This window comes from Rhineura floridana, chromosome 3 (genome assembly GCF_030035675.1).
Source record: "Rhineura floridana isolate rRhiFlo1 chromosome 3, rRhiFlo1.hap2, whole genome shotgun sequence".
Taxonomy (NCBI): Eukaryota; Metazoa; Chordata; class Lepidosauria; order Squamata; family Rhineuridae; genus Rhineura; species Rhineura floridana.
Genome location: NC_084482.1, coordinates 220,803,154 through 220,919,678, shown reverse-complemented (window position 1 = coordinate 220,919,678; position 116,525 = coordinate 220,803,154). Strand labels below are relative to the sequence as shown.

General features: G+C 45.1%; 4 protein-coding genes and 3 pseudogenes across 4 annotated transcripts in view; all 7 read left to right on the top strand.

Annotated features, from left to right (window-relative positions):
* Nucleotides 1–441: 441 nt before the first annotated feature.
* LOC133379017 (zinc finger protein 91-like) lies at nucleotides 442–5,403 on the top strand. The gene is made up of 2 exons (XM_061613629.1): nucleotides 442–2,022; nucleotides 2,652–5,403. The coding sequence occupies exon 2, from the start codon at nucleotides 2,693–2,695 to the stop codon at nucleotides 4,952–4,954; it is 2,262 nt and encodes a 753-aa protein (XP_061469613.1). The 5' UTR covers nucleotides 442–2,022; nucleotides 2,652–2,692; the 3' UTR covers nucleotides 4,955–5,403.
* Nucleotides 5,404–16,105: 10,702 nt separating this feature from the next.
* LOC133381694 (oocyte zinc finger protein XlCOF6-like) lies at nucleotides 16,106–27,481 on the top strand (annotated as a pseudogene).
* A 6,075-nt stretch (nucleotides 27,482–33,556) lies between these two features.
* On the top strand, nucleotides 33,557–65,880 carry LOC133381722 (zinc finger protein 208-like; annotated as a pseudogene).
* Nucleotides 48,790–60,376, top strand: LOC133381703 (zinc finger protein 773-like). Its single transcript, XM_061621108.1, has 5 exons — nucleotides 48,790–48,877; nucleotides 51,631–51,801; nucleotides 52,883–53,009; nucleotides 57,264–57,338; nucleotides 59,481–60,376. The coding sequence occupies exons 2-5, from the start codon at nucleotides 51,658–51,660 to the stop codon at nucleotides 59,711–59,713; spliced, it is 579 nt and encodes a 192-aa protein (XP_061477092.1). The 5' UTR covers nucleotides 48,790–48,877; nucleotides 51,631–51,657; the 3' UTR covers nucleotides 59,714–60,376.
* A 3,271-nt stretch (nucleotides 65,881–69,151) lies between the features above and the next one.
* LOC133381721 (zinc finger protein 208-like) lies at nucleotides 69,152–101,740 on the top strand (annotated as a pseudogene).
* On the top strand, nucleotides 84,789–96,379 carry LOC133381704 (zinc finger protein 773-like). Its single transcript, XM_061621109.1, has 5 exons — nucleotides 84,789–84,874; nucleotides 87,629–87,799; nucleotides 88,886–89,012; nucleotides 93,267–93,341; nucleotides 95,484–96,379. Exons 2-5 carry the CDS (start codon nucleotides 87,656–87,658, stop codon nucleotides 95,714–95,716), a joined length of 579 nt encoding a protein of 192 aa, XP_061477093.1. The 5' UTR covers nucleotides 84,789–84,874; nucleotides 87,629–87,655; the 3' UTR covers nucleotides 95,717–96,379.
* A 13,966-nt stretch (nucleotides 101,741–115,706) lies between the features above and the next one.
* LOC133379016 (zinc finger protein 208-like) overlaps nucleotides 115,707–116,525 on the top strand; it is a 21,901-nt gene continuing 21,082 nt past the window's right edge. Inside the window, exons 1-2 of the mRNA XM_061613628.1 lie at nucleotides 115,707–115,779; nucleotides 116,379–116,525. The exon at nucleotides 116,379–116,525 is cut by the window's right edge and continues 1,040 nt beyond it. Coding sequence (XP_061469612.1) covers nucleotides 116,420–116,525 — 106 coding nt within the window. The 5' untranslated portion in view covers nucleotides 115,707–115,779; nucleotides 116,379–116,419. The remainder of the gene's footprint in view (nucleotides 115,780–116,378) is intronic.

Below are 116,525 nucleotides of genomic sequence, written 5' to 3'. Positions count from 1 at the left end.
CTGTTCCTTATTTGATCTTTATATTTTTCTGGGATTTTATTTAAATTGTATTTTGACATTGTGATTACTTTGTTGTTCTTCTTTAGCTTTACTCTGATTTTCGATATGACCAGTTCATGATCTGTACCACAGTCTGCTCCTGGTGTTGTTTTCGCAGAAAGTATGGAACTTCTCCATCTTCTGTTGCCTGTTATATAATCAATTTGATTCCCATATTGACCATCTGGTGATGTCCACGTGTACAGTCGTCTTTTCGGTTGCTCAAACAATGTGTTTGCAAGAAACAAATTATTGGCTTCACAGAATTCAATAAGTCTGTCTCCTGCTTCATTTCTGTCTCCTAAGCCCCATTTCCCCACCATTCCTAGTTCTTCTCTGTTCCCTGCTTTTGCATTCCAGTCCCCCATGATTATCATCATATCTTGTTTTGGTGTGTGATCAATTTCCTCCTGTACTTCTGCGTAATATCTCTCCAATTCTTCTTCTACGTTTGACGTTGGAGCGTAGACTTGGATGATGGCTATGTCGATAGGTTTCCCATTTAATCTCATTGATATTACTCACTCAGACCTTGCGTTGTAGCTCCTAATTGCTTTTGCTACAGTACTTCTGACTATTAAAGCAACCTCATTTCTTCTTGATTTCTCATTTCCTGCATAAAGTATTTTGTAGTTGCCTGATTGAAAATTCCCGTCCATTTTAATTCACTCACGTCAAGTATTGTAACATTGATGCGTTCCATTTCTTGCTTGACAATTTCTAACTTTCCCTGGTTCATGCTTCTCACATTCCATGTTGCTATCGTGTGCGTCCTACAACTCTGGACTCTACTTTCACATCTGTGCGCATCAGCCTCTGGGCTTCCTTTCGGCTTTGAGCCAGCTGCGTCATTAGTCACAGCGCTGCTCATACTTGTCCTTTGTTCTTCCCCAGTAGCTCCTTGAGTGCCTTCTGACCTGGGGGTCTCATCTTCCAGCAGTATCTCGTATTGCATTTTGGATACTCTGTTCATAGTGTTTTCATGGTAAGAGATATTCAGAGGTGGTTTACCATTGCCTTCCTCTGAGTTTGGATGCATCTTAGTCTGGTGTCTCAGCTTTGATCATTCCGCCATGGGTGCCCCTGCTAGGAGTCTAGCCTCTTGGTCTAGACTCCTGACGGCATTGCTCTCAGCTTCTTCAACACTCTCAAACCCCCTCATCACGTTAAGGTGTGCATCCTAAAGGGGTATGGCTGGAAGAACAAGATCTAATTGTACAGGGGTTGATGAAGCTGGATTGGTTTCCACAGTGTCACTGAACTGAGGTTTTTGAACAGTTTCTTGTCCACAAGAGACATTTGGATCTACACGTCCCTGTGCTATTCATCTCCAGGAGATCTAAGATCTTTCTTTGTTATGGAGAGAGGAGAATAATTTCAGTTCAGAACTAATTAGCTTATCTGTATCTTTGAAAGAAATGTCAACACTGGGCTTTGTCTCTTGGCTGGAAGAACAAGATCTAATTGTACAGGGCTTAGACGAATGGAAGAGATCAGTTGGTATGAATCTGGAAAATATCTTGTGGAAGGTTATAACGGGAACAAAATGAGGATGCCGTACCTGCGGTTGCCAGTGAAATACACACTCCGCATTCTTGTTACAGTTCAGAACATCTTTGCAAAGTCGTGTAGTGTTGGTCTTTGGCCATCCCTGTCTTATCTCAGCTAAGTTTAATCCCTTGAATCTTCAGGTGGAACTTGTTTTAAGTATTTAAATTGTGTTTTAAATTGTTTTTAAAAGATGTGTTTTAAATTTGTATATTTGTTTTTAATGTTTTTAGGTACTGTAAACCGCCCAGAGAGCTTTGGCTATGGGGCAGTATATAAATACAATCAGTCAATCAATCAATAAATATGGACCTGTTTCTGGTCAAAAGTAACTAGTTTTGTCTATTTCCTTCAAAGAGTCGGACCTCCATTCGTGTTGGGAAGAAAGAGAAGATGCCTTTATCCCGGATCCCAAAGAAGAGGCGACATCAACAGGTAGATGTTCAGCTGCGTTGTGAAGCCCTTTTTGGTTTGGGAATTGTAGGATTGTTCGGTTCCTGTGTGATATCATTCCTGGCAGATTAATTAACCCATCAGGGTGTGAGTTCTCCTGGAGGACATCTTAGATGTCTTTAAGAACATAAGAAGAGCCTGTTGGATCAGGCCAATGGCCCCTCTAGTGCAGCATGCCTATGGGAAGCAAGCAGACAGGACCTGAATGCAACTGTTGCTCCCTCCTGCAGTTCCCAGCAACTGATATTTAGAAGTATCCTGTCCCTTACTGTCTGGGTCTTTTTGCTTTATGTACAGTTTCCTGTCCACAAGTGACATTTGGCTATACATACCCTTGTGCTATTCAACTATAGGAGATCTAAGATCTTTCTTTGTTTTGGAGCAGGGAGAATAATTTCAGTTCAGAATTGATTAGTTTATCTGTATCTTTGAAAGAAATTTCAAAACTGTGCTCAGGTAATCTTGGTTTCATCTGGGAATGCAAAGACACAAGAGGAGGAATAATGGAAATGTAAAAATAAAGAAGCAGATAATTGGGCTTGATCTGTGATGAAATGCTTTGTTTTTGCCTTGAAATTCCAATGCTTTTTTTCAACCCTCTTCCCCCTCAGCAGGCGACGGGCAGAAGAATGAGAATACTAGAGAACCGCAGATGGTGCCACTGGTAATAGCCAAGACTGAGAGTCAGAAAGAGATGTTTGGAAATCATGGGGGACCAAAAACATCTGAAATAAAGCAGGCAAAGAATGAGAGCAAGAAATCCTCTACTTCTCATACTTTTCATGCCAGAACACACACTGGAGAAAAACCATTTAAATTCATGGAGTGTAGAAAGAGCTTCAGTGTAAGCGGTAACCTTAAAATACATCACAGAACCTACACAGGGAACAAGCCATTTAAATGCAGGGAGTGTGGAAAGAGCTTTAGTCAGAGCAGTAACCTTACATTACATGAAAGAACCCACACAGGGGAGAAACCATTTAAATGCAGAGAGTGTAGAAAGAGCTCCAGTGTAAAAAATAGCCTTACTTTCCATCACAGAACGCACATAGGGGAGCAACCATTTAAAGGCAGGCAATGTGGAAAGAGCTTCAGTGGAAGTGGTAACCTTAAATTACACCACAGAACCCACACAGGGGAGAAACCATTTAAATGCAAGGAGTGTGGAAAGAGCTTCCGTCGGAATGATCAACTTACATTACATGAAAGAACCCACACAGGGGAGAAACCATTTAAATGCAAGGAGTGTGGAAAGAGCTTCCATCAGAATGATCACCTTACATTACATGAAAGAACCCACACAGGCGAAAAACCATTTAAATGCAAGGAATGTCGAACGAGCTTCAGTCAAAATCGTCAACTTACTTTACATGAAAGAACACACACAGGGGAGAAAATATTGAAATGCAAGAAGTGGGGAAAGAGCTTCAATCAGAGTGGTAACCTTAAAGTACATGAAAGAACCCACATAGGCAAGAAACCATTTAAATGCAGGGAGTGTGGAAAGAGCTTCAGTCGGAGCAGTTTCCTTACTTTGCCTCAAAGAACCCATACAGGGGAGAAACCATTTAAGTGCAGGGAGTGTGGAAAGAGCTTCACTGTAAGCAGTCAGCTTAAATTACATCACAGAACACACACAGGCGAGAAACCCTTTAAATGCATGGAGTGTGGACAGAGCTTTAGTCAGAGAAGTAAGCTTACTTTACATCAAAGAACCCACACAGGGGAGAAACCATTTAAATGCAAGGAGTGTGGAAAGAGCTTCCGTCGGAATGATCACCTTATATTACATGAAAGAACCCTCACAGGCGAGAAACCATTTAAATGCAAGGAATGTGGAAAGTGCTTCAGTCTAAATCGTGAACTTACATTACATGAAAGAAACCACACGGATGAGAAACCATTTAAATGCAAGGAGTGTGGAAAGAGCTTCAGTCAAAATCGTCAACTTACTTTACATGAAAGAACACACACAGGGGAGAAAATATTGAAATGCAGGGAGTGTGGAAAGAGCTTCAGTCAGAGCAGTAGGCTTACAATACTTGAAAGAACCCACACAGGGGAGAAACCATTTATATGCAGGAAGTGTGGAAAGAGCTTCAGTCAGAGTGGTAACCTTAAAATACATGAAAGAACACACATAGGCGAAAAACCATTTAAATGCAGGGAGTGTGGAAAAAGCTTCAGTCGGAGCAGTCACCTAACTTTGCATCAAAGAACCCATACCGGGGAGAAACCATTTAAGTGCAGGGAGTGTGGAAAGATCTTCAATGTAAGCAGTCACCTTAAATTACATCACAGAACACACACAGGCGAGAAACCATTTAAATGCAAGGAGTGTGGAAACAGCGTCAGTCAAAATTGTCAACTTACATTACAAGAAAGAAACCAAACAGGGGAGAAACCATTGAAATGCAAGGAGTGTGGAAAGAGCTTCAGTCAAAATCGTCAACTTACTTTACATGAAAGAACACACACAGGGGAGAAAATATTGAAGTGCAGGGAGTGTGGAAAGAGCTTCAGTCAGAGTGGTAACCTTAAAGTACATGAAAGAACCCACACAGGGGAGAAACCATTTAAATGCAGGGAGTGTGGAAAGAGCTTCAGTCGGAGCAGTCACCTTACTTTGCATCAAAGAACCCATACAGGGGAGAAACCATTTAAGTGCAGGGAGTGTGGAAAGAGCTTCAATGTAAGCAGTCGCCTTAAATTACATCACAGAACACACACAGGCGAGAAACCCTTTAAATGCATGGAGTGTGGACAGAGCTTTAGTCAGAGAAGTAAGCTTACTTCACATCAAAGAACCCACACAGGGGAGAAACCATTTAAATGCAAGGAGTGTGGAAAGAGCTTCAGTCAAAATCATCAACTTACTTTACATGAAAGAACACACACGGGAGAAACCATTTAAATGCAGGGTGTGGAAAGAGCTTCAGTCAGAGCAGTACGCTTACAGTACACGAAAGAACCCACACAGGGGAGAAACCATTTAAATGCAGGGTGTGGAAAGAGCTTCAGTCAAAATCATCAACTTACTTTACATGAAAGAACACACACGGGAGAAGCCATTTAAATGCAAGGGGTGTGGAAAGAGCTTCAGTCAGAGCAGTAGCCTTACGTCACATCAAAGAACACACTATGGAGTAACTTTTTTAATGCATGGAGTGTGGAAAGCTTCAATGTAAGCAATAGGTTTACATTACACCAGAGAAGATACACAGGAGAAACAATTTAAATGCAGGGAGTATGGAAAGAACTTCAATGGGAGCCTCTCTTCATCTTGCAGGCTACATAGATTAAAGCCCTATACAGGTTGGGGCCAGGATGCTTAAAAAATTATCTCACCTATTATATATGCAGCCCATCACTGAAATCTGCAGAGGATGGCCTCTTACACATACCATCTCATTAGGAAGTCCACTCTGCATGATAGAGAAACCTGGCTTTTTGTGTGGTGGCATCTACTTTTTTGAACTTCCTCCTGATACGTATCAGACAGGTGTTTTTTTTTTGTGGTGCCTATAGAAGACCTTCCTTTTTCAACAAACCTTTTAAGGGCAGAGCTTTATTACTGTTTCTGTGGGATTTTAAAAGGTAAAGGTGTCTCCACACTTATAGTGCGAGTTGTTTCCGACTAATAGGGTGACGACTTGCGACGTTTACTAGGCAGACCATATATATGAGGTGGGACTGCCAGTTCCTTCCCCGGTCTTTCTTTACCCCCCAGCATATGCCGGGCACTCATTTTACTGACCACGGATGGATGGGAAGCTGAGTGGACCTCGACCCCTTTTACCGGAGATTCGAGTTCCTCCTTCCGTTGGAATCGAACTCCGGCCGTGAGCAGAGCTTCGACTGTGTTACTGCCGCTTACCACTCTGCATCATGGAGGGTCTGTGTGGGATTTTAAGATGTTTTTAATTGGTTTGCATATGAAATGTTTTTTTTATTGTTGGTATTTTTGAGATACTTTCTGGAAAGTGATTTCTAAATGAAAATAAAATAATACTAGTCCTTGTTTCTAATGGTCTCCTTACTCAGTGTTTTCATATAGTTTAGCATACCTTTAACTGTTGATTTTATTCATTTTTAGTGTTTGTTAAATGTTGATTTTTATTGATCATTTTAATGTACATTTTATATTCTTTATAAATTTCTTCTGCAGTGTACACATTTAATTAATATAAATAAAAAGTATTTTTGTGTATAACATGGTTTTTATTTTGCTTGGATATTTTTTGTGTTGGCTATTCTAACATCTTTCATAAAGTAACATGAATTCACTAGTTTTCTGCTGATGTATTTTAAATATATTTTCCAAACTGATTTCACTCCGCAGTCGCATCTGGTCTCAGTGCTATTTCCTAGCAGGCAAATGAAGGACCATACTTTCATTTGGTGCTCACCAAGAAAAGGAGTGAGAATTGTGTTTTGTCAGTGGTCACATAGCCAGAATGGCTTCTCTAGGGCAGAAAAGGGCCTTTAGGAAAGGCAGCAAAGCTGCAGAGAATCTGTGCTTAAGTTATTGTAGGAGGCAGTTTGTTGGGATAGATAGTTCGGGCCAGATATATGAATGGTCTGGTAACTTCAAACTAATCCATGTTGTGTAACTAATCCATGTTATGCAATTGTTAATGATGCTTCCCTGTAGTTTCTCTCTGGGAAGCAGTATGCCTCTGAATGCCATTTTCTGGGAATCAGAAGTGTGAAGATTACTGACTGGGAGGTCAGTTGCACAACTGCTGATCTTGGGGACCAGGTTTCTTGAAGGACTCCCCATTCCTGTCCCCTCCTGCCTCTTCCTTGGGATCTAGCCAGTAAAAGTGATTAGACTGGTGAGCTGGTGTTATTGTTGTTCCCAATGTAAATAACAGGTGCATGTCAGGACCCCACTAGGGATGAGCTGCCCTGCACCTTCAATTTAGTGTTGCAAAGCTCATCGTGCAGTTGTTTGTTGCATGATTGGTATCTCCTCTAGTTTGGCCCTCAGACTGGCAGTGGCTGTCCAAGGTCCTGTTCTCCAGCCTTCTTGCCTGAGAGCCTTTTGACTGGAAAGTTCTTCTGCCTCCACCTCATGCGCTCTGCCCAATGAGTAGGAGTCCCTCCCACAGGTTCCAGACTTTAATAACCTTGATTTTGAAAGTAGTTGTGTCAGAAACTCATTTCACAGAAAGCAAACTGGTGAGGTTTGGCCCAGAACTTGAATACAAGGCAGAGGTGGAGTCTGAGCCCAAGCACACAAGAGCACTTCTTTGAACCCAGTTTTTTCCTGTGATAGCACATCTATTTTACTGAAGGCAAACCGTATTTCTCTCCCCCTTCTGCCAGCCGACTTGCCCCTCCAATCTCTCTTTCTCTCTCCCTCCCCAATTCACCAGCCATTCGCAACCTGGTAGCAGCACCAATAGTGCTGCTTAGTGGACCTACAAACAGCAAGAACGGGTATTGCTGATCACCCCAGAGGTTCCTGGGTCATCCTCCCATTTCCCAACACAACGAGGGGCAGCAACATGTGTGGTTGGTGAATTTTGGTAGGTCTGGCTGATTGGGAAGTTTCTGTTCTGGGCTGGATTATGTAAAAATGTATTATAGCCCGGAATGGGTATCGGAACGTGGTTTGCATGGACGTTTTGTGTCTTATTGCATGCATCCCATGTAGTCATGTGGGACTGGTGAATTTGGTGGGTCTGGCTCGCTGGGAAGTCGCCGTTCGGGGCTGTTCATTCCTTTCCGGAGGGCATTTTGGTTGTTAAAGAATTGATAAAAATGCTCTCGGAGTGGTTTTTGTTCCTAAATGTTGTTCTCATGTGTCTCTAACACATCCTAGTGTTTTTGGCATCAATTTCTTTTCTAAAGAGCCCATTCCGGCGTGTTCCGTTCCAGCTTTTACACCGTCCCTCCTGAACACTTTACTTTTTACACACAAATGTGTATATTGTATATATCACACAGCACACACGCCTATCTTGCTGCTGCTTCTGCGGGAGGCAAGAGAGGAAGAAGAGGTGCAATATTGGGACAGAAGGGAGGGAGGAAAATGTTGGCAGTGGGGGGGGCAGAAGCAGCTCTTGCCACTTAGTCCTCCGATGGGTTAAGGCAAGGAGTTCTGGTTCCTAGAGAGGCAGGAAGTCTTAATCACATGGAGGGGGGAGAGCATATTGAAGGGGAAGTGGGGGGGCTGTCTTCATTGGTATTCCGGGTAAAGAAAGTATTAGGCCCAGAGAGGAGGAAGCGGGAGCGTGCAGAGGGCAAAGAGGTGCAAGGGGGGGGATTTGGTATTTTTGTTGGGGGGTGAGGGAAAAGGAGGGAAGAGCCCCACTCCCCCCTTTTCCTCAGGGGGACCCATGCTGCATGCAATCCATTTGCAGAGGGGGGTCCGAAGTGCCGCGGGGTTGGCCTTTCGAGGCCCTCTTGGAAGCCATCGCCCAGGGAAAGGGATGCAGCTGTTGGGGGTTGATGTCCTGTGTTGGTTTTGAGGGCCACAGCTGGGGGAGGGGAGCTGCCTTTGCAATTCCTGGGCCTGAAGGGACTGATGAGGGAAGGAAGATTTGTTTTTTGGGAGGGGGAGGGGGTTGATGGAAGAGGCCCCTCTTCCCTCTGGGAATCCCTAGAAAGTGCCCCAGAGCTGGAGGAAGAGCCCCTTTTGGATTTCCTAAACTGGAAGAGGGGCTGGTCAGTTTCCTTCCTGCCAGGGAAGAAAAATGGAGGGATGGAGAGAGGAATCTGAAACTGACCAGGCTCTGAATGGGCTTCTAGAAGCTTTCAAGGCAGAGGATGGAGGAAATGGGTGAATAAATGCCCCCTCCTCAGCTGGGCTCCAGGGGAAGAGCTTCTCCAGACATCCCCTTGGTAGTGTATTGGAGGGGAAGACCCTAGAGGAGTGGACCTCAGCTTCTCTTGCAGGATTGGTCCATCTGTGGCGTTGCTGGGGGCAGAGTTTGGAAAAGTTACTGTTTTAAACTACAACTCCCATCAGCCCCAGCCAGCATGGCCACTGGATTGGGCTGATGGGAGTTGTAGTTTAAAAAAGTAACTTTTCCAAGCTCTGACTGGGGGTCTGTGTCTCCTGGCGTGGCCAGCGTCCCCCCTGTCCAAAGCACAATATCTTGGCAGTGGTCGCAACAGCCCTGTAATGTGGTCCAGGATGAGAGCCTGCGGCTCATGTAGTGGTTAGGAAATATTCTTCAACCCAACGGCCACATTTACACACAAGCAGCCTTCCAAGGGCCAATTTCCAGTCAAGGGCCAGAGTGGGTGGAGCTATGGATGTGTCACTGACATTTGTATAGTAGAGTCTCTTGTAGCCAGGAACAAGTCAGACATTTCTTCAGTGCAATTAATTAATTATTAGATTTATACTCTGCCCTTCCTCCCAGTAGGTGCCCTGGGCAGCAATACAGAGCTCTCTAAGGAGCGGGGTCAGAGCACGGAAGGGAGTGAATCCAAATTTTTCCACTGTTGTTATGGGCCTTCACATCTCTACAGTAGTGTAGTGGCAAATTCAGAAGTGCAGGGTCCATTCATGATAGCCATGCCCCCTCCCATCCTGTTCCTGCTGGGTTGATAATGAGATGCATGTTAATGCCTTCTCCCACAGCTAGGAGCCAAAAAGCATGGAAGGGCAAAGTGTTGCCTCCTGAGAAGAGTCTCAGTGGCTGACTTCACCTCCTTTCACTCTGATTCACTCTAATTATCAGGAAAGAACAAGGAAGCATGTTAGAAGACTCTTCTCAGTGGCTAATACACTCTCCTTTCTTGCTGATTGGCTCACAGGTTGCTGGAGACATGGGGACTCTGCTGAGAGCCTGCTCCTAAAAAAGTAAGGGGTCTAAGATCTCCCCCCCCAGATCTATGCAGGTCCCTGGGTGACACTGGGGCAGTGACCACTTTTGTTCAGCCCAGCCCACCTCACTGGATTGTTGTGAGGATAAACTGTGCAGAATTTTTATGTGCCACTCCAGATTTCGGACATCCACTCTGTGTGGGACCTTCAACGTCTGTGCAGGTGTGTGTGTCTGTTGTATTATTGCAATCATAGTTTAATGCTATGTCCACAGGGACCCAGATTCAAATCCCTGCTCAGGAGTGAAATTCAGGTGGTGTCCTGGGCCCAGTGACAATGTTGTTGTGAAGACAAAAGGAGGGGGACAAATCATGGTGAATTCATTAGAGGAAGACCTGCATAGAAATATAAAAATATAATAAAATGTATCGGTAATATTAATAATAATTAAATCAACTTATTGCCTCAGTTGTTCAACCCAATACAGTAGATGAGTTTGCTGTTAAGCTTTCCACCTCGTGCATCACCTGCTCAACTTGGAGCAGCGTTCTGTAACCTGGTGCCCTCCAGGTATTATTAGACTGCATCTCCCATCAGCCCCAGACAACATGGCCAAATGCCAGGGAAGATGGGGGTTGTAGTCCAGAAATGTGTAAAGGTTAACTTGGATTATACAAGTGGATGGTACTAACAAGGCATCCTGCTGATTTTGACATGGATGTATTGCAAGTAATTCTTCATACTCTTTTCATTGGTAAGTGAGCTGAACTAGACTGAATGCAGGTCAGGATTCCTCTCCCCGTATTTCTGATGGAAAGAGTGGAGGCGTTTTGCATCCCCAGGAAGCTCCAAGATGGAGTCATTTGACCAAATTCACGCCCAGTATTTCTTTACAATGTGTGCCAAACCTATTTTTATGCCAACTGTAAGGGGCATGACATGGAAATAATACCTGTGCAGATTAAGTTTTTCATAAGAACATAAGAAGAGCCTGCTGGATCAGGCCAGTGGCCCATCTAGTCCAGCATCCTGTTCTCACAGTGGCCAACCAGGTGCCTGGGGGAAGCCCGCAAGCAGGACCCGAGTGCAAGAACACTCTCCCCTCCTGAGGCTTCCGGCAACTGGGTTTCAGAAGCATGCTGCCTCTGACTAGGGTGGCAGAGCACAGCCATCATGGCTAGTAGCCATAGATAGCCCTGTCCTCCATGAATTTGCCTAATCTTCTTTTAAAGCCAACAAAGCTGGCGGCCATTACTGCATCTTGTGGGAGCAAATTCCATAGTTTAACTATGCGCGGGGTAAAGAAGTACTTCCTTTTGTCTGTCCTGAATCTTCCAACATTCAGCTTCTTTGAATGTCCACGAGTTCTAGTATTATGAGAGAGGGAGAAGAACTTTTCTCTATCCACTTTCTCAATGCCATGCATAATTTTATACACTTCTATCATGTCTCCTCTGACCCGCCTTTTCTCTAAACTAAAAAGCCCCAAATGCTGCAACCTTTCCTCGTAAGGGAGTCGCTCCATTCGCTTGATCATTCTGGTTGCCCTCTTCTGAACCTTTTCCAACTCTATAATATCCTTTTTGAGATGAGGCGACCAGAACTGTACACAGTATTCCAAATGCGGCCGCACCATAGATTTATACAACGGCATGATGATATCGGCTGTTTTATTTTCAATACCTTTCCTAATTATCGCTAGCATGGAATTTGCCTTTTTCACAGCTGCCGCACACTGGGTCGACATTTTCATCGTGCTGTCCACTACAAACCCGAGGTCTCTCTCCTGGTCGGTCACTGCCAGTTCAGACCCCACGAGCGTATATGTGAAAATCAGATTTTTTGCTCCAGTATGCATAATTTTACACTTGTTTATATTGAATTGCATTTGCCATTTTTCCGCCCATTCAGTCAGTTTGGAGAGGTCTATTTGGAGTCTTTCGCAATCCCTCTTTGTTTGAACAACCCTGAACAATTTAGTGTCGTCAGCAAACTTGGCCACTTGACTGCTCACTCCAAATTCTAGGTCATTAATGAACAAATTGAAAAGTACAGGTCCCAATACCGATCCTTGAGGGACTCCACTTTCTACAGCCCTCCTGTGCTGTAATATCTCTTTAAGGTCTTGGAATTGTCAGTAGAGTTCAGTTGGTGTTTCAGCTGAGATGGGTTAAGCACAGCATAAGCAGATGTAAAGACTGTGCCCTGTGGAATGGTGATTAAAGTATACTATTCTTATGTTAAAGAATCAAGATGTGTTTATTGTGAAAAAAAACACATTATATGGTGTCAGAAGTCCAAAATGGACTCATTCTGGCCTCCACCTCTTCTGTTATTGCAAGGTAATCTGGCTGAGACATGGAAGCGATGGGAGCAAGCTTTTATTTTATATCTTTCTGCAGCTGGAGTTGATAATGTTGCTAAGAATCGACAAATTGCTATTTTGTTACATTGTGTTGGAGAGGAAGCATTGGCAGTTTACTGGGGGTAGCATGGAGAAAAGTCTGGAAGAAACTGGAGAATGTTCTGAGAGAGATTTGGGGCCTTTAAGGCCTTTTGCAAATCAAGCATTGTGGGGGAAAACAACAGAGGAAAGGGATGTGCCATTTATTTATTTGGATTGAGGCTACTTATAATATTCAAACCTCTGAATCCCAAATTGGCATGAAGGATGAAATCCCTCCCATCCTCCGTCTCTCCCCTGCAGGCCCTTGAGAGCTGCTCCCTACGAAACATGCATCGTGGTGAAAGCTGTGGGAGTCCCAGAGCTGGCCTAGTTTACTCCTCCCTCTCAGGCAGCGCCATGGCCTCAGAGGCACCGTCCGGATTGTCTCTTCTGTGGGATAGAGTGGAAAGAGCAGCCGGGCAGCCCAATCAGGTAAGGGGAGGATCATTGGGGGAGAGACCGAGGGGACAGCTGGGGTGCATCTCCCTGAGCATAGCGGGGAGGGCTCTGGGAGAATACTACCTCTGAGGCTGCATAAGGAGAGTCTGCCGGATCAGGCCAGTAGCCCGTCTGTTCCAGCAGCCGGTTCTTGCAGTGGCCGACCAGATGCCTGTGGGAAGTCTGCAAACAGGACCTGAACACATGAGCACTCGCCCTACTTGTGATCCGGTGACATGTGTCTGGCAGAACTCTGGCAAAACTCCTAAAATACACTCTTGGAGAGGTGGGATCTTTTTCGAGAGTCAATCAAGCTCTGCCCTGCAATTGTGTCTGAGCAGTGTAAAATCCAGAAATACTCACCCCCACAAAAGCTAAATAAAAAGTAACTGTACTAAAGAAATGCAAAGAAAAAGAGAGTGGGACAGCTTCAAGAGAGTCACACGGCTTGGTACTAAAATACCTGATGGAACGCCTCTCCTGACACGAACCCACCCGTACACTACGCTTAACATCTAAGGCCCTCTTCTGGGTGCCCACTCCGAGGGAAACTCGGAGTCTGGCAACAAGGGAGAGGGCCTTCTCAGTGGTGGCCCCCAAATTATGGAATGATTTCTGTGATGAGGTGAGCCTGGCACCAACACTGTGATCTTTTCGGCACCAGGTCAAGACTTTCCTCTTCTTCCAGGCATTTTAGCATGTGCTTTTAAATTGCTTTTTAAAATGTATTTTTAGATTTCTATATTGTTTTTGTGGTAAACCACCCAGAGAGCTTCGGCTATGGGGTTGTATATAAATGCAATAAAATTAATTAATTAATTAATTAATCCCAGCGTGCCCCACTGGTCAGGCTATTAGTACGATATGAACCAAAGTGTAGCTGCCAAGTGTCCTGCTCTGTTGCCATTCCCAGCATACTGCCTCTGGCAGTGGAGGAAATGCATTGCCATTGTGGCTCGTAGCCACTGATGTCCTGATCCTCCATGGATTTGTCCAATCTTCTTTGAAAGCTATTCAAGTGTTTGGCTGAGCAAATGGTGCATGTTGGAGAAACTGCCTCTTCTTCCAGGATCTGTTGCCCTTCCAGGGTCTGGTGACCTTTGAGGAGGTGGCCGTGTATTTCACGGAGGAGGAATGGGCCCTGCTGGATCCCGGCCAAAGAGCTCTGCACAGGGAAGTCATGGAGGAGAATTATGAGACGGTGGCCTCTCTCGGTAAGGGCACTTTTCCCCCTTGACTGATGAATGTTGAAGGTATGGATTTAGCACCTGTGCTATTTAACCTTCCACTGCAGGGATGCTATCATGGAAATGGGTGCCTGGGCCCTGGATATTTGGGGAGGGACTGCAGCTCAGAAGGGGAACACCTGCTTTGCATGTAGAAGGTCCGAGGTTTAGTCCCTGGCAGCTCCAAGGGGGGTGAAAGGATCCGGTAGGAGGTGCTGGGAAAGATCTTTCTCTGCGTGACATCCACAGCTAGTTGCTGTAAGCAGGCGGGACTAGATGGACCAATTCTCTGATCTGGTAGAATGCAGCTTCCTCTGTTCTTGGGGCCTTTTGATCATTCAGTGCGAAAAGTGCCCCTCCCTGCTGCCTTCTGCTGCCCCATGATGAAAAATCTTACCTTGCAGCAGGAGGAGGAGAGGGCAGGAGCTCCCAAACTCCAGCAGAGCATCTTCTCCTGCATCCTCAACAGATCATTGACACTCTGTGCCTTGTACTCTAACCTCCCAGTGGGAAGAGATGCTCCCGGGAGCACCTCCTGCCTCCTCCCTCTTCCTTCCTCTGCCCAAAGGTCAGGTTTTGTCTTTGAAGCAGGAAGAAGCAGCAGTTTGGAGAAGAGGAAGCGGAGGTGGAGGCTACAATTTGTAGGGAATGACCTCCAGAAGACAGGACAGAGAGCAAGATTTAGCTTTGCCAGCCCTGGTGGGAAGTCTGGAAGCAGAACTGGAGCACAGAGACTCTTTGACTCAGGCAGGGACACAGCGAAAACAGGAGGCAAGAGGGACCCCGAGAAAGGCTCCTTGGCAGCTGGAACAAGGGCCGTTCCCTCAGCTAGCAGAGATTCCGGGAAAGCAGGAATTGCAGCAGCGCCCTTGAAAAGGGGACCTTTGCTGCAGCAGGAAAGGGTCCAGAGAAGGCAGGAAGCTGAGGTAGGGAAGGAAAAGCAGGGGAGGGTGATGGAGTCAGACCCCAGTTGACATGTGGGCTAAGATAGATTTCAAGCAGCAAAAGGAACCGCACAAACTGGAACCCAGAGTGGGACCAGGAGTTCAGTTTTATCCACTTTTGGGAAGGGTTTCAAAGCAGATTCCCACATTGGTTAGCTGAGGGAGTTCTCTCTGCTGACCAGGTCATGTCCGCTGCATACGACTGGCAATGTCATCTCAGATTAGAAGACCAATTTTACTCCTTAGGCTAATTTTACCCATCAGTTTTTGCCGGCAGTTAGGTCTGACTAGGTGAACCAAGTGGCCAGAGATCCCAGCCAAGAATCTTTTTACGTCTAGGAATATCTAATGGCCGATCAACAAAGGAAATCTTTATCAGTGTCTATGTATAATTAACACGTCTAATTTACTATACTTTGTGGACATAGCCACATATCAGAACATAGGTCTTACACAGCACATACAAAGGGGATGTACGCTAACGTGTTGCATTTCAAAGGACAGCATAGGTCACATTGATTTCCATCTGAAAAGGAGTGATCTCACCTTTGCTGCGTGTGGACCTTAACACTCAGAGCAGGTGGTTCTTTCTTCGACCAGTGTCACGGACAACTGGTAAAAATCCCCAAGGCTGTCTGTCTTTTATAGCTCTAGTTTGTATCTATCTAGACCAGGGTTTCCCGACCTTTGAGCCACAGATGTTGTGGGACTACAACTCCCATCAGCCCCATCCAGCATGGCCAATGGTCAGGAATTATGGGAACTATAGTCCAGCAACATCTGTGGACCAAAGGTTGGGAAACCCTGATCTAGACTCTGTCAGTTCATGCTCATATTACTACTATACTCTTGTTTCCATCATTTGAACTCTCATCCTAACCTGCATCTTGATGCTGATGTTGTATTCTGATAAGTTCTCCTGACTCACCCCTGTACAGCTTCAGCCATATATAGACATGATCATTGGCTGAATGCCCGGACTCCTTATAAAATGTTGATACTTTACGGGAAAGAATTTATTTTGGAACTACTATAAACAAAACTCAAAGGAAAAAAGACACTTTAACTGGCAGCTTGTCTTTTTACTCATGTTTTGGCTTGTATTGTTTGCGCTACTTTTCCACACATAATTTTATGTAAATCAATTATAAAAATCTCTGTTTGTAAGGGCTGAATATTTTCTGGTCAAAAGTAACTAGTCTTGTCTATTTCCTTCAAAGAGTCGGATCTCCATTCGTGTTGGGAAGAAAGAAAAGATCCCTTTATCCAGTATCCCAAAGATGCGACATCAACAGGTAGATGTTCAGCTGCGTTGAGGCCCCATTTTGGTTTGGAAATTGTAGGATTTTTCACTTCCTGTGTAATATGATTCGTTGCAGATTAATTGACCCATCAGGGTGTGAGTTCTCCTGGAGAACATCTTAGATGTCTTTAAGAAGAGCCTGCTGGATCAGGCCAATGGCAGCATGCCTATAGGAAGCAAGCAAGCAGGACCTGAGTGCAACCCTTGCCCCGTTGGGAGCACAGTGACTGTCTTAAAGCTGCAAAGTGCTCTCTGAAGCACCCTTCCCCCTCCTTTCATAGTGCAGGGAGGGAGGGAAAAAAGGTGCCTTTCGGATGGGCTGCCTGCCAGAGAAGTCCCATGCACAGCCGATCTTTCTAAAAAGCAGTGGCTTCCCAAAGGGAACAGGCACCCACAGCCAAGCTGAGCCCTTGGCTCGCCACCCCACACTGCTTCTTTCAACTTCAGGAGCTGAATGGGGCTGCTTCACAGAGCAGCGCTGGGAGGGAGAAGTAATTTCCATTCATTGGAAACAGCTTCCCCTTCCTTGAGCAAAGCCCCCTCCAACCGCTGATAAGCTGACTGGCAGAAGTGCGCCCCAGTCCAGCAAAGGAGGAATTGGCAGCCCGTTTCAAGGTCCTGGTGGTTCTTTTGAAGCCTCACCTTTATCTGCCGCACATCTTATGTCAGATCGGAGGGTGGTGCCTTTATGTCCTCCCTGTAGACTTCCCATTCGCATCTGATTAGGCACTGTGAGGATGCTGGACTAGATATTTATTTTATTTATTTATTTAATTTAATTGATATACCGCCCTAAGCCAAAAAGTCTCTGTGGGCGGTGTACATAAGAGATAAAACAAGCACAATATATAAATACAATAAGTATAACGAAATCAAAGATCAAAACAAACAATAACAAAGAACCAGCAACGTCAAAATACAACAATAATGAAAATACTGATAAAATATACTATAAAATACAATTTAAAATACACTTTCAAATGCCTGGGAGTATAAAAAGGTTTTCACCTGGTGCCGAAAGGATAGCAGCGTTGGCGCCAGGCGTACCTCATCGGGGAGACTATTCCACAGTTCGGGGGCCACTACCGAAAAGGCCCTAGTTCTAGTCACAACCCTCCGGGCTTCTTGATGGGATGGCACCCGGAGGAGGGCCTTAGATGTTGAGCGCAGTGTACAGGTAGGTTCATATTGGGAGAGGCGTTCCACCAGGTATTGCGGTCCCATGCCGTGTAGGGCTTTATAGGTCAAAACCAGCACTTTGAATCTAGCCCGGAAACAAATAGGAAGCCAGTGCAGATGAGCCAGAACAGGTGTTATATGAGCAGACCTTCTGGTCCACGTCAGTAATCTGGCCGCTGCATTCTGGACTAGCTGTGGTTTCCGAACTATCTTCAAGGGCAGCCCAACGTAGAGCGCATTGCAGTAGTCCAGCCTAGATGTTACCAGAGCGTGAACAACTGAGGCGAGGTCGTCACTGTCTAGATAGGGACATAGCTGGGCTACCAGTCAAAGATGATAGAAAGCATTCCGTGCCACCGAGGCCACCTGGGTCTCGAGAGACAAGGAAGGATCGAAAAGAACTCCCAAGCTACGAACCTGTTCCTTCAAGGGGAGTGTAACCCCATCAAGAACAGGATGAACATCCTCCATCTGGACATTGAAGGCACTCACCAACAGCGTCTCGGTCTTGTCAGGATTGAGCTTCAGTTTGTTAGCTCCTATCCTTTCCTTTATCACGGCCAGGCAGCGGTTTAGCACGTTAACAGCCTCACCTGAAGAGGATGAAAAGGAGAAATAGAGTTGTGTGTCATCAGCATACTGATGCACCCCAAAACTCCTGTTGACCGCACCCAGCGGCTGCATGTAGATGTTAAAAAGCATGGGGGACAGTACCGATCCCTGCGGGACTCCACAATGGAGAGTCCAGGGTGTCGAGCAATGTTCCCCAAGCACTACCTTCTGGTGACGACCCACCAAGTAGGAGCGGAGCCACTGCCAAGCCGCACCCCCAACTCCCAACTCCGTGAGTGTTCCCAGAAGGATACCATGGTCGATGGTATCAAAAGCAGCTGAGAGATCAAGGAGAATCAACAGAGTCACACTCCCCCTGTCCCTCTCCCGACAGAGGTCATCATACAGGGCGACCAAGGCTGTTTCAGTGCCAATACCGGGCCTAAAACCAGATTGAAATGGATCAAGATAATCAGTGTCATCCAAGAGTGTCTGTAGCTGGCCATCAACCACCCGCTCCAGGATCTTGCCCAGGAACGGAACATTCGCCACAGGTCTATAGTTGTTCAAGTTATCTGGGTCCAAGGAGGATTTCTTCAGGAGCGGTCTCACCACCGCCTCTTTTAGGCAGTCAGGGACCACTCCCTCTCTTAAAGAGGCATTTATTACCTCCTTGGCCCAGCCGGCGGTTCCGGTCCTGCCAGCTTTCACCAGCCAAGAGGGGCAAGGATCCAGTACAGATGTGGTCGCCCGCACCAGTCCAAGGATCCTGTCAACATCCTCAAGCTGCACAGACTGAAACTCATCCAATAAATGAAGACAAGACCGTGATCTGGATACTTCATTAGGTCCAACTGCTATAATATTGGAGTCTAAGTCCCAGCGAATGCATGCAATCTTATCTTGGAAGTGCTCGGCGAACTCATCACAGCGGGCTACAGATGAATCTATACTATCCCGAGGACCAGAATGTAAAAGCCCTCGCACAATTTTAAAGAGCTCCGCTGGGCGGGAGAGTGATGACTTAATAGTATCAGCAAAATATCTCTTTTTTGCTGCCCTCACCGCTACTATATACTGCTTAGAACAAGCACTTACCAAGGTGTAATTGCATTCATCGGGAGTTCGCCTCCATCTGCACTCAAGCCTCCTCCTCTCTTGCTTCATCGCTCTCAGCTCCAAGGTATACCATGGAGCTGTATGAGCTCTGCATAGGAGGGGGCGCATGGGAGCAATCGTGTCAACCGCCCGGGTCATTTCCGTATTCCACAGTTCAACCAGGGCTTCGACAGGAGCGCCAGTCTTCTCAGTCGGAAAAACCCCCAGAGCCCTTTGGAAACCCTCAGGATCCATTAGACTCCGGGGGCGGACCAAATTAATAGGTCCCCCGCCCTTGCAGAGGGAAAGGGCTGCTGTGAGCCTAAACTTCAGCAAGCGGTGATCTGTCCATGACAAAGGAATAGATGATAAATCCCCAACCTCCAGATCACCATCTCCATGTCCAGTGACGAAGATCAAATCAAGGGTATGTCCCGACACATGCGTCGGGCCAGAAACAAATTGAGACAGCCCCATGGTTGTCATGGAAACCATGAAGTCCTGAGCCGCCCCAGATAAAGCAGATAGGCCTGTGGTCTGATTCCACAGGGCTGTTCTGAGGAAGAGCCGCTAGGTTGAAGTTTCTTTTCTACCTGCTGAGGAATCCCCCAAATTAAGATGGCTGGATTGGTTTCCACAGAGCCCCTGAGTGGAGATTTATGTACACCTCCAGGCAACTGGTCAGGAGGATAACTTGGGTCCCTGTACTAATCGGTTCCAGATCTAAAATCTTTGTTTGCTTTGGGGAGGAGAGGATAATTTGGGAATGTCAAAACTAGGCTTCACCTCTTGGCTGGAAGAGCATGATCAGTTGTATGTGGCTCTGATGAAAGGGAGAGATCAGTAGGTATGGACTTGAAAGATGACTTAGGGAAGCTGTAGAAGGATTTCACAACACTGAATCTTGGTGGTCTCCAGGAACCTAGAGGGAGTACCCCAACACCTCTAATACCCCACGCTTCCCTCACATAGGTGTAGGGTTGGCAATAGCGTGTGCTATGTGCCTTTGAAGCACTCTCTATTTTCAGCGGTAATCAAAAGTGTGACATCAAATATAAATGCTTTCTTAAAAGAGGAAAAAGGAAAATTACAAGCATGCACATTCACTCTCAAATCAGCAAAGCTTCTCCAATGGATCCTTAGCAGCAATGCAGTAGCTTGTAGGCATGAAAGATCTTCCTTACTCTGTGAGTTGAGGAACTCAACAGAGGGGCACCCCCATGCTCCAAAAGCAATGCCCAGGCTGCTGGGACTAAGTGGTAGCTCAGAGAACATAGGATCTGCCTCTGGATGGTCAGGGAGTGATGACGTGTTCTTTATATACCCTCACCGATGTTCCCCCCTCTTACTTAAAGATGTTTTAATGTCAAATCTCTGAAATTAGTTGGTCACTAGCCTTCCACATCTCCTTCTTTCCTGGAAAGTGTCTGCCCTGACTACATAGGTTGTTTTCAAAGTGCACGCTTGTTTGACTTTTTGAAATTAAACTTTGTGGTTTCTGTCTCCTTTTGGTTCTGCTTTTTGTGATCTTCGAGACTTTCTAAACCTCAAATGTCAATCATTGGTGACCCAAAGTGACCTGCTCTTTTAAAGCTTTTCCCTAACAAATACTGATGCCATTTTATGATTAATTGAAACCTATAGAAACCCTAAAGTTATAATTTCTGTTTAATCAGTACCTCTATATTGGCATTATAATTGCATTTAAAACATCTTACTTTCTTGCACGTGCGTCCCAGGTTACCTTCCTCAGTTTATCCAGGATGTCTCCCTTTCATCTCTGAAATTAGTTGGTCACTGGCCTTCCACATCACCTTCTTTCCAGGTTACCTTCCTCAATTTAGCTTTCTTGGAGCAAACCAGGATGTCTCCCTTTGCATCCTCCAGCTTGCTACTGTGCTTTGCATAGAGACATTTAAAATTTCTTGTAACGAATTCACTCTTGCATGCATTCATTTGTAAAATATCCCCTATATATGATGAAGCTTCATCTCCTTTGAAACTAGATTTTATAGAGTTTAAATGATTTGAACATTGACATGAAATCGAGCCTTCCGTGTCATCGGCCCAGTTCTCTGGAAAGCTCTGCCAACAGAGGTTCAGCAGGCGTCTTCTGTTTTAACTTCGAAGCGCCTGCTGAAAACATTTCTGTGCCGCCAGGCAGGCAATTAAGAGCATGCTCTTTTCACAACACTTGACCTTTGTTTTTATTGTATATTTGATGTTTTTAATTTATGGTGGTTGCCTTTTTTTAACGTGTTGTAAACTGCTTTGACGTTTCTAATGAAATAGCGGTATACAAAGAGCCTATAAATGAATAAATAGATGTGATATCTCTGGAATCAGAAAAACAGCTGGAGCTAAGTGATGCCTTCATGTGCTCCCTGTAGACTTCCCATCTGCATCCACTTTGGCACTGTGAGGATGCTGGAATAGATAGGCCTGTGGTCTGATCCAGCCAGGCTGTTCATATAAAGAGGGGGAATGGCATCCATGTTGAAGTTTCCTTCCCATCTGCTGAGAAATCCCCCAAATTAAGATAGCTGGATTGGTTTCCACAGTGTCACTGAATTGAGGTTTTTGAACAGTTTCTTGTCCACAAGAGACATTTGGATCTACATGTCCCTGTGCTATTCATCTCCAGGAGATCTAAGATCGTTCTTTGTTCTGGAGAGAGGAGAATAATTTCAGTTCAGAACTAACTAGCTTATCTGTATCTTTGAAAGAAATGTCAAACCTGGGCTTAGTCTGTTGGCTGGAAGAACAAGATCTAATTGTACAGGGCTTTGATGAAGGGGAGAGATCAGTCGGGCATTCCCCTTACGGTTCAGAGCATCATTGCAAACTCATGTAGTGTTGGTCTTTGGCCATCTCTGTCTTAGCTCAGCTAACTTTAATCCCTTGAATCTTCAGGTGGAATTTGGAAGTGTCTTTATCTGAAAACCTGCAGCGCAGCTGCCAGCCAGTATTGACAGTACTGAGCTCGAGGGACCAGGCTCTGACTTAGTATATCACAACTTCATTTGTTCCTATATTTCTGTCTGACCGGCTCTTTTGACTGCAGTCAAATTATTAAGAATCAAGGAGAAGTGAGCTGTGCCCAGTTTGTCCTGTTCTGCAGACTTGCTGCCCTTCTCTTCCCCCACACCCCTCTTTTCATTGCATATTATTTTAGAAATATATATCACAGTTGTATGGCAGTAGGAGGAAACCCAGACAAATCTGGGCTTAGTGACATCAAGTGTTATATGGACCTGAAAGGAATTGATGTTGCTGTGTGACACTGTAGGATATTCAGGTAACCTTGCTTTCATCTGGCCATGCAAAGATAACGTAAAATCTTTGTTACGGTCCAAGACCAGCAATATAATTACGAATCCTCTGAATATCAGAGTGGAGATAGAATACAATACAGTATCATTGCAGTGAGAAAGCTAAAAAGCTAAAACCGGGTCCACATAGTAATCTAGCTAAAACCTTGATCTAATAGACATCGCATTAGGTCCCTCCTGCGAGCCATAGCAGCTGTGCAGAACGAGGCGACCTCAGAGTGATCCGTGATTCTGAATCTGCTGTTAAATATTGTAAAATCATAGCTTCTGGGCTCAGAAGAATATTAGATAAAAGTGGGGAGATGAACTTAAGGCGGAGATCTGAATAAAAAGGGCAGCAAAGTAGTACATGGCTCACTGTCTCCACCGCATCTGCTCCACAGGGGCAAGTTCGATCATAACAATCGACTCCCCTGTATCTACCCTCCATTAGTGCCGAGGGCAGAACATTGAATCGTGCCAGGGTAAAAGCTCTCCTGAGTTTTGGGGTAGATAAAGTTGAAATGTAAGTGGCCAAGATACAGGGATTTACATTAATACTGCATTGTGAATAAGCGGCAACTAGGCTCATGTTGTTCTGATACTCAACATCTTTGAGGCATTGGATAATTGTTGTTTTAGCGGTCGTATAGCCTAGGGCACCAATCGCTGGGAGCGAAAAACCGAGAGTTCCGAATTTGTGAATCATTACCCGATGCCATTGAGATTGGAAGGAATCTTCCAAAGTTAATGGGGGCAATCCCGTGGGTAAAAATAGCAGCTTCATCCAGTAGTTAAATTTTACTATCCAAGCGTGGGTCTCAATCAGAAGGGCACCTAATTCCAAGCGTAAGGTCACATTGGGGACACATCTTGGAGCGCCCAAAACGGACCTCATGAATTTAGATTGTACCCTCTCCAACCATGCGTAATTGCCTCCACTACAAATTTGGGTCCTGTAAAGAAGTTGAGGAAGCACGTTGGCGTTGAATACCTGGACTGCTGCCAGAATGTACTGACCACCCTTTGTATAAAAGAAGGTCAGTAAAGCTCCTGCTGATTTCTGTGCAGTCGTAGCAGACTGGACAAAATGCGCATTCCAAGAACCTAAGGGATGGAATGCAATGCCAAGGTAACTGAAGGCGTTGACTTGGTCAATAATATGGTTGTCAGTTTGCCAGCGGTGTTTATGTCTACTTTGGCGAAAAATAAAACCTTGCATTTTGCATAGTTAATTCTCAAAAGTTCATCCACACAAAAGGAGGCAAGTTCTCTTAAGAGATGACGTATGCCCACCTGCGTTTGGGATAACAGGGCAATGTCATCGGCATATAGAAGACAGGTTAAGTGTCTCCTTGCCAAGACAGGAGGGTGAGAGTTTACTGCCGACAGGCGTTTTGTCAGCGACTTTTATAGATATTGAATAGGGAGGGAGGGCTATACAAGATAAAAGGGGGAGAATTATGGAGATGCAAAAATAGAGAAGCAGATAATTGGGCTTCATCTGTGATGAAATGCATTGTTTTTGCCTTGAAATTCCAATGTGTTTTTTTCAACCCTCTTCCCCCTCAGCAGGTGACCGGCAGAATGTGAATTATAGAAAAAAACAGATGGTGCCACTGGTAATAGCCAAGACTGAGAGTCAAAAAGAGATATTTGGAAATCACAGGGGACCAAAAACGTCTGAAAGAAAGCAGCCAAAGAATGGGAGCAAGAAATCCTCTACTTGTCATAGTTTTCATCAAACAACACACACCGGAGAAAAACCATTTAAATGCATGGAATGTGGAAAGAGCTTCAGTGTAAAAAATAGCCTTACTTCACATCACAGAACCCACACAGGGGAGAAACCATTTAAATGCAAGGAGTGTGGAAAGAGCTTCAGTGAGAGCAGTAGACTTACTTTACATCACAGAACCCACACAGGGGAGAAACCATTTACATGCCGGGAGTGTGGAAAGTGCTTCAGTCAGAACAGTCACCTTACTTTGCATCGAAGAACCCATACAGGCGAGAAACCTTTTAAATGCATGAAGTGTGGAAAGAGCTTCAGTGTAAACAGTCACCTTACTTTACATGAAAGAACCCATACAGGGGAGAAACCATTTAAGTGCAGGGAGTGTGGAAAAAGCTTCAGTCGAAGCTGTAGCCTTAAATTACATCACAGAACCCACACAGGGGAGAAACCATTTAAATGCAGGGAGTGTGGAAAGAGCTTCAGTGTAAACAGTATACTTATTTTACATCACAGAACCCACACAGGGGAGAAGCCATTTAAATGCAGAGAGTGTGGAAAGAGCTTCAGTCAGAGCAGTCAGCTTACTTTACATCACAGAACCCACACAGGGGAGAAACCATTTAAATGCAGGGAGTGTGGAAAGAGCTTCAGTGTAAGCAGTAAACTTATTTTACATCACAGAACCCACACAGGGGAGAAACCATTTAAGTGCAGGGAGTGTGGAAAGAGCTTCCCTGAGAATGGTCAACTTACATCACATGAAAGAACCCACACAGGGGAGAAACCATTTAAATGCAGGGAGTGTGGAAAGAGCTTCAGTCAGAGCAGTCAGCTTACTTTACATCACAGAACCCATACAGGGGAGAAGCCATTTAAATGCAGTGAGTGTGGAAAGAGCTTCAGTCAGAGCAGTGAAGTTACTTCGCATCAAAGAACCCACACAGGGGAGAAGCCATTTAAATGCAAAGAGTGCGGAAAGCGCTTCAGTCAGAGCGGTAGCCTTACATCACATGAAAGAACACACACAGGGGAGAAACCTTTTAAATGCAGTGAGTGTGGAAAGAGCTTCAGTTTAAGCAGTAGCCTGAAATTACATCACCGAACACACACAGGGGAGAAACCATTTAAATGCATGCAGTGTGGAAAGAGCTTTAGTCAGAGAAGTAAGCTTACTTCACATCAAAGAACCCACACAGGGGAGAAACCGTTTAAATGCAGGGAGTGTGGAAAAAGCTTCAGTCGAAGCTGTAGCCTTAAATTACATCACAGAACCCACACAGGGGAGAAACCATTTAAATGCAAGGAGTGTGGAAAGAGCTTCAGTGAGAGCAGTAGCCTTAAATTACATCACAGAACCCACACAGGGGAGAAACCATTTAAATGCAGGGAGTGTGGAAAGTGCTTCAGTCGAAGCAGTAGCCTTAAATTACATCAAAGAACCCATACAGGGGAGAAACCGTTTAAATGCAGGGAGTGTGGAAAAAGCTTCAGTGTAAGCAGTAGGCTTGTTTTACATCACAGAACCCACACGGGAGAAACCATTTAAATGTAGTGAGTGGAAAGAGGTTCAATCAGAGCACAGTTACTTCGCATGAAAAAACACTATGGAGTAACTTTTTTAATGCACGGAGTATGGAAAGAGATTCAATGAAAGAAACAATTGAAATGTAGGGAGTATGGAAAGAACTTCAATGGGAGCTTTATTCTTCATCTTGCAGGCTACATAGATTAAAGCCCTATACAGGTTGGGGCCAGGATGCTTAAAAAATTATCTCACCTGTTATATATGCAGCCCATCACTGAAATCTGCAGAGGATGGCCTCTTACGCATACCATCTCATTGGGAAGTCCACTCTGCTTGATAGAGAAACGTGGCCTTTTGTGTGGTGGCATCTACTTTTTTGAACTTCCTCCTGTTACATATCAGACAGGTGTTTTTTTGTGTGGTGCCTATAGAAGACCTTCCTTTTTCAACAAACCTTTTAAGGGCAGAGCTTTATTACTGTTTCTGTGGGATTTTAAAATGTTTTTCATTGGTTTGCATATGATTTTTTTATTATTGTTGGTATTTTTGAGATACTTTCAGGGAAGTGATTTAAAAAAATACTAGTCCTTGTTTCTAATGGTCTCCTTACTGATTGTTTTCATATAGTTCAGTTTAGCATACCTTTAACTGTTGATTTTATTGATTTTTAGTGTTTTTTAAATGTTGATTTTTTATTGACCATTTTAATGTACATTTTATATTCTTTATAAAATTCTTCTGCAGTGTACACATTTTATTAATATAAATAACTAAAAAATGTATTTTTGTGTATAACATGGTTTTTATTGGGCTCTCAATTCCGGAGTTCCACAGGGATCTATCCTCTCCCCCATGCTATTCAACATCTATGTAAAACCGCTGGGAGCCATCATCAGGAGATTCGGGCTGCAGTTTCACCAAAGCGCAGATGACACTCAGCTCTATCTCTCGTTTAAGTCCTCACCAGAGTTGGCTGTGGATACCATGTACAAGTGCCTGGATTCCGTAAGTGAATGGATGGGAAGGAATAGGCTGAAACTAAACCCCGACAAGACCGAGGTGTTGCTCATGGGGGACAAGAGAAGGTTGGGGGATATAGACCTGATGTTTAATGGGGTAAGATTACCCCTGAAAGACCAGGTCCATAGCCTTGTCTATGGAGGCTCAGGTCTCAGCAGTGAGCCGGGTGGCTTGGTGTCAATTACATCTGCTACGGAGGCTACAACCCTGCCTTCCTGTACATCTGCTCCCACGGGTGATACATGCCCTGGTCTCCTCTCACTTAGACTACTGTAATGTGCTCTACGTGGGGTTACCCTTGAAAACGGTCCGGAAATTACAGCTGGTACAGAATGCGGCGGCGCGCTTGATTAAGAACAGCCGTCGCCATGATCATATCACCCCGGTGTTAGTGGATCTACACTGGTTACCAGTTGTTTACCGGGTCCAATTCAAGGTGTTGGTATTGACCTTTAAAACCCTATACAGTTCCGGCCCAGTTTATCTGAAGGAGCGCTTCCAGCATCACCAATTAAGCCGCCTGACAAGATCAGCCACACAAGACCTTCTCTCGGTCCCATCAGTTAAAACAGCTAGGCTGGTGCGGACCAGAAAGAGGGCATTTTCGATTGTGGCCCCACCCTCTGGAACTCCCTTCCTTTCGATCTTCGCCACACCCCCTCCCTGACAGGTTTCCGCCGGGCCTTAAAGACCTGGCTATTCAGGCAGGCCTATGGGGTCTCTGGGGATGGGTCAGTTTCTAATGTTGTTTAATGCTGTTTAATTTTATTATATTTCTGGTTGTATTGTATTTTATCATGACATTGTACGTCGCCTAGAGTGGCCGTTTATTCGGCCAGATAGGCGACTCAAAAATAAAATTTTATTTATTATTATTTATTATTTTGCTTAGATATTTTTTGTATTGGCTATTCTAACATCTTTCATAAAGTAAAATGAATTCACTAGTTTTCTGCTGATGTATTTTAAATACATTTTCCAAACTGATTTCACTCCGCAGTCTCATCTGGTCTCAGTGCTATTTCCTAGCAGGCAAATGAAGGACCTCACTGTCATCTGGTGCGCATAGAGAAAAGGAGTGAGAATTGGGTTTTGTCAGCGGTCACATAGCCAAATGGCTTCTCCAGGCAATAGAAGGGCCTTTAGCAAAGGCAGCAAAGCTGCAGAAAATCTCTGCTTAAATTATTGGGGGAGGCAGTTTGTTGGGATAGATAGTTCTGGGCCAGATATATGAATGGTCTGGTAACTTCAAACTAATCCATGTTGTGTAACTAATCCATGTTATGCAATTGTTAATGATGCTTCCCTGTAGTTTCTCTCTGGGAAGCAGTATGCCTCTGAATGCCATTTTCTGGGAATCACAAGTGTGAAGATTACTGACTGGGAGGTCAGTTGCACAACTGCTGATCTTGGGGACCAGGTTTCTTGAAGGACTCCCTGTTCCTGTCTCCTCCTGCCTCTTCCTTGGGATCTAGCCAGTAAAAGTGATTAGACTGGTGAGCTGGTGTTATTGTTGTTGTTCCCAATATAAATAACAGGTGCATGTCAGGACCCCACTAGGGATCAACTGCCCTGCACCTTCAATTTAGTGTTGCAAAGCTCATCGTGCAATTGTTTGTTGCATGATTGGTATCTCCTCTAGTTTGGCCCTCAGACTGGCAGTGGCTGTCCAAGGTCCTGTTCTCCAGCCTTCTTGCCTGAGAGCCTTTTGACTGGAAAGTTCTTCTGCCTCCACCTCATGCGCTCTGCCCAATGAGTAGGAGTCCCTCCCACAGGTTCCAGACTTTAATAACCTTGATTTTGAAAGTAGTTGTGTCAGAAACTCATTTCACAGAAAGCAAACTGGTGAGGTTTGGCCCAGAACTTGAATACAAGGCAGAGGTGGAGTCTGAGCCCAAGCACACAAGAGCACTTCTTTGAACCCAGTTTTTTTCCTGTGATAGCACATCTATTTCACAGAAGGCAAACTCTATTCTCTCCCCCTTCTGCCAGCTGACTTGACCCTCCAATCTCTCTTTCTCTCTCCCTCCCCAATTCACCAGCCATTCGCAACCTGGTAGCAGCACCAATAGTGCTGCTTAGTGGACCTACAAACAGCAAGAAAGGGTATTGCTGATCACCCCAGAGGTTCCTGGGTCATCCTGTGCTATCTCCCATTTCCCAACAAAAGGAGAGGCAGCAACATGTGTGGTTGGTGAATTTTGGTAGGTCTGGCTGATTGGGAAGTCGCCTTTCCGGGCTTTTTTACGTAAAAATTTATTATAGCCCGGAACGGGTATCGGAACGTGGATTGTATGGACGTTTTGTGTCTTATTGCATGCATCCCATGTAGTCATGTGGGACTGGTGAATTTGGTGGGTCTGGCTCGCTGGGAAGTCGCCGTTCGGGGCTGTTCATTCGTTCCGGAGGGCATTTTGGTTGTTAAAGGGTTGATAAAAATGCTATCGGAATGGTTTTTGTTCCTAAATGTTGTTCTCATGTGTCTCTAACACATCCTAGAGTTTTTGGCATCAATTTCTTTTCTAAAGAGCCCATTCCGGCGTGTTCCGTTCCAGCTTTTACACCGTCCCTCCTGAACACTTTACTTTTTACACACAAATGTGTATATTGTATATATCACACAGCAGACACGCCTATCTTGCCGCTGCTTCTGCGGGAGGCAAGAGAGGAGGATGAGGTGCAATAATGGGACAGAAGGGAGGGAGGAAACTGTTGGCAGTGGGGGGGCAGAAGCAGCTCTTGCCACTTAGTCCTCCGATGGGATAGGCAAGGAGTTCTGGTTCCTAGAGAGGCAGGAAGTCTTAATCACATGGAGGGGGGAGAGCATATTGAAGGGGAAGTAGGAGGGCTGTCTTCATTGGTATTCCGGGTAAAGAAAGTATTAGGCCCAGAGAGGAGGAAGCCGGAGCGTGCAGAGGGCAAAGAGGTGCAAGGGGGGGATTTGGTATTTTTGTTGGGGGGTGAGGGAAAAGGAGGGAAGAGCCCCACACCCCCCTTTCTTCAGAGGGACCCCTGCTGCATGCAATCCATTTGCAGAGGGGGGTCCGAAGTGCCGCGGGGTTGGCCTTTCGAGGCCCTCTTGGAAGCCATCGCCCAGGGAAAGGGATGCAGCTGTTGGGGGTTGATGTCCTGTGTTGGTTTTGAGGGCCACAGCTGGGGGAGGGGAGCTGCCTTTGCAATTCCTGGGCCTGACGGGACTGATGAGGGAAGGAAGGTTTGTTTTTTGGGAGGGGGAGGGGGTTGATGGAAGAGGCCCCTCTTCCCTCTGGGAATCCCTAGAAAGTGCCCCAGAGCTGGAGGAAGAGCCCCTTTTGGATTTCCTATACTGGAAGAGGGACTAGTCAGTTTCCTTCCTGCCAGGCAAGGAAGATGGAGGGATGGAGAGAGGAATCTGAAACTGACCAGGCTCTGAATGGGCTTCTAGAAGCTTTCAAGGCAGAGGATGGAGGAAATGGATGAATAAATGTCCCCTCGTCAGCTGGGCTCCAGGGGAAGAGGCTTCTCCAGACATCCCCTTGGGAGTTTGTTGGAGGGGAACATCGAAGCCCCCTTGGGGTGGATCTCAGCTTCTCTTGCAGGATTGGCTCCTCTGTGGGGGTGCTGGCAGCGTCCCCTCTGTCCAAAGCACAATAGCTGGGCAGTGGTCGCAAGAGCTCTGTAAGGCGGTCTTGGATGAGAGCCTGTGGCTAATGTAGTGGTTAGGGAATATTCTTCAACCCGAGGGCCACATTTACGCACAAGCAGCCAATTTACTGTCAAATGCCAGAGTGGGTAGAGCTATGGATGTGTCACTGACATTTGTATAGTAGAGTCTCTTGTAGCCAGGAACAAGTCAGACATTTCTTCAGCGCAATTAATTAATTATTAGATTTATATCCTGCCCTTCCTCCCAGTAGGAGCCCAGGACAGCAATACAGAGCTCTCTAAGGAGCGGGGTCAGAGCACGAGGGGAGAGAAAAAAAACTGTTTTCCCTCCCAAATTTTCCACTTTTGTTATGGGCCTTCACATCTCTACAGTAGTGTAGTGGCAAATTCAGAAGTGCAGGGTCCATTCATGATAGCCATGCCCCCTCCCATCCTGTTCCTGCGGGGTTGAGAATGAGATGCATGTTAATGCCTTCTCCCACAGCTAGGAGCCAAAAAGCATGGAAGGGCAAAGTGTTGCCTCCTGAGAAGAGTCTCAGTGGCTGACTTCACCTCCTTTCACTCTGATTCACTCTAATTATCAGGAAAGAACAAGGAAGCATGTTAGAAGACTCTTCTCAGTGGCTAATACACTCTCCTTTCTTGCTGATTGGCTCACAAGTTGCTGGAGACATGGGGACTCTGCTGAGAGCCTGCTCCTATAAAAGTAAGGGGTCTAAGATCTCCCCCCCCCAGATCTATGCAGGTCTCTGGGTCTACTTTTTTTCAGCCCAGCCCACCTCACTGGATTGTTGTGAGGATAAACTTTTATGTGCCACTCTAGATTTCAGACATCCACTCTGTGTGGGACCTTCCACATCTGTGGAAGTGTGTGTGTCTATTGTATTGGAATCATAGTTTAATGCTGAACTATGTCCACAGAGACCCAGGTTCAAATCCCTGCTCAGGAGTGAAATTCAGGTGGTATCCTGGTCCCAGTGACAGTGTTGTTGTGAAGACAAAAGGAGGGGGACAAATTATGTTTCCCACGGTGAGCTCATTAGAGGAAAGCCTGCACAGAAATATAAAAATATATTGAAATGTTTGGATAAACCTATAATAAGCAAATCAACTTATTACCCCAGTTGCTCAACCCTGTGTGGTGAGTTTGCTGTTAAGCTTTCCACCTTGTGCATCACCTCTCCAACTTGGAGTAGTGTTCTGTAACTTGGTGCCCTCCAGGTATGGTTGGACCAACTCCCATCACCCCTGGACAACATGGCAGAATGCCAGGGATGATGGGAGTTGTAGTCCAGAAATGTCTAAAGGTTAACTCAGATTATACAAGTGGATGGTACCAAATAACGTGTCCTGCTGATCTTGAAATGGATGTATTGCAAGTAGTTCTTCATACTCTTTTCATTGCCCAGTGAGCTGAACCAGACTGAATGCATCTCACTTTTCCTCTCCCCATATTTCTGATGGAAAGACTGGAGGTGTTTTGCATCCCCAGGAAGCTCCAAGATGGAGTCATTTGACCAAATTCACCCCCAGTATTTCTTGACAATGTGTGCAAAACCTATTTTTTTGCCAACTGTCAGGGAGATGACATGGAATTAATATCTGTGCAGAATAAATTTTTAATTATATCCATGATGAAAAGGGCCCAATAATAAAGCCTGAAATGGTTCACAATGTGACGAAGAAACTCTGTGGGGCTCAGGAATTAAAGACTTTGCGGAAGCAGAAGCAGAGATGAGAGGTGAGGGGTCCGAGATGGGTGAAATTCCTGGGGGTGGCAAAGGACACAACAGGTGCCCAAGCGTGGAGAAAAGTCTGGAAGAAACTGGAGAATGTTCTGAGAGAGATTTGGGGCCTTTAAGGCCTTTTGCAGATCAAGCATTGTGGGGGAAAACAACAGAGGAAAGGGACGTGCCATTTATTGATTTGGATTGAGGCTGCTTATAACATTCAAACCTCTGGAACCCAAATTTGCATGAAGGATGAAATCGCTCCCATCCTCCGTCTCTCCCCTGCAGGCCCTTGAGAGCTGCTCCCTACGAAACGTGCATCGTGGTGAAAGCTGTGGGAGTCCCAGAGCTGGCCTAGTTTACTCCTCCCTCTCAGGCAGCGCCATGGCCTCAGAGGCACCGTCCGGATTGTCTCTTCTGTGGGATAGAGTGGAAAGAGCAGCCGGGCAGCCCAATCAGGTAAGGGGAGGATCATTGGGGGAGAGACCGAGTGGACAGCTGGGGTGCGTCTCCCTGAGCATAGCGGGGAGGGCTCTGGGAGAATACTACCTCTGAGGCTGCATAAGGAGAGCCTGCCGGATCAGGCCAATAGCCCGTCTGTTCCAGCAGCCGGTTCTTGCAGTGGCCGACCAGATGCCTGTGGGAAGCCTGCAAGCAGGACCTGAACACATGAGCACTCGCCCCACTTGTGATTCGGTGACACGTGTCTGGCAGAACTCTGGCAAAACACCTAAAATACACTCTTGGAGAGGTGGGATCTTTTTTGAGAGTCAATCAAGCTCTGCCCTGCAATTGTGTCTGAGCAGTGTAAAATCCAGAAATACTCACCCCCACAAAAGCTAAATAAAAAGTAACTGTACTAAAGAAATGCAAAGAAAAAGAGAGTGGGACAGCTTCAAGATAGTTACATGGCTTGGTACCAAAATACCTGATGGAACGCCTCTCCTGACATGAACCCACCTGTACACTACGCTTAACATCTAAGGCCCTCTTCCGGGTGCCCACTCCGAAGGAAACTCGGAGTCTGGCAATAAGGGAGAGAGCCTTCTGAGTGGTGGCCCCCAAATTATGGAATAATTTCTGTGATGAGGTGAGCCTGGCGCCAACACTGTTATGTTTTCGGCGCCAGGTCAAGACTTTCCTCTTCTCCCAGGCATTTTAGCATGTGCTTTTAAATTGCTTTTTAAAATGTATTTTTAGATTTCTATATTGCTTTTGTAGTAAACCACCCAGAGAGCTTCGGCTATGGGGTTGTATATAAATGCAATAAAATTAATTAATTAATTAATTAATCCCAGCGTGCCCCACTGGTCAGGCTATTAGTACGATATGAACCAAAGTGTAGCTGCCAAGTGTCCTGCTCTGTTGCCACTCCCAGCATACTGCCTCTGGCAGTGGAGGCAATGCATTGCCATTGTGGCTCATAGCCACTGATGTCCTGATCCTCCATGGATTTGTCCAATCTTCTTTGAAAGCTATTCAAGTTTTTGGCTGAGCAAATGGTACACGTTTGGAGAAACTGCCTCTTCTTTTTCCAGGATCTGTTGCCCTTCCAGGGTCTGGTGACCTTTGAGGAGGTGGCCGTGTATTTCACGGAGGAGGAATGGGCCCTGCTGGATCCTGGCCAAAGAGCTCTGCACAGGGAAGTCATGGAGGAGAATTATGAGACGGTGGCCTCTCTCGGTAAGGGCACTTTTCCCCCTTAACTGATGAATGTTGAAGGTATGGATTTAGCACCTGTGCTATTTAACCTTCCACTGCAGGGATGCTGTCATGGAAATGGGTGCCTGGGTCCTGGATATTTGGGGAGGGACTGCAGCTCAGAAGGGGAACACCTGCTTTGCATGTAGAAGGTCCAAGGTTTAGTCTCTGGCAGCTCCAAGAGGGGTGAAAGGATCCGGTAGGAGGTGCTGGGAAAGGTCTTTCTCTGCCTGACATCCAGAGCTAGTTGCTGTAAGCAGGCGGGACTAGATGGACCAATTCTCTGATCTGGTAGAATGCAGCTTCCTCTGTTCTTGGGGCTTTTTGATCATTCAGTGCGAAAAGTGCCCCTCCCTTCTGCCTTCCGCTGCCCCATGATGAAAAATCTTACCTTGCAGCAGGAGAAGGAGAGGGCAGGAGCTCCCAAACTCCAGCAGAGCATCTTCTCCTGCATCCTCAGCAGATCATTGACACTCTGTGCCTTGAACACTAACCTCCCAGTGGGAAGAGATGCTCCCGGGAGCAGCCGCTGCCTCCTCCCTCTTCCTTCCTCTGCCCAAAGGTCAGCTTTTGTCTTTGAAGCAGGAAGAAGCGGCAGTTTAGAGAAGAGGAAGCGGAGGTGGAGGCTACAGTTTGTAGGGAATGACCTCCAGAAGACAGGACAGAGAGCAAGATTTAGCTTTGCCAGCCCTGGTGGGAAGTCTGGAAACAGAACTGGAGCACAGAGACTCTTTGACTCAGGCAGGGACACAGCAAAGGCAGCAGGCAAGAGGGACCCCGAGAAAGGCTCCTTGGCAGCTGGAACAAGGGCCGTTCCCTCAGCTAGCAGAGATCCCAGGAAAGCAGGAATTGCAGCAGCGCCCTTGAAAGGGGACCTTTGCTGCAGCAGGAAAGGGTCCAGAGAAGGCAGGAACCTGCGGTGATGAATGAAAAGCAGGGGAGGGTGATGGAGTCAGACCCCGGTTGACATCTGGGGCTAAGAGAGATTTCAAGCAGCAAAAGGAACCGCACAAACTGGAATGCAGAGTGGGACCAATTTTACTCCTTAGGCTACTTTTTCCCATCAGGCCTCTTTGTTTCTGTTGCAAAGTGACCCATATTGAAGCCATATTTAAAGCTCATATTGGCAATATTGAGCTGGAGGGTCTCCCAGGCTCATAAATTAGTAGCCAGCCAACAACACCCTCACTTGTATGAATCTGCCTTTGCTTGAAGATCAGCAGATGAGGCCTTCCTGGTGGTCCCTACACAGGATGAGGTACATGGTGATTTTTCAGTAATGGCTCCTCGACATGGAACATTCTCCCTACGTCAGGCCTCGTCTCTTTATACTTCCATGCTGTCGGTCAAGACACATCAGTTTTGGGAAGGCGTTCGGAGGAAGACAGACCCGAAATTGCTGCTGCTTTTAATAGTTGTCATTCAGTGTTTTCTTGTGTGTTTGGATGGACTGTGGGAGTTTTGGGGGATGTTTATATATTCTTATCTACTTCTTCTTTATTATAAACTGTCCTGTCCAAAAGGGTGACATATAATTCACCTACATGACAATGAATAAGTAAATATCTACTAATAGCAGAGCTGTAAAAAAATGGAAGAAAATTACGAACTGATAACAGAAATTAGCAATGCCCGATATTGCACCTCATCTTCCTCTCTTCCCTCCTGCAGTAGCAGCAGCAAGACAGGCGTGTGCGTGTGTGATATACATAATAGTTTTTGCCGGCAGTTAGGTCTGACCAGGTGAACCAAGTGGAACGAAAAAAAGGGGGTAAAAACCCAGAATGCTGCAGATGGAATTTAAGAAAATCTTAATACTCAAAACTCTGTATGTGCCAAAGAGGTAAACTTTGAATACTGCATCAGTCAAACAAATTTACAATCCCCTTGTGGGCTGAAACGCGTTGGACATTTGTTAAAGAATACACAATAAAGATTTTCTTAAATTCCATCTGTAGCATTCTGGGTTTTTACCCCCCTTTTTTGTTCCTTTTCATTGGATGCTCTCCACTTTTTTCCAGATGAACCAAGTGGCCAGAGATCCCAGCTAAGAATCTTTTTACGTCTAGGAATATCTAATGGCTGATCAAGAAAGGAAATCTTTATCAGTGTCTATGTATAATTAACACGTCTAATTTACTACACTTTGTGGACATAGCCACATATCAGAACATAGGTCTTACACAGCACATACAAAGGGGATGTACGCTAACGTGTTGCATTTCAAAGGACAGCATAGGTCACATTGATTTCCATCTGAAAAGGAGTGATCTCACCTTTGCTGCGTGTGGACCTTAACACTCAGAGCAGGTGGTTCTTTCTTCGACCAGTGTCACGGACAACTGGTAAAAATCCCCAAGGCTGTCTGTCTTTTATAGCTCTAGTTTGTATCTATCTAGACCAGGGTTTCCCGACCTTTGAGCCACAGATGTTGTGGGACTACAACTCCCATCAGCCCCATCCAGCATGGCCAATGGTCAGGAATTATGGGAACTGTAGTCCAGCAACATCTGTGGACCAAAGGTTGGGAAACCCTGATCTAGACTCTGTCAGTTCATGCTCATATTACTACTATACTCTTGTTTCCATCATTTGAACTCTCATCCTAACCTGCATCTTGATGCTGATGTTGTATTCTGATAAGTTCTCCTGACTCACCCCTGTACAGCGTCAGCCATATATAGACATGATCATTGGCTGAATGCCCGGACTCCTTATACAATGTTGATACTTTACGGGAAAGAATTTATTTTGGAACTACTGTAAACAAAACTCAAAGGAAAAAAGACACTTTAACTGGCAGCTTGTCTTTTTACTCATGTTTTGGCTTGTATTGTTTGCGCTACTTTTCCACACATAATTTTATGTAAATCAATTATAAAGAATTGGAGATGGCCAATTTCTATAAATACAGGTGGCCTGTGACACAGTGAATTGCATCCACTGTTGCTGACTTTACTAGGTTCTGCCCTAGTAGTTTGCAGCCTACTAAGAAGCTGGCTTTACTAGGTTCACCCCCAACAGGCATTTCAAGATGAGCTTCATGCCCAGTGGACGCATGTTCACAAGTGCCAGACTGACCCTACTTGGTCCACACAACTCTGTTCTATTCACCGAGAGCAGAACTTACCAGATCAAAATTATACCTTTTCTTATCTATAAAAATCTCTGTTTGTAACGGCTGAATATTTTCTGGTCAAAAGTAACTAGTCTTGTCTATTTCCTTCAAAGAGTCGGATCTCCATTCGTGTTGGGAAGAAAGAAAAGATCCCTTTATCCAGTATCCCAAAGATGCGACATCAACAGGTAGATGTTCAGCTACGTTGAGGCCCCATTTTGGTTTGGAAATTGTAGGATTTTTCAGTTCCTGTGTAATATGATTCGTTGCAGATTAATCAGGGTGTGAGTTCTCCTGGAGAACATCTTAGATGTCTTTAAGAAGAGCCTGCTGGATCAGGCCAATGGCAGCATGCCTATAGGAAGCAAGCAAGCAGGACCTGAGTGCAACCCTTGCCCCGTTGGGAGCCCAGTGACTGTCTTAAAGCTGCAAAGTGCTCTCTGAAGCACCCTTCCCCCTCCTTTCATTGAGCGGGGGGGAAGGAAAAAAGGTGCCTTTCGGATGGGCTGCCTGCCAGAGAAGTCCCATGCACAGCCGATCTTTCTAAAAAGCAGTGGCTTCCAAAAGGGAACAGGCACCCACAGCCAAGCTGAGCCCTTGGCTCGCCATCCCACGCTGCTTCTTTCAACTTCAGGAGCTGAATGGGGCTGCTTCACAGAGCAGCGCTGGGAGGGAGAAGTGATTTCCATCCAATGGAAACAGCTTCCCCTTCCTTGAGCAAAGACTCATTCAACCACTGATCAGCTGACTGGCAGGTGCAAGTGCTCCCCAGTCCAGCAAAGGCGCAATTGGCAGCCCGTTTCAAGGTCCTGGTGGTTCTTTTGAAGCCTCACCTTTATCTGCCGCACATCTGATGTCAGATCGGAGGGTGGTGCCTTTATGTCCTCCCTGTAGACTTCCCATTCGCATCTGATCAGGCACTGTGAGAATGCTGGACTAGATATTCATTTTATTTATTTATTTAATTTAATTGATATACCGCCCTAAGCCAAAAAGGTTCTCTGGGCGGTGTACATGAGAGATAAAACAAGCACAATATATAAATACAATAAGTATAATAAAATCAAAAATCAAAACAAACAATAACAAAGAACCAACAACGTCAAAATACAACAATAATGAACATACTGATAAAATACACTATAAAATACACTTTAAAATACACTTTAAAATGCCTGGGAGTATAAAAAGGTTTTCACCTGGTGCCGAAAGGATAGCAGCATCGGCGCCAGGTGTACCTCATCGGGGAGACTATTCCACAGTTTGGGGGCCACTACCGAAAAGGCCCTAGTTCTAGTCACAACCCTCTGGGCTTCTCGATGGGATGGCACCCGGAGGAGGGCCTTAGATGTTGAGCGCAGTGTACGGGTAGGTTCATATTGGGAGAGGCGTTCCACCAGGTATTGCGGTCCCATGCGGTGTAGGGCTTTATAGGTCAAAACCAGCACTTTGAATTTAGCCCGGAAACAAATAGGAAGCCAGTGCAGATGAGCCAGAACAGGTGTTATATGAGCAGACCTTCTGGTCCACGTCAGTAATCTGGCCGCTGCATTCTGGACTAGCTGTGGTTTCCGAACTATCTTCAAGGGCAGCCCAACGTAGAGAGCGCATTGCAGTAGTCCAGCCTAGATGTTACCAGAGCGTGAACAACTGAGGCAAGGTCATCACTGTCCAGATAGGGACGTAGCTGGGCTACCAGTCGAAGATGGTAGAAAGCATTCCGTGCCACCGAGGCCACCTGGGTCTCGAGAGACAAGGAAGGATCGAAAAGAACTCCCAAGCTACGAACCTGTTCCTTCAAGGGGAGTGTAACCCCATCAAGAACAGGATGAACATCCTCCATCTGGGCAGTGAAGGCACTCACCAACAGCGTCTCGGTCTTGTCAGGATTGAGCTTCAGTTTGTTAGCCCCCATCCAGTCCATTATCACGGCCAGGCAGCGGTTTAGCACATTAACAGCCTCACCTGAAGAGGATGAAAAGGAGAAATAGAGCTGCGTGTCATCAGCGTACTGGTGACAACGCACCCCAAAACTCCTGTTTACTACACCCAGTGGCTGCATGTAGATGTTAAAAATCATGGGGGACAGGACCGATCCCTGCGGGACTCCACAATGGAGAATCCAGGGTGTCGAGCAATGTTCCCCAAGCACTACCTTCTGGTGACGACCCACCAAGTAGGAGCGGAGCCACTGCCAAGCAGTACCCCCAACTCCCAACTCCGTGAGTCTTCCCAGAAGGATACCATGGTCAATGGTATCAAAAGCAGCTGAGAGATCAAGGAGAATCAACAGAGTCACACTCCCCCTGTCCCTCTCCCGACAGAGATCATCATACAGGGCCACCAAGCTGTTTCAGTGCCAAAACCGGGCCTAAAACCGGATTGAAATGGATCAAGATAATCAGTGTCATCCAAGAGTGTCTGGAGCTGGCCGGCAACCACCCGCTCCAGGATCTTGCCCAGGAACGGAACATTCGCCACAGGTCTATAGTTGTTCAAGTTATCTGGGTCCAAGGAGGATTTCTTCAGGAGCGGTCTCACCACCGCCTCTTTTAGGCAGTCAGGGACCACTCCCTCTCTTAAAGAGGCATTTATTACCTCCTTGGCCCAGCCGGCGGTTCCGGTCCTGACAGCTTTCACCAGCCAAGAGGGGCAAGGATCCAGTGCAGACGTGGTCGCACGCACCAGTCCAAGGATCCTGTCAACATCCTCAAGCTGCACAGACTGAAACTCATCCAATAAATGAGGACAAGACCGTGATCTGGATACTTCATTAGGTCCAACTGCTATAATATTGGAGTCTAAGTCCCGGCGAATGCATGCAATCTTATCTTGGAAGTGCTCGGCGAACTCATCACAGCGGGCTACAGATGAATCTATAATATCCCGAGGACCAGAATGTAAAAGCCCTCGCACAATTTTAAAGAGCTCCGCTGGGCGGGAGAGTGATGACTTAATAGTATCAGCAAAATATCTCTTTTTTGCTGCCCTCACCACTACTATATACTGCTAAGAACAAGCACTTACCAAGGTGTAATTGCATTCATCGGGAGTTCGCCTCCATCTGCACTCAAGCCTCCTCCTCTCTTGCTTCATCGCTCTCAGCTCCAACGTATACCATGGAGCTGTATGAGCTCTGCATAGGAGGGGGCGCATGGGAGCGATCGTGTCAACCGCCCGGGTCATTTCTGTATTCCACAGTTCAACGAGGGCTTCGACAGAAGCGCCAGTCTTCTCAGTCGGAAAAACCCCCAGAGCCCTTTGGAAACCCTCAGGATCCATTAGTCTCCGGGGGCGGACCAATTTAATAGGCTGTCCTGAGGAAGAGCCGCTAGGTTGAAGTTTTTTTTCTACCTGCTGAGGAATCCCCCAAATTAAGATGGCTGGATTGGTTTCCACAGAGCCCCTGAGTGGAGATTTATGTACACCTCCAGGCAACTGGTCAGGAGGATAACTTGGGTCCCTGTACTAATCAGTTCCAGATCTAAAATCTTTGTTTGCTTTGGAGAGGAGAGGATAATTTGGGAATGTCAAAACTAGGCTTCACCTCTTGGCTGGAAGAGCATGATCAGTTGTATGTGGCTCTGATGAAAGGGAGAGATCAGTAGGTATGGACTTGAAAGATTACTCAGGGAAGCTGTAGAAGGATTTCACAACACTGAATCTTGGTGGTCTCCAGGAACCCAGAGGGAGTACCCCAACACCTCAAATACCCCACGCTTCCCCCACATAGGTGTAGGGTTGGCAATAGCGTGTGCTATGTGCCTTTGAAGCACTCTCTATTTTCAGCAGTAATCAAAAGTGTGACATCAAATATAAATGCTTTCTTAAAAGAGGAAAGAGGAAAATTACAAGCATGCACATTCACTCTCAAATCAGCAAAGCTTCTCTAATGGATCCTTAGCAGCAATGAAGTAGCTTGTAGGCATGAAAGATCTTCCTTACTCTGTGAGTTGAGGAACTCAACAGAGGGGCACCCCCATGCTCCAAAAGCAATGCCCAGGCTGCTGGGACTAAGTGGTAGCTCAGAGAACATAGGATCCGCCTCTGGATGGTCAGGGAGTGATGACGTGTTCTTTATATACCCTCACCGATGTTCCCCCCTCTTACTTAAAGATGTTTTAATGTCAAATCTCTGAAATTAGTTGGTCACTAGCCTTCCACATCTCCTTCTTTCCTGGAAAGTGTCTGCCCCTGACTACATAAGTTGTTTTCAAAGTGCACACTTGTTCGACTTTTTGAAATTAAACTTTGTGGTTTCTGTCTCCTTTTGGTTCTGCTTTTTGTGACCTTCGGGACTTTCTAAACCTCAAATATCAATCATTGGTGACCCAAAGTGACCTGCTCTTTTAAAGCTTTTCCCTAACAAATACTGATGCCATTTTATGATTAATTGAAACCTATAGAAACCCTAAAGTTATAATCTCTGTTTAATCAGTACCTCTATATTGGCATTATATTAGCATTTAAAGCATCTTCCTTTCTTGCACGTGCGTCCCAGGTTACCTTCCTCAATTTATCCAGGATGTCTCCCTTTCATCTCTGAAATTAGTTGGTCACTAGCCTTCCACATCACCTTCTTTCCAGGTTACCTTCCTCAATTTAGCTTTCTTGGAGCAAACCAGGATGTCTCCCTTTGCATCCTCCAGCTTGCTACTGTGCTTTGCATAGAGACATTTAAAATTTCTTGTAACGAATTCACTCTTGCTTGCATTCATTTGTAAATTACTCCCTATCCATGATGAAGCTTCATCTCCTTTGAAACTAGATTTCATAGAGTTTAAATGATTTGAACATTGACATGAAATCGAGCCTTCCGTGTCATCGGCCCAGTTCTCTGGAAAGCTCTGCCAACAGAGGTTCAGCAGGTGTCTTCTGTTTAAACTTCGAAGCGCCTGCTGAAAACATTTCTGTGCCGCCAGGCAGGCAATTAAGAGCATGCTCTTTTCACAACACTTGACCTTTGTTTTTATTGTATATTTGATGTTTTTAATTTATGGTGGTTGCCTTTTCTTAACGTGTTGTAAACTGCTTTGACGTTTCTAATGAAATAGCGGTATACAAAGAGCCTATAAATGAATAAATTGATGTGATATCTCTGGAATCAGAACAGCTGGAGCTAAGTGATGCCTTCACGTGCTCACTGTAGACTTCCCATCTGCATCCACTTTGGCACTGTGAGGATGCTGGAATAGATAGGCCTGTGGTCTGATCCAGCCAGGCTGTTCATATAAGGAGGGGGAATGGCATCCAGGTTGAAGTTTCCTTCCCATCTGCTGAGAAATCCCCCAAATTAAGATAGCTGGATTGGTTTCCACAGTGTCACTGAATTGAGGTTTTTGAACAGTTTCTTGTCCACAAGAGACATTTGGATCTACATGTCCCTGTGCTATTCATCTCCAGGAGATCTAAGATCGTTCTTTGTTCTGGAGAGAGGAGAATAATTTCAGTTCAGAACTAACTAGCTTATCTGTATCTTTGAAAGAAATGTCAAACCTGGGCTTAGTCTCTTGGCTGGAAGAACAAGATCTAATTGTACAGGGCTTTGATGAAGGGGAGAGATCAGTCGGGCATTCCCCTTACGGTTCAGAGCATCATTGCAAACTCGTGTAGTGTTGGTCTTTGGCCATCCCTGTCTTAGCTCAGCTAAGTTTAATCCCATGAATCTTCAGGTGGAATTTAGAAGTGTCGTTATCTGAAAACCTGCAGAGCAGCTGCCAGCCAGTATTGACAGTACTGAGCTCGAGGGACCAGGGGTCTGATTTAGTATATCACAACTTCATTTGTTCCTATATTTCTGTCTGACCGGCTCTTTTGACTGCAGTCAAATTATTAAGAATCAAGGAGAAGTGAGCTGTGCCCAATTTGTCCTGTTCTGCAGACTTGCTGCCCTTCTCTTCCCCCACACCCCACTTTTCATTGCATATTATTTTAGAAATATATATCACAGTTGTATGGCAGTAGGAGGAAACCCAGACAAATCTGGGCTTAGTGACATCAAGTGTTATATGGACCTGAAAGGAATTTATGTTGCTGTGTGAGACTGTAGGATATTCAGGTAACCTTGCTTTCATCTGGCCATGCAAAGATAACGTAAAATCTTTATTATGGTCCAAGACCACCGGTATAATTACGGATCCTCTGAATATCAGAGTGGAGATAGAATACAATACAGTATCATTGCAGTGAGAAAGCTGAAAAGCTAAAACCGGGTCCACATAGTAATCTAGCTAAAACCTTGATCTAACAGACATCGCATTAGGTCCCTCCTGCGAGCCATAGCAGCTGTGCAGAACGGGGCGACCTCAGAGTGATCCGTGATTTTGAATCTGCCATTAAATATTGTAAAATCATAGCTTCTGGGCTCAGAGGAAGATTAGATAAAACTGGGGAGATGAACTTAAGGCGGAGATCTGAATAAAAAGGGCAGCAAAGTAGTACAAGGTTCACTGTCTCCACCGCATCTGCTCCACAGGGGCAAGTTCGATCATAATAATCGACTCCCCTGTATCTACCCTCCATTAGTGCCGAGGGCAGAACATTGAATCGTGCCAGGGGAAAAGCTCTCCTGAGTTTTGGGGTAGATAAACTTGAAATGTAAGTGGCCAAGTTACAGGAATTTACATTAATACTGCATTGTGAATAAGCAGCAACTAGGCTCATGTTGTTCTGATACTCAACATCTTTGAGGCGTTGGATGATTGTTGTTTTAGCGGTGGTATGGCCTAGGGCACCAATCGCTGGGAGCGAAAAACCGAGAGTTCCGAGTTTGTGAATCATTACCCGTTGCCATTGAGATTGGAAGGAACCTTCCAAAGTTAAGGGGGGCAATCCAGTGGGTAAAAATAGCAGCTTCATCCAGTAGTTAAATTTTTATATCCAAGCGTGGGTCTCAATCAGAAGGGCACCTAATTCCAAGCGTAAGGTCACATTGGGGACACATCTTGGAGCGCCCAAAATGGACCTCATGAATTTAGATTGTACCCTCTCCAACAATGCGTAATTGCCTCCACTACAAATTTGGGTCCCGTAAAGAAGTTGAGGAAGCACCTTGGCGTTGAATACCTGGACTGCTGCCGGAATGTACTGACCTCCCTTTGTATAAAAGAAGGTCAGTAAAGCTCTGGCTGATTTCTGTGTGGTCGTAGCAGACTGGACAAAATGCGCATTCCAAGAACCTAAGGGATGGAATGCAATGCCAAGGTAACTGAAGGCGTTGACTTGGTCAATAATATGGTTGTCAATTTGCCAGCGGTGTTTATGTCTACTTTTGGCGAAAACTAAAACCTTGCATTTCGCATAGTTAATTCTCAAAAGTTCATCCACACAAAAGGAGGCAAGTTCTCTTAAGAGACGACGTAAGCCCACCTGCATTTGGCATAACAGGGCAATGTCGTCGGCATATAGAAGACAGGTTAAGTGTCTCTTTGCCAAGACAGGGGGGTGAGAGTTTACTGCCGACAGGTGTTTTGTCAGCGAGTTTATATAGATATTGAATAGGGAGGGAGGGCCATGCAAAGATTAAAGGGGGAGAATAATGGAGATGTAAAAATAGAGAAGCAGATAATTGGGCTTCATCTCTGATGAAATGCTTTGTTTCTGCCTTGAAATTCCAATGTGTTTTTTTCAACCTTCTTCCCCCCCAGCAGGTGACCAGCAGAATGAGAATAATAGAAAACCACAGATGGTGCCACTGGTAACAGCCAAGACTGAGAGTCACACAGGGGAGAAACCATTTAAATGCATGGAGTGTGGAAAGAGCTTCAGTCAGAGCGGTCACCTTACTTTGCATCAAGGAACCCATACAGGGGAGAAGCCATTTAAATGCAGGGAGTGTGGAAAGAGCTTCAGTCAGAGCAATGAGCTTACTTTGCATCAAAGAACCCACACAGGGGAGAAGCCATTTACATGCAAAGAGTGTGGAAAGAGCTTCAGTCAGAGCAGTCACCTTACTTCGCATCAAAGAACCCATACAGGGGAGAAACCATTTAAATGCAGTGAGTGCGGAAAGAGCTTCAGTGTAAGCAGTAGCCTGAAATTACATCATCGGACACACACAGGGGAGAAACCATTTAAATGCAGAGAGTGTGGACAGGCCTTTAGTCAGAGAAGTAAGCTTACTTCACATCAAATAACACACACAGGGGAGAAACCATTTAAATGCATGGAGTGTGGTCAGGGGTTTAGTGAGAGAAGTAAGCTTACTTCACATCACCGAACACACACAGGGGAGAAACCATTTAAATGCAGAGAGTGTGGAAAGTGCTTCAATCAGAACGGTAGCCTTACTTCGCATCAAAGAACCCACACAGGCGAGAAACCATTTAAATGCAGGGAATGTGGAAAGAGCTTCAGTCAGAGCAATAACCTTACTTTGCATCACAGAACACACACAGGGGAGAAACCATTTAAATGCAGAGAGTGTGGAATGAGCTTCAGTCAGAGCAGTGACCTTACTTCGCATCAAAGAACTCACACAGGGGAGAAGCCATTTAAATGCAAGCAGTGTGGAAAGTGCTTCAGTCAGAACAGTAGCCTTACTTTACATGAAAGAACCCACACAGGCGAGAAACCATTTAAATGCAGGGAATGTGGAAAGAGCTTCAGTCAGAGCAGTAAACTTACTTTACATCAAAGAACCCACACAGGTGAGAAGCCATTTAAATGCATGGAGTGTGGAAAGAGCTTCAGTCGAAGCAGTGACCTTACTTCGCATCAAAGAACCCACACAGGGGAGAAGCCATTTAAATGCAAAGAGTGTGGAAAGAGCTTCAGTCAGAGTAGTAGCCTTACTTCACATCAAAGAACCCACACAGCGGAGAAGCCATTTAAATGCAGTGAGTGCGGAAAGAGCTTCAGTGTAAGCAGTAGCCTGAAATTACATCACCAAACACACACAGGGGAGAAACCATTTAAATGCATGGAGTGTGGACAGGCCTTTAGTCAGAGAAGTAAGCTTACTTCACATCAAATAACACACACAGGGGAGAAACCATTTAAATGCATGGAGTGTGGACAGGGGTTTAGTGAGAGAAGTAAGCTTACTTCACATCAAAGAACCCACACGGGGGAGAAGCCATTTAAATGCTGTGAGTGCGGAAAAAGCTTCAGTCAGAGAAGTAAGCTTACTTTGCATCAAAGAACCCATACAGGGGAGAAACAATTTAAATGCAGTGAGTGTGGAAAGAGCTTCAGTCAGAGCAGTGACCTTATCTTGCATCAAAGAACCCACACAGGGGAGAAGCCATTTAAATGCAAAGAGTGTGGAAAGAGCTTCAGTCGGAGTGGTAACCTCAGATTACATGAAAGAACACACACAGGGGAGAAGCCATTTAAATGTAACGAGTGTGGAAAGAGCTTCAGTCAGAGAAGCAAGCTTACTTTGCATCAAAGAACCCACACAGGGGAGAAACCATTTAAATGCAGGGAGTGTGGAAAGAGCTTCAGTCAGAGTGGTAACCTCAGATTACATGAAAGAACACACACGGGGGAGAAACCATTTAAATGCTGTGAGTGCGGAAAGAGCTTCAGTCAGAGAAGCAAGCTTACTTTGCATCAAAGAACCCATACAGGGGAGAAACAATTTAAATGCAGTGAGTGTGGAAAGAGCTTCAGTCATAGCAGTGACCTTATCTTGCATCAAAGAACCCACACAGGGGAGAAGCCATTTAAATGCAAAGAGTGTGGAAAGAGCTTCAGTCGGAGTGGTAACCTCAGATTACATGAAAGAACACACACAGGGGAGAAGCCATTTAAATGTAACGAGTGTGGAAAGAGCTTCAGTCAGAGAAGCAAGCTTACTTTGCATCAAAGAACCCACACAGGGGAGAAACCATTTAAATGCAGGGAGTGTGGAAAGAGCTTCCGTCGGAATGATCACCTTACATTACATGAAAGAACCCACACATGGGAGAAACCGTTTAAATGCAGGGAGTGTGGAAAAAGCTTCAGTGTAAGCAGTAACCTTGTTTTACATCACAGAACCCACACGGGAGAAACCATTTAAATGTTGTGAGTGGAAAGAGGTTCAGTCAGAGCACACTTACTTCACATGAAAAAACACTGTGGAGTAACTTTTTTAATGCACGGAGTATGGAAAGAGATTCAATGAAAGCAGTAGGCTTACATCACAGGGGATACACAGGAGAAACAATTGAAATTTAGGGAGTATGGAAAGAACTTCAATGGGAGCTTTATTCTTCATCTTGCAGGCTACATAGATTAAAGCTCTATACAGGTTGGTGCCAGGATTCTTAAAAGATTATCTCACATGTTATATATGCAGCCCATCACTGAAGTCTGCAGAAGATGGCCTCTTACGCATACCATCTCATTGGGAAGTCCACTCTGCATGATAGAGAAACCTGGCCTTTTGTGTGGTGGCATCTACTTTTTTGAACTTCCTCCTGATACATATCAGACAGGTTTTTTTTGTGTGGTGCCTATAGAAGACCTTCCTTTTTCAACAAACCTTTTAAGGGCAGAGCTTTATTACTGTTTCTGTGGGATTTTAGAAGGTAAAGGTGTCCCCGCACTTGTAGTGCGAGTCGTTTCCGACTCTTAGGGTGACGTCTTGCGACGTTTACTAGGCAGACCGTATATATGAGGTGGGACTGCCAGTTCCTTCCCCGGTCTTTCTTTACCCCCCAGCATATGCCGGGCACTCATTTTACTGACCACGGATGGATGGGAGGCTGAGTGGACCTCGACCCCTTTTACCGGAGATTCGACTTCCTCCTTCCGTTGGAATCGAACTGCAGACGTGAGCAGAGCTTCGGCTGCATTACTGCCGCTTACCACTCTGCGTCACGGAGGGTCTGTGTGGGATTTTAAAATGTTTTTAATTGGTTTGCATATGAAATGTTTTTTTTATTGTTGGTATTTTTGAGATACTTTCTGGGAAGTGATTTCTAAATGAAAATAAAATAATACTAGTCCTTGTTTCTAATGGTCTCCTTACTGATTGTTTTCATATAGTTTGGTTTAGCATACCTTTAACTGTTGATTTTATTGGTTTTTAGTGTTTTTTAAATGTTGATTTTTTTATTGACCATTTTAATGTACATTTTCTATTCTTTATAAAATTCTTCTGCAGAGTACACATTTTATTAATATAAATAACAAAAAAATGTATTTTTGTGTATAATATGGTTTTTATTTTGCTTAGATGTTTTTTGTATTGGCTATTCTAACATCTTTCATAAAGTAAAATGAATTCACTAGTTTTCTGCTGATGTATTTTAAATACATTTTCCAAACTGATTTCACTCCACAGTCTCATCTGGTCTCAGTGCTATTTCCTAGCAGGCAAATGAAGGACCTCACTGTCATCTGGTGCGCATAGAGAAAAGGAGTGAGAATTGGGTTTTGTCAGCGGTCACATAGCCAAATGGCTTCTCCAGGCAATAGAAGGGCCTTTAGGAAAGGCAGCAAAGCTGCAGAAAATCTCTGCTTAAATTATTGGGGGAGGCAGTTTGTTGGGATAGATAGTTCTGGGCCAGATATATGAATGGGAACAGTCCCCGTTCGGGGCTGTTCATTCCGTTCCGGAGGGCATTTTGGTTGTTAAAGGGTTGATAAAAATGCTATCGGAATGGTTTTTGTTCCTAAATGTTGTTCTCATGTGTCTCTAACACATCCTAGTATTTTGGGCATCAATTTCTTTTCTAAAGAGCCCATTCCGGCGTGTTCCGTTCCAGCTTTTACACCGTCCCTCCTGAACACTTTACTTTTTACACACAAATGTGTATATTGTATATATCACACAGCACACACGCACACACCTATCTCACCACTGCTTCTGCGGGAGGCAAGAGAGGAAGAAGAGGTGCAATATTGGGACAGATGGGAGGGAGGAAACTGTTGGCAGTGGGGGGACAGAAGCACCTCTTGCCACTTAGTCCTCCGATGGGTTAAGGCAAGGAATTCTGGTTCCTAGAGAGGCAGGAAGTCTTAATCACATGGAGGGGGGAGAGCATATTGAAGGGGAAGTAGGAGGGCTGTCTTCATTGGTATTCCGGGTAAAGAAAGTATTAGGCCCAGAGAGGAGGAAGCGGGAGCGTGCAGAGGGCAAAGAGGTGCAAGGGGGGGGATTTGGTATTTTTGTTGGGGGGTGAGGGAAAAGGAGGGAAGAGCCCCACTCCCCCCTTTCCTCAGAGGGACCCCTGCTGCATGCAATCCATCTGCAGAGGGGGGTCCGAAGTGCCGCGGGGTTGGCCTTTCGAGGCCCTCTTGGAAGCCATCGCCCAGGGAAAGGGATGCAGCTGTTGGGGGTTGATGTCCTGTGTTGGTTTTGAGGGCCACAGCTGGGGGAGGGGAGCTGCCTTTGCAATTCCTGAACCTGACAGGGGACTGGTGGGGGGAGGGGAGAGAGAAGGAAGTTTTGCTTTTTGGGAGGGGGAGGGGGTTGATGGAAGTGGCCCCTCTTCCCTCTGGGCATCCCTAGAAAGTGCCCCAGAGCTGGAGGAAGAGCCCCTTTTGGATTTCCTAAACTGGAAGAGGGGCTGGTCAGTTTCCTTCCTGCCAGGCAAGGAAGATGGAGGGATGGAGAGAGGAATCTGAAACTGACCAGGCTCTGAATGGGCTTCTAGAAGCTCTCAAGGCAGAGGATGGAGGAAATGGATGAATAAATGTCCCCTCCTCAGCTGGGCTCCAGGGGAAGAGGCTTCTCCAGACATCCCCTTGGGAGTGTGTTGGAGGGGAACATTGAAGCCCCCTTGGGGTGGATCTCAGCTTCTCTTGCAGGATTGGCTCCTCTGTGGGGGTGCTGGCAGCGTCCCCTCTGTCCAAAGCACAATAGCTGGGCAGTGGTCGCAAGAGCTCTGTAAGGCGGTCTTGGATGAGAGCCTGTGGCTAATGTAGTGGTTAGGGAATATTCTTCAACCCGAGGGCCACATTTACGCACAAGCAGCCAATTTACTGTCAAATGCCAGAGTGGGTAGAGCTATGGATGTGTCACTGACATTTGTATAGTAGAGTCTCTTGTAGCCAGGAACAAGTCAGACATTTCTTCAGTGCAATTAATTAATTATTAGATTTATATCCTGCCCTTCCTCCCAGTGGGAGCCCAGGACAGCAATACAGAGCTCTCTAAGGAGCGGGGTCAGAGCACTGGGGGGGGAGAGAAAAAAACTGCTTTCCCTCCCAAATTTTCCACTTTTGTTATGGGCCTTCACATCTCTACAGTAGTGTAGTGGCAAATTCAGAAGTGCAGGGTCCTTTCATGATAGCCATGCCCCCTCCCATCCTGTTCCTGCTGGGTTGAGAATGAGATGCATGTTAATGCCTTCTCCCACAGCTAGGAGCCAAAAAGCATGGAAGGGCAAAGTGTTGCCTCCTGAGAAGAGTCTCAGTGGCTGACTTCACCTCCTTTCACTCTGATTCACTCTAATTATCAGGAAAGAACAAGGAAGCATGTTAGAAGACTCTTCTCAGTGGCTAATACACTCTCCTTTCTTGCTGATTGGCTCACAAGTTGCTGGAGACATGGGGACTCTGCTGAGAGCCTGCTCCCAAAGAAGTAAGGGGTCTAAGATCTCCCCCCCCAGATCTATGCAGGTCTCTGGGTCTACTTTTTTTCAGCCCAGCCCACCTCACTGGATTGTTGTGAGGATAAACTTTTATGTGCCACTCTAGATTTCAGACATCCACTCTGTGTGGGACCTTCCACATCTGTGGAAGTGTGTGTGACTATTGTATTGGAATCACAGTTTAATGCTGAACTATGTCCACAGAGACCCAGGTTCAAATCCCTGCTCAGGAGTGAAATTCAGGTGGTGTCCTGGTACCAGTGACAGTGTTGATGTGAAGACAAAAGGAGGGGGACAAATTATGTTTCCCACTGTGAGCTCATTAGAGGAAAGCCTGCACAGAAATATAAAAATATATTGAAATGTTTGGATAAACCTATAATAAGCAAATCAACTTATTACCCCAGTTGCTCAACCCTGTGTGGTGAGTTTGCTGTTAAGCTTTCCACCTTGTGCATCACCTCTCCAACTTGGAGTAGTGTTCTGTAACTTGGTGCCCTCCAGGTATGGTTGGACCAACTCCCATCAGCCCTGGACAACATGGCAAAACGCCAGGGATGATGGGAGTTGTAGTCCAGGAATGTCTAAAGGTTAACTCAGATTATACAAGTGGATGGTACCAAATAACGTGTCCTGCTGATCTTGAAATGGATGTATTGCAAGTTGTTCTTCATACTCTTTTCATTGCCCAGTGAGCTGAACCAGACTGAATGCATCTCACTTTTCCTCTCCCCATATTTCTGATGGAAAGACTGGAGGTGTTTTGCATCCCCAGGAAGCTCCAAGATGGAGTCATTTGACCAAATTCACCCCCAGTATTTCTTGACAATGTGTGCAAAACCTATTTTTTTGCCAACTGTCAGGGAGATGACATGGAATTAATATCTGTGCAGAATAAATTTTTAATTATATCCATGATGAAAAGGGCCCAATAATAAAGCCTGAAATGGTTCACAATGTGACGAAGAAACTCTGTGGGGCTCAGGAATTAAAGACTTTGCGGAAGCAGAAGCAGAGATGAGAGGTGAGGGGTCCGAGATGGGTGAAATTCCTGGGGGTGGCAAAGGACACAACAGGTGCCCAAGCATGGAGAAAAGTCTGGAAGAAACTGGAGAATGTTCTGAGAGAGATTTGGGGCCTTTAAGGCCTTTTGCAGATCAAGCATTGTGGGGGAAAACAACAGAGGAAAGGGACGTGCCATTTATTGATTTGGATTGAGGCTGCTTATAACATTCAAACCTCTGAAACCCAAATTGGCATGAAGGATGAAATCCCTCCCATTCTCCGTCTCTCCCCTGCAGGCCCTTGAGAGCTGCTCCCTACAAAACATGCATCGTGGTGAAAGCTGTGGGAGTCCCAGAGCTGGCCTAGTTTACTCCTCCCTCTCAGGCAGCGCCATGGCCTCAGAGGCACCGTCCGGATTGTCTCTTCTGTGGGATAGAGTGGAAAGAGCAGCCGGGCAGCCCAATCAGGTAAGGGGAGGATCATTGGGGGAGAGACCGAGGGGACAGCTGGGGTGCATCTCTCTGAGCATAGCGGGGAGGGCTCTGGGAGAATACTACCTTTGAGGCTGCATAAGGAGAGCCTGCCGGATCAGGCCAATAGCCCGTCTGTTCCAGCAGCCGGTTCTTGCAGTGGCCGACCAGATGCCTGTGGGAAGCCTGCAAGCAGGACCTGAACACATGAGCACTCGCCCCACTTGTGATTCGGTGACACGTGTCTGGCAGAACTCTGGCAAAACTCCTAAAATACACTCTTGGAGAGGTGGGATCTTTTTCGAGACACAGTCAAGCTCTGCCCTGCAATTGTGTCTGAGCAGTGTAAAATCCAGAAATACTCTCCCCCACAAAAGCTAAATAAAAAGTAACTGTACTAAAGAAATGCAAACAAAAAGGGAGTGGGACAGCTTCAAGAGAGTCACATGGCTTGGTACCAAAGTACCTGATGGAACGCCTCTCCTGATACGAACCCACTCGTACACTCCGCTTAACATCTAAGGCCCTCTTCTGGGTGCCCACTCCGAGGGAAACTCGAAGTCCGGCAACAAGGGAGAGGGCCTTCTCAGTGGTGGCCCCCAAATTATGGAATGATTTCTGTGATGAGGTGAGCCTGGCGCCAACACTTATCGGCGCCAGGTCAAGACTTTCCTCTTCTCCCAGGCATTTTAGCATGTGCTTTTAAATTGCTTTTTAAAATGTATTTTTAGATTTCTATATCGTTTTTGTGGTAAACCACCCAGAGAGCTTCGGCTATGGGGTTGTATATAAATGCAATAAAATTAATTAATTAATCCCAGCGTGCCCCACTGGTCAGGCTATTAGTACGATATGAACCAAAGTGTAGCTGCCAAGTGTCCTGCTCTGTTGCAATTCCCAGCATACTGCCTCTGGCAGTGGAGGCAATGCATTGCCATTGTGGCTCGTAGCCACTGATGTCCTGATCCTCCATGGATTTGTCCAATCTTCTTTGAAAGCTATTCAAGTTTTTGGCTGAGCAAATGGTACATGTTGGAGAAACTGCCTCTTCTTCTTCCATGATCTGTTGCCCTTCCAGGGTCTGGTGACCTTTGAGGAGGTGGTCGTGTATTTCACGGAGGAGGAATGGGCCCTGCTGGATCCTGGCCAAAGAGCTCTGCACAGGGAAGTCATGGAGGAGAATTATGAGACGGTGGCCTCTCTCGGTAAGGGCACTTTTCCCCCTTGACTGATGAATGTTGAAGGTATGGATTTAGTACCTGTGCTATTTAACCTTCCACTGCAGGGATGCTGTCATGGAAATGGGTGCCTGGACCCTGGATATTTGGGGAGGGACTGCAGCTCAGAAGGGGAACACCTGCTTTGCATGTAGAAGGTCCGAGGTTTAGTCCCTGGCAGCTCCAAGAGGGGTGAAAGGATCCGGTGAATGCAGCTTCCTCTGTTCTTGGGGCTTTTTGATCATTAAGTGCGAAAAGTGCCCCTCCCTGCCGCCTTTAGCTGCCCCATGATGAAAAATCTTACCTTGCAGCAGGAGGAGGAGAGGGCAGGAGCTCCCAAACTCCAGCAGAGCATCTTCTCTTGCATCCTCAACAGATGATTGACACTCTGTGCCTTGTACTCTAACCTCCCAGTGGGAAGAGATGCTCCTGGGAGCACCTCCTGCCTCCTCCCTCTTCCTTCCTCTGCCCAAAGGTCAGCTTTTGTCTTTGAAGCAGGAAGAAGCGGCAGTTTGGAGAAGAGGAAGCGGAGGTGGAGGCTACAATTTGTAGGGAATGACCTCCAGAAGACAGGACAGAGAGCAAGATTTAGCTTTGCCAGCTCTGGTGGGAAGTCTGGAAACATAAATGGAGCACAGAGACTCTTTGACTCAGGCAGGGACACAGCGAAGGCAGCAGGCAAGAGGGACCCCGAGAAAGGCTCCTTGGCAGCTGGAACAAGGGCCGTTCCCTCAGCTAGCAGAGATCCCAGGAAAGCAGAAATTGCAGCAGCAACCTTGACGGGACCTTTGTTGCAGCAGAAAAGGGTCGAGAGAAGGCAGGAAGCGGACTTCCGGGAAGGGTGACTTAGCCTGTGCCTGCTTTTGGGACGGGCTCCCACCGCAAAAGAAGCTTATTCAGATATAAATCAGTCAAAACATTTTTTTTTTGACTGATGAAACGTCTCCCGGGCAGGGAGAAACGAAGAGATTAACCTCAAAGCCTATTTTTGTTGTGAGGACTAGATTTCATTAATTTATGAGACGAGGTCCAACCGACAAAGAGGGACGGATTTTTCATCAAGCTCTATCTGATAAAGCGACACGTTCATCTTTTCTTCAAAGAGAGAACGGACTAACAGGCAAGCACCCTTCTTTCTATATTTTTTTTTATTTGACTTAAATCGTTGCAGTAAAAGGAGATTTGCCAGATTGATCGGCTTTGGACATCTTCTCGGTGAGCTATAACTCTTCTCTGCTATTCACTAATTAACAGCTTATCTCTGTTTTTGTTGCAAAAAGCTGTCCTGGATTTGCATTCTAAAGATATACACAGAAGAGGGATTTCTATTCTTGATTTCTATTCTGAAGAATATTATATTGTCTGAGACTACTCTCTTTTTGGTTTATTTTATTTTGACGAATCTGTTTCCTGACGACGCCATTAATTGTTTCGATCCTGGGAACTACATTTTGTTTTCTTAAGCATTGAGAGATAAGGCTGGCTGCTCTGTTTATACTGTGATGTCATCAAGCTTGGAGTATTAACCCAATTGTTGCTGAAATAAGAAGTGGTTCTCTTATATTTTTCTTTTAAAATGGCAATCAAGAAAGTGGCTGAGAATCTGGAAGTAAGTAGGTTTCAGAAAATAATGGATGAGATTGAGATAACGAAACGAACCCTGAGACAGGGTTGTAAGGAGCTGAAAATTGAATTGTGCAAAATGATGCAGGAGTTTAAAGAAATAGGGGTCCCTGTGAGAGAGGAGACCCTGGAGACTGGAACAAACGTGGAACAGGAAAAAGATCTGGAGTTTATGGATTTTAGAAATAAAATCTACTGTTTGGAATTCAATGTTGTCTCTGAAGAAATTGGTGAAGATATTAGAGATAAAGTTATCAATGGCATGGATAATCTTCTGGACTGGAATGATGTGATGGAGCCTAATATAGAGAAAACCTATGGAATTAACTGCAGACATGTGACAATGGAAAAACTTTCAAGAGATGGGCCAGTACATTTTGTAAAAAAGAATAGAGATATGATTTTGCAGCAGTATTCCAGCAACCTATTCAGAATGGATGGCAAGAAGGTATTTGGGATGGAGGAAATTCCCATCAGACTCTTACTGTATGACTATGGCTATGACAGCAAGATTATTACGGAATACTGATAATGGAGGATTGGACACTGAAATTACTGGACTTAACAAGACTATTGAAGATGGAAGATGGAAGATGGAACTAATAGGGATAATAGAATAATGGCTACTGAAATTATTGAACCTAACAGATTCTGATGAGATGGATTAATCGAAATGTTTATTTTGACTATGGTTATGATAATAAGATTATTATAATTATTAATGAGATGGATTAATCGATATGCTTATCTGGAGAAAAATTGATAGATATATTTCTTAAAGAATTGAAACCTCTCTTTGACTTTTTGTGGAAAGAATAAAGTAATGTTTACGAGATTTGATGATTAAGTAAGATAACTACTGGAGGAAAGTGATTTTATAATATGATTTAAGAGACAGGATTGTTATTCATTGTAGACTTATAACTGATTTGATCTATGACAAATGGGAAGTCAATATTTTACTTTTTATTTTTTTTTGTTTAACTATTTTTGATTTTGTTTTTTGTCTTTGAATGTTTTATGGTTTTGTCTTGTATGTTTTATGAAAATCTGAATAAAAATTATTGAAAAAAAAAAAGAGAGAAGGCAGGAAGCTGAGGTACGGAAGGAAAAGCAGGGGAGGGTGATGGAGTCAGACCCCAGTTGAGATGTGGGGCTAAGATAGATTTCAAGCAGCAAAAGGAACCGCACAAACTGGAACCCAGAGTGGGACCAGGAGTTCAGTTTTATCCACTTTTGGGAAAGGTTTCAAAGCAGATTCCCACATTGGTTAGCTGAGGGAGTTCTCTCTCCTGACCAGGTCATGTCCTGTGCATACGACTTGCAATGTCATCTCAGTAGAGAAGACCAATTTTACTCCTTAGGCTACTTTTACCCATCAGTTTTTGCCGGCAGTTAGGTCTGACCAGGTGAACCAAGTGGCCAGAGATCCCAGCCAAGAATCTTTTTAGGTCTAGGAATATCTATTGGCCGATCAAGAAAGGAAATCTTTATCAGTGTCTATGTATAATTAACATGTCTAATTTACTATACTTTGTGGACATAGCCACATATCAGAACATAGGTCTTACACAGCACATACAAAGGGGATGTACGCTAACGTGTTGCATTTCAAAGGACAGCATAGGTCACATTGATTTCCATCTGAAAAGGAGTGATCTCACCTTTGCTGCGTGTGGACCTTAACACTCAGAGCAGGTGGTTCTTTCTTCGACCAGTGTCACGGACAACTGGTAAAAATCCCCAAGGCTGTCCGTCTTTTATAGCTCTAGTTTGTATCTATCTAGACCAGGGTTTCCCGACCTTTGAGCCACAGATGTTGTGGGACTACAACTCCCATCAGCCCCATCCAGCATGGCCAATGGTCAGGAATTATGGGAACTGTAGTCCAGCAACATCTGTGGACCAAAGGTTGGGAAACCCTGATCTAGACTCTGTCAGTTCATGCTCATATTACTACTATACTCTTGTTTCCATCATTTGAACTCTCATCCTAACCTGCATCTTGATGCTGATGTTGTATTCTGATAAGTTCTCCTGACTCACCCCTGTACAGCTTCAGCCATATATAGACATGATCATTGGCTGAATGCCCGGACTCCTTATACAATGTTGATACTTTACGGGAAAGAATTTATTTTGGAACTACTGTAAACAAAACTCAAAGGAAAAAAGATTATTTAAGTGGCAGCTTGTCTTTTTACTCATGTTTTGGCTTGTATTGTTTGCGCCACTTTCCCCCACATAATTTTATGTAAATCAATTATAAAGAATTGGAGATGGCCAATTTCTATAAATACAGGTGGCCTGTGACACAGTGAATTGCATCCACTGTTGCTGACTTTACTAGGTTCTGCCCTAGTAGTTTGCAGCCTACTAAGAAGCTGGCTTTACTAGGTTCACCCCCAACAAGCATTTCAAGATGAGCTTCATGCCCAGTGGACGCATGTTCACAAGTGCCAGACTGACCCTACTTGGTCCACACAACTCTGTTGTATTCACCGAGAGCAGGACTTACCAGATCAAAATTATACCTTTTCTTATCTATAAAAATCTCTGTTTGTAACGGCTGAATATTTTCTGGTCAAAAGTAACTAGTCTTGTCTATTTCCTTCAAAGAGTCGGACCTCCGTTCGTATTGGGAAGAAAGAAACGATCCCTTTATCCAGTATCCCAAAGATGCGACATCAACAGGTAGATGTTCAGCTGCGTTGAGGCCCCATTTTGGTTTGGAAATTGTAGGATTTTTCAGTTCCTGTGTAATATGATTCATTGCAGATTAATTGACCCATCAGGGTGTGAGTTCTCCTGGAGAACATCTTAGATGTCTTTAGGAAGAGCCTGGTGGATCAGGCCAATGGCAGCATTCCTATAGGAAGCAAGCAAGCAGGACCTGAGTGCAACCCTTGCCCCGTTGGGAGCACAGAGACTGTCTTAAAGCTGCAAAGTGCTCTCTGAAGCACCCTTCCCCCTCCTTTCATAGTGCAGGAGGGAGGGAAAAAAGGTGCCTTTCGGATGGGCTGCCTGCCAGAGAAGTCCCATGCACAGCCGATCTTTCTAAAAAGCAGTGGCTTCCGAAAGGGAACAGGCACCCATAGCCAAGCTGAGCCCTTGGCTCGCCACCCCACACTGCTTCTTTCAACTTCAGGAGCTGAATGGGGCTGCTTCACAGAGCAGCGCTGGGAGGGAGAAGTGATTTCCATTCATTGGAAACAGCTTTCCCTACCTTGAGCAAAGACTCATTCAACCACTGATCAGCTGACTGGCAGGTGCAAGTGTGCCCCAGTCCAGCAAAGGAGCAATTGGCAGCCCATTTCAAGGTGCTGGTGGTTCTTTTGAAGCCTCACCTTTATCTGCCGCACATCTGATGTCAGATCGGAGGGTGGTGCCTTTATGTCCTCCCTGTAGACTTCCCATTCGCATCTGATCAGGCACTGTGAGGATGCTGGACTAGATATTTATTTTATTTATTTATTTAATTTAATTTATATACCGCCCTAAGCCAAAAAGGCTCTGTGGGCGGTGTACATAAGAGATAAAACAAGCACAATATATAAATACAATAAGTATAACGAAATCAAAGATCAAAACAAACAATAACAAAGAACCAACAACGTCAAAATACAACAATAATGAAAATACTGATAAAATACACTATAAAATACAATTTAAAATACACTTTCAAATGCCTGGGAGTATAAAAAGGTTTTCACCTGGTGCCGAAAGGATAGCAGCGTTGGCGCCAGGCGTACCTCATCGGGGAGACTATTCCACAGTTTGGGGGCCACTACCGAAAAGGCCCTAGTTCTAGTCACAACCCTCCGGGCTTCTTGATGGGATGGCACCCGGAGGAGGGCCTTAGATGTTGAGCGCAGTGTACGGGTAGGTTCATATTGGGAGAGGCGTTCCACCAGGTATTACGGTCCCATGCCGTGTAGGGCTTTATAGGTCAAAACCAGCACTTTGAATCTAGCCCGGAAACAAATAGGAAGCCAGTGCAGATGAGCCAGAACAGGTGTTATATGAGCAGACCTTCTGGTCCACGTCAGTAATCTGGCCGCTGCATTCTGGACTAGCTGTGGTTTCCGAACTTTCTTCAAGGGCAGCCCAACGTAGAGCGCATTGCAGTAGTCCAGCCTAGATGTTACCAGAGCGTGAACAACTGAGGCAAGGTCATCACTGTCCAGATAGGGACATAGCTGGGCTACCAGTCAAAGATGGTAGAAAGCATTCCGTGCCACCGAGGCCACCTGGGTCTCGAGAGACAAGGAAGGATCGAAAAGAACTCCCAAGCTACGAACCTGTTCCTTCAAGGGGAGTGTAACCCCATCAAGAACAGGATGAACATCCTCCATCTGGACAGTGAAGGCACTCACCAACAGCGTCTTGGTCTTGTCAGGATTGAGCTTCAGTTTGTTAGCTCCCATCCAGTCCATTATCACGGCCAGGCAGCGGTTTAGCACGTTAACAGCCTCACCTGAAGAGGATGAAAAGGAGAAATAGAGTTGTGTGTCATCAGCATACTGATGACAACGCACCCCAAAACTCCTGTTGACCGCACCCAGCGGCTGCATGTAGATGTTAAAAATCATGGGGGACAGGACCGATCCCTGCGGGACTCCACAATGGAGAATCCAGGGTGTCGAGCAATGTTCCCCAAGCACTACCTTCTGGTGACGACCCACCAAGTAGGAGCGGAGCCACTGCCAAGCAGTACCCCCAACTCCCAACTCCGTGAGTCTTCCCAGAAGGATACCATGGTCGATGGTATCAAAAGCAGCTGAGAGATCAAGGAGAATCAACAGAGTTACACTCCCCCTGTCCCTCTCCCGACAGAGGTCATCGTACAGGGCGACCAGGGCTGTTTCGGTGCCATAACCAGGCCTAAAACCGGATTGAAATGGATCAAGATAATCAGTGTCATCCAAGAGCGTCTGGAGCTGGCCGGCAACCACCCGCTCCAGGATCTTGCCCAGGAACGGAACATTCGCCACAGGTCTATAGTTGTTCAAGGTATCTGGGTCCAAGGAGGGTTTCTTCAGGAGTGGTCTCACCACCGCCTCTTTTAGGCAGTCAGGGACCACTCCCTCTCTTAAAGAGGCATTTATTACCTCCTTGGCCCAGCCGGCGGTTCCGGTCCTGACAGCTTTCACCAGCCAAGAGGGGCAAGGATCCAGTACAGATGTGGTCGCCCGCACCAGTCCAAGGATCCTGTCAACATCCTCAAGCTGCACAGACTGAAACTCATCCAATAAATGAGGACAAGACCGTGATCTGGATACTTCATTAGGTCCAACTGCTATAATATTGGAGTCTAAGTCCCAGCGAATGCATGCGATCTTATCTTGGAAGTGCTCGGAAGTGATGCCTTCACGTGCTCCCTGTAGACTTCCCATCTGCATCCACTTTGGCACTGTGAGGATGCTGGAATAGATAGGCCTGTGGTCTGATCCAGCCAGGCTGTTCATATAAGGAGGGGGAATGGCATCCAGGTTGAAGTTTCCTTCCCATCTGCTGAGAAATCCCCAAATTAAGATAGCTGGATTGGTTTCCACAGTGTCACTGAATTGAGATTTTTGAACAGTTTCTTGTCCACAAGAGACATTTGGATCTACATGTCCCTGTGCTATTCATCTCCAGGAGATCTAAGATCGTTCTTTGTTATGGAGAGAGGAGAATAATTTCAGTTCAGAACTAACTAGCTTATCTGTATCTTTGAAAGAAATGTCAAACCTGGGCTTAGTCTCTTGGCTGGAAGAACAAGATCTAATTGTACAGGGCTTTGATGAAGGGGAGAGATCAGTCGGGCATTCCCCTTACGGTTCAGAGCATCATTGCAAACTCGTGTAGTGTTGGTCTTTGGCCATCCCTGTCTTAGCTCAGCTAAGTTTAATCCCTTGAATCTTCAGGTGGAATTTAGAAGTGTCTTTATCTGAAAACCTGCAGCGCAGCTGCCAGCCAGTATTGACAGTACTGACCTCGAGGGACCAGGGTCTGATTCAGTATATCACAACTTCATTTGTTCCTATATTTCTGTCTGACCGGCTCTTTTGACTGCAGTCAAATTATTAAGAATCAAGGAGAAGTGAGCTGTGCCCAATTTGTCCTGTTCTGCAGACTTGCTGCCCTTCTCTTCCCCCACACCCCACTTTTCATTGCATATTATTTTAGAAATATATATCACAGTTGTATGGCAGTAGCAGGAAACCCAGACAAATCTGGGCTTAGTGACATCAAGTGTTATATGGACCTGAAAGGAATTTATGTTGCTGTGTGAGACTGCAGGATATTCAGGTAACCTTGCTTTCATCTGGCCACGCAAAGATAACGTAAAATCTTTATTACGGTCCAAGACCAGCGGTATAATTACGGATCCTCTGAATATCAGAGTGGAGATAGAATAGAATACAGTATCAGTGCAGTGAGAAAGCTAAAAAGCTAAAACCGGGTCCACATAGTAATCTAGCTAAAACCTTGATCTAATAGACATCGCATTAGGTCCCTCCTGCGAGCCATAGCAGCTGTGCAGAACGAGGCGACCTCAGAGTGATCCGTGATTCTGAATCTGCCATTAAATATTGTAAAATCATAGCTTCTGGGCTCAGAGGAAGATTAGATAAAAGTGGGGAGATGAACTTAAGGCGGAGATCTGAATAAAAAGGGCAGCAAAGTAGTACAAGGTTCACTGTCTCGACCGCATCTGCTCCACAGGGGCAAGTTCGATCATAACAATCGACTCCCCTGTATCTACCCTCCATTAGTGCCGAGGGCAGAACATTGAGTCGTGCCAGGGTAAAAGCTCTCCTGAGTTTCGGGGTAGATAAACTTGAAATGTAAGTGGCCAAGATACAGGGATTTACATTAATACTGCATTCTGAATAAGCGGCAACTAGGCTCATGTTGTTCTGATACTCAACATCTTTGAGGCGTTGGATGATTGTTGTTTTAGCGGTCGTATGGCCTAGGGCACCAATCGCTGGGAGCGAAAAACCGAGAGTTCCGAGTTTGTGAATCGTTACCCGATGCCATTGAGATTGGAAGGAATCTTCCAAAGTTAAGGGGGGCAATCCAGTGGGTAAAAATAGCAGCTTCATCCAGTAGTTAAATTTTAATATCCAAGCGTGGGTCTCAATCAGAAGGGCACCTAATTCCAAGCGCAAGGTCACACTGGGGACACATCTCGGAGCGCCCAAAATGGACCTCATGAATTTAGATTGTACCCTCTCCAACAATGCGTAATTGCCTCCACTACAAATTTGGGTCCCGTAAAGAAGTTGAGGAAGCACCTTGGCGTTGAATACCTGGACTGCTGCCGGAATGTACTGACCGCCCTTTGTATAAAAGAAGGTCAGTAAAGCTCCGGCTGATTTCTGTGCGGTCGTAGCAGACTGGACAAAATGCGCATTCCAAGAACCTAAGGGATGGAATGCAATGCCAAGGTAACTGAAGGCGTTGACTTGGTCAATAATATGGTTGTCAATTTGCCAGCGGTGTTTATGTCTACTTTTGGCGAAAACTAAAACCTTGCATTTCGCATAGTTAATTCTCAAAAGTTCATCCACACAAAAGGAGGCAAGTTCTCTTAAGAGACGACGTAAGCCCACCTGCGTTTGGCATAACAGGGCAATGTCTTCGGCATATAGAAGACAGGTTAAGTGTCTCCTTGCCAAGACAGGAGGGTGAGAGTTTACTGCCGACAGGTGTTTTGTCAGCGAGTTTATATAGATATTGAATAGGGAGGGAGGGCCATGCAAAGATAAAAGGGGGAGAATAATGGAGATGTAAAAATAGAGAAGCAGATAATTGGGCTTCATCTGTGATGAAATGCTTTGTTTCTGCCTTGAAATTCCAATGTGTTTTTTTCAACCCTCTTCCCCCCCAGCAGGTGACCAGCAGAATGAGAATAATAGAAAACCACAGATGGTGCCACTGGTAATAGCCAAGACTGAGAGTCACACAGGGGAGAAACCATTTAAATGCATGGAGTGTGGAAAGAGCTTCAGTCAGAGCGGTCACCTTACTTTGCATCAAGGAACCCATATAGGGGAGAAGCCATTTAAATGCAGGGAGTGTGGAAAGAGCTTCAGTCAGAGCAATGAGCTTACTTCGCATCAAAGAACCCATACAGGGGAGAAACCATTTAAATGCAGTGAGTGCGGAAAGAGCTTCAGTGTAAGCAGTAGCCTGAAATTACATCACCAAACACACACAGGGGAGAAACCATTTAAATGCATGGAGTGTGGACAGGGCTTTAGTCAGAGAAGTAAGCTTACTTCACATCAAAGAACACACACAGGGGAGAAACCATTTAAATGCATGGAGTGTGGTCAGGGGTTTAGTGAGAGAAGTAAGCTTACTTCACATCACCGAACACACACAGGGGAGAAACCATTTAAATGCAGAGAGTGTGGAAAGTGCTTCAATCAGAACGGTAGCCTTACTTCGCATCAAAGAACCCACACAGGCGAGAAACCATTTAAATGCAGGGAATGTGGAAAGAGCTTCAGTCAGAGCAATAACCTTACTTTGCATCACAGAACACACACAGGGGAGAAACCATTTAAATGCAGAGAGTGTGGAATGAGCTTCAGTCAGAGCAGTGACCTTACTTCGCATCAAAGAACTCACACAGGGGAGAAGCCATTTAAATGCAAGCAGTGTGGAAAGTGCTTCAGTCAGAACAGTAGCCTTACTTTACATGAAAGAACCCACACAGGCGAGAAACCATTTAAATGCAGGGAATGTGGAAAGAGCTTCAGTCAGAGCAGTAAACTTACTTTACATCAAAGAACCCACACAGGTGAGAAGCCATTTAAATGCATGGAGTGTGGAAAGAGCTTCAGTCGAAGCAGTGACCTTACTTCGCATCAAAGAACCCACACAGGGGAGAAGCCATTTAAATGCAAAGAGTGTGGAAAGAGCTTCAGTCAGAGTAGTAGCCTTACTTCACATCAAAGAACCCACACAGCGGAGAAGCCATTTAAATGCAGTGAGTGCGGAAAGAGCTTCAGTGTAAGCAGTAGCCTGAAATTACATCACCAAACACACACAGGGGAGAAACCATTTAAATGCATGGAGTGTGGACAGGCCTTTAGTCAGAGAAGTAAGCTTACTTCACATCAAAGAACACACACAGGGGAGAAACCATTTAAATGCATGGAGTGTGGACAGGGGTTTAGTGAGAGAAGTAAGCTTACTTCACATCAAAGAACCCACACGGGGGAGAAGCCATTTAAATGCTGTGAGTGCGGAAAAAGCTTCAGTCAGAGAAGTAAGCTTACTTTGCATCAAAGAACCCATACAGGGGAGAAACAATTTAAATGCAGTGAGTGTGGAAAGAGCTTCAGTCAGAGCAGTGACCTTATCTTGCATCAAAGAACCCACACAGGGGAGAAGCCATTTAAATGCAAAGAGTGTGGAAAGAGCTTCAGTCGGAGTGGTAACCTCAGATTACATGAAAGAACACACACAGGGGAGAAGCCATTTAAATGTAACGAGTGTGGAAAGAGCTTCAGTCAGAGAAGCAAGCTTACTTTGCATCAAAGAACCCACACAGGGGAGAAACCATTTAAATGCAGGGAGTGTGGAAAGAGCTTCAGTCAGAGTGGTAACCTCAGATTACATGAAAGAACACACACGGGGGAGAAACCATTTAAATGCTGTGAGTGCGGAAAGAGCTTCAGTCAGAGAAGCAAGCTTACTTTGCATCAAAGAACCCATACAGGGGAGAAACAATTTAAATGCAGTGAGTGTGGAAAGAGCTTCAGTCATAGCAGTGACCTTATCTTGCATCAAAGAACCCACACAGGGGAGAAGCCATTTAAATGCAAAGAGTGTGGAAAGAGCTTCAGTCGGAGTGGTAACCTCAGATTACATGAAAGAACACACACAGGGGAGAAGCCATTTAAATGTAACGAGTGTGGAAAGAGCTTCAGTCAGAGAAGCAAGCTTACTTTGCATCAAAGAACCCACACAGGGGAGAAACCATTTAAATGCAGGGAGTGTGGAAAGAGCTTCCGTCGGAATGATCACCTTACATTACATGAAAGAACCCACACATGGGAGAAACCGTTTAAATGCAGGGAGTGTGGAAAAAGCTTCAGTGTAAGCAGTAACCTTGTTTTACATCACAGAACCCACACGGGAGAAACCATTTAAATGTTGTGAGTGGAAAGAGGTTCAGTCAGAGCACACTTACTTCACATGAAAAAACACTGTGGAGTAACTTTTTTAATGCACGGAGTATGGAAAGAGATTCAATGAAAGCAGTAGGCTTACATCACAGGGGATACACAGGAGAAACAATTGAAATTTAGGGAGTATGGAAAGAACTTCAATGGGAGCTTTATTCTTCATCTTGCAGGCTACATAGATTAAAGCTCTATACAGGTTGGTGCCAGGATTCTTAAAAGATTATCTCACATGTTATATATGCAGCCCATCACTGAAGTCTGCAGAAGATGGCCTCTTACGCATACCATCTCATTGGGAAGTCCACTCTGCATGATAGAGAAACCTGGCCTTTTGTGTGGTGGCATCTACTTTTTTGAACTTCCTCCTGATACATATCAGACAGGTTTTTTTTGTGTGGTGCCTATAGAAGACCTTCCTTTTTCAACAAACCTTTTAAGGGCAGAGCTTTATTACTGTTTCTGTGGGATTTTAGAAGGTAAAGGTGTCCCCGCACTTGTAGTGCGAGTCGTTTCCGACTCTTAGGGTGACGTCTTGCGACGTTTACTAGGCAGACCGTATATATGAGGTGGGACTGCCAGTTCCTTCCCCGGTCTTTCTTTACCCCCCAGCATATGCCGGGCACTCATTTTACTGACCACGGATGGATGGGAGGCTGAGTGGACCTCGACCCCTTTTACCGGAGATTCGACTTCCTCCTTCCGTTGGAATCGAACTGCAGACGTGAGCAGAGCTTCGGCTGCATTACTGCCGCTTACCACTCTGCGTCACGGAGGGTCTGTGTGGGATTTTAAAATGTTTTTAATTGGTTTGCATATGAAATGTTTTTTTTATTGTTGGTATTTTTGAGATACTTTCTGGGAAGTGATTTCTAAATGAAAATAAAATAATACTAGTCCTTGTTTCTAATGGTCTCCTTACTGATTGTTTTCATATAGTTTGGTTTAGCATACCTTTAACTGTTGATTTTATTGGTTTTTAGTGTTTTTTAAATGTTGATTTTTTTATTGACCATTTTAATGTACATTTTCTATTCTTTATAAAATTCTTCTGCAGAGTACACATTTTATTAATATAAATAACAAAAAAATGTATTTTTGTGTATAATATGGTTTTTATTTTGCTTAGATGTTTTTTGTATTGGCTATTCTAACATCTTTCATAAAGTAAAATGAATTCACTAGTTTTCTGCTGATGTATTTTAAATACATTTTCCAAACTGATTTCACTCCACAGTCTCATCTGGTCTCAGTGCTATTTCCTAGCAGGCAAATGAAGGACCTCACTGTCATCTGGTGCGCATAGAGAAAAGGAGTGAGAATTGGGTTTTGTCAGCGGTCACATAGCCAAATGGCTTCTCCAGGCAATAGAAGGGCCTTTAGGAAAGGCAGCAAAGCTGCAGAAAATCTCTGCTTAAATTATTGGGGGAGGCAGTTTGTTGGGATAGATAGTTCTGGGCCAGATATATGAATGGGAACAGTCCCCGTTCGGGGCTGTTCATTCCGTTCCGGAGGGCATTTTGGTTGTTAAAGGGTTGATAAAAATGCTATCGGAATGGTTTTTGTTCCTAAATGTTGTTCTCATGTGTCTCTAACACATCCTAGTATTTTGGGCATCAATTTCTTTTCTAAAGAGCCCATTCCGGCGTGTTCCGTTCCAGCTTTTACACCGTCCCTCCTGAACACTTTACTTTTTACACACAAATGTGTATATTGTATATATCACACAGCACACACGCACACACCTATCTCGCCACTGCTTCTGCGGGAGGCAAGAGAGGAAGAAGAGGTGCAATATTGGGACAGATGGGAGGGAGGAAACTGTTGGCAGTGGGGGGACAGAAGCACCTCTTGCCACTTAGTCCTCCGATGGGTTAAGGCAAGGAATTCTGGTTCCTAGAGAGGCAGGAAGTCTTAATCACATGGAGGGGGGAGAGCATATTGAAGGGGAAGTAGGAGGGCTGTCTTCATTGGTATTCCGGGTAAAGAAAGTATTAGGCCCAGAGAGGAGGAAGCGGGAGCGTGCAGAGGGCAAAGAGGTGCAAGGGGGGGGATTTGGTATTTTTGTTGGGGGGTGAGGGAAAAGGAGGGAAGAGCCCCACTCCCCCCTTTTCCTCAGGGGGACCCATGCTGCATGCAATCCATTTGCAGAGGGGGGTCCGAAGTGCCGCGGGGTTGGCCTTTCGAGGCCCTCTTGGAAGCCATCGCCCAGGGAAAGGGATGCAGCTGTTGGGGGTTGATGTCCTGTGTTGGTTTTGAGGGCCACAGCTGGGGGAGGGGAGCTGCCTTTGCAATTCCTGAACCTGACAGGGGACTGGTGGGGGGAGGGGAGAGAGAAGGAAGTTTTGCTTTTTGGGAGGGGGAGGGGGTTGATGGAAGTGGCCCCTCTTCCCTCTGGGCATCCCTAGAAAGTGCCCCAGAGCTGGAGGAAGAGCCCCTTTTGGATTTCCTAAACTGGAAGAGGGGCTGGTCAGTTTCCTTCCTGCCAGGCAAGGAAGATGGAGGGATGGAGAGAGGAATCTGAAACTGACCAGGCTCTGAATGGGCTTCTAGAAGCTCTCAAGGCAGAGGATGGAGGAAATGGATGAATAAATGTCCCCTCCTCAGCTGGGCTCCAGGGGAAGAGGCTTCTCCAGACATCCCCTTGGGAGTGTGTTGGAGGGGAACATTGAAGCCCCCTTGGGGTGGATCTCAGCTTCTCTTGCAGGATTGGCTCCTCTGTGGGGGTGCTGGCAGCGTCCCCTCTGTCCAAAGCACAATAGCTGGGCAGTGGTCGCAAGAGCTCTGTAAGGCGGTCTTGGATGAGAGCCTGTGGCTAATGTAGTGGTTAGGGAATATTCTTCAACCCGAGGGCCACATTTACGCACAAGCAGCCAATTTACTGTCAAATGCCAGAGTGGGTAGAGCTATGGATGTGTCACTGACATTTGTATAGTAGAGTCTCTTGTAGCCAGGAACAAGTCAGACATTTCTTCAGTGCAATTAATTAATTATTAGATTTATATCCTGCCCTTCCTCCCAGTGGGAGCCCAGGACAGCAATACAGAGCTCTCTAAGGAGCGGGGTCAGAGCACTGGGGGGGGAGAGAAAAAAACTGCTTTCCCTCCCAAATTTTCCACTTTTGTTATGGGCCTTCACATCTCTACAGTAGTGTAGTGGCAAATTCAGAAGTGCAGGGTCCTTTCATGATAGCCATGCCCCCTCCCATCCTGTTCCTGCTGGGTTGAGAATGAGATGCATGTTAATGCCTTCTCCCACAGCTAGGAGCCAAAAAGCATGGAAGGGCAAAGTGTTGCCTCCTGAGAAGAGTCTCAGTGGCTGACTTCACCTCCTTTCACTCTGATTCACTCTAATTATCAGGAAAGAACAAGGAAGCATGTTAGAAGACTCTTCTCAGTGGCTAATACACTCTCCTTTCTTGCTGATTGGCTCACAAGTTGCTGGAGACATGGGGACTCTGCTGAGAGCCTGCTCCCAAAGAAGTAAGGGGTCTAAGATCTCCCCCCCCAGATCTATGCAGGTCTCTGGGTCTACTTTTTTTCAGCCCAGCCCACCTCACTGGATTGTTGTGAGGATAAACTTTTATGTGCCACTCTAGATTTCAGACATCCACTCTGTGTGGGACCTTCCACATCTGTGGAAGTGTGTGTGACTATTGTATTGGAATCACAGTTTAATGCTGAACTATGTCCACAGAGACCCAGGTTCAAATCCCTGCTCAGGAGTGAAATTCAGGTGGTGTCCTGGTACCAGTGACAGTGTTGATGTGAAGACAAAAGGAGGGGGACAAATTATGTTTCCCACTGTGAGCTCATTAGAGGAAAGCCTGCACAGAAATATAAAAATATATTGAAATGTTTGGATAAACCTATAATAAGCAAATCAACTTATTACCCCAGTTGCTCAACCCTGTGTGGTGAGTTTGCTGTTAAGCTTTCCACCTTGTGCATCACCTCTCCAACTTGGAGTAGTGTTCTGTAACTTGGTGCCCTCCAGGTATGGTTGGACCAACTCCCATCAGCCCTGGACAACATGGCAAAACGCCAGGGATGATGGGAGTTGTAGTCCAGGAATGTCTAAAGGTTAACTCAGATTATACAAGTGGATGGTACCAAATAACGTGTCCTGCTGATCTTGAAATGGATGTATTGCAAGTTGTTCTTCATACTCTTTTCATTGCCCAGTGAGCTGAACCAGACTGAATGCATCTCACTTTTCCTCTCCCCATATTTCTGATGGAAAGACTGGAGGTGTTTTGCATCCCCAGGAAGCTCCAAGATGGAGTCATTTGACCAAATTCACCCCCAGTATTTCTTGACAATGTGTGCAAAACCTATTTTTTTGCCAACTGTCAGGGAGATGACATGGAATTAATATCTGTGCAGAATAAATTTTTAATTATATCCATGATGAAAAGGGCCCAATAATAAAGCCTGAAATGGTTCACAATGTGACGAAGAAACTCTGTGGGGCTCAGGAATTAAAGACTTTGCGGAAGCAGAAGCAGAGATGAGAGGTGAGGGGTCCGAGATGGGTGAAATTCCTGGGGGTGGCAAAGGACACAACAGGTGCCCAAGCATGGAGAAAAGTCTGGAAGAAACTGGAGAATGTTCTGAGAGAGATTTGGGGCCTTTAAGGCCTTTTGCAGATCAAGCATTGTGGGGGAAAACAACAGAGGAAAGGGACGTGCCATTTATTGATTTGGATTGAGGCTGCTTATAACATTCAAACCTCTGAAACCCAAATTGGCATGAAGGATGAAATCCCTCCCATTCTCCGTCTCTCCCCTGCAGGCCCTTGAGAGCTGCTCCCTACAAAACATGCATCGTGGTGAAAGCTGTGGGAGTCCCAGAGCTGGCCTAGTTTACTCCTCCCTCTCAGGCAGCGCCATGGCCTCAGAGGCACCGTCCGGATTGTCTCTTCTGTGGGATAGAGTGGAAAGAGCAGCCGGGCAGCCCAATCAGGTAAGGGGAGGATCATTGGGGGAGAGACCGAGGGGACAGCTGGGGTGCATCTCTCTGAGCATAGCGGGGAGGGCTCTGGGAGAATACTACCTTTGAGGCTGCATAAGGAGAGCCTGCCGGATCAGGCCAATAGCCCGTCTGTTCCAGCAGCCGGTTCTTGCAGTGGCCGACCAGATGCCTGTGGGAAGCCTGCAAGCAGGACCTGAACACATGAGCACTCGCCCCACTTGTGATTCGGTGACACGTGTCTGGCAGAACTCTGGCAAAACTCCTAAAATACACTCTTGGAGAGGTGGGATCTTTTTCGAGAGACAGTCAAGCTCTGCCCTGCAATTGTGTCTGAGCAGTGTAAAATCCAGAAATACTCTCCCCCACAAAAGCTAAATAAAAAGTAACTGTACTAAAGAAATGCAAACAAAAAGGGAGTGGGACAGCTTCAAGAGAGTCACATGGCTTGGTACCAAAGTACCTGATGGAACGCCTCTCCTGATACGAACCCACTCGTACACTCCGCTTAACATCTAAGGCCCTCTTCTGGGTGCCCACTCCGAGGGAAACTCGAAGTCCGGCAACAAGGGAGAGGGCCTTCTCAGTGGTGGCCCCCAAATTATGGAATGATTTCTGTGATGAGGTGAGCCTGGCGCCAACACTTATCTTTTCGGCGCCAGGTCAAGACTTTCCTCTTCTCCCAGGCATTTTAGCATGTGCTTTTAAATTGCTTTTTAAAATGTATTTTTAGATTTCTATATCGTTTTTGTGGTAAACCACCCAGAGAGCTTCGGCTATGGGGTTGTATATAAATGCAATAAAATTAATTAATTAATCCCAGCGTGCCCCACTGGTCAGGCTATTAGTACGATATGAACCAAAGTGTAGCTGCCAAGTGTCCTGCTCTGTTGCAATTCCCAGCATACTGCCTCTGGCAGTGGAGGCAATGCATTGCCATTGTGGCTCGTAGCCACTGATGTCCTGATCCTCCATGGATTTGTCCAATCTTCTTTGAAAGCTATTCAAGTTTTTGGCTGAGCAAATGGTACATGTTGGAGAAACTGCCTCTTCTTCTTCCATGATCTGTTGCCCTTCCAGGGTCTGGTGACCTTTGAGGAGGTGGTCGTGTATTTCACGGAGGAGGAATGGGCCCTGCTGGATCCTGGCCAAAGAGCTCTGCACAGGGAAGTCATGGAGGAGAATTATGAGACGGTGGCCTCTCTCGGTAAGGGCACTTTTCCCCCTTGACTGATGAATGTTGAAGGTATGGATTTAGTACCTGTGCTATTTAACCTTCCACTGCAGGGATGCTGTCATGGAAATGGGTGCCTGGACCCTGGATATTTGGGGAGGGACTGCAGCTCAGAAGGGGAACACCTGCTTTGCATGTAGAAGGTCCGAGGTTTAGTCCCTGGCAGCTCCAAGAGGGGTGAAAGGATCCGGTGAATGCAGCTTCCTCTGTTCTTGGGGCTTTTTGATCATTAAGTGCGAAAAGTGCCCCTCCCTGCCGCCTTTAGCTGCCCCATGATGAAAAATCTTACCTTGCAGCAGGAGGAGGAGAGGGCAGGAGCTCCCAAACTCCAGCAGAGCATCTTCTCTTGCATCCTCAACAGATGATTGACACTCTGTGCCTTGTACTCTAACCTCCCAGTGGGAAGAGATGCTCCTGGGAGCACCTCCTGCCTCCTCCCTCTTCCTTCCTCTGCCCAAAGGTCAGCTTTTGTCTTTGAAGCAGGAAGAAGCGGCAGTTTGGAGAAGAGGAAGCGGAGGTGGAGGCTACAATTTGTAGGGAATGACCTCCAGAAGACAGGACAGAGAGCAAGATTTAGCTTTGCCAGCTCTGGTGGGAAGTCTGGAAACATAAATGGAGCACAGAGACTCTTTGACTCAGGCAGGGACACAGCGAAGGCAGCAGGCAAGAGGGACCCCGAGAAAGGCTCCTTGGCAGCTGGAACAAGGGCCGTTCCCTCAGCTAGCAGAGATCCCAGGAAAGCAGAAATTGCAGCAGCAACCTTGACGGGACCTTTGTTGCAGCAGAAAAGGGTCGAGAGAAGGCAGGAAGCGGACTTCCGGGAAGGGTGACTTAGCCTGTGCCTGCTTTTGGGACGGGCTCCCACCGCAAAAGAAGCTTATTCAGATATAAATCAGTCAAAACATTTTTTTTTTGACTGATGAAACGTCTCCCGGGCAGGGAGAAACGAAGAGATTAACCTCAAAGCCTATTTTTGTTGTGAGGACTAGATTTCATTAATTTATGAGACGAGGTCCAACCGACAAAGAGGGACGGATTTTTCATCAAGCTCTATCTGATAAAGCGACACGTTCATCTTTTCTTCAAAGAGAGAACGGACTAACAGGCAAGCACCCTTCTTTCTATATTTTTTTTTATTTGACTTAAATCGTTGCAGTAAAAGGAGATTTGCCAGATTGATCGGCTTTGGACATCTTCTCGGTGAGCTATAACTCTTCTCTGCTATTCACTAATTAACAGCTTATCTCTGTTTTTGTTGCAAAAAGCTGTCCTGGATTTGCATTCTAAAGATATACACAGAAGAGGGATTTCTATTCTTGATTTCTATTCTGAAGAATATTATATTGTCTGAGACTACTCTCTTTTTGGTTTATTTTATTTTGACGAATCTGTTTCCTGACGACGCCATTAATTGTTTCGATCCTGGGAACTACATTTTGTTTTCTTAAGCATTGAGAGATAAGGCTGGCTGCTCTGTTTATACTGTGATGTCATCAAGCTTGGAGTATTAACCCAATTGTTGCTGAAATAAGAAGTGGTTCTCTTATATTTTTCTTTTAAAATGGCAATCAAGAAAGTGGCTGAGAATCTGGAAGTAAGTAGGTTTCAGAAAATAATGGATGAGATTGAGATAACGAAACGAACCCTGAGACAGGGTTGTAAGGAGCTGAAAATTGAATTGTGCAAAATGATGCAGGAGTTTAAAGAAATAGGGGTCCCTGTGAGAGAGGAGACCCTGGAGACTGGAACAAACGTGGAACAGGAAAAAGATCTGGAGTTTATGGATTTTAGAAATAAAATCTACTGTTTGGAATTCAATGTTGTCTCTGAAGAAATTGGTGAAGATATTAGAGATAAAGTTATCAATGGCATGGATAATCTTCTGGACTGGAATGATGTGATGGAGCCTAATATAGAGAAAACCTATGGAATTAACTGCAGACATGTGACAATGGAAAAACTTTCAAGAGATGGGCCAGTACATTTTGTAAAAAAGAATAGAGATATGATTTTGCAGCAGTATTCCAGCAACCTATTCAGAATGGATGGCAAGAAGGTATTTGGGATGGAGGAAATTCCCATCAGACTCTTACTGTATGACTATGGCTATGACAGCAAGATTATTACGGAATACTGATAATGGAGGATTGGACACTGAAATTACTGGACTTAACAAGACTATTGAAGATGGAAGATGGAAGATGGAACTAATAGGGATAATAGAATAATGGCTACTGAAATTATTGAACCTAACAGATTCTGATGAGATGGATTAATCGAAATGTTTATTTTGACTATGGTTATGATAATAAGATTATTATAATTATTAATGAGATGGATTAATCGATATGCTTATCTGGAGAAAAATTGATAGATATATTTCTTAAAGAATTGAAACCTCTCTTTGACTTTTTGTGGAAAGAATAAAGTAATGTTTACGAGATTTGATGATTAAGTAAGATAACTACTGGAGGAAAGTGATTTTATAATATGATTTAAGAGACAGGATTGTTATTCATTGTAGACTTATAACTGATTTGATCTATGACAAATGGGAAGTCAATATTTTACTTTTTATTTTTTTTTGTTTAACTATTTTTGATTTTGTTTTTTGTCTTTGAATGTTTTATGGTTTTGTCTTGTATGTTTTATGAAAATCTGAATAAAAATTATTGAAAAAAAAAAGAGAGAAGGCAGGAAGCTGAGGTACGGAAGGAAAAGCAGGGGAGGGTGATGGAGTCAGACCCCAGTTGAGATGTGGGGCTAAGATAGATTTCAAGCAGCAAAAGGAACCGCACAAACTGGAACCCAGAGTGGGACCAGGAGTTCAGTTTTATCCACTTTTGGGAAAGGTTTCAAAGCAGATTCCCACATTGGTTAGCTGAGGGAGTTCTCTCTCCTGACCAGGTCATGTCCTGTGCATACGACTTGCAATGTCATCTCAGTAGAGAAGACCAATTTTACTCCTTAGGCTACTTTTACCCATCAGTTTTTGCCGGCAGTTAGGTCTGACCAGGTGAACCAAGTGGCCAGAGATCCCAGCCAAGAATCTTTTTAGGTCTAGGAATATCTATTGGCCGATCAAGAAAGGAAATCTTTATCAGTGTCTATGTATAATTAACATGTCTAATTTACTATACTTTGTGGACATAGCCACATATCAGAACATAGGTCTTACACAGCACATACAAAGGGGATGTACGCTAACGTGTTGCATTTCAAAGGACAGCATAGGTCACATTGATTTCCATCTGAAAAGGAGTGATCTCACCTTTGCTGCGTGTGGACCTTAACACTCAGAGCAGGTGGTTCTTTCTTCGACCAGTGTCACGGACAACTGGTAAAAATCCCCAAGGCTGTCCGTCTTTTATAGCTCTAGTTTGTATCTATCTAGACCAGGGTTTCCCGACCTTTGAGCCACAGATGTTGTGGGACTACAACTCCCATCAGCCCCATCCAGCATGGCCAATGGTCAGGAATTATGGGAACTGTAGTCCAGCAACATCTGTGGACCAAAGGTTGGGAAACCCTGATCTAGACTCTGTCAGTTCATGCTCATATTACTACTATACTCTTGTTTCCATCATTTGAACTCTCATCCTAACCTGCATCTTGATGCTGATGTTGTATTCTGATAAGTTCTCCTGACTCACCCCTGTACAGCTTCAGCCATATATAGACATGATCATTGGCTGAATGCCCGGACTCCTTATACAATGTTGATACTTTACGGGAAAGAATTTATTTTGGAACTACTGTAAACAAAACTCAAAGGAAAAAAGATTATTTAAGTGGCAGCTTGTCTTTTTACTCATGTTTTGGCTTGTATTGTTTGCGCCACTTTCCCCCACATAATTTTATGTAAATCAATTATAAAGAATTGGAGATGGCCAATTTCTATAAATACAGGTGGCCTGTGACACAGTGAATTGCATCCACTGTTGCTGACTTTACTAGGTTCTGCCCTAGTAGTTTGCAGCCTACTAAGAAGCTGGCTTTACTAGGTTCACCCCCAACAAGCATTTCAAGATGAGCTTCATGCCCAGTGGACGCATGTTCACAAGTGCCAGACTGACCCTACTTGGTCCACACAACTCTGTTGTATTCACCGAGAGCAGGACTTACCAGATCAAAATTATACCTTTTCTTATCTATAAAAATCTCTGTTTGTAACGGCTGAATATTTTCTGGTCAAAAGTAACTAGTCTTGTCTATTTCCTTCAAAGAGTCGGACCTCCGTTCGTATTGGGAAGAAAGAAACGATCCCTTTATCCAGTATCCCAAAGATGCGACATCAACAGGTAGATGTTCAGCTGCGTTGAGGCCCCATTTTGGTTTGGAAATTGTAGGATTTTTCAGTTCCTGTGTAATATGATTCATTGCAGATTAATTGACCCATCAGGGTGTGAGTTCTCCTGGAGAACATCTTAGATGTCTTTAGGAAGAGCCTGGTGGATCAGGCCAATGGCAGCATTCCTATAGGAAGCAAGCAAGCAGGACCTGAGTGCAACCCTTGCCCCGTTGGGAGCACAGAGACTGTCTTAAAGCTGCAAAGTGCTCTCTGAAGCACCCTTCCCCCTCCTTTCATAGTGCAGGAGGGAGGGAAAAAAGGTGCCTTTCGGATGGGCTGCCTGCCAGAGAAGTCCCATGCACAGCCGATCTTTCTAAAAAGCAGTGGCTTCCGAAAGGGAACAGGCACCCATAGCCAAGCTGAGCCCTTGGCTCGCCACCCCACACTGCTTCTTTCAACTTCAGGAGCTGAATGGGGCTGCTTCACAGAGCAGCGCTGGGAGGGAGAAGTGATTTCCATTCATTGGAAACAGCTTTCCCTACCTTGAGCAAAGACTCATTCAACCACTGATCAGCTGACTGGCAGGTGCAAGTGTGCCCCAGTCCAGCAAAGGAGCAATTGGCAGCCCATTTCAAGGTGCTGGTGGTTCTTTTGAAGCCTCACCTTTATCTGCCGCACATCTGATGTCAGATCGGAGGGTGGTGCCTTTATGTCCTCCCTGTAGACTTCCCATTCGCATCTGATCAGGCACTGTGAGGATGCTGGACTAGATATTTATTTTATTTATTTATTTAATTTAATTTATATACCGCCCTAAGCCAAAAAGGCTCTGTGGGCGGTGTACATAAGAGATAAAACAAGCACAATATATAAATACAATAAGTATAACGAAATCAAAGATCAAAACAAACAATAACAAAGAACCAACAACGTCAAAATACAACAATAATGAAAATACTGATAAAATACACTATAAAATACAATTTAAAATACACTTTCAAATGCCTGGGAGTATAAAAAGGTTTTCACCTGGTGCCGAAAGGATAGCAGCGTTGGCGCCAGGCGTACCTCATCGGGGAGACTATTCCACAGTTTGGGGGCCACTACCGAAAAGGCCCTAGTTCTAGTCACAACCCTCCGGGCTTCTTGATGGGATGGCACCCGGAGGAGGGCCTTAGATGTTGAGCGCAGTGTACGGGTAGGTTCATATTGGGAGAGGCGTTCCACCAGGTATTACGGTCCCATGCCGTGTAGGGCTTTATAGGTCAAAACCAGCACTTTGAATCTAGCCCGGAAACAAATAGGAAGCCAGTGCAGATGAGCCAGAACAGGTGTTATATGAGCAGACCTTCTGGTCCACGTCAGTAATCTGGCCGCTGCATTCTGGACTAGCTGTGGTTTCCGAACTTTCTTCAAGGGCAGCCCAACGTAGAGCGCATTGCAGTAGTCCAGCCTAGATGTTACCAGAGCGTGAACAACTGAGGCAAGGTCATCACTGTCCAGATAGGGACATAGCTGGGCTACCAGTCAAAGATGGTAGAAAGCATTCCGTGCCACCGAGGCCACCTGGGTCTCGAGAGACAAGGAAGGATCGAAAAGAACTCCCAAGCTACGAACCTGTTCCTTCAAGGGGAGTGTAACCCCATCAAGAACAGGATGAACATCCTCCATCTGGACAGTGAAGGCACTCACCAACAGCGTCTTGGTCTTGTCAGGATTGAGCTTCAGTTTGTTAGCTCCCATCCAGTCCATTATCACGGCCAGGCAGCGGTTTAGCACGTTAACAGCCTCACCTGAAGAGGATGAAAAGGAGAAATAGAGTTGTGTGTCATCAGCATACTGATGACAACGCACCCCAAAACTCCTGTTGACCGCACCCAGCGGCTGCATGTAGATGTTAAAAATCATGGGGGACAGGACCGATCCCTGCGGGACTCCACAATGGAGAATCCAGGGTGTCGAGCAATGTTCCCCAAGCACTACCTTCTGGTGACGACCCACCAAGTAGGAGCGGAGCCACTGCCAAGCAGTACCCCCAACTCCCAACTCCGTGAGTCTTCCCAGAAGGATACCATGGTCGATGGTATCAAAAGCAGCTGAGAGATCAAGGAGAATCAACAGAGTTACACTCCCCCTGTCCCTCTCCCGACAGAGGTCATCGTACAGGGCGACCAGGGCTGTTTCGGTGCCATAACCAGGCCTAAAACCGGATTGAAATGGATCAAGATAATCAGTGTCATCCAAGAGCGTCTGGAGCTGGCCGGCAACCACCCGCTCCAGGATCTTGCCCAGGAACGGAACATTCGCCACAGGTCTATAGTTGTTCAAGGTATCTGGGTCCAAGGAGGGTTTCTTCAGGAGTGGTCTCACCACCGCCTCTTTTAGGCAGTCAGGGACCACTCCCTCTCTTAAAGAGGCATTTATTACCTCCTTGGCCCAGCCGGCGGTTCCGGTCCTGACAGCTTTCACCAGCCAAGAGGGGCAAGGATCCAGTACAGATGTGGTCGCCCGCACCAGTCCAAGGATCCTGTCAACATCCTCAAGCTGCACAGACTGAAACTCATCCAATAAATGAGGACAAGACCGTGATCTGGATACTTCATTAGGTCCAACTGCTATAATATTGGAGTCTAAGTCCCAGCGAATGCATGCGATCTTATCTTGGAAGTGCTCGGAAGTGATGCCTTCACGTGCTCCCTGTAGACTTCCCATCTGCATCCACTTTGGCACTGTGAGGATGCTGGAATAGATAGGCCTGTGGTCTGATCCAGCCAGGCTGTTCATATAAGGAGGGGGAATGGCATCCAGGTTGAAGTTTCCTTCCCATCTGCTGAGAAATCCCCAAATTAAGATAGCTGGATTGGTTTCCACAGTGTCACTGAATTGAGATTTTTGAACAGTTTCTTGTCCACAAGAGACATTTGGATCTACATGTCCCTGTGCTATTCATCTCCAGGAGATCTAAGATCGTTCTTTGTTATGGAGAGAGGAGAATAATTTCAGTTCAGAACTAACTAGCTTATCTGTATCTTTGAAAGAAATGTCAAACCTGGGCTTAGTCTCTTGGCTGGAAGAACAAGATCTAATTGTACAGGGCTTTGATGAAGGGGAGAGATCAGTCGGGCATTCCCCTTACGGTTCAGAGCATCATTGCAAACTCGTGTAGTGTTGGTCTTTGGCCATCCCTGTCTTAGCTCAGCTAAGTTTAATCCCTTGAATCTTCAGGTGGAATTTAGAAGTGTCTTTATCTGAAAACCTGCAGCGCAGCTGCCAGCCAGTATTGACAGTACTGACCTCGAGGGACCAGGGTCTGATTCAGTATATCACAACTTCATTTGTTCCTATATTTCTGTCTGACCGGCTCTTTTGACTGCAGTCAAATTATTAAGAATCAAGGAGAAGTGAGCTGTGCCCAATTTGTCCTGTTCTGCAGACTTGCTGCCCTTCTCTTCCCCCACACCCCACTTTTCATTGCATATTATTTTAGAAATATATATCACAGTTGTATGGCAGTAGCAGGAAACCCAGACAAATCTGGGCTTAGTGACATCAAGTGTTATATGGACCTGAAAGGAATTTATGTTGCTGTGTGAGACTGCAGGATATTCAGGTAACCTTGCTTTCATCTGGCCACGCAAAGATAACGTAAAATCTTTATTACGGTCCAAGACCAGCGGTATAATTACGGATCCTCTGAATATCAGAGTGGAGATAGAATAGAATACAGTATCAGTGCAGTGAGAAAGCTAAAAAGCTAAAACCGGGTCCACATAGTAATCTAGCTAAAACCTTGATCTAATAGACATCGCATTAGGTCCCTCCTGCGAGCCATAGCAGCTGTGCAGAACGAGGCGACCTCAGAGTGATCCGTGATTCTGAATCTGCCATTAAATATTGTAAAATCATAGCTTCTGGGCTCAGAGGAAGATTAGATAAAAGTGGGGAGATGAACTTAAGGCGGAGATCTGAATAAAAAGGGCAGCAAAGTAGTACAAGGTTCACTGTCTCGACCGCATCTGCTCCACAGGGGCAAGTTCGATCATAACAATCGACTCCCCTGTATCTACCCTCCATTAGTGCCGAGGGCAGAACATTGAGTCGTGCCAGGGTAAAAGCTCTCCTGAGTTTCGGGGTAGATAAACTTGAAATGTAAGTGGCCAAGATACAGGGATTTACATTAATACTGCATTCTGAATAAGCGGCAACTAGGCTCATGTTGTTCTGATACTCAACATCTTTGAGGCGTTGGATGATTGTTGTTTTAGCGGTCGTATGGCCTAGGGCACCAATCGCTGGGAGCGAAAAACCGAGAGTTCTGAGTTTGTGAATCGTTACCCGATGCCATTGAGATTGGAAGGAATCTTCCAAAGTTAAGGGGGGCAATCCAGTGGGTAAAAATAGCAGCTTCATCCAGTAGTTAAATTTTAATATCCAAGCGTGGGTCTCAATCAGAAGGGCACCTAATTCCAAGCGCAAGGTCACACTGGGGACACATCTCGGAGCGCCCAAAATGGACCTCATGAATTTAGATTGTACCCTCTCCAACAATGCGTAATTGCCTCCACTACAAATTTGGGTCCCGTAAAGAAGTTGAGGAAGCACCTTGGCGTTGAATACCTGGACTGCTGCCGGAATGTACTGACCGCCCTTTGTATAAAAGAAGGTCAGTAAAGCTCCGGCTGATTTCTGTGCGGTCGTAGCAGACTGGACAAAATGCGCATTCCAAGAACCTAAGGGATGGAATGCAATGCCAAGGTAACTGAAGGCGTTGACTTGGTCAATAATATGGTTGTCAATTTGCCAGCGGTGTTTATGTCTACTTTTGGCGAAAACTAAAACCTTGCATTTCGCATAGTTAATTCTCAAAAGTTCATCCACACAAAAGGAGGCAAGTTCTCTTAAGAGACGACGTAAGCCCACCTGCGTTTGGCATAACAGGGCAATGTCTTCGGCATATAGAAGACAGGTTAAGTGTCTCCTTGCCAAGACAGGAGGGTGAGAGTTTACTGCCGACAGGTGTTTTGTCAGCGAGTTTATATAGATATTGAATAGGGAGGGAGGGCCATGCAAAGATAAAAGGGGGAGAATAATGGAGATGTAAAAATAGAGAAGCAGATAATTGGGCTTCATCTGTGATGAAATGCTTTGTTTCTGCCTTGAAATTCCAATGTGTTTTTTTCAACCCTCTTCCCCCCCAGCAGGTGACCAGCAGAATGAGAATAATAGAAAACCACAGATGGTGCCACTGGTAATAGCCAAGACTGAGAGTCACACAGGGGAGAAACCATTTAAATGCATGGAGTGTGGAAAGAGCTTCAGTCAGAGCGGTCACCTTACTTTGCATCAAGGAACCCATATAGGGGAGAAGCCATTTAAATGCAGGGAGTGTGGAAAGAGCTTCAGTCAGAGCAATGAGCTTACTTCGCATCAAAGAACCCATACAGGGGAGAAACCATTTAAATGCAGTGAGTGCGGAAAGAGCTTCAGTGTAAGCAGTAGCCTGAAATTACATCACCAAACACACACAGGGGAGAAACCATTTAAATGCATGGAGTGTGGACAGGGCTTTAGTCAGAGAAGTAAGCTTACTTCACATCAAAGAACACACACAGGGGAGAAACCATTTAAATGCATGGAGTGTGGTCAGGGGTTTAGTGAGAGAAGTAAGCTTACTTCACATCACCGAACACACACAGGGGAGAAACCATTTAAATGCAGAGAGTGTGGAAAGTGCTTCAATCAGAACGGTAGCCTTACTTCGCATCAAAGAACCCACACAGGCGAGAAACCATTTAAATGCAGGGAATGTGGAAAGAGCTTCAGTCAGAGCAATAACCTTACTTTGCATCACAGAACACACACAGGGGAGAAACCATTTAAATGCAGAGAGTGTGGAATGAGCTTCAGTCAGAGCAGTGACCTTACTTCGCATCAAAGAACTCACACAGGGGAGAAGCCATTTAAATGCAAGCAGTGTGGAAAGTGCTTCAGTCAGAACAGTAGCCTTACTTTACATGAAAGAACCCACACAGGCGAGAAACCATTTAAATGCAGGGAATGTGGAAAGAGCTTCAGTCAGAGCAGTAAACTTACTTTACATCAAAGAACCCACACAGGTGAGAAGCCATTTAAATGCATGGAGTGTGGAAAGAGCTTCAGTCGAAGCAGTGACCTTACTTCGCATCAAAGAACCCACACAGGGGAGAAGCCATTTAAATGCAAAGAGTGTGGAAAGAGCTTCAGTCAGAGTAGTAGCCTTACTTCACATCAAAGAACCCACACAGCGGAGAAGCCATTTAAATGCAGTGAGTGCGGAAAGAGCTTCAGTGTAAGCAGTAGCCTGAAATTACATCACCAAACACACACAGGGGAGAAACCATTTAAATGCATGGAGTGTGGACAGGCCTTTAGTCAGAGAAGTAAGCTTACTTCACATCAAATAACACACACAGGGGAGAAACCATTTAAATGCATGGAGTGTGGACAGGGGTTTAGTGAGAGAAGTAAGCTTACTTCACATCAAAGAACCCACACGGGGGAGAAGCCATTTAAATGCTGTGAGTGCGGAAAAAGCTTCAGTCAGAGAAGTAAGCTTACTTTGCATCAAAGAACCCATACAGGGGAGAAACAATTTAAATGCAGTGAGTGTGGAAAGAGCTTCAGTCAGAGCAGTGACCTTATCTTGCATCAAAGAACCCACACAGGGGAGAAGCCATTTAAATGCAAAGAGTGTGGAAAGAGCTTCAGTCGGAGTGGTAACCTCAGATTACATGAAAGAACACACACAGGGGAGAAGCCATTTAAATGTAACGAGTGTGGAAAGAGCTTCAGTCAGAGAAGCAAGCTTACTTTGCATCAAAGAACCCACACAGGGGAGAAACCATTTAAATGCAGGGAGTGTGGAAAGAGCTTCAGTCAGAGTGGTAACCTCAGATTACATGAAAGAACACACACGGGGGAGAAACCATTTAAATGCTGTGAGTGCGGAAAGAGCTTCAGTCAGAGAAGCAAGCTTACTTTGCATCAAAGAACCCATACAGGGGAGAAACAATTTAAATGCAGTGAGTGTGGAAAGAGCTTCAGTCATAGCAGTGACCTTATCTTGCATCAAAGAACCCACACAGGGGAGAAGCCATTTAAATGCAAAGAGTGTGGAAAGAGCTTCAGTCGGAGTGGTAACCTCAGATTACATGAAAGAACACACACAGGGGAGAAGCCATTTAAATGTAACGAGTGTGGAAAGAGCTTCAGTCAGAGAAGCAAGCTTACTTTGCATCAAAGAACCCACACAGGGGAGAAACCATTTAAATGCAGGGAGTGTGGAAAGAGCTTCCGTCGGAATGATCACCTTACATTACATGAAAGAACCCACACATGGGAGAAACCGTTTAAATGCAGGGAGTGTGGAAAAAGCTTCAGTGTAAGCAGTAACCTTGTTTTACATCACAGAACCCACACGGGAGAAACCATTTAAATGTTGTGAGTGGAAAGAGGTTCAGTCAGAGCACACTTACTTCACATGAAAAAACACTGTGGAGTAACTTTTTTAATGCACGGAGTATGGAAAGAGATTCAATGAAAGCAGTAGGCTTACATCACAGGGGATACACAGGAGAAACAATTGAAATTTAGGGAGTATGGAAAGAACTTCAATGGGAGCTTTATTCTTCATCTTGCAGGCTACATAGATTAAAGCTCTATACAGGTTGGTGCCAGGATTCTTAAAAGATTATCTCACATGTTATATATGCAGCCCATCACTGAAGTCTGCAGAAGATGGCCTCTTACGCATACCATCTCATTGGGAAGTCCACTCTGCATGATAGAGAAACCTGGCCTTTTGTGTGGTGGCATCTACTTTTTTGAACTTCCTCCTGATACATATCAGACAGGTTTTTTTTGTGTGGTGCCTATAGAAGACCTTCCTTTTTCAACAAACCTTTTAAGGGCAGAGCTTTATTACTGTTTCTGTGGGATTTTAGAAGGTAAAGGTGTCCCCGCACTTGTAGTGCGAGTCGTTTCCGACTCTTAGGGTGACGTCTTGCGACGTTTACTAGGCAGACCGTATATATGAGGTGGGACTGCCAGTTCCTTCCCCGGTCTTTCTTTACCCCCCAGCATATGCCGGGCACTCATTTTACTGACCACGGATGGATGGGAGGCTGAGTGGACCTCGACCCCTTTTACCGGAGATTCGACTTCCTCCTTCCGTTGGAATCGAACTGCAGACGTGAGCAGAGCTTCGGCTGCATTACTGCCGCTTACCACTCTGCGTCACGGAGGGTCTGTGTGGGATTTTAAAATGTTTTTAATTGGTTTGCATATGAAATGTTTTTTTTATTGTTGGTATTTTTGAGATACTTTCTGGGAAGTGATTTCTAAATGAAAATAAAATAATACTAGTCCTTGTTTCTAATGGTCTCCTTACTGATTGTTTTCATATAGTTTGGTTTAGCATACCTTTAACTGTTGATTTTATTGGTTTTTAGTGTTTTTTAAATGTTGATTTTTTTATTGACCATTTTAATGTACATTTTCTATTCTTTATAAAATTCTTCTGCAGAGTACACATTTTATTAATATAAATAACAAAAAAATGTATTTTTGTGTATAATATGGTTTTTATTTTGCTTAGATGTTTTTTGTATTGGCTATTCTAACATCTTTCATAAAGTAAAATGAATTCACTAGTTTTCTGCTGATGTATTTTAAATACATTTTCCAAACTGATTTCACTCCACAGTCTCATCTGGTCTCAGTGCTATTTCCTAGCAGGCAAATGAAGGACCTCACTGTCATCTGGTGCGCATAGAGAAAAGGAGTGAGAATTGGGTTTTGTCAGCGGTCACATAGCCAAATGGCTTCTCCAGGCAATAGAAGGGCCTTTAGGAAAGGCAGCAAAGCTGCAGAAAATCTCTGCTTAAATTATTGGGGGAGGCAGTTTGTTGGGATAGATAGTTCTGGGCCAGATATATGAATGGGAACAGTCCCCGTTCGGGGCTGTTCATTCCGTTCCGGAGGGCATTTTGGTTGTTAAAGGGTTGATAAAAATGCTATCGGAATGGTTTTTGTTCCTAAATGTTGTTCTCATGTGTCTCTAACACATCCTAGTATTTTGGGCATCAATTTCTTTTCTAAAGAGCCCATTCCGGCGTGTTCCGTTCCAGCTTTTACACCGTCCCTCCTGAACACTTTACTTTTTACACACAAATGTGTATATTGTATATATCACACAGCACACACGCACACACCTATCTCGCCACTGCTTCTGCGGGAGGCAAGAGAGGAAGAAGAGGTGCAATATTGGGACAGATGGGAGGGAGGAAACTGTTGGCAGTGGGGGGACAGAAGCACCTCTTGCCACTTAGTCCTCCGATGGGTTAAGGCAAGGAATTCTGGTTCCTAGAGAGGCAGGAAGTCTTAATCACATGGAGGGGGGAGAGCATATTGAAGGGGAAGTAGGAGGGCTGTCTTCATTGGTATTCCGGGTAAAGAAAGTATTAGGCCCAGAGAGGAGGAAGCGGGAGCGTGCAGAGGGCAAAGAGGTGCAAGGGGGGGGATTTGGTATTTTTGTTGGGGGGTGAGGGAAAAGGAGGGAAGAGCCCCACTCCCCCCTTTTCCTCAGGGGGACCCATGCTGCATGCAATCCATTTGCAGAGGGGGGTCCGAAGTGCCGCGGGGTTGGCCTTTCGAGGCCCTCTTGGAAGCCATCGCCCAGGGAAAGGGATGCAGCTGTTGGGGGTTGATGTCCTGTGTTGGTTTTGAGGGCCACAGCTGGGGGAGGGGAGCTGCCTTTGCAATTCCTGAACCTGACAGGGGACTGGTGGGGGGAGGGGAGAGAGAAGGAAGTTTTGCTTTTTGGGAGGGGGAGGGGGTTGATGGAAGTGGCCCCTCTTCCCTCTGGGCATCCCTAGAAAGTGCCCCAGAGCTGGAGGAAGAGCCCCTTTTGGATTTCCTAAACTGGAAGAGGGGCTGGTCAGTTTCCTTCCTGCCAGGCAAGGAAGATGGAGGGATGGAGAGAGGAATCTGAAACTGACCAGGCTCTGAATGGGCTTCTAGAAGCTCTCAAGGCAGAGGATGGAGGAAATGGATGAATAAATGTCCCCTCCTCAGCTGGGCTCCAGGGGAAGAGGCTTCTCCAGACATCCCCTTGGGAGTGTGTTGGAGGGGAACATTGAAGCCCCCTTGGGGTGGATCTCAGCTTCTCTTGCAGGATTGGCTCCTCTGTGGGGGTGCTGGCAGCGTCCCCTCTGTCCAAAGCACAATAGCTGGGCAGTGGTCGCAAGAGCTCTGTAAGGCGGTCTTGGATGAGAGCCTGTGGCTAATGTAGTGGTTAGGGAATATTCTTCAACCCGAGGGCCACATTTACGCACAAGCAGCCAATTTACTGTCAAATGCCAGAGTGGGTAGAGCTATGGATGTGTCACTGACATTTGTATAGTAGAGTCTCTTGTAGCCAGGAACAAGTCAGACATTTCTTCAGTGCAATTAATTAATTATTAGATTTATATCCTGCCCTTCCTCCCAGTGGGAGCCCAGGACAGCAATACAGAGCTCTCTAAGGAGCGGGGTCAGAGCACTGGGGGGGGAGAGAAAAAAACTGCTTTCCCTCCCAAATTTTCCACTTTTGTTATGGGCCTTCACATCTCTACAGTAGTGTAGTGGCAAATTCAGAAGTGCAGGGTCCTTTCATGATAGCCATGCCCCCTCCCATCCTGTTCCTGCTGGGTTGAGAATGAGATGCATGTTAATGCCTTCTCCCACAGCTAGGAGCCAAAAAGCATGGAAGGGCAAAGTGTTGCCTCCTGAGAAGAGTCTCAGTGGCTGACTTCACCTCCTTTCACTCTGATTCACTCTAATTATCAGGAAAGAACAAGGAAGCATGTTAGAAGACTCTTCTCAGTGGCTAATACACTCTCCTTTCTTGCTGATTGGCTCACAAGTTGCTGGAGACATGGGGACTCTGCTGAGAGCCTGCTCCCAAAGAAGTAAGGGGTCTAAGATCTCCCCCCCCAGATCTATGCAGGTCTCTGGGTCTACTTTTTTTCAGCCCAGCCCACCTCACTGGATTGTTGTGAGGATAAACTTTTATGTGCCACTCTAGATTTCAGACATCCACTCTGTGTGGGACCTTCCACATCTGTGGAAGTGTGTGTGACTATTGTATTGGAATCACAGTTTAATGCTGAACTATGTCCACAGAGACCCAGGTTCAAATCCCTGCTCAGGAGTGAAATTCAGGTGGTGTCCTGGTACCAGTGACAGTGTTGATGTGAAGACAAAAGGAGGGGGACAAATTATGTTTCCCACTGTGAGCTCATTAGAGGAAAGCCTGCACAGAAATATAAAAATATATTGAAATGTTTGGATAAACCTATAATAAGCAAATCAACTTATTACCCCAGTTGCTCAACCCTGTGTGGTGAGTTTGCTGTTAAGCTTTCCACCTTGTGCATCACCTCTCCAACTTGGAGTAGTGTTCTGTAACTTGGTGCCCTCCAGGTATGGTTGGACCAACTCCCATCAGCCCTGGACAACATGGCAAAACGCCAGGGATGATGGGAGTTGTAGTCCAGGAATGTCTAAAGGTTAACTCAGATTATACAAGTGGATGGTACCAAATAACGTGTCCTGCTGATCTTGAAATGGATGTATTGCAAGTTGTTCTTCATACTCTTTTCATTGCCCAGTGAGCTGAACCAGACTGAATGCATCTCACTTTTCCTCTCCCCATATTTCTGATGGAAAGACTGGAGGTGTTTTGCATCCCCAGGAAGCTCCAAGATGGAGTCATTTGACCAAATTCACCCCCAGTATTTCTTGACAATGTGTGCAAAACCTATTTTTTTGCCAACTGTCAGGGAGATGACATGGAATTAATATCTGTGCAGAATAAATTTTTAATTATATCCATGATGAAAAGGGCCCAATAATAAAGCCTGAAATGGTTCACAATGTGACGAAGAAACTCTGTGGGGCTCAGGAATTAAAGACTTTGCGGAAGCAGAAGCAGAGATGAGAGGTGAGGGGTCCGAGATGGGTGAAATTCCTGGGGGTGGCAAAGGACACAACAGGTGCCCAAGCATGGAGAAAAGTCTGGAAGAAACTGGAGAATGTTCTGAGAGAGATTTGGGGCCTTTAAGGCCTTTTGCAGATCAAGCATTGTGGGGGAAAACAACAGAGGAAAGGGACGTGCCATTTATTGATTTGGATTGAGGCTGCTTATAACATTCAAACCTCTGAAACCCAAATTGGCATGAAGGATGAAATCCCTCCCATTCTCCGTCTCTCCCCTGCAGGCCCTTGAGAGCTGCTCCCTACAAAACATGCATCGTGGTGAAAGCTGTGGGAGTCCCAGAGCTGGCCTAGTTTACTCCTCCCTCTCAGGCAGCGCCATGGCCTCAGAGGCACCGTCCGGATTGTCTCTTCTGTGGGATAGAGTGGAAAGAGCAGCCGGGCAGCCCAATCAGGTAAGGGGAGGATCATTGGGGGAGAGACCGAGGGGACAGCTGGGGTGCATCTCTCTGAGCATAGCGGGGAGGGCTCTGGGAGAATACTACCTTTGAGGCTGCATAAGGAGAGCCTGCCGGATCAGGCCAATAGCCCGTCTGTTCCAGCAGCCGGTTCTTGCAGTGGCCGACCAGATGCCTGTGGGAAGCCTGCAAGCAGGACCTGAACACATGAGCACTCGCCCCACTTGTGATTCGGTGACACGTGTCTGGCAGAACTCTGGCAAAACTCCTAAAATACACTCTTGGAGAGGTGGGATCTTTTTCGAGAGACAGTCAAGCTCTGCCCTGCAATTGTGTCTGAGCAGTGTAAAATCCAGAAATACTCTCCCCCACAAAAGCTAAATAAAAAGTAACTGTACTAAAGAAATGCAAACAAAAAGGGAGTGGGACAGCTTCAAGAGAGTCACATGGCTTGGTACCAAAGTACCTGATGGAACGCCTCTCCTGATACGAACCCACTCGTACACTCCGCTTAACATCTAAGGCCCTCTTCTGGGTGCCCACTCCGAGGGAAACTCGAAGTCCGGCAACAAGGGAGAGGGCCTTCTCAGTGGTGGCCCCCAAATTATGGAATGATTTCTGTGATGAGGTGAGCCTGGCGCCAACACTTATCTTTTCGGCGCCAGGTCAAGACTTTCCTCTTCTCCCAGGCATTTTAGCATGTGCTTTTAAATTGCTTTTTAAAATGTATTTTTAGATTTCTATATCGTTTTTGTGGTAAACCACCCAGAGAGCTTCGGCTATGGGGTTGTATATAAATGCAATAAAATTAATTAATTAATCCCAGCGTGCCCCACTGGTCAGGCTATTAGTACGATATGAACCAAAGTGTAGCTGCCAAGTGTCCTGCTCTGTTGCAATTCCCAGCATACTGCCTCTGGCAGTGGAGGCAATGCATTGCCATTGTGGCTCGTAGCCACTGATGTCCTGATCCTCCATGGATTTGTCCAATCTTCTTTGAAAGCTATTCAAGTTTTTGGCTGAGCAAATGGTACATGTTGGAGAAACTGCCTCTTCTTCTTCCATGATCTGTTGCCCTTCCAGGGTCTGGTGACCTTTGAGGAGGTGGTCGTGTATTTCACGGAGGAGGAATGGGCCCTGCTGGATCCTGGCCAAAGAGCTCTGCACAGGGAAGTCATGGAGGAGAATTATGAGACGGTGGCCTCTCTCGGTAAGGGCACTTTTCCCCCTTGACTGATGAATGTTGAAGGTATGGATTTAGTACCTGTGCTATTTAACCTTCCACTGCAGGGATGCTGTCATGGAAATGGGTGCCTGGACCCTGGATATTTGGGGAGGGACTGCAGCTCAGAAGGGGAACACCTGCTTTGCATGTAGAAGGTCCGAGGTTTAGTCCCTGGCAGCTCCAAGAGGGGTGAAAGGATCCGGTGAATGCAGCTTCCTCTGTTCTTGGGGCTTTTTGATCATTAAGTGCGAAAAGTGCCCCTCCCTGCCGCCTTTAGCTGCCCCATGATGAAAAATCTTACCTTGCAGCAGGAGGAGGAGAGGGCAGGAGCTCCCAAACTCCAGCAGAGCATCTTCTCTTGCATCCTCAACAGATGATTGACACTCTGTGCCTTGTACTCTAACCTCCCAGTGGGAAGAGATGCTCCTGGGAGCACCTCCTGCCTCCTCCCTCTTCCTTCCTCTGCCCAAAGGTCAGCTTTTGTCTTTGAAGCAGGAAGAAGCGGCAGTTTGGAGAAGAGGAAGCGGAGGTGGAGGCTACAATTTGTAGGGAATGACCTCCAGAAGACAGGACAGAGAGCAAGATTTAGCTTTGCCAGCTCTGGTGGGAAGTCTGGAAACATAAATGGAGCACAGAGACTCTTTGACTCAGGCAGGGACACAGCGAAGGCAGCAGGCAAGAGGGACCCCGAGAAAGGCTCCTTGGCAGCTGGAACAAGGGCCGTTCCCTCAGCTAGCAGAGATCCCAGGAAAGCAGAAATTGCAGCAGCAACCTTGACGGGACCTTTGTTGCAGCAGAAAAGGGTCGAGAGAAGGCAGGAAGCGGACTTCCGGGAAGGGTGACTTAGCCTGTGCCTGCTTTTGGGACGGGCTCCCACCGCAAAAGAAGCTTATTCAGATATAAATCAGTCAAAACATTTTTTTTTTGACTGATGAAACGTCTCCCGGGCAGGGAGAAACGAAGAGATTAACCTCAAAGCCTATTTTTGTTGTGAGGACTAGATTTCATTAATTTATGAGACGAGGTCCAACCGACAAAGAGGGACGGATTTTTCATCAAGCTCTATCTGATAAAGCGACACGTTCATCTTTTCTTCAAAGAGAGAACGGACTAACAGGCAAGCACCCTTCTTTCTATATTTTTTTTTATTTGACTTAAATCGTTGCAGTAAAAGGAGATTTGCCAGATTGATCGGCTTTGGACATCTTCTCGGTGAGCTATAACTCTTCTCTGCTATTCACTAATTAACAGCTTATCTCTGTTTTTGTTGCAAAAAGCTGTCCTGGATTTGCATTCTAAAGATATACACAGAAGAGGGATTTCTATTCTTGATTTCTATTCTGAAGAATATTATATTGTCTGAGACTACTCTCTTTTTGGTTTATTTTATTTTGACGAATCTGTTTCCTGACGACGCCATTAATTGTTTCGATCCTGGGAACTACATTTTGTTTTCTTAAGCATTGAGAGATAAGGCTGGCTGCTCTGTTTATACTGTGATGTCATCAAGCTTGGAGTATTAACCCAATTGTTGCTGAAATAAGAAGTGGTTCTCTTATATTTTTCTTTTAAAATGGCAATCAAGAAAGTGGCTGAGAATCTGGAAGTAAGTAGGTTTCAGAAAATAATGGATGAGATTGAGATAACGAAACGAACCCTGAGACAGGGTTGTAAGGAGCTGAAAATTGAATTGTGCAAAATGATGCAGGAGTTTAAAGAAATAGGGGTCCCTGTGAGAGAGGAGACCCTGGAGACTGGAACAAACGTGGAACAGGAAAAAGATCTGGAGTTTATGGATTTTAGAAATAAAATCTACTGTTTGGAATTCAATGTTGTCTCTGAAGAAATTGGTGAAGATATTAGAGATAAAGTTATCAATGGCATGGATAATCTTCTGGACTGGAATGATGTGATGGAGCCTAATATAGAGAAAACCTATGGAATTAACTGCAGACATGTGACAATGGAAAAACTTTCAAGAGATGGGCCAGTACATTTTGTAAAAAAGAATAGAGATATGATTTTGCAGCAGTATTCCAGCAACCTATTCAGAATGGATGGCAAGAAGGTATTTGGGATGGAGGAAATTCCCATCAGACTCTTACTGTATGACTATGGCTATGACAGCAAGATTATTACGGAATACTGATAATGGAGGATTGGACACTGAAATTACTGGACTTAACAAGACTATTGAAGATGGAAGATGGAAGATGGAACTAATAGGGATAATAGAATAATGGCTACTGAAATTATTGAACCTAACAGATTCTGATGAGATGGATTAATCGAAATGTTTATTTTGACTATGGTTATGATAATAAGATTATTATAATTATTAATGAGATGGATTAATCGATATGCTTATCTGGAGAAAAATTGATAGATATATTTCTTAAAGAATTGAAACCTCTCTTTGACTTTTTGTGGAAAGAATAAAGTAATGTTTACGAGATTTGATGATTAAGTAAGATAACTACTGGAGGAAAGTGATTTTATAATATGATTTAAGAGACAGGATTGTTATTCATTGTAGACTTATAACTGATTTGATCTATGACAAATGGGAAGTCAATATTTTACTTTTTATTTTTTTTTGTTTAACTATTTTTGATTTTGTTTTTTGTCTTTGAATGTTTTATGGTTTTGTCTTGTATGTTTTATGAAAATCTGAATAAAAATTATTGAAAAAAAAAAAGAGAGAAGGCAGGAAGCTGAGGTACGGAAGGAAAAGCAGGGGAGGGTGATGGAGTCAGACCCCAGTTGAGATGTGGGGCTAAGATAGATTTCAAGCAGCAAAAGGAACCGCACAAACTGGAACCCAGAGTGGGACCAGGAGTTCAGTTTTATCCACTTTTGGGAAAGGTTTCAAAGCAGATTCCCACATTGGTTAGCTGAGGGAGTTCTCTCTCCTGACCAGGTCATGTCCTGTGCATACGACTTGCAATGTCATCTCAGTAGAGAAGACCAATTTTACTCCTTAGGCTACTTTTACCCATCAGTTTTTGCCGGCAGTTAGGTCTGACCAGGTGAACCAAGTGGCCAGAGATCCCAGCCAAGAATCTTTTTAGGTCTAGGAATATCTATTGGCCGATCAAGAAAGGAAATCTTTATCAGTGTCTATGTATAATTAACATGTCTAATTTACTATACTTTGTGGACATAGCCACATATCAGAACATAGGTCTTACACAGCACATACAAAGGGGATGTACGCTAACGTGTTGCATTTCAAAGGACAGCATAGGTCACATTGATTTCCATCTGAAAAGGAGTGATCTCACCTTTGCTGCGTGTGGACCTTAACACTCAGAGCAGGTGGTTCTTTCTTCGACCAGTGTCACGGACAACTGGTAAAAATCCCCAAGGCTGTCCGTCTTTTATAGCTCTAGTTTGTATCTATCTAGACCAGGGTTTCCCGACCTTTGAGCCACAGATGTTGTGGGACTACAACTCCCATCAGCCCCATCCAGCATGGCCAATGGTCAGGAATTATGGGAACTGTAGTCCAGCAACATCTGTGGACCAAAGGTTGGGAAACCCTGATCTAGACTCTGTCAGTTCATGCTCATATTACTACTATACTCTTGTTTCCATCATTTGAACTCTCATCCTAACCTGCATCTTGATGCTGATGTTGTATTCTGATAAGTTCTCCTGACTCACCCCTGTACAGCTTCAGCCATATATAGACATGATCATTGGCTGAATGCCCGGACTCCTTATACAATGTTGATACTTTACGGGAAAGAATTTATTTTGGAACTACTGTAAACAAAACTCAAAGGAAAAAAGATTATTTAAGTGGCAGCTTGTCTTTTTACTCATGTTTTGGCTTGTATTGTTTGCGCCACTTTCCCCCACATAATTTTATGTAAATCAATTATAAAGAATTGGAGATGGCCAATTTCTATAAATACAGGTGGCCTGTGACACAGTGAATTGCATCCACTGTTGCTGACTTTACTAGGTTCTGCCCTAGTAGTTTGCAGCCTACTAAGAAGCTGGCTTTACTAGGTTCACCCCCAACAAGCATTTCAAGATGAGCTTCATGCCCAGTGGACGCATGTTCACAAGTGCCAGACTGACCCTACTTGGTCCACACAACTCTGTTGTATTCACCGAGAGCAGGACTTACCAGATCAAAATTATACCTTTTCTTATCTATAAAAATCTCTGTTTGTAACGGCTGAATATTTTCTGGTCAAAAGTAACTAGTCTTGTCTATTTCCTTCAAAGAGTCGGACCTCCGTTCGTATTGGGAAGAAAGAAACGATCCCTTTATCCAGTATCCCAAAGATGCGACATCAACAGGTAGATGTTCAGCTGCGTTGAGGCCCCATTTTGGTTTGGAAATTGTAGGATTTTTCAGTTCCTGTGTAATATGATTCATTGCAGATTAATTGACCCATCAGGGTGTGAGTTCTCCTGGAGAACATCTTAGATGTCTTTAGGAAGAGCCTGGTGGATCAGGCCAATGGCAGCATTCCTATAGGAAGCAAGCAAGCAGGACCTGAGTGCAACCCTTGCCCCGTTGGGAGCACAGAGACTGTCTTAAAGCTGCAAAGTGCTCTCTGAAGCACCCTTCCCCCTCCTTTCATAGTGCAGGAGGGAGGGAAAAAAGGTGCCTTTCGGATGGGCTGCCTGCCAGAGAAGTCCCATGCACAGCCGATCTTTCTAAAAAGCAGTGGCTTCCGAAAGGGAACAGGCACCCATAGCCAAGCTGAGCCCTTGGCTCGCCACCCCACACTGCTTCTTTCAACTTCAGGAGCTGAATGGGGCTGCTTCACAGAGCAGCGCTGGGAGGGAGAAGTGATTTCCATTCATTGGAAACAGCTTTCCCTACCTTGAGCAAAGACTCATTCAACCACTGATCAGCTGACTGGCAGGTGCAAGTGTGCCCCAGTCCAGCAAAGGAGCAATTGGCAGCCCATTTCAAGGTGCTGGTGGTTCTTTTGAAGCCTCACCTTTATCTGCCGCACATCTGATGTCAGATCGGAGGGTGGTGCCTTTATGTCCTCCCTGTAGACTTCCCATTCGCATCTGATCAGGCACTGTGAGGATGCTGGACTAGATATTTATTTTATTTATTTATTTAATTTAATTTATATACCGCCCTAAGCCAAAAAGGCTCTGTGGGCGGTGTACATAAGAGATAAAACAAGCACAATATATAAATACAATAAGTATAACGAAATCAAAGATCAAAACAAACAATAACAAAGAACCAACAACGTCAAAATACAACAATAATGAAAATACTGATAAAATACACTATAAAATACAATTTAAAATACACTTTCAAATGCCTGGGAGTATAAAAAGGTTTTCACCTGGTGCCGAAAGGATAGCAGCGTTGGCGCCAGGCGTACCTCATCGGGGAGACTATTCCACAGTTTGGGGGCCACTACCGAAAAGGCCCTAGTTCTAGTCACAACCCTCCGGGCTTCTTGATGGGATGGCACCCGGAGGAGGGCCTTAGATGTTGAGCGCAGTGTACGGGTAGGTTCATATTGGGAGAGGCGTTCCACCAGGTATTACGGTCCCATGCCGTGTAGGGCTTTATAGGTCAAAACCAGCACTTTGAATCTAGCCCGGAAACAAATAGGAAGCCAGTGCAGATGAGCCAGAACAGGTGTTATATGAGCAGACCTTCTGGTCCACGTCAGTAATCTGGCCGCTGCATTCTGGACTAGCTGTGGTTTCCGAACTTTCTTCAAGGGCAGCCCAACGTAGAGCGCATTGCAGTAGTCCAGCCTAGATGTTACCAGAGCGTGAACAACTGAGGCAAGGTCATCACTGTCCAGATAGGGACATAGCTGGGCTACCAGTCAAAGATGGTAGAAAGCATTCCGTGCCACCGAGGCCACCTGGGTCTCGAGAGACAAGGAAGGATCGAAAAGAACTCCCAAGCTACGAACCTGTTCCTTCAAGGGGAGTGTAACCCCATCAAGAACAGGATGAACATCCTCCATCTGGACAGTGAAGGCACTCACCAACAGCGTCTTGGTCTTGTCAGGATTGAGCTTCAGTTTGTTAGCTCCCATCCAGTCCATTATCACGGCCAGGCAGCGGTTTAGCACGTTAACAGCCTCACCTGAAGAGGATGAAAAGGAGAAATAGAGTTGTGTGTCATCAGCATACTGATGACAACGCACCCCAAAACTCCTGTTGACCGCACCCAGCGGCTGCATGTAGATGTTAAAAATCATGGGGGACAGGACCGATCCCTGCGGGACTCCACAATGGAGAATCCAGGGTGTCGAGCAATGTTCCCCAAGCACTACCTTCTGGTGACGACCCACCAAGTAGGAGCGGAGCCACTGCCAAGCAGTACCCCCAACTCCCAACTCCGTGAGTCTTCCCAGAAGGATACCATGGTCGATGGTATCAAAAGCAGCTGAGAGATCAAGGAGAATCAACAGAGTTACACTCCCCCTGTCCCTCTCCCGACAGAGGTCATCGTACAGGGCGACCAGGGCTGTTTCGGTGCCATAACCAGGCCTAAAACCGGATTGAAATGGATCAAGATAATCAGTGTCATCCAAGAGCGTCTGGAGCTGGCCGGCAACCACCCGCTCCAGGATCTTGCCCAGGAACGGAACATTCGCCACAGGTCTATAGTTGTTCAAGGTATCTGGGTCCAAGGAGGGTTTCTTCAGGAGTGGTCTCACCACCGCCTCTTTTAGGCAGTCAGGGACCACTCCCTCTCTTAAAGAGGCATTTATTACCTCCTTGGCCCAGCCGGCGGTTCCGGTCCTGACAGCTTTCACCAGCCAAGAGGGGCAAGGATCCAGTACAGATGTGGTCGCCCGCACCAGTCCAAGGATCCTGTCAACATCCTCAAGCTGCACAGACTGAAACTCATCCAATAAATGAGGACAAGACCGTGATCTGGATACTTCATTAGGTCCAACTGCTATAATATTGGAGTCTAAGTCCCAGCGAATGCATGCGATCTTATCTTGGAAGTGCTCGGAAGTGATGCCTTCACGTGCTCCCTGTAGACTTCCCATCTGCATCCACTTTGGCACTGTGAGGATGCTGGAATAGATAGGCCTGTGGTCTGATCCAGCCAGGCTGTTCATATAAGGAGGGGGAATGGCATCCAGGTTGAAGTTTCCTTCCCATCTGCTGAGAAATCCCCAAATTAAGATAGCTGGATTGGTTTCCACAGTGTCACTGAATTGAGATTTTTGAACAGTTTCTTGTCCACAAGAGACATTTGGATCTACATGTCCCTGTGCTATTCATCTCCAGGAGATCTAAGATCGTTCTTTGTTATGGAGAGAGGAGAATAATTTCAGTTCAGAACTAACTAGCTTATCTGTATCTTTGAAAGAAATGTCAAACCTGGGCTTAGTCTCTTGGCTGGAAGAACAAGATCTAATTGTACAGGGCTTTGATGAAGGGGAGAGATCAGTCGGGCATTCCCCTTACGGTTCAGAGCATCATTGCAAACTCGTGTAGTGTTGGTCTTTGGCCATCCCTGTCTTAGCTCAGCTAAGTTTAATCCCTTGAATCTTCAGGTGGAATTTAGAAGTGTCTTTATCTGAAAACCTGCAGCGCAGCTGCCAGCCAGTATTGACAGTACTGAGCTCGAGGGACCAGGGGTCTGATTTAGTATATCACAACTTCATTTGTTCCTATATTTCTGTCTGACCGGCTCTTTTGACTGCAGTCAAATTATTAAGAATCAAGGAGAAGTGAGCTGTGCCCAATTTGTCCTGTTCTGCAGACTTGCTGCCCTTCTCTTCCCCCACACCCCACTTTTCATTGCATATTATTTTAGAAATATATATCACAGTTGTATGGCAGTAGCAGGAAACCCAGACAAATCTGGGCTTAGTGACATCAAGTGTTATATGGACCTGAAAGGAATTTATGTTGCTGTGTGAGACTGCAGGATATTCAGGTAACCTTGCTTTCATCTGGCCACGCAAAGATAACGTAAAATCTTTATTACGGTCCAAGACCAGCGGTATAATTACGGATCCTCTGAATATCAGAGTGGAGATAGAATAGAATACAGTATCAGTGCAGTGAGAAAGCTAAAAAGCTAAAACCGGGTCCACATAGTAATCTAGCTAAAACCTTGATCTAATAGACATCGCATTAGGTCCCTCCTGCGAGCCATAGCAGCTGTGCAGAACGAGGCGACCTCAGAGTGATCCGTGATTCTGAATCTGCCATTAAATATTGTAAAATCATAGCTTCTGGGCTCAGAGGAAGATTAGATAAAAGTGGGGAGATGAACTTAAGGCGGAGATCTGAATAAAAAGGGCAGCAAAGTAGTACAAGGTTCACTGTCTCGACCGCATCTGCTCCACAGGGGCAAGTTCGATCATAACAATCGACTCCCCTGTATCTACCCTCCATTAGTGCCGAGGGCAGAACATTGAGTCGTGCCAGGGTAAAAGCTCTCCTGAGTTTCGGGGTAGATAAACTTGAAATGTAAGTGGCCAAGATACAGGGATTTACATTAATACTGCATTCTGAATAAGCGGCAACTAGGCTCATGTTGTTCTGATACTCAACATCTTTGAGGCGTTGGATGATTGTTGTTTTAGCGGTCGTATGGCCTAGGGCACCAATCGCTGGGAGCGAAAAACCGAGAGTTCCGAGTTTGTGAATCGTTACCCGATGCCATTGAGATTGGAAGGAATCTTCCAAAGTTAAGGGGGGCAATCCAGTGGGTAAAAATAGCAGCTTCATCCAGTAGTTAAATTTTAATATCCAAGCGTGGGTCTCAATCAGAAGGGCACCTAATTCCAAGCGCAAGGTCACACTGGGGACACATCTCGGAGCGCCCAAAATGGACCTCATGAATTTAGATTGTACCCTCTCCAACAATGCGTAATTGCCTCCACTACAAATTTGGGTCCCGTAAAGAAGTTGAGGAAGCACCTTGGCGTTGAATACCTGGACTGCTGCCGGAATGTACTGACCGCCCTTTGTATAAAAGAAGGTCAGTAAAGCTCCGGCTGATTTCTGTGCGGTCGTAGCAGACTGGACAAAATGCGCATTCCAAGAACCTAAGGGATGGAATGCAATGCCAAGGTAACTGAAGGCGTTGACTTGGTCAATAATATGGTTGTCAATTTGCCAGCGGTGTTTATGTCTACTTTTGGCGAAAACTAAAACCTTGCATTTCGCATAGTTAATTCTCAAAAGTTCATCCACACAAAAGGAGGCAAGTTCTCTTAAGAGACGACGTAAGCCCACCTGCGTTTGGCATAACAGGGCAATGTCTTCGGCATATAGAAGACAGGTTAAGTGTCTCCTTGCCAAGACAGGAGGGTGAGAGTTTACTGCCGACAGGTGTTTTGTCAGCGAGTTTATATAGATATTGAATAGGGAGGGAGGGCCATGCAAAGATAAAAGGGGGAGAATAATGGAGATGTAAAAATAGAGAAGCAGATAATTGGGCTTCATCTGTGATGAAATGCTTTGTTTCTGCCTTGAAATTCCAATGTGTTTTTTTCAACCCTCTTCCCCCCCAGCAGGTGACCAGCAGAATGAGAATAATAGAAAACCACAGATGGTGCCACTGGTAATAGCCAAGACTGAGAGTCACACAGGGGAGAAACCATTTAAATGCATGGAGTGTGGAAAGAGCTTCAGTCAGAGCGGTCACCTTACTTTGCATCAAGGAACCCATATAGGGGAGAAGCCATTTAAATGCAGGGAGTGTGGAAAGAGCTTCAGTCAGAGCAATGAGCTTACTTCGCATCAAAGAACCCATACAGGGGAGAAACCATTTAAATGCAGTGAGTGCGGAAAGAGCTTCAGTGTAAGCAGTAGCCTGAAATTACATCACCAAACACACACAGGGGAGAAACCATTTAAATGCATGGAGTGTGGACAGGGCTTTAGTCAGAGAAGTAAGCTTACTTCACATCAAAGAACACACACAGGGGAGAAACCATTTAAATGCATGGAGTGTGGTCAGGGGTTTAGTGAGAGAAGTAAGCTTACTTCACATCACCGAACACACACAGGGGAGAAACCATTTAAATGCAGAGAGTGTGGAAAGTGCTTCAATCAGAACGGTAGCCTTACTTCGCATCAAAGAACCCACACAGGCGAGAAACCATTTAAATGCAGGGAATGTGGAAAGAGCTTCAGTCAGAGCAATAACCTTACTTTGCATCACAGAACACACACAGGGGAGAAACCATTTAAATGCAGAGAGTGTGGAATGAGCTTCAGTCAGAGCAGTGACCTTACTTCGCATCAAAGAACTCACACAGGGGAGAAGCCATTTAAATGCAAGCAGTGTGGAAAGTGCTTCAGTCAGAACAGTAGCCTTACTTTACATGAAAGAACCCACACAGGCGAGAAACCATTTAAATGCAGGGAATGTGGAAAGAGCTTCAGTCAGAGCAGTAAACTTACTTTACATCAAAGAACCCACACAGGTGAGAAGCCATTTAAATGCATGGAGTGTGGAAAGAGCTTCAGTCGAAGCAGTGACCTTACTTCGCATCAAAGAACCCACACAGGGGAGAAGCCATTTAAATGCAAAGAGTGTGGAAAGAGCTTCAGTCAGAGTAGTAGCCTTACTTCACATCAAAGAACCCACACAGCGGAGAAGCCATTTAAATGCAGTGAGTGCGGAAAGAGCTTCAGTGTAAGCAGTAGCCTGAAATTACATCACCGTACACACACAGGGGAGAAACCATTTAAATGCATGGAGTGTGGACAGGGCTTTAGTCAGAGCAGTAAGCTTACTTCACATCAAAGAACCCACACAGGGGAGAAGCCATTTAAATGCAGTGAGTGCGGAAAGAGCTTCAGTGTAAGCAGTAGCCTGAAATTACATCACCAAACACACACAGGGGAGAAACCATTTAAATGCATGGAGTGTGGACAGGGCTTTAGTCAGAGAAGTAAGCTTACTTCACATCAAAGAACACACACAGGGGAGAAACCATTTAAATGCATGGAGTGTGGACAGGGGTTTAGTGAGAGAAGTCAGCTTACTTCACATCAAAGAACCCACACGGGGGAGAAGCCATTTAAATGTAAGGAGTGTGGAAAGAGCTTCAGTCAGAGTGGTAACCTCAGGTTACATGAAAGAACACACACAGGGGAGAAACCATTTAAATGCAGTGAGTGCGGAAAGAGCTTCAGTCAGAGAAGTAAGCTTACTTTGCATCAAAGAACCCATACAGGGGAGAAACAATTTAAATGCAGTGAGTGTGGAAAGAGCTTCAGTCGGAGCAGTGACCTTACTTTACATCAAAGAACCCACACAGGGGAGAAGCCGTTTAAATGCAAAGAGTGTGGAAAGAGCTTCAGTCGGAGTGGTAACCTCAGATTACATGAAAGAACACACACAGGGGAGAAACCATTTAAATGCAGTGAGTGCGGAAAGAGCTTCAGTGTAAGCATTAGCCTGAAATTACATCACCAAACACACACAGGGGAGAAACCATTTAAATGCAAGGAGTGTGGACAGGGCTTTAATAAGAGCAGTCACCTTACTTCACATCAAAGAACCCACACAGGGGAGAAGCCATTTAAATGTAACGAGTGTGGAAAGAGCTTCAGTCAAAGCGGTCCCCTTACTTCACATCAAAGAACCCACACAGGGGAGAAACCATTTAAATGCAGGGAGTGTGGAAAGAGCTTCCGTCGGAATGATCACCTTACATTACATGTAAGAACCCACACAGGGGAGAAACCGTTTAAATGCAGGGAGTGTGGAAAAAGCTTCAGTGTAAGCAGTAACCTTGTTTTACATCACAGAACCCACACGGGAGAAACCATTTAAATGTAGTGTGTGGAAAGAGGTTCAGTCAGAGCACACTTACTTCTCATGAAAAAACACTGTGGAGTAACTTTTTTAATGCACGGAGTATGGAAAGAGATTCAATGAAAGCAGTAGGCTTACATCACGGGATACACAGGAGAAACAATTGAAATTTAGGGAGTATGGAAAGAACTTCAATGGGAGCTTTATTCTTCATCTTGCAGGCTACATAGATTAAAGCTCTATACAGGTTGGGGCCAGGATTCTTAAAAGATTATCTCACATGTTATATATTCAGCCCATCACTGAAGTCTGCAGAAGATGGCCTCTTACGCATACCATCTCATTAGGAAGTCCACTCTGCATGATAGAGAAACCTGGCCTTTTGTGTGGTGGCATCTACTTTTTTGAACTTCCTCCTGTTACATATCAGACAGGTGTTTTTTTTTTGTGGTGCCTATAGAAGACCTTCCTTTTTCAACAAACCTTTTAAGTGCAGAGCTTTATTACTGTTTCTGTGGGATTTTAGAAGGTAAAGGTGTCCCCGCACTTGTAGTGCGAGTCGTTTCCGACTCTCAGGGTGACGTCTTGCGACGTTTACTAGGCAGACCGTATATATGAGGTGGGACTGCCAGTTCCTTCCCCGGCACTCATTTTACTGACCATGGATGGATGGGAGGCTGAGTGGACCTCGACCCCTTTTACCGGAGATTCGACTTCCTCCTTCCCTTGGAATCGAACTGCAGACGTGAGCAGAGCTTCGGCTGCATTACTGCCGCTTACCACTCTGCGTCACGGAGGGTCTGTGTGGGATTTTAAAATGTTTTTAATTGGTTTGCATATGAAATGTTTTTTTTATTGTTGGTATTTTTGAGATACTTTCTGGGAAGTGATTTCTAAATGAAAATAAAATAATACTAGTCCTTGTTTCTAATTGTCTCCTTACTGATTGTTTTCATATAGTTTAGTTTAGCATACCTTTAACTATTGATTTTATTGGTTTTTAGTGTTTTTTAAATGTTGATTTTTTTATTGACCATTTTAATGTACATTTTATGTTCTTTATAAAATTCTTCTGCAGTGTACACATTTTATTAATATAAATAACTAAAAATGTATTTTTGTGTATAACATGGTTTTTATTTTGCTTAGATGTTTTTTGTATTGGCTATTCTAACATCTTTCATAAAGTAAAATGAATTCACTAGTTTTCTGCTGATGTATTTTAAATACATTTTCCAAACTGATTTCACTCCACAGTCTCATCTGGTCTCAGTGCTATTTCCTAGCAGGCAAATGAAGGACCTCACTGTCATCTGGTGCGCATAAAGAAAAGGAGTGAGAATTGGGTTTTGTCAGCGGTCACATAGCCAAATGGCTTCTCCAGGCAATAGAAGGGCCTTTAGGAAAGGCAGCAAAGCTGCAGAAAATCTCTGCTTAAATTATTGGGGGAGGCAGTTTGTTGGGGTAGATAGTTCTGGGCCAGATATATGAATGGTCTGGTAACTTCAAACTAATCCATGTTGTGTAACTAATCCATGTTATGCAATTGTTAATGATGCTTCCCTGTAGTTTCTCTCTGGGAAGCAGTATGCCTCTGAATGCCATTTTCTGGGAATCAGAAGTGTGAAGATTACTGACTGGGAGGTCAGTTGCACAACTGCTGATCTTGGGGACCAGGTTTCTTGAAGGACTCCCTGTTCCTGTCCCCTCCTGCCTCTTCCTTGGGATCTAGCCAGTAAAAGTGATTAGACTGGTGAGCTGGTGTTATTCTTGTTGTTCCCAATGTAAATAACAGGTGCTTGTCAGGAACCCACTAGGGATCAGCTGCCCTGCACCTTCAATTTAGTGTTGCAAAGCTCATCGTGCAATTGTTTGTTGCATGATTGGTATCTCCTCTAGTTTGGCCCTCAGACTGGCAGTGGCTGTCCAAGGTCCTGTTCTCCAGCCTTCTTGCCTGAGAGCCTTTTGACTGGAAAGTTCTTCTGCCTCCACCTCATGCGCTCTGCCCAATGAGTAGGAGTCCCTCCCACAGGTTCCAGACTTTAATAACCTTGATTTTGAAAGTAGCTGTGTCAGAAACTCATTTCACAGAAAGCAAACTGGTGAGGTTTGGCCCAGAACTTGAATACAAGGCAGAGGTGGAGTCTGAGCCCAAGCACACAAGAGCACTTCTTTGAACCCAGTTTTTTTCCTGTGATAGCACATCTATTTCACAGAAGGCAAACTCTATTCTCTCCCCCTTCTGCCAGCCGACATGCCCCTCCAATCTCTCTTTCTCTCTCCCTCCCCAATTCACCAGCCATTCGCAACCTGGTAGCAGCACCAATAGTGCTGCTTAGTGGACCTACAAACAGCAAGAAAGGGTATTGCTGATCACCCCAGAGGTTCCTGGGTCATCCTGTGCTATCTCCCATTTCCCAACAAAAGGAGAGGCAGCAACATGTGTGGTTGGTGAATTTTGATAGGTCTGGCTGATTTGGAAGTTTCTGTTCTGGGCTGGTTTACGTAAAAATGTATTATAGCCCGGAACGGGTATCGGAACGTGGTTTGCGTGGACGTTTTGTGTCTTATTGCATGCATCCCATGTAGTCATGTGGGACTGGTGAATTTGGTGGGTCTGGCTCGCTGGGAAGTCGCCATTCGGGGCTGTTCATTCCGTTCCGGAGGGCATTTTGGTTGTTAATGGGTTGATAAAAATGCTATCGGAATGGTTTTTGTTCCTAAATGTTGTTCTCATGTGTCTCTAACACATCCTAGTTTTTTTGGCATCAATTTCTTTTCTAAAGAGCCCATTCCAGCGTGTTCCGTTCCAGCTTTTACACCGTCCCTCCTGAACACTTTACTTTTTACACACAAATGTGTATATTCTATATATCACACAGCACACACGCACACACCTATCTTGCCACTGCTTCAGCGGGAGGCAAGAGAGGAGGATGAGGTGCAATAATGGGACAGAAGGGAGGGAGGAAAATGCTGGCAGTGGGGGGGCAGAAGCAGCTTTTGCCACTTAGTCCTCCGATGGGTTAAGGAAAGGAGTTCTGGTTCCTAGAGAGGCAGGAAGTCTTAATCACATGGAGGGGGGGAGAGCATATTGAAGGGGAAGTAGGAGGGCTGTCTTCATTGGTATTCCGGGTAAAGAAAGTATTAGGCCCAGAGAGGAGGAAGCGGGAGCGTGCAGAGGGCAAAGAGGTGCAAGGGGGGGGTGATTTGGTATTTTTGTTGGGGTTGAGGGGTCAGAGCAACGGGGGGGAGAAAAAACCTGCTTTCCCACCAAATATTTCCACTTTTGTTATGGGCCTTCACATCTCTACTGTAGTGTAGTTGCAAATTCATAAGTGCACTCTAATTATCAGGAAAGAACAAGGAAGCATGTTAGAAGAGTCTTCTCAGTTGCTAATACACTCTCCTTTCTTGCTGATTGGCTCATAGGTTGCTGGAGACATGGGGACTCTGCTGAGAGCCTGCTCCCAAAAAAGTAAGGGGTCTATGATCTCTCCCCCCCCCAGATCTATGCAGGTCCCTGGGTGACCCTGGGGCAGTGACCACTTTTGTTCAGCCCAGCCCACCTCACTGGATTGTTGTGAGGATAAACAGTGCAGAATTTTTATGTGCCACTCCAGATTTCGGACATCCACTCTGTGTGGGACCTTCAACGTCTGTGCAGGTGTGTGTGTCTGTTGTATTTTTGGAATCATAGTTTAATGCTATGTCCACAGGGACCCAGATTCAAATCCCTGCTCAGGAGTGAAATTCAGGTGGTGTCCTGGGCCCAGTGACAGTGTCGTGGTGAAGACAAAAGGAGGGGGACAAATCATGGTGAGCTCATTAGAGGAAGACCTGCATAGAAATATAAAAATATAATAAAATGTATCGGTAATAATAATAATAATTAAATCAATTTATTGCCTCAGTTGTTTGTTGGCTATTAAACCGAGAAAGCAGAGGTTAAATTTCCACAAGTGAGCTACGTGACTTAGAAGCGAAAGTTGGCAGAGCTCGAGCCATCTTCAAGGACACATTGCTAAGCAACCTAGGCTCGGGCAGCTGGCCTTATCTATATAGAGGGCCAGCAGACTCTTGTGAGTGTGGGGGTCGAGGAGTTTGTACAGAGAGAGCTTGTGATATATTGTCAGTAAAGTGACTCTTTAAAACTTATTGCTTGTCCGGCTCATTGCTTCAACTGGCATCTAGCCTGTCACTATACTGTTCTGCATCCTGGGCATCTGCTTGCGCCAGATACAACATCCAACAAGTGGTAGCAGAGGATGGTTACCTGGTGCTGATGGTTACCTGGTGCTGAGGATTGCAGAAAAGCGGCAAAGAAAAGCCAGAACTGCAGACCAGCGAGAAAAACAGCAGAGAGACGGAGAAACCGAAAACTGAGCTGAAAGCTGTGAGAGAGCCGTCTGAAAAAAAAAAAACCTGACTGAAGGACAGAGGTGAGAAGCTCTAATTACAAAGGCGGTGAACTGTGAAAAGTGAAAGTATGTCTGTTACGTTATCGGCCGGGATTCCCTTGGAAAGGCTGACAGGGAAAAATTATGGCACTTGGAAACAGAGAATGCAGGCTTTTCTAGTGAAAGAAGACCTGTGGAAAGCTATCGCAGAAGACCCGCCCGCCGGGGTGCCTATTCCAGCAGATTGGAGAAGGCTGGATGAGAGGGCAAAGGCGTTAATTGTTCTTGCTATTGATGATTCTCAATGACTGCACGTGCGTGATGCAACAACGGCAAAGGAAACCTGGGAAACTTTAAGAAATATTCATGTGAAAAAGACTGCCAGTTCTAAAATATATCTTGCCAGAAGATTGTATCAGATGCGCTTATCTGGAGATACAACCATGTCAGAGCATTTGTTGGAAATAAACAGACTGTTTACTGAGTTGTCAGAACGTGAAATTGAACATTCTCAAACACAAAAAGTGTATATCACATTAGCTTCACTAGATTCAAGTTATGATAGTCTGGTGAGCTCTTTGGAAGGAATGGACGATGCAAATCTCAATATGGATTATATAGAAGGCAAACTTTTACAAGAATTTCAAAGGAGGCAAGAAATGGCAAAGCAGGAAAAGACTGAGTCTAAACACAACGTGGAAAAGCTGAACAACAAAGCAGCACAAGAGAGACTGTATGGACAAAAGGCATGTTATTTTTGTGGTTCCAAGCAACATCTTCAAAGGAATTGTGAAGCAAGAAGAAGAGAAAGAGGAAGAAAACCATGTGTACAGGTGATCTATGCTAGTAAGAATAAGCAATGTATTAACAATGAGCAGGGAAATAACTGTAAAGATTTATGGGCAATTGACAATGGGGCAACAAATAGTATAATCAAAGATAAATCTATGTTTCATACATTTTGTGACGTAGAGGATCATGTAATAATGGCTGATGGATCTAAGAAACAGATCAAAAGTAAGGGTACAGTGAAATTAGCAGGTTTCAATACCATTATGACAGATGTGCTGTTTGTTCCTGATATCGAATGTAACATTATGGCTGTGTCGAAACTCAATGAAATGGGGTTCACAGTAATGTTCAAAAGGGGTTCAGTGCATGTAATGAGAGGAGAAAAAATATTCATGAAAGGAATAGTGAGGAACTCATTGTTCTTCTTAGATGTGAAACAAACAAATCATGTACTCATGTGTGCTAATAAGAAACCCCATAATAATTGTGTTCATTTATTGCACAGAAAACTAGGCCATATAGGATATGAAAATGTGGTGAAAACAACAGAGAACAGTAATGATGTGACATTGAGAAACTGTGAAAAATATGTAGACTGCCACGTGTGTAAACAAACTAGGGCAGTTGTGGCTGCAAAGAACAAAGAAGCCATGCCCAGTACAAATGCACCTTATCAATTAATACACGTGGACTTAGTGGGGCCATTTCAACCTACTCAGGGGGGTGCAAGATATTTCCTGACAATAGTTGATGATTTTTCAAAATTCTGCACTGTTTATTTACTAAAAGCTAAAAGTGAAGCTGCAGAGAAACTGAAAAGATTTCTTACAAAAATTGAAGTGCAGTTTGGTGTCAAAATACAGAGAATAAGATCAGATCAAGGAGGAGAGTTCTTAGGACACTCTTTTACTGAATACTTGGATAAAAGAGGAATAAAACAGGAGTTAACAGCCCCTTATAGTCCTCATCAGAACGGGTTAGCTGAACGCTGGAACAGGTTGCTTCAGGACTCAATAAGATCAATGCTATGTGACTCCTCTTTAACACAAGGTTTCTGGGGAGAGTGTGTTCTGTATTCAGCTTACATTCAAAACAGAATATTCCATAAGGCCACTGGAATGTCTCCTTATCAGAAATTGTATGACAGAAAACCCAGATTAAACCATTTGATTAGGTTTGGAGCAGAATGCTGGGTACATGTTCCCAAAAAATAAAAGGACAGGGAAGCTGCAAAGGAGAGCAGACAAAGGGTACATGCTGGGATTTGAAAACACGTATTACAGAATATGGCTGCCAAAACAAAGGTCTGTAGTGTTAAGCAGAAGCGTGCAAGCAATAGAGCAGGATTGGGAAGAGAAAACATATGTGGAGTTGGGAAACACTGAAGGTAGTAATGAAGAAGAACAGGCAGACACAGTACCCATAAAACAAGAAGAAACAGGCAGCAGTAGTGAATCAAGTTCTAGCTCTGAGAGAGAAACAGAGGAATCGCCAGACACAGACACTAAGGCAGAAATACAACCACGCAGATCAGAGAGAACAACAAAAGGTATTCCACCTGTTAGATTTAAAATAAATTCCATTAAACATATAGACTTCAGTAACTGGAAAAAGTGGGATGATGGAAATCATGAAGAGTAATGAAATATAATGAAAATGATGCTGAGATTGCAATGGAGTAACTGTATTACAAATGAAAGTGATGTAAACTGAAATAAAAGGAAATGTATCAAAAGAATAAAACCAAATGATGTAAATGTAATGACATGTAAAATGTAACACATGTAAATGGAAGAGAAATGTAACTGGCTGAATGTGGAAATTTAAGGTGGGGGATTGTTGGCTATTAAACCGAGAAAGCAGAGGTTAAATTTCCACAAGTGAGCTACGTGACTTAGAAGCGAAAGTTGGCAGAGCTCGAGCCATCTTCAAGGACACGTTGCTAAGCAACCTAGGCTCGGGCAGCTGGCCTTATCTATATAGAGGGCCAGCAGACTCTTGTGAGTGTGGGGGTCGAGGAGTTTGTACAGAGAGAGCTTGTGATATATTGTCAGTAAAGTGACTCTTAAAACTTATTGCTTGTCCGGCTCATTGCTTCAACTGGCATCTAGCCTGTCAATATACTGTTCTGCATCCTGGGCATCTGCTTGCGCCAGATACAACATCCAACATTGTTCAACCCTATACAGTAGATGAGTTTGCTGTTAAGCTTTCAACCTCGTGCATCACCTGCTCAACTTGGAGCAGCGTTCTGTAACCTGGTGCCCTCCAGGTATTGTTGGACTGCATCTCCCATCAGCCCCAGACAAAATGGCCAAATGCCAGGGAAGATGGGGGTTGTAGTCCAGAAATGTGTAAAGGTTAACTTGGATTATACGAGTGGATGGTACTAACAAGGCATCCTGCTGATTTTGAAATGGATGTATTGCAAGTAGTTCTTCATACTCTTTTCATTGGTAAGTGAGCTGAACTAGACTGAATGCAGGTCAGGATTCCTCTCCCCGTATTTCTGATGGAAAGAGTGGAGACATTTTGCATCCCCAGGAAGCTCCAAGATGGAGTCATTAGACCAAATTCACCCCCACAATTTCTTTACAATGTGTGCAAAACCTATTTTTATGCCAACTGTCAGGGGCATGACATGGAAATAATACCTGTGCAGATTAAGTTTTTCATGAGAACATAAGAAGAGCCTGCTGGGTCAGGCCAGTGGCCCATCCAGTCCAGCATCCTGTTCTCACAGTGGCCAACCAGGTGCCTGGGGGAAGCCCGCAAGCAGAACCCAAGTGCAAGAACACTCTCCCCTCCTGAGGCTTCCGGCAACTGGTTTTCAGAAGCATGCTGCCTCTGACTAGGGTGGCACAGCACAGCCAGTTTGGAGAGGTCTATTTGGAGTTCTTCGCAATCCCTCTTTGTTTTAACATCCCTGAACAATTTAGTGTCGTCAGCAAACTTGGCCACTTGACTGCTCACTCCTAATTCTAGGTCATTAATGAACAAATTGAAAAGTACAGGTCCCAATACCGATCCTTGAGGGTCTCCACTTTCTACAGCCCTCCATTAGGAGAACTGTCCATTTATTCCTACTCTCTGCTTTCTGCTTCTTAACCACTTCCTTATCCACAAGAAGACCTCTCCTCTGATTGCATGACTGCTAAGCTTGCTCAGAAGACTTTGGTGAGGTACCTTGTCAAACGCTTTTTGAAAGTCTAAGTACACTATGTCCACTGGATCACCTCTATCTATATGCTTGTTGACATTATAGGTTAGTGAGACAGGACTTTCCCTTGCAGAAGCCATGCTGGCTCTGCTTCAGCAAGGCTTGTTCTTCTATGTGCTTAGTTAATCTAGCTTTAATAATACTTTCTACCAGTTTTCCAGGGACAGAAGTTAAGCTAACTAGCCTGTAATTTCCAGGATCCCCCCTAGATCCCTTTTTTAATATTGGCGTTACATTTGCCACTTTCCAGTCCTCAGGCATGGAGAAGGACCCGAGGGACAAATTACATATTTTAGTTAGCAGATCAGTAATTTCACATTTGAGTTCTTTGAGAACTCTCGGGTGGATGCCATCCGGGCCCGGTGACTTGTCAGTTTTTATATTGTCCATTAAGCCTAGAGCTTCCTCTCTTGTTACCACTATTTGTCACTATTATATCCATGATGAAAAGGGCCCAATAATAAAAGCCTGAAATGATTCACAACGTGGAGAAGACACTCTGTGATGAGCAGGAATTAAGGCTTTGCGGAAGCAGAAGCAGAGATGAGAGGTGAGGGGTCCAAGATGGGTGAAATTCCTGGGGGTGGCTAAAGACACAAGAGGTGCCCAAGCATGGAGAAAAGTCTGGAAGAAACTGGAGAATGTTCTGAGAGAGATTTGGGGCCTTTAAGGCCTTTTGCAGATCAAGCGTTGTGGGGGAACACAACAGAGGAAAGGGACGTGCCATTTATTTATTTGGATTGAGGCTGCTTATAATATTCAAACCTCTGAAACCCAAATTGGCATGAAGAGTGAAATCCCTCCCATCCCTCGTCTCTCCCCTGCAGGCCTTTGAGAGCTGCTCCCTACGAAACGTGCATCGTGGTGAAAGCTGTGGGAGTCCCAGAGCTGGCCTAGTTTACTCCTCCCTCTCAGGCAGCCCCATGGCCTCAGAGGCACCATCCGGATTGTCTCTTCTGTGGGATAGAGTGGAAAGAGCAGCCGGGCAGCCCAATCAGGTAAGGGAAGGATCATTGGGGGAGAGACCGAGGGGACAGCTGGGGTGGATCTCCCTGAGCGTACTGGGGAGGGCTCTGGGAGAATACTACCTCTGAGGCTGCATAAGGAGAGCCTGCCGGATCAGGCCAATAGCCCGTCTGTTCTTGCACCCTGTTCTTGCAGTGGCCGACCAGATGCCTGTGGGAAGCCTGCAAGCAGTACTTGAACACACGAGCACTCGCCCCACTTGTGTCTGGTAGAACTAGCGTGTACACACATGACTGTTAAAATACACTCTTAGAGAGATGGGATCTTTTTCAAGAGTCAAGCCGTTTCTAGCATTGAACTCATCACGAAATGACGGGGGGTCAAGAAAAGAGTCACATGGCTTGGGACCAAAATACGTGATGGAACGCCTCACCTGACATGCCTCTCCTCAACAACAAATGCCCTCCTCTGGGTGCCCACTCCGAGGGAAGCTCAGAGGATGGCAACAAGGTAGAAGGCCTTCTCAGTGGTGGCCCCAAAATTATGGAATGATATATGCGATGAGGTGCGCCTGATGCCAACACTGTTACCTTTTTGACACCAGGTCAAGACTTTCCTCTTCTCCCAGGCATTTTAGCATGTGCTTTTAAATTGCTTTTTTAAATGTTTTTAAAATTTGTATGTCTGTTTTTAATGTTTTTAATTATTGTAAACCTCCCAGAGAGCATCGGCTATGGGGCGGTATATAAATGCAATAAAATAAATAAATAAATAAATCCCAGTGTGCCTCACTGGTCAGGCTATTAGTCCAATAAGAACCAAAGTGTAGCTGCCAATGTGCTGCTATGCTCCAATTCCCAGCATACTGCCTCTGGCAGTGGAGGCAATGCATTGCCATTGTGGCTCGTAGCCACTGATGTCCTCATTCTCCATGGATTCGTCCATTCATCTTTAAAAGCTATTCAAGTTTTAGGCTGGGCAAATGGTGCATGGAGAAAGTGCCTCTTCATTTACCAAGATCTGTTGCCCTTCCAGGGTCTGGTTACCTTTGAGGAGGTGGCCGTGTATTTCATGGAGGAGGAATGGGCCCTGCTGGATCCCGGTCAAAGAGCTCTGTATAGGGAAGTCATGGAGGAGAATTATGAGACGGTGGCCTCTCTCGGTAAGGGCACTTTTCCCCCTTGACTGATGAATGTTGAAGGTATGGATTTAGTACCTGTGCTATTTAACCTTCCACTGCAGGGATGCTGTCGTGGAAATGGGTGCCTGGCCCTGGATATTTGGGGAGGGACTGCAGCTCAGAAGGGGAACACCTGCTTTGCATGTAGAAGGTCCGAGGTTTAGTCCCTGGCAGCTGCAAGAGGGGTGAAAGGATCCGGTAGGAGGTGCTGGGAAAGGTCTTTCTCTGCCTGACATCCACAGCTAGTTGCTGTAAGCAGGCGGGACTAGATGGACCAATTCTCTGATCTGGTAGAATGCAACTTCCTCTGTTCTTGGGGCTTTTTGATCATTCAGTGCAAAAAGTGCCTCTACCTGGCGCCTTCTGCTGCCCCGTGATGAAAAATCTTACCTTGCAGCAGAAGGAAGAGTGGTCAGGAGCTCCCAAACTCCAGCAGAGCATTTTCTCCTGCAACCTCAGCAGATGATTGACACTCTGTGCCTTGTACTGTAAACCCCCAGTGGGAAGAGATGCTCCCGGGAGCACCCGCTGCCTCCTCCCTCTTCCTTCCTCTGCCCAAAGGTCAGCTTTTCTCTTTGAAGCAGGAAGAAGCGGCAGTTTGGAGAAGAGGAACGGAGGTGGAGGCTACAGTTTGTAGGGAATGACCTCCAGAAGACAGGACAGAGAGCAAGACTCTTTGACTCAGGCAGGGACACAGCAAAGGCAGTAGGCAAGAGGGACCCCGAGAAAGGCTCCTTGGCAGCTGGAACAAGGGCTGTTCCCTCAGCTAGCAGAGGTCCCAGGAAAGCAGGAATTGCAGCAGAGCCCTTGAAAGGGGACCTTTGCTCCAGCAGGAAAGGTTCCAGAGAAGGCAGGAATTCCTATATTGAAATGCCTGGCTGATTTTTAATTAGTTTAATAAATTTTGGCTGGGACCCAATGATAATGTGGGACATGTTCAGTAAGAACCAACTGTCATTGTTCTAAAAGCCAGACTCACAGCTGCTGGGCTTGGGTAATCAGGGGGCCACACCCACACCAGACTTGATTTCATTTGAGACAGTCATGGCTTCCCTCAGAGAATCCTGGGAAATGTAGTTAGTGAAGGGTGCTGAGAGTTGCTAGGAGACGCCCTGTTCCCCTCACAGAGCGTCAATCAGAGTGGCTAACTGTTAAACCAGTCTGGCCACTGGAGCTCTCTCAGTGGAATAGGAGTCTCCTCTCAGCACCCTTCACAAACTACAATATGATCTCTGGTGCCTCTTCCCTTTCTAAATCTAGCTTGGATGTCTGGCATTTCTCGCTCCATATATGGTAAGAGCCTTTGTTGTAGAATCTTGAGCATTACTTTACTTGCATGGGATATTAAGGCAATAGTTCGATAATTACTGCATTTCCTGGGATCCCCTTTCTTTGGAATCGGGATGTATATGGAACACTTCCAGCCTGTGGGCCATTGTTTAGTTTTCCATATTTCTTGACAGATGTTTGTCAAAATTTGGACAGATTCAGTCTCAGTAGCTTGTAGCCATCTGTTCCTGATCATTTGTTTCTTCCAAGTATTTTAAGAGCAGCTTTCACCTCGCATTCTAAAATTTCTGGTTCTTCATGATATGGCTCCTCCGTGAATGAATCTGTCATCTTTGCATCTCTTTTATAGAGTTCTTCAGGGTATTGCTTCCATCTTCCTTTTATTTCATCTTGGTCAGTCAGTGTGTTCCCCTGTTGATTATTCAACATCTCTACTTTTGGTTTAAATTTCCCTTTCATTTCTCTAATCTTTTGGAACAGGGCTCTTCTTTTCCCTTTTTGTTGTCCACTTCTATTTCTATACAATAACTATTGAAACAGTTCTCTTTGTCCCTACCTACTAGTCGCTGTATTGTTGCATTTAGGGTTCTGACTGTGTTTCTGTCTCCTTTTGCTTTCCTTCTCTCTTTAACCATTTTAAGAGTTTCTTCAGTCATCCATTGAAGTTTTTCTCTCTTTTGAACTAGAGGTATTGTCTTTTTGCATTCTTCCCTGATAATGTGTCTGAGTTCACTCTATAGTTCTTCTGGTTCTCTGTCAACTAAGTTTAAAGCCTCAAACCTGTTCCTTATTTGATCTTTATATTTTTCTGGGATTTTATTTAAATTGTATTTTGACATTGTGATTACTTTGTTGTTCTTCTTTAGCTTTACTCTGATTTTCGATATGACCAGTTCATGATCTGTACCACAGTCTGCTCCTGGTGTTGTTTTCGCAGAAAGTATGGAACTTCTCCATCTTCTGTTGCCCGTTATATAATCAATTTGATTCCCATATTGACCATCTGGTGATGTCCACGTGTACAGTCGTCTTTTCGGTTGCTCAAAAAATGTGTTTGCAAGAAACAAATTATTGGCTTCACAGAATTCAAAAAGTCTGTCTCCTGCTTCATTTCTGTCTCCTAAGCCCCATTTCCCCACAATTCCTAGTTCTTCTCTGTTTCCTGCTTTTGCATTCCAGTCCCCCATGATTATCATCTTATCTTGTTTTGGTGTGTGATCAATTTCCTCCTGTACTTCTGCGTAATATCTCTCCAATTCTTCTTCTTCTACGTTTGATGTTGGAGCGTAGACTTGGATGATGGCTATGTCGATAGGTTTCCCATTTAATCTCATTGATATCACTCGCTCAGACCTTGTATTGTAGCTCCTAATTGCTTTTGCTACAGTACTTCTCACTATTAAAGCAACCTCATTTCTTCTTGATTTCTCATTTCCTGCATAAAGTATTTTGTAGTTGCCTGATTGAAAATTCCCATCCATTTTAATTCACTCACGTCAAGTATTGTAACGTTGATGCGTTCCATTTCTTGCTTGACAATTTCTAACTTTCCCTGGTTCATGCTTCTCACATTCCATGTTGCTATCGTGTGCGTCCTACAACTCCGGACTCTACTTTCACATCTGTGCGCATCAGCCTCTGGGCTTCCTTTCGGCTTTGAGCCAGCTGCGTCATTAGTCACAGCGCTGCTCATACTTGTCCTTTGTTCTTCCCCAGTAGCTCGGTGAGTGCCTTCTGACCTGGGGGTCTCATCTTCCAGCAGTATCTCGTATTGCATTTTGGATACTCTGTTCATAGTGTTTTCATGGTAAGAGATATTCAGAGGTGGTTTACCATTGCCTTCCTCTGAGTTTGGATGCATCTTAGTCTGGTGTCTCAGCTTTGACCATTCCGCCATGGGTGCCCCTGCTAGGAGTCTAGCCTCTTGGTCTAGACTCCTGACGGCATTGCTCTCAGCTTCTTCAGCACTCTCAAACCCCCTCATTACGTTAAGGTGTGCATCCTAAAGGGGTATGGCTGGAAGAACAAGATCTAATTGTACAGGGGTTGATGAAGCTGGATTGGTTTCCACAGTGTCACTGAACTGAGGTTTTTGAACAGTTTCTTGTCCACAAGAGACATTTGGATCTACACGTCCCTGTGCTATTCATCTCCAGGAGATCTAAGATCTTTCTTTGTTATGGAGAGAGGAGAATAATTTCAGTTCAGAATTAACTAGCTTATCTGTATCTTTGAAAGAAATGTCAAATCTGGGCTTTGTCTCTTGGCTGGAAGAACAAGATCTAATTGTACAGGGCTTAGACGAATGGAAGAGATCAGTTGGTATGAATCTGGAAAATATCTTGTGGAAGGTTATAACGGGAACAAAATGAGGATGCCGTACCTGCGGTTGCCAGTGAAATACACACTCCGCATTCTTGTTACAGTTCAGAACATCTTTGCAAAGTCGTGTAGTGTTGGTCTTTGGCCATCCCTGTCTTAGCTCAGCTAAGTTTAATCCCTTGAATCTTCAGGTGGAACTTGGAAGGGTCATTATCTGAAAACCTGCAGAGCAGCTGCCAGCCAGTATAGACAGTATTGAGCTAGAGGGACCAGTGGTCTGATTCAGTATATCACAGTTTCTTTTGTTCTTATATTTCTGTCTGACCTCTTTTGACTGCAGTCAAATTATTAAGAATCAAGGAGAAGTGAGCTGTGCCCAATTTGTCCTCTTCGGCAGATTTGCTGCCCTTCCCTTCCTCCTCACCCCACTGCTTATTGCCTATTATTTTAGAAATGTATATCACAGTTGTATGGCAGTAGGAGGAAATCCAGACAAATCTGAGCTTAGTGACATCAAGTGTTATATGTGTTTTAAATTGTTTTAAGTATTTAAATTGTGTTTTAAATTGTTTTAAAAAGATGTGTTTTAAATTTGTATATTTGTTTTTAATGTTTTTAGGTACTGTAAACCGCCCAGAGAGCTTCGGCTATGGGGCAGTATATAAATACAATCAGTCAATCAATAAATAAATATGGACCTGTTTCTGGTCAAAAGTAACTAGTTTTGTCTATTTCCTTCAAAGAGTCGGACCTCCATTCGTGTTGGGAAGAAAGAGAAGATGCCTTTATCCTGGATCCCAAAGAAGAGGCGACATCAACAGGTAGATGTTCAGCTGCGTTGTGAGGCCCTTTTTGGTTTGGGAATTGTAGGATTGTTCGGTTCCTGTGTGATATCATTCCTGGCAGATTAATTAACCCATCAGGGTGTGAGTTCTCCTGGAGAACATCTTAGATGTCTTTAAGAACATAAGAAGAGCCTGCTGAATCAGGCCAATGGCAGCATGCCTATAGGAAGCAAGCAGACAGGACCTGAATGCAACTGTTGCTCCCTCCTGCAGTTCCCAGCAACTGATATTTAGAAGTATCCTGTCCCTTACTGTCTGGGTCTTTTTGCTTTATGTACAGTTTCCTGTCCACAAGTGACATTTGGATATACATACCCTTGTGCTATTCAACTATAGGAGATCTAAGATCTTTCTTTGTTTTGGAGCAGGGAGAATAATTTCAGTTCAGAATTAATTAGTTTATCTGTATCTTTGAAAGAAATTTCAAAACTGTGCTCAGGTAATCTTGGTTTCATCTGGGAATGCAAAGACAAAAGAGGAGGAATTATGGAAATGTAAAAATAAAGAAGCAGATAATTGGGCTTGATCTGTGAATTGAAATTCCAATGCTTTTTTTCAACCCTCTTCCCCCTCAGCAGGTGACGGGCAGAAGAATGAGAATTATAGAGAACCGCAGATGGTGCCACTGGTAATAGCCAAGACTGAGAGTCAGAAAGAGATGTTTGGAAATCATGGGGGACCAAAAACATCTGAAATAAAGCAGGCAAAGAATGAGAGCAAGA

Coding starts and splice junctions, on each gene's coding strand:
- LOC133381704 (XM_061621109.1), top strand. CDS start 87,656: ATGCATCGTGGTGAAAGCTGTGGGAGTCCCAGAGCTGGCCTAGTTTAC. Junction 89,013..93,266: donor TGAGACGGTGGCCTCTCTCG/GTAAGGGCACTT, acceptor TTTCCTTCAAAG/AGTCGGACCTCCGTTCGTAT. Junction 93,342..95,483: donor CAAAGATGCGACATCAACAG/GTAGATGTTCAG, acceptor CTCTCCCGACAG/AGGTCATCGTACAGGGCGAC.
- LOC133379017 (XM_061613629.1), top strand. CDS start 2,693: ATGGTGCCACTGGTAATAGCCAAGACTGAGAGTCAGAAAGAGATGTTT.
- LOC133381703 (XM_061621108.1), top strand. CDS start 51,658: ATGCATCGTGGTGAAAGCTGTGGGAGTCCCAGAGCTGGCCTAGTTTAC. Junction 51,802..52,882: donor CAGCCGGGCAGCCCAATCAG/GTAAGGGGAGGA, acceptor TTGCCCTTCCAG/GGTCTGGTGACCTTTGAGGA. Junction 53,010..57,263: donor TGAGACGGTGGCCTCTCTCG/GTAAGGGCACTT, acceptor TTTCCTTCAAAG/AGTCGGACCTCCGTTCGTAT.